This window comes from Manacus vitellinus, unplaced genomic scaffold, assembly GCF_001715985.3.
Source record: "Manacus vitellinus isolate BGI_N305 unplaced genomic scaffold, ASM171598v3 scaffold_2_pilon, whole genome shotgun sequence".
In the NCBI taxonomy this organism is placed as follows: Eukaryota; Metazoa; Chordata; class Aves; order Passeriformes; family Pipridae; genus Manacus; species Manacus vitellinus.
The window spans coordinates 52,214,475-52,358,653 of NW_021940208.1; the positions used below are offsets into that span (position 1 = coordinate 52,214,475).

A 144,179-nucleotide genomic window follows, 5' to 3' on the forward strand; every position below is an offset into this window, starting at 1 on the left:
TCATGGAGTTTGCACATTACATAGAGCTTAAGGGGGATGGGGAAAACAAACCAGATTTTGAGCTGGACTGCAGAAACTGGAGAGATCCTAACTAGGATTTAATTGCTTGTGAGGTGGGGAGAAATGTGACAGCATGAAAAAGACTGCCTAACCTCACCTAATCCCCAGGCTTGTCACAGCCAAAGACAGCAGCTTTGTGGAAAAGGGACAGGAGTTCCTGGGGGAAAGCAAGCTAAACACAAATCCACAGTGAGCCCTGTCAGAGGCAAAGGCTAACAGCATGCTGCACTGTATCAGCAGGAGTGTCACCAGTAGATTAAGGGAAGAGGTTATTCCCCTTTTGTTGGGGGTGAGGGAAATGGGTTTGTCCATGCTGGAGAAGAGGCTTGGGGGTCCTAATAAGAATCTTCTAATACCAGTTAGAAAGCTGTCAAGGAAACAGAAACATATCCTTTGAGAGGGTCACAGTGGTGTGAGAAGGCACAAATCAAACTAGGAAATTTGTACTTGGCATAAGAAAAGAAACTTGTTACCGTGGTGTCATGACCCATTTGAATCTTTCAAATTTACAGGTCTATGTACTCTATAAATTGAACTTCATCTTATGAGCTCATTAGGAAAGAAAACAAACATGACAAACAGGGATTCAATTCACTTTGTACAGACTACTCTAACGTAAATTCGCTAATTAATCACTTAAGTCATGAGGTTTCTAACTCACAGGCTTTCTAATCCATAACTCACAACTCATAAGTTGTAACTCATGCACCTATGAGCAGAACAGTTACCTAGATGATGGGGAGAGTGCTCATCCTTCCTCCTCTGCCACAGCACAGGTGTCCCCATGAGGACAGTCAATCACTGCAGCATGTTATCCAGAGGGGCTGCAAAAAATCTGTTCATACAGATTTCCAGCACTTTATTGGATCAATCCCTGAGCAGTGTAGTCTGAATTCAGTGTTGATCCAGCTTTGAGCAAAATGAAGTACAGACTTCCTAAATAATCCCTTTCCCTTGGCTGATTCTATGGTAACAAACCAGAAGATGTGCAGGGCAGAGAAAGGACTGGAAGAGGTGGGTCAGAAAGGGTCCTGCTGCAAAAGGAAGGGTGTTCATTTCCTGAGTGCAAATGAAACATGGGTTCCTCAGTGTGTGCCTCAATAGGATCAGCAAGCATTTATGTACTGCACAGGGCAGGTTCCAGTTAAGCACAGCAAGGTGCTAGTAGTCATCAGGTACTGCATGACCTCAAATCTAAGAGTGTGAATTGAATCAAACCATGTGGCCAAGTAATAATCTTGATTCACTCACTTGCAAGTTTCATTTGACTTTTTTTTTGCTGCTCCCCACCAATTCAGTCAGTGGATAGAAGATACTTCATCCTGTGGGAAATGGGATATTGATGTAAAATGTTTTAAGCTGAAGCCCAGACTAAATTTCAGAAATACTGGAAGGAAGTAGTAAATGTGGTAGAACATGAAAGAAGAGAAATTACGATGTCCTGTGTAGACAGAATTGTATTCCCTTTCTGTCTGTGAGAGCTGTCTGAAAAGTCATGTTTATTTTTGCCAGAATGTTGATTTTTTTTCTTTCTTTAAACCTGGAGTTGTTTCAGTTTTGACTTAAAACCATTTCTACCAAAACTTTGTTTGCAAATCTACAGATCCTATCTCTAATCCTGATGAGTGTTAGTTATTCCAATGGCTGCAGGAAATCCTGTCTCACAAAGTGTATGTGAGTTCTCCTTCCCAACTGAGCTCGGGGTACTTGTCTTCCAGAGCTTCTTAAGCTAGGGAAGAGTCTTGATGAGCTCCTTTGCATCTGAAAATTGCCACTTTCAGTTTTCCTGGCTTAGTAGCCAACAGCGCTTTTGGAAGTCTAAGCTGAGTTCCCCCAGACATCATTTTAAGTTTCGTAACAGTTTGTTCAGTCTGAAATATTTTAAACAGAACATGCTGGGCTATACAAACTGTGGTTTTGACAAAGCTCTGTTTTGTTTGAGAATTTCCAAACTGCCCTAGTCTTTATTATAGAGTTCCTTAAACCCAATTTTTCACAGGTGGTCACTCAGTGAATGTTCCTCATTCTCTGGCTGACTGACTGATGTCCTTTGTGGTCTCATCTGCAGAAGTGTTGAAACTCACAGCTGCAAATGAAATTAGCAGGAATGTGTTTTGAATATTTGAAGGGCTCTGTAATTCTGCTTAGAAATACTACAGCAACAAATATTCTGAAAAAGCCCTGGGGGAAATAAATTCTAATCTGGAGGCAAACATAATCATGAGCAATCAGCCAAGAGACATGCTTTGGAAAAAATTGCAAGGAAAAGTTCTCAAATCATTGCTTGGGTGCTGGACATTGTATGTATTGAGTGTGATAGGGATCTTAATTGGAAGGGCTGTGTGAGAGTATATAAAGTAACTTCTGTTACAGGTAGTAGGACAGATTACAAAGACAATTTTGGCCATCTTCACTGTAAGCATTTAGCTTTGCATTGGAAGATTCAGTGGGGTTGGAGACAGAGGACATCCAGGGGCCTGTTCCTATTTCCTATACTAAAAGGGAAGCTCCACTCCCCGCAAAGCTCATAGAAACTGCTCCATGTAGCTGTGCAAGGAGTATTAACAGTTCTACCTGTGCTTGGAAAGTGTTTCTCTTGACATTAGGGAACTAGAAAACAACCACTTTGTAGTTCCTGACACCGCTGGAGAGCAAACCTAGCACTTTCAAAGCAGGAAGAATAAGGGGGAAACTTTTGTCAGATGATGGCAGATAAGCAGTATCTGGTGGTAAACTGCTGTCTCAGGGTTTCTTACCTAGTTTTGTTTGTCCTCAGAATTGGAAGGTCACAAGAGTGACAAAGATTGGAAAATCTCTACGAGTCTGTTTTGCAATAATAATTGTGTTGATTTTTTTTTTCCTTCAAAGAGTAGATTTGATCAATATTTGATAAGCCTGGATCTATCGAAAAAGCTTTGGTAGGGCATCATTATGCTCTCCTCCTTTCATAAGGATAATAATCTTAAGGACTGTCCTTCCATATGTGGTGTTTTCTTTTGCTTTCTTTCATGAAGTGTTGCTAAGGAAACAGACTATCATCTACTATTAGGTCCAAGGGTCTAGCAAGCCCAAGAAGGGGACAGTAAGAGCAAAGTGAGTGGATGGGGTGAAGTGCACAGTGGATGTTGTGGCAGGCAGGAGAGGTAGCTTAGATGTAGCTGTGTGGGAGGGGTGTGTAAAGCCGAAGGAACAACAAGAAGACCCATGCTGCTGTTGCTGTTACCTGTCTCCATTGCTCCAGGTAACCTTTCAGTCCTGTGCTAGTCTGGCATTTCATCACAACTGGTAATTTTTTTGAGAGGAAATTCATGATGGGTCATCCTTATGTCTATATTCAGTTATCAGTTGCAAATACCAGCCAAAATTACCAGTGCTCAACCTGTAAGATAATACTGTTGAGCTGCTACACTGGAAGTGAGTCATGGCTGATGCAAACAAGCTGAGCAGGCTGATGAGAAATGAGGTTAAGTCTGACATTCTTTGTCTGTAAAATGATGATGGTACACTTTCCTACTTCTTAGACTGCCATGAACACATCTTCCACTATCAGTGGAAGCAATAAGCAGTGGAAACAGGAGAAGCACATAGTCTGCTACTTCTTCCATCACTTATTTCCTTTATTTCTTTACTTATTCTATCAAGAATCCCTTTTTCTATCTTTCTTTGTCTTTGTACTCTCTCGTGTTCATCACTACTACACTGAGAACATGCAAAAAAAAAAGGTTAATTTTATTAACTCAATCATCAATTTTTTTATATAACCTCACGCAATCATCATCATCGTAATTATCATTATCATCCTTATCAACCTCATCACCGTTTTTAGGGAGCTGGAGTCTCGTACAGACTGTCGGTACTGCCGGTCTGTCCCCACCGGAGGGCAGCAGCGCACACACTGAACCTCATCATCCTTTGCTTTCCATCTCTGCACAGAACAAGCTGCTAAAAAAAAAGTCCTCTCCCCTTTAAACTGAATATATCGCTTCGGACACTTCAAGTGGAAATGAGAAAAACGAAATGAGAAAAATAGAAAGGAAAAGAGAAAAAGAAAGAAAAAGTTTCTGGAGCACCAATGCCAATGAAGTCATCTTTTCTTCCTGATTCTGTAATTAATTATGAATTGACTGTATGATTAATTATGAATTAATTCTATGAATAATCATAGAATCATAGACTATCCTGAGTTGGAGGGGACCCAGGAGAATCATCAAAGTCCAACTTTGTAATAGCTTAATATCTTTCTTACATCGTGGTGCCCAAACTGCACACAATATTCGAGGTGAGGCCACACCAGTGCAGAGCAGAGCAGGACAATCCTCTCCTCGACCAGCTGGTGATGCTTTGCCTGATGCCCCCCAGGACATGGTTGGCCCTCCTGGCTGCCAGGGCACTGCTGACTCATATTCAACTTGCCATTGACCAGGACCCCGCAACCAGGACCCTTCTGCAACATTGCTCTCCAGCCTCTCATTCCCTAGTCTATACCCACAACCAGGGTTGCCCCATCCCAGATGCAGAATCTGGCACTTGCTCATGTTAAACTTCATATAGTTTGTGATTTGCCACCCCTCTAATTAGCAGATAGCCAAAGCTGTCTCTAATGTATTCCATTTGCTTTTGAGGGAAAAAAACCACCCAAACAACAACAACAAAACAAACAAAAAAACCCCACCCCAAAGCAACCACAACAAAACTGCTTCCTTGAACTTCCTTTGGTTTGCCAAAGGAAAGAGAAATATTTCTGGTTTATTTCTCAGTATGCAGTATTTAGTTGAGAGGAAGAATTTGAAAGTGAGCACAGTGAACACAAACCTGAACAGAACTAGTAATTTTGAATAGCACAGAACTGGGTTTTTACGTCCTAGACTCAATGTCAGAAAAACTGTGGGTTTTAACATTTCAAGAACTTTGGTCGCTACTGTAGTATGGATCAGGCCCACCTTGTTATTAACTCTCATTTCTCTCTGTTTACATACCTGAGTCTACACACTTTCAGCATATATGTAACTCACCTGGTATGAGAAATTTTGATTTATAATTTATTCATCCGTATATTCCTAGCATGAATGGATTGTTCTGCAAACTGTGAGCAGCCAATTCCTCAGTCTGTAAGAACATCTGGGGTTGCCCCATCCCAGGTGCAGAATTCAGCACTTTCCCTTGTTGAACTTCGTATGCTTGGTGATTGCCCAGTCCTGTAATTTGCCGAGGTGTCTCTGCAGGGCCTCCCTGCCTTTGAGGGAGTGAACACTCCTTCGAGTTTTGTGTCATCTGCAAACTTGCATGGTATCCTTTCCAGTCCTGCATCCAAGTCATTTATGAAGGTGTTGAAGAGCTAGGCAGAATGGCAACATTAGGCACCATTGTGGCTAAACACTGCCTTATTGTTCCATTTTCTTACCCGGCTGTTTATGAATGTTGGAGATCACACTGGCTTTCTTCAATCAGGACAAGATTCTTCTGATTTAATGAAGACATCTGCATCTGTGATGAGGATGCCTCCTTGTTTTGAGGTCTAGTACTATGGGGAGAAACAGGCATTTCTGTGTCAATTTTACTCTTAATGCAAATGATTCATGGGTGAGGTGAATCATACTGAAAAATATTTTTTTTTCTCTCTGTGGCTATAAGACCCTCACATTAGCTCATCATACAATGTAGCTATCCAAATTTAGAATATGCAGATAATGGTATATAAAAACAAATGAAAGAGAATACTCTTTTATGGCATGATTTGTAACTTGGCATTAGGGGGATGAACAGATCTAGAGCAGCCTGGCCTAAAAGGACATGAGGGTGCTGGTGGATTAGAAGCTGGATATAAGCTGGCAATGTGCATTCACAGCCCAGAAAACCAATCATGTCCTGGGCTGCATCAAAAGCGGCATCACCAGCATGTCCAGGGGGTGATTCTGCCCCTCTACTCTGCTCTGGTGAGACCCCACCTGGAGTGCTGCATCCAGGTCTGGAGTCCCCAGCAGAGGAAGGACATCGACCTGCTGTAGTGAGTCCAGAGGAGGGCTTCCAAGATGATGAGAGGGATGGAGCACCTCTCCTACAGGGACAGGCTGTACCAGCTGGTGTTACGCAGGCTGTTTTGTAAGTCATGTGAGCACTCTACTTGTACAGTAATTTACATATGAAAATTAATTTATTTGAGTCTCTCAATTATTTTTAAATGCTGGACCAGTTCCACAGGTTCAATAGCTTCTCTCTTTTTCTTTCTCCATTTTTGTTTTTATTTAATTTTATTAATTTATTTTTTCTCCTTCTGGACACAATCACAAAGCTCTGTCATGTCAGACGTGCATGAATAGTTATAGTATTGCTTTATCTTGACTTTCCAGACAGACAAGGACTTTTATTCTGCTTAGCAAGAAAGTTTAGGTTTCACGTACAGCTTGCAGGTATCCTCAGGAGTGGCACTGGTGAGTTCTGCCTCTGTGCCTGTCTACTTGCACCTGCTATAGAAGGAAGCACCTTCTCACTCAATCCTGTTACAAAATCCTTTCACCTGACAAATTAAGACTTCAGCTGCATTCCACTCAGCTGAGCTGTCATGCATTTGTTCAACCCACAGACTTGGATCTAACTTCAACTACTCACTCACCCTGCAACAAAAGCTTCCCTGGGGGCAGGCTCAGAGTAGTGCCTCTGCACAGGCAGTTAGGAGCCCTCTGGATGGGCTACCTGCTCCAATGCTGGCAAACATTTCAGAGAAGAATTTTTCATAATATCTAATCTAAACCTCCCCTGGCACAACTTGAGACCATTTCCTCTCATCATATCGCTTGATACTTGGTGGAAGAAACCAACCCCCACCTTGCTACAGCCTCCTGTAATGTAGTTGTAGAGAGTGATAAGCTCTCCCCTGAGCCTCCCCTTCTCCAGGCTAATCAACCCCAGCTCCCCCAGCAGCTCCTCATAAGACTTGTACTCCAGTCCCCTCACCAGCTTTGTTGCCTATCTCTGGAGATGCTCCACCACCTCAATGTCTTTCTTGTCATGAGGGGCCCAAAACTGAACACAGGATTCAGGGTGAGGCCTCATCAGTGCTGCAGAAAAATACAGTTTCTCAGAGAAACCCCAAGGTTTCTCAAAGCACTCACATGGGACTCTCTGGGACTCCCATGATCTCCCACAGCATGTATGTGTCACTGCCTTTCTATACCTTTCTTGAGAAACACACACCAAGAATGCAATACAGAATATACCTTCCTCCAAATGTTAACTTCCTACTCTTCTGGCATTTTAGGTTATGCTTTTTTCCATTCCATATTAAAATCTAACTAAATACTTCACTTTTAACAGCTTCAATCCCAAGAGAATAAGAAGTGTACGGGTCCTAGAAATTAAAGGCACCTGCATTCTTCTACCGGTAATATTCATATCGGACCGTTTTTCTTAAACTTAAAAAATACAAACTCACCTTTCAGAACATATTGAAAATGTTGTCATAAAAACAGCTTTCATAAATGCTTTTGTATGCTGTATTCATTTTTTTGATCTGTTAGTACAGTGACTAGCAGTATGGTTTTGTATCACTAAACAATTTCAGTCTAGCTTGAATACAGAGCCATTAAAATTCTCTCTGTACAGACACTAAATATAGACTGGAATCTTCAAAGGATGTTTCATCTCATCCTAGAATAGCAGTATAGGACAGCTGGACTGCCCTCACTGTGACTGTCTTTCACTATTGATCATAAAGAGAGTCTGGATGATGCAAATCTGTACTACTTGGTCCAGGATGACAGGTAAGGCTCTGCAAGTGCTCCTGGGCATCCGGGCCTTGAAGACCTGGTGTGAATCAGAGCTCCGGGAAATAACACAAAACCATCATTGTGTGATGACTTTTAGAAAGGTGGAGTGTGGATCAACTGTTCTCTGAAACAACAAATAAAAGGTAGTAGTCGCTAGAGGGAGCCTCTTAATCATCATATCTTACATCAAACCACACTAACTTGGGCCTTCAGCTCTTAGATATTGAAGCACTTTAATACAGTCACGGGGTGTTACTGCCTCAGTGTAAAGTACTCAATGTAAAGAAAACAAGAGTAAAAAGACAGGACTATGCAAGGCTTCTGCAAAATTCGACATTCATTCCGCATTCTGAACAAATACAAACTTTCTAAAGATTTCCCCACAGAGAATCAGCCAAGTCGGTTCAGTGGATGGGAACAGAATTAGTTTTGCCAAGACATTTTAAAGATGCCATCTTTAAGTGACTAGTGAGAAAGCATCCACCTTTCCCTCCTTCAAACACCAAAACGGGCACAACTTGTCACTTTGAGAGGAAAGTCCTTGGACCACCAGCACTACCCTCTCTTCTTTACCTTCATTACACTAGAAGTGTGCCCAGGTGATAATTCCCAGATTTCCAGCCCGACTTCAACAAGTGCTAGTTAGAGCAGCAATCTGGTCTAGCTCTCTCTGTGTTGGAAGATGGCTGTCTACAAAATAACAGTGCAGTGTAACTGCAGACATGCTTTCAATTTTCTACTGTACTCTAAATTTAGTAAATAACATAGCAGTTATAGTTTGTGGTTCTCTGTTACAAGTTCTATAGAATTTGAAAGAAGTCCTGGAAAAAACACAACAAGAATATGGAAGCTGTGGAGATAGCCTCATTTGCAAGAGGGCCTCTCTCATTTAGCAGAATCCTGATGGAATTGACTGCAGTCTGAACAGAAAAAACATAAGCACCTCAGAAGGTGTTTCTTTTTAGAAAATATACAGCAGTATAGGGCATCAGAAAACAGGAAATCCTATAGACTTTAATGAATCCCTGAAGTGCTAGAGGCACAATGAGGGGAATGGGAATTAGAGAGGTACAGACTGGGATGCTGTAACACAGGTGGGGATAAGAAATCAAGCACTGAGAGAAGAAAAATTGGACACATCACTTCTTCTGTGCATGTTGTCTGTAACCACTTCAGCATGCAAATGTTAGGGTGGGAGGGAGCAGGGAGGGGATCACCTATGGTGCTGTAATTTGCCTCAGAGGTGATCCACTAGCAAACCAACCTGAGCATTGCAACTGGTAATGAACCATCAACTCGTAATAACATCACCCTTCTCTTTTAAGATATGAAAACACAGGAAATTCTGTCAATAAAGCAAGATTGCTGCTTAGTTCTGCCTCATGTTGTCCCAAAACACTCAGTACAGCAGAACTCAAACAAGAAAAATCAAAACAGCAAGCATTAGCCAGCATGTAACCTGAATTTGTCCCTTTAAGTGACGACGAGAAAACAGGCAGCACTCAGAAGTGAAGCTGAATGACTCATTTTCTGAAAAAGCAAATTCAAGTCTCTTACTGGCATTTCCTCCCCACCCTAGAACTATTTCTTACTGCGTGTGCAGAGACAACCTTGTCACTGCTGCAAGCACTGAGGACTGCCATAAAGTGAAGAAATTAGCTCAATTTCTATTTCTACAGACAAAGAATTGCTGCTCTGTAAGTACAGCGATTTTCTCTGGTGGAAGTGAGGAAAAGTTATTTATAATGCCTTTTATGGGAGTGTCTCAGACTTGAAGCAGATCATTCCCATCCCTTGAGAAACTGGTGGTTGGGCAGAAAGCATTTTAGCTGCATTTGTGGTGTTCCCCAGCCCGACCTTCCCACACTGTATGAATGTCAGAGCTGTGCAAACAGCAGTGGGACGTGCAGCTTCAGGGACTTCAGGATAAGCTAGAACATGCAGCTCCTTGCAAGTTCTGGTATAACACACTTTTCCTGTAGTGAACTGTAGGACATGTAACTACGGCAGATTTCAGGACTGTCTCCAGAAACAGTTACTAGACGCTGTGCCATAGCAGCAGTCCTTGTGCTGAAAAAATTTTGAATGGTTTTAAGTCGACTGAAAACAAGCTCATGCACCAGTCTATCAACTGCCTGCTTTGAACATAACTTGACCAGGTACTGTATTCCTCCCTTACTATGTTGGAAAATGCACAGGAAAATTTTAATGGGTGTTTGGAAACTTTTTTTCTTGCTCCTGCCGATAAAAATATCTCAAGGAAGTTTTTAAAATATCCTTTTTCCCTTTACAACAATATTATTCTCATAGAAACATCCGTATAAAGTGAGAGCTGCAGACAACTTGTTATCATGAGTCTGACTTTTATCTATCCCAAGTCTTCAAAATACGAATTTTTCAAAGAAAGTTTCACAGACTGAACAGTACTGAATCGAGTGGTATTAACTGTATGATTTTTCGCTGAGTGTTGCCAAACTAATGCCACAAATGGGTACTGTGTGTATCTGAGTAAATCTAAAAATATGAATATTTTCTCTTATGCATACTGGCTTGATTTAGGATTTCAGTATCTTGTAAGTATTTTGATGGAAAGGTAAATACTTATTTGAATTTTATTGCTTTGAATCAATACAGGAAACAATAGTTAAATATGAAAGATATGCAAGCTAAACTCCCCCCTTCTCCCGCCCTTCCCCCTCCCCATTCTGAGATTATTAAAATGGATGAAGAAGGGCATAAAATCTAAATTATTTTGGGGGAGGGATTAATGATGGGAAAGGGAGAAAAAAGTTTTGCTTTAAGCCAAATTCAGTTCAGGTAAGAGAGAGGACTGTTTGCTTGCAGCACGGCTTCAGTGGCGCTTTGGCAAAAGTGGTTCCACAGAGGTCTCCAAATATGCATCCTCTGAACTGTTTGCTGCTGCCCCAGCTGCCAGGGGCCAAGCAGGAAGCTGCACAGCTGTGTGTGCAGGGACCTGGGCTCCCTTTGATTGTTCAGAATGGGGAAAGCTGCTTTCACCGTCTGTCTTGCTCCCACCAGAGCTGCTAAAGTTTCTCTGCCTGGACTCCCGCCACCTTTCACTAAGAAATGGCTTGACAGGGATAATACCAGCCAGTGTAGTAACTGGTTTTGGTATTACCTGCTGTTTTACAGGCAGCTTCTAAGGAAGCTCAGCCTTGTGTTCCAGGCTGTGCTTTAAATCAATGTCTCTCTAGTGTGAAGTGCAAGCAGTTAGTGACGACCAATTGCACAATTAAATCTGATTATTTCCAACTCCCTTTTTATTTCAACTGCTTTGGAGACACGTAGTATTTAAATGTAAAAGATGACTGAGGTATTCTCCAGCACTTTTCCTATATCTACTTAGGATGCAGCAAAGGCACAAACTCAAATGCAGGAAACTGAGTGTCTGTACATAGCAATGCTGTATCAGCACTGGTAAGTAAGTGTTTGGATGCCGATTTTCTAAGCATAGAAGTTTAAATTTTCCCTTCAAAGCTTGTAGTGTTGATGGATAAAATGTAAGGACTATAGATATTAACTAAGCTGCTTAATACCTCATTTCTGGAAAACAAAATATGAAACCAACATAATTTATAAAATTGAGATGCTTGGGACAGATCAGCTAGACATGGGATAAATTTGAAAGGAGTCTATTTTAAAGCTTCTGAACCAAGTTCACTTGGCCTTTATTTCAAAGCCTTTAAATAGTTTGTCTTGTCCTTGCACAGAAAGGAAAAGCCTCAGAGAAACCTGTGCATTCTTAGAGTAAAAAAAAACAAGAGGACAAAAATTCTTCTAAGAAAATATTATTGGAAAAAGATGACTAGAATTTCTATAACTACAAATACCTCTTATAAACCTGAAAGTAAACTTGGCACATTATGTAAAGGAGCAGCAGGTTGCTACTTTCTCTATGATCACAGAAAAATAAATTATATTGACGGGATTTTAAAGAGCTCTTCTTTTCCTATCTGAACACTAAGTATTTTTCATACAGCTGAGTCATGTAAGAAAAGAGAATTATTTTGCTGTTTTAAGATAAACTTCTCTACACAAAAAGAAAAATTCCTCTAAGAAGTGAAGAAGTGATAGCAAGAAAAATAACATTAATGCCTTTACTCTTCTTCATTTAGGGTCTGATCTGAGGTGCACTGCAGTTAATGAAACAGAATGTTAGCAGGCTTTGGTAAAGTTTTTAATATATTTTTATTGCAGTGACTACTAGGAAGATGTAAATATGACAAGGTACTCTTGATTTTGCAGGATCTGAACACTCCAAATGCAGAAATGATTTGGCAACTAACATCTTACTGGTAAGAAAAAAATCATGAGTTATTGTTATATCATACTTAGATCTTAGTGAAGCTTAATAATGATACTCTGTTATAAAAGAGTAGCATTGTTTATCCATCAAGTACACTAAAAATGTGGGGTTTGTTTGTTTCTCTTGTTATTAATTTTTGCAAAACCCAAAGGTCCCAGTCTGGTCAAAAATGATGTCAGAGGAAGTTGATCCCATTCTCAGTTTCCCAGACCAACTTCTAATAAACATCCCAAGCCACTGAAGCACAATCACTTGTATGTCACATGCTACATGTAAATTCCCACGTGAGACTGCTCGCAGGAAACTTGGAAACAATCAGAAAAGGAGATTTTAAAGTTATGGACCTGACATTTTCCTTTTCATTACATCTGTTTGGGTCAACAATAAACATGTAGCACACCCTCTGTGTCTGGACAGAGTGGTCTGATCTGCAGCCAAGCTTACACTGGAGGGTCTTTGGCCACATGTGGGGGGCATGATGAATGGCCAGGTCATTGGCTTCTTTCCTTCTTCTGTGTTTCAGGTCACCCCTGGTTACACCCCTGATTTTTGGTCTGCTTCTGCAGCCACCAGTCACACAGCTTTCCATTATCACACGGCCAAACATTGTTCTATTGATGGCTGATGACCTTGGCATAGGGGATGTAGGTTGCTATGGGAATGATACTATCAGGTAAGGAAACTAAATGTAAGGGTGAACAGAGCTGGTGTGATATTTAATGTAAATCTGAAATCTTCTGCCTAGGATTACCTCATAGCCTAGAGTGCATTCCTGGGGCAGCTCTGCTACGTGGAGCTGCTTTACTGTGGGAATATGCCAATTGTTCTTGTGTATCCCTTAATTGCCTGACATTGAGAAAGAGCTGTACCCAAAGATAGAAATGTTGTCCCCTCTTTCAACATATTATTACCTCATTTTAACTTTATGTTGCCATTATGTTTCCCATTCTTACATCAAAGTACAGTTAAATCACTGCAATGAGCTATGTTACTAGGAAATACTTCTATTTTCAATCTCAAGGACATAGAATTTGCCTTCTTCTTCAAAATTGTGCCACAGTATTGCCTTCTGGCTTTCTACTAGCTTGTCACTTTGAACAAAATCAAATTTGCTGTGATCACTCCCTTCACCCAGCAAATTTCTCAGAATCTTACTTTAATCAGCTTCAGTTGGCGAGTTTCAGGTAGGCAGCTGGTAAATGTAGGTAGCTGATGGGGCTCTGCAATGCTGGGCCTCCAAACCATCATCCTCATGGCATGGATTTTCTTTTCAAGAGCAGTGGGGCACATTTGGGATGTACCAGTGGAGTAACTAAGTACCTGGAGTCTATTAGCAATTGTCTCTCCACAGTGCTGAGAATCCAGGAGTTCAAAGCAGCATTTTGGTAAGTGGTCCTTTCAGAAGCCATGTTTATCTAGCTGAGATGGCAGCTGTGCTAAATGGTGGAACTGTACCAACTGCTCTCCCAAGTTACACTGCATGGTACCTCTGGTGAAAGGCTGTAGGCTGTACAGAATAAGAAACCTTGTTGCAGACGTTGTTTCCTGGCAGTGTGTCTTTAAGGGAGGAATCCTTAACAATACCAGAACAAAGCAACAAAACATCCAGGATCTTTTGAAACCCTACTGAGGATTTTGTCTACATGTGAACACCACTGAACTGCTAATTGCAAAAGCAAAATTGTAAAACTGAAGTTGAACCTAATTTAAAGCGGAAATAGGCATACCTTATATTGGAAAAGGAGATACTGTATTCTGAAATGTAAGACATTCTCTTGTCTGTAACTAGTGTGCTAGGCAAGCCTGGTTTTGCTTGCCAGTTGTCTACAAAATACCCTTCTCTAATCTACACTTAATTCATGTTGCCACAAGAGATTGCCACTACAGTGTGAAAACATGCAGGATTTCTTTCTATTTTTCTCCTTTTCCCTTCATTTAAAACATCAGGAGAAGCATTTTGTTTGCTTTCTTACCTGTACTGTAAGTCATGTAGCATCTTGTGTAGTCAAGCATTGTTACCCTGTGGCAACTAAATTACCATTACACTGTACGCTGATATGCTCCTCTTCAAAAAGCTGGTGTAGGAAATGCTGCTTTTTAAAAATTTGGTGCAGGAAATGCAGCTCTGGAGGGATGAAAGGTCTATGCATGTTTCATGCAAGTTACGGAGCTTCCTGAGGCAGAGAGAAAAAGCACGGGTCCAGCAGATAGACAGCTCTCCTTGTCCCCGTGGAATTGATTATTTGTTAATTCAACCTCAACCCTGAGTAAGAAAAATATAATTTAAAAATATTTTGGAGAATGAAAAGGCTCCAGGGAGACTTTATAGCAGCCATCCAGTACCTAAAGTGGGCCCATAAGAAGCCTTGAGAGGAACTTTTTACAAGGAAATGCAGTGATAGGACAAGGGGGAATGGCTTTAAATTGAAAGAGGGTAAATTTAGATTAGACATTAGAGAGAAATTCTTTACTATGAGAGAGGTGAGGCACTGAAACATGTTGCCCAAAGAAGCTGTTGATCCCTGGAAGTGTTCAAGACCAGGTTGGATGGGGGTCTGAGCACCATGATCTAGTGGAAGGTGTCCCTGCCCGCGGCAGAAGGCTTGGAACTAGATTATTTTTAAGGTCCCTTCCAACCCAAACCATTCTATAGTTCTATGATTTCTGCAAGACTCTTCATAGGACATGGGAAACAAGAAGGAATTGTTGGCTTGAAATTAATCCAGATACTGATGTTAATGTAAAAAGAAAAAAAGAACTATTCCCCCATCACTTGAGAAAGTTAAAATAAATTTTAAAAAATTATGTCCTGGCCATCTTCAAATAGAAGAAACTTCCCAAAATAAAGATAAGTATATAATTCTTTATTCCCTTGAAAAACCCTCTGAATGATATCTGATGGTGCTGGTTGCATTTTTAGGACCCCGAACATTGATCGCCTGGCAAAGGAAGGAGTAAAACTGACCCAACACATTGCTGCGGCTCCACTTTGCACCCCCAGCAGAGCAGCTTTCCTCACTGGCAGATATCCCCTCCGATCAGGTTTGCCTTGCAAAGCCAAGCAGCCTTTAACCATTGCTTTATTACTGTAGAGAACAATGTCATACAATGGGCACAAAAAAAAATGAGGGTGTGCAAATAGAAGGGGTGCCACAGACACATCATCCCTCACTGAGACCCACAAGACACCAGCCAGGCCTAGAACCTTGGAGGTGGCATCTATATTTATGGAGTACATCCAACTGATTGGGGGGGAAAGCAGAGAAGAGAAAAAAAAGCTCTGCAGAGCGTCTTGGTCCCCCCAACTCACAATTTTGGTTGCCTTTTGGTGCTCTATTGTATAAATTGCAGCCAGAATGAAGTTAGAGCAAATCGTTACATTCAAAGAAGTCATTACACAAAACATGAATAATAATAATGACACATTTCTAAAGCACCAGTTATATTAATTTCTGCCATGGGTGTCTCCTCATCATATGTCAGAAACAGCTCAGCCCTGCAGGGAGCAGAGTAGATCTGTGCAGATGTGTATCCATTCCCTCCAGTCGAGGTGCAGAACGAGTCATGTATGGGAAAGCTTCTTTACGAATCTGTCAGAATTAATCCATCCTATGAAATAACAGTTTGACAGGTATATTATTTTTCCCAGTTGTGTTTTTGAAGAAAAAATACTATCCTGTCAAACCACATCCCTGAGATGAAGAGGTATGAAAAACAAACAGCTCTACATGTTTCTAACAGCATCTCTCAAATGCTTGTTCTATTGCAAATTATCTTCAGAGCCTTCATTCCTGAGACATTTCGAAGCCGATATGTCATCCTACATTTATCACAACAGCTCCCACTGAGACTGGTAGCTTGAAAATGCATGTGGGCTTGTACAAACCCTCTCCCTCTATAAAAGGACCAGAGATGTTCAACACTGCCAGAAGTGACTGAGCTTCACACAACACTGTATGACGGGGTTATGCCAGTATAAAATGCTAAATAATGGGGTGTAAACCTGCAGGTGAAGAGAATACTGCAGTGCTAGGTGACTACTCTGTGGGTCTCAGAAACGGGATACCAGCCATGACACTGTGCAGGGAAATCTTGAGTTCCCAGGTAGCCTTATGTGAGCTGGAGTTTGAGGCTAATAGAGGGCTTAAGTCTCCTTATACTCTTCCCTGCCCTCACAGTCGCACTAAGTAAGTGCATTACATACAACCTGGATGCCACTGTAACATATAAAAGCTCCTATACAACTGTGTCATTCCTAATGAAAAGAAATGAAATGAAATTGAATAAGATGTCTCAGTATGACGTACAAAGAAGAATGGGTACCATAGAGAGGCTTAACTCTTGTTTAATTTTGTCCAGAGTCCTAGATTCATTTTCCCAAACAAACAGCATTAAGATGAACATTTAACACTGTGATTTCAATGAAATCAGGAAACAACGAATTATGTTGGCTAAAAGTACTCTGCCTCTTACACTTACTCAGGTTGCTTTATTTTTAGGGATGGATGCTACAAACAATTACCGTGTTATTTTTTGGAATGCTGGTTCAGGAGGCCTTCCTCCAAATGAAACCACTTTCGCCAAAATACTTCAGAAGCAAGGCTACAGCACAGGACTGATAGGTATGGAGACACTCCTAAAAATGTTCTAGAATGTGTTTCACCTGCACATCTCACTCGAACCAGTTGTTTTAGTTAGTAACTGCTAATACTTCAGTTGGAATATTTTCATTTCCCAATTTAAGAATATTACATAAGAAGAAATCCTGAACAGATAGTATCTTTCTTGAAAGAACAAGCATCTGATAAAGCAGAAAAACTTTACTGGTTGTCAAAATATATAACGAAAAATATGTTAATAATTCCTGAATATCATTATTATACCAGGTACAAGATGCTTATTTGATGCTATTTCATTTTTAAAAAGGCAAAAATATGAGTGCCATTTAAATATGTATGATAATGTTTTACCCAGTTCAGAGTAGATTCATGGCAAAAGGGAACAGCTGCTACTTAAACCAGTAGAGACAATTTATAGTATCACAGGATTTGGCCTTTTAAAACCAGAAACAAAGCAATTATGACACTAAGTTCACCACAATTTCAGTACAGCCTGTAAAACATTGCCTTCTTCAGCATTGGCATGAATTTTGTTCATATATTATAGTTCTATCTTTTTAATAGTTGTAACCTTTAGTCATGATCTAGTTTCAAATAATTATTTATCTTAGATATGTCACATAATTCCACAGGTTGATAAAGCACAAACATTCCTGAGCTGAATTTTCAGCTAATTCTCCTACTTCATCTGAGCATCTAAAATGTCAAACCCCAAAATCTACATCTGACACTTAAAAATATTGGCTGTACAAACCAACTGAATGTATTAATAAAAGTTCCTGTAAAAATAGATTTATATTCATTCAACAGAATAAATCTAAACCACACAGGACAAAACTAAAAGAAGCCTTCCATGCTATTTAAATTCTATATTACTAAAGCTCCATCTCCTGTTAGTTTTGCAGCAATATTATTTTAGTTGTTTTAATCAGCTCATAAAACAGCCCGTGCATGCTTCAGCTTGGTTTCAGCATGTAATCACTAAAAAAACAATCAGATTTCTCTCCACTCTCCCAAGGGAATTGCCCTGCAGGGAGACTCTGCTGCATACTTCCCATAAGCAAAATGAACTAGCGTTTTCCCTGTGGGCATCTCAGCTAAAATCACACTACGGACACCAAAAGCATCACTTAGTTTAACTGGATTGACAGATCCTGATTAATTGCACCGTAGGGGATGGTGGGAAGCATCAGCTGTAAGTGATGCTGAATTTTACATTCAAGTCATGAAGCAAAAAAATCTTAACATCTGTGCATGTCACCACAGCTGAATGAGCACTAAGTAGTCACACCTGAATGGTTTGTGATTGTTTTGCCCTGAGCACAACTAGTTTAATTGCAAATTAAATCCTATTAATAATCTGCAGCTTGAGGTGATAATGAGACTTTTTGTTGGGAAATGCTTTGAAGATATTTTGTAGTCAAAAAGCCAATGTTGCATAACGTATGCCCTCAGAGATTAATTTATCTTAATTATACACTTAGTTTATCTTCTGGAGATTTGAGTCTTTTCTAGCATGTCAGAAGTCTTTATCGACCTTGGCTGGAGATTTAGGTGTTGGAGTGCATTTGGATTTCAAGGATACTTTAGCTGCACCTGTATTCATGACCAATGCATCTATGTATTGATTACAAACCTGTTTCATTCTATAGCTGGCTCTAAATATGTCAAGTAAACTGAATAGAGATTTTAGCTGAAAGGAATTCATCCACTTAGAATGGAACTTCCATTCCTTCTTTATATGTATATCTAAAGAGCAGCATTGTTTTTCCTTCTGAAGCATTTTTTTCTGCTCCTATTGTGATGCACAGCAATTCTATTGAAACCTACTTAGAGTTGACTGCTAGTATAATAAAGAAAAAATTGCATTGCAAAAGGTCAAGAGATGTTCCTTCTGATTTATGAAGACTTCAACATTTAAAAGAAGGAGGCTTTAGCTTTTTAAAATTTGACTAAATACAAATAGCAAAAATATTTATAAAACTAAGTCTTTTATTCTCATTCAGTATATGGAGATACAATGATCAGCAAAGTTACTAACATATGTAGAGTTTCATAAGAAATCCTGATCTCCTGAACTCAAGTTTTTCCGGATCTGGTGGTTTATCTGGCAAACAGACAGCTGAGCTGCCAGTTATTTGACTACTCTCCATAGCCTCCCTTATCAGTCTGGCACCAACAATGAGTGTTGCCACAGTCCTGACATCAAGCTCTTCAAAACTTTTCAGAAACAAGTCTGCACAGCACCTTGAAGGTAAAGAGACAACAGAACAGTGTTATTTTGTCCTGTGCTTAAAAAAGGACAGCTTCCCCCTACTTTACCTGCTAGATCTCCAGAAAAGCCATATATTTTTGCTCAGTTCTGAATTTTTCTCGATTTCTAGTTCCCTTTATAATCCATTTTTTTTACATTTGATAAAAGCTTAAGGGCATGAATATATGTGCAGAGCACCAATAACTTTGTTGGTAGAGGTTTGGTTTCATCAAACCCATTATATCACTACATACTCAGTATATTTCCGTGTAGGATGAAGAAGTCATCACCAGCAGAGTGAAACCAACCATTTTGGAGAAATATTTTGTATGAGGAAAATGGTTTTTTATATATTTTCTCTTTACGTTTTAAAAATCTACATTTTCAGGGAAGTGGCATCAAGGTGTTAACTGCGAATCCCGCAATGACCATTGCCATCACCCTTTAAATCATGGATTTGACTATTTTTATGGGATGCCTTTTACGCTAATAAGTGACTGCCAACCAACGGAAACACCGGAGATGGACAGAGCTTTTAGAAGGAAACTCTGGCTTTCTACTCAAATGATTGGCCTCATTGTACTCACTGCTGCCCTGGGAAGACTGACTGGCTTGATTCCAGTCCACTGGAAAACACTGACCTGCCTTGCTGGGTTTAGTCTCCTGTTCTTTGTATCCTGGTTCTCAAGTTATGGGTTTGTTCGCTACTGGAACTGCATTATGATGAGAAACCATGAAGTTACTGAGCAGCCAATGGTGACAGACAGAACTACATCCCTTATCTTGAGAGAGTCCATTTCATTTATTGAAAGGTAAAGTGGTTTTTCTTTGATCACAAATTTTCTTGAACATCTTGCAACTTTTAAACAGCACTTTGCCATGTGAGTGTTTTATAATTTTTATAATATCATATAGGATTATAAGTATTATTAAGCTTATTAATTTTAAATAATATCAATATTTATGTGGTATCATTAAACCAAAAAATTAGCTGCTGCTTAAGAATGTCCCGTATTCCTTGCTTCACTAAAGCTGATAACATTTCCAAATTTCCATGTGTTGGACTGAATATTTCTGGACTATATTGGGGAAATATGTATATCTATCAATGAGACCAACATTGCAGCTTTAAGGAATAGCAGCTAATTCAGAAATGCATGTGTGGGCCAGAGAAGGAAAAGCAGAGCTGTGGTGTAGCCTTATCATACAGTCTGGTATGTGGGCAGCAGCTGGCAGGGGATAAACCTGCTGCCTTCACTTCAGTAGCACAGTTGTGGTTTGCAACAGCAGAAAGTGGAGCTTCAATCCAGAAGTTTTCTATCTATGATTCAGAAGAAAAAAGGGGGTCATTTTATACAGGCCAAACATTATTTGATCAGACAAATCCTAATCACTGGGTTATAATATCTTACAAACTATGATGTCTCTGAAGAGATTGTTGAAATATCTGTACATAAATAATACCATTTTTCATTACACCTGACCTCTGTATGCATTGAGAACCTTCCTCCCTAATAACAAAATGTTGATTTCTGTTCCTTAGAAATAAGCACAAGCCATTCCTCCTCTTTCTTTCCTTTTTACATTCCCACACCCCTCTCCTCACCACAGAGAAGTTCCTTCAGAGGAGCAGACATGGTTTATATGGAGACAATGTAGAGGAGATGGACTGGATCGTGGGTAAGTCACCATAGCAAATAAAAATGTCTCCAACTATCTAATACCTAGGTCTAAATATGTAGTAAAACACAATTGTTATGAAAAGGACAAGGAAGATAATTAAAATCAAGTAGGAAAACGTCCTAAGCTTTTTATGAACATTTGTTAATTTGTGTGAGGACTGTTGGCTTATAGCATTGGCTTTTTACTTTCTCCAGTCTTGGACAAAATGAGTCTTTCTGGTCATTCATTTTTTTTTGGTCAAGTGTTTACCAGTTTTAACCATGTCCCCTTAGCTCCTGTCAAGGAGCCCTCCTGATCTTCTTATTAAATATTGAGAATTATTTCATTTTCTTTGATTTATAGAGATCGGGTAATTTCAGCCTCTTATGGTCATTTCTAAGTAGGTGATCAGAATGTGATAAAACTGATAAGCAAATTAATTCCAGATATAAACCAGCAGGCTATTTATTTCTGACTGCAGCATTAAGCAGCATAGTAAATATTTTTCAGCCCCATTCATAAATCCAGAAGTGTTCATAAATTTTAATTGGTATGCCCCCCCCAATTAGATTCAGCCTGTTTTTTTGGAGGGAGGAGTTATTTATCATTCAGTCATGATGGAGGAAAAGGACCCATATTGGCAAAAGGGATAAGAGTTAGGTACATATACAGAAATTGGTTTCAAACCTACCTGTCAAACACTTACTTTTAAATGAAAAGGAAATTTATCATTAATGCATATTATATCCATCCAGTAATGTAATCCACATCCTAACTGCGGTCTAGACAACATAAAGTAAGGGTACATGCCATTTTTTACACGTTTCTCATGATAACCACCACTGATGCAGAATCTAACTTTTTGGGGCCTTGAATCACATTTTCTTTCCATATTTTTACAGTACGTGGCACTTTTGCCCTCTAAAATACAGCCTGTGACTGTTGTTGTTGCACTCTGTTAAAATACAAATAATAAAGGGATTACAGCACATCACAAATTTTCTATGCTTTTAATAAGCAATAATATTAATATTAGTGAAATAATAACTAAAAATCTTATTCTTAAAAAAACTCTTCTTTTAAACAATGGGCAGCCCTACATGGATAAGAAATTACATTGATGAATGTTGACAAGTCAGAGGCTAAAATTTATGTAGTGTAAGCTATATTTTTTTCTTTTTAATACATACATATTCTTGTGTTTACAGGCCAGGTTCTAGATGCTATTGATAAGGAAGGTTTGAAAGATACTACACTAGTTTACTTTGCCTCTGATCATGGTGGATGGCTGGAAAGACAAGAAGACAAAAGGCAGCTGGGTGGCTGGAATGGAATATACAAAGGTAAGAGCTGTCAGGGACAGTGACAACCCAGCATCAACTAGTAAAGTATTTTGGACACCCCTAAGGTGTAGATAAGACTGTATGCTTAAGGAGTGACAGTATTTTATCATTGAGAAGCAAATTTGTCTCATTTTAATTAGGCATTTAAAAATGAAGTAAATGCTAACATGGGCAGATGTTCTTTATAAGCATGAATTCTCAAACTGTAATTTCCTCATGAGGCAACTAACCACAAGTTAATTTTTATTAAGATTGTATAACTTCTCACTTAATACTACTTTCATCTTACATCTGAATCCTTGCTTTCACAACAACAGGTGTGTTATAGGATTGTAGAAGAAAGATGAAGAAATCATTTTATGCCTGAAAATTTTATCCACACTGAGTGCTGATGGGGCAATGTGTTTCTAAAACAATAGAAGGTAGTAAAAAAAATAAAAAAAGAAGGTCATTCAGGGGTGGGGCTGATCTAGTGAACACACTTTCATTGATGCTGTGGAGAAGGATCTTGGCAGTAAAAACAAAAGAATAAAGAAGGCTCATGAAATTAACATTAGCTTATAGTACAGTAACATTTGTCTAAAATTTCTCTTTATTTTAAATGAAATTTATTTTAAATCCTTTTTTTCTTTTTAAATGAAAGGTGGAAAAGCTATGGGAGGCTGGGAAGGAGGAATTCGTGTTCCAGGGATATTTAGATGGCCAGGAGTGTTACCTCCAGGAACAGTTATTGATGAACCTACAAGCCTTATGGATATTTATCCTACAGTAGTTCATCTGGCTGGAGGGGCAGTGCCTCAGGACAGGTACAAACACAAGTATCTTTATTACTCCTTCTTTCCCAAAATAATGGAAAATAAAGTTTGGAAACACATTCTAAGAGTCTGATGTTTTCTTTTTCAGTCCTGCTCCTTTTCTAGGCACATCTATGTTAGCACAGCTTCGTCATCTCTTCTCTACATTTGAAATTGAGCCTCTACCCAGTATCTTCTACAAGCCTCTTTCTCATTCAAAGTTGCCAGTTCCAGCAAGAGGTTTGCAGAAGGAATGCAGTCCTGTAGAGAGATCAGTCTGATGATCTCTGTTTTTTCTGTTAGGATAATTGATGGCCGGGATCTGATGCCTCTACTGCGAGGAATGGTTGCGCACTCAGAGCACGAGTTCCTGTTCCACTACTGTGGCATTCATTTACATGCTGTGAGGTGGCACCAGAAAGACAGTGAGTATACAGCCTCTCTTCAAAAAATTAGGTCTAGTCTACAGAAGGGCACACTGGCCTAACAGATTTTTTTCTGGGATTGCAGCTTTCCATGTAATTCCAGGTGTAAGGTGTTAAAGAACTTACTAGCATTGCCTGTATTGTACAGGACAAAGAGGTTTTTGTGGCTTCAAGGCACATGGCATGCCAGGCAGGCTACTGGAGCTCAGGATACGTCTCACCCACATCTCCACCTGAAAGCAATGCCTGAGGAGTCAGTACCCTCCTTGTCTCATAGAGAAGTCCTTGTCTCAGCCCTTTGTCTGTAGTCCAGCTACCTTAAAAGAGAAGTAAGCCATGGAATCCCAAAATCTTTTTTTCATGTTTTCATAAAAAACAAAGTGACTGATAGCTCGTACTTGCTGAAAACTTTGGAGAAATTTCAAAATGTCAGAAATCATTTTACATTATTGGTTTAATTCTGTGACACCTAATTTTAAATGAAATTAAAATACTATATCAACTAATAAGTGTAAAGCTGAAGTGCAAACAGAAATGAACTCTAGAAAAATATTCACTCTTCCCTGTGATAACTGCCAGTACCACTGCAAGCCTTCTGTGATTCTTTCTTTCCTGCCAGGTGGAGCCATTTGGAAGGCTCACTATGTGACCCCTATCTTCAGTCCTCCCGGAGCTGGGGCTTGTTATGATAGAGGATTTTGCCCATGTTTTGGGGAAGGTGTGACCCACCATGACCCTCCACTGCTGTTTGATCTCTCACGAGACCCTTCTGAAGCCAAACCTCTCTCGGCTGACACTGAGCCCCTCTTTGACACTGTCATAAGGAAGATTGGAAGAGCCATCGAAGAGCATCGCAGGACACTGACTCCAGTCCCAGAGCAGCTCTCTGTGTACAACGTGGTGTGGAAGCCGTGGCTGCAGCCATGCTGTGGGACATTCCCATTCTGCTGGTGTGATAAGGAAAGTGATAGTAAACTTGCTGACCTATAAAGGATAGAAACAGATACTTCCTCAGAAATGTATTTAGATTAAGAGTGTTTCCTTTGGGGGTGTTGATCAGTGGGTCATTTGTTTCTCTAAATGCAGCCTTTATATAAGAATTGTTCCAGTGAGTGGCACAGTATTTAGTAAAGGTGGCTATAGGCTGGACTCTCTCAGGGAGGGATTAAGACAGAATGATCTGAAGACTATGTTTTAACTTGCATCTGCTGACAACTGAATGAATAGTTCAAATGCACTGAAGCAGGTCAAGATTAGATCTGTACAAGTAATGATATAACATGTTTTGATGATTATGAATGTACACAGAAGCTTTGTTTTGGTTTTTTTGTGCTGAATTTCTAAGTGATTTCTGGACTGAGGTCTTCCTTAATTTTGTTATCCTTACTGGTGATGCATAAGGTGCCCCTATAATAACCTGAACGCACATTGGTCAAGTGCTCCATCTTGATTTCAGCATGTAATCACCAACTAAAATCACGCAGATTTCAGTATTTCAAGTTTAGTGTTCTTCTATGGACACTGTGATGCAACATTCTGAGAATCTGCCAGGCTTCACAGATTAACAGTTTTATCCCTAAACAAACAAGTTGGTATCTGTGATATCTATGCTTGAGCACTGTCTCAAGCAAGACTGACAGTGTCTGTTAAATAGCATCTCAGGGGCAAATCAAAATATAAATAATCAATGGCAGTACCTAGAAATGTCAAAATCAGGATTACAAATTAAAAACCCTCACAGCTCATCTATCTGTACCATGTAACTGGCATGAACACAATGTTGCCTCACAATTTCCACTAAGCATCACATCATAACACAGTATTTTACAACTAAGCATTTTTTTCCTACCTAAAAATAGCAATTAAAAATTATTATTATTATTATTATTATAAATTGCTGGTAGAATATAAAAAGCAAACACTTCCTTGTCCTGCTTTTCAGGATTTGAGTTCAGTTAGCATTATTTTCTCATTGATGTTTCAGTGTTTTTCTACTGTACACTTGAGTAGCCTCCACAGCTTTTTGGTGGTTTTCTTATAAAGGATTTTACTAGTCTCAGCAAAAGACTGGGATACTTCCAAAACTCAAACATGTGAGCCAGTTACGGAGTTGACTTTCTGTCATTGGACAGTTTATTTATTTCTCATTAATAATTGCTACAATTAAGGAACCATTTATAAACTGGTTACTTATGTTCACTTATTCCATGAAATCTCATAATCCATTCCTAGAGGATAGGGTAAGAGGAGAACAGCATTTTTTGCTATTCTTTTCTCACTGCTTATTTTCATTTCTCCTTCTTAAAGCTGGCAGAACAAAACAAACAAAAAAAAAGCAGAGATATTCTATTTTGCTTGGAAACACTGTCTCTTCAAGATTCTGGTTTATACTTCTTTCTTGTCTATGACCTATTTTGCAGAGTGATGAGGAGACCTTGCAACTTTTAGAATGTTATCAAGCAAAGGAACAGCAGTGCTGATGGCTAGCAGCTTCTAAGGAAGACAACTTGATTTTAAATATTGTTTCTTAACATTTAAAAGCATTCATATTTTGACGAAACCATCATCAAGGTGCTTGCTGTGAATCCACAGTGACCAGTGTCATCACCCTTTAAATGATGGGTTTGGTTATTTTTATGGATTGCCTTTTAGCTTAGTAAATAGTTGTCAGGTAACAGTCGACAGGACTGTGAGAGCCTTCCATGTGAAACTCTGGCTTTAAAATCAGATCACTGGCCTCATTACACTCGCTTTTGTCTTCAGATGACTTCCTGGTTTGATTTCAGCCAGCTGGAAAACTTTCATTTGCCTTGGTAGGTTGGATCTCTTATTCTTTGCCACCAACTTCTCATTGTTGATTTGTAAATTATGATGAGAGACCGTGAAATTAAACCATAACTAGTGAGAATATTCTAACATTGATACAAAGGATTAAAAAATACCATTTAACCTTCTTACTAACTGTAAGTCTTCAGTATTTAACACCAATTAACATCTTTGAATGTTAAAAAATTTTAATGAAATTTAACATTTAATGCCTAGGGGCACAGCCCATTCTCTGTCTCTGCATTGTGTGACAGAGTCTTGGTCTGGAGTTGGGTCTCTCTACATGACAGCAAAAATACCACTAACAAGGAGCTCCCTTCACAAAGTGCTCTTTCTTGGCACTTGAAGGCTTTTTCTACAATTGAAAATACAGACCCTGCAAGCACTGGGTCTGGGCAAATTGGCCCACTCATTTCGCTTGCATGTTTGGAGGGCTGAATTTAAAGCTTTGGTTATTTCTGTATGTTGGGAACCACATGTCATTTTGAGGGATTATATTGTTCAACTTGCCAAATATAGGGCTAACAATAAACAACCTTATGGTAAACCACAAGCTAAAGGTATTAAAATCACAAAAATGCCAAAATAACATATAAAGACATGAAAAATAATACTGGAGAAAAAAAATAGCAAATAGAAAATGTATCTGAGATTAAAACTCAAACTTTTCAGTTCTGTGGAGGCAAAAAAACCAATAACAGATATATGTAATGTAAGCTAAATACTGGTTAAATAAAAAAAATACAAACTAAAATATTAACACAAAATTGACAAGTTAAAATAGCATTTTTAAAAATTCCTGTTCAATCTATAAGAAAGAAATTAAGAAATCAAGAAAAATTATCTATAATTAGAAGATATTGAAGTTGATCTATTTCACCATATTTCAGTATTTCTCTGGAGGCCAAACTAAAGATGCTGGTGGACAAGGAGGGCTTTAGAAACATCACATCACTTTATTCTGCTTCTGATTATGGCAGATAGCCAGGCAGACAAGATGGAAAAGCCTTTCTGGCTGGATAGAGTGAATTTTCACAGATATGAGAGTTGGAAATAGTCTGATCAGATCTTCTCTGGAGTAAAAGGGCCAAACCCAAATCCCTACTTTCTTCACTGTGCCTTTGCAGGGTGGATTCTTTCTTTGAGTCTTGAGTTCAGGAAATTTCTTCTGCCTCCTGAATTGTACCATTTTTACCTAGTTCTTTCTAAGTCCTTCAAAACAAGAAAAAAAAATCTTCCTCTTAGTATTTCTGAATCTTTCCTTGAATATCTGCTCCTCAATGCATTCAAGCATCTTCCTCTTCTCAGGAGTGCCCTTGTCCTAATTTCAGCTGAAGGCTTCTTCCTTGCAGTCTCATTCTTTGCCCCACTTCATAGGCTTCTCTCAGCTTCAGTTACTTCTACCAATTACTTCTTTGGGCAGAAATTCTTGAGGAAAATGTTGCAGTTACTACTCCTATATGCAGATAAACATTTAAGGCCCTAATGTTCCCCTTAAGTTTCATGCACCTCACACATCAATGATGCTGTGAATACCATTGTAATTATCAGGGTCTGGTTAATAAGCTCTGTTTTCTCCTCCTTGCCATGGTATTTTGTATTAATATTTATTTTGGCCTCCAAACAAGAATATGTCTACACCAAGAACCTCTATCCTGTTTTTTACCTTTCTTTGAATAAAGCCCTTATTCTGTGGATTACAGCACAACACTTTTATACCCCCTTTTAAAATCACCATAAGCACACATGGCCAGTAAAAAGTGGAGTTCAGCGCCCCTATGGGACTGTAAAGACACATGGCAAGCCAGTCTGTGCAACCACATCTGTATTAGTACTGGCACAGGAGAGAACTTATAAACAGTGGAACTATGATAACATACCAGGGAATTACCAGGCTGCTAGAACTGGCATGCACACACCAACATGACAGCACAACTATTGATTTTTGATTTCAAGGGGGCTGGTTGGCTCACCCTCTGCATTAGCCACGGCTCTCCCACTTCCGTCCAGAGGGTGGTTTTCCACACGGCGTGATGTAGCCAAGGGTCTCACTGCCTGGGATTTATGTACTTTCAGTTGCTGCTAAAGCTCTTCTATTTGCCTTGGCTGTTGGAGCAGCGTACTTCAAGCTTCTGCTTTAGAGCTCTTCCTTATTCAGCACTTGTTACCAGGAGAAGGCAGGGAAGCCCGCCCCTGCAGCAGGCGAGATGAAATGAGTGCCTTTGCCCAGATTTTAAAGGAGACCGACACCTGCCAATTACTCCGATATGACTATACAGCTGTGTTTTTGATAACCCCTCCTTGGAAGCAAAGATCAGAAAGCCTGAGGTGAAGAGGGAAGTAAGAACAAAGCTCCTGCAGAGAGTAAGCATGGAGTAAGTAAAAGATTAGGGGTTTCTTTGGGTTTTTGGTCATTTGGGGTTTTGTTGTCGGTGTTGCACAAAACTAAAATCCCACTTCCCCAAAAAAACTCCTCGCCTTTGTTTTTCTTTCGGGGAGGACTTTTTCTTCCTTTCTTTATACAAAACTGACCCATCTTTTGGGCAGGGAGTGAACTTGCCATAGCTTGCCGCCAAGCACTTTTGCCTGGGACAGTGGGGCTCGAGGTGGGAGTGACTGCCTAGGCCAGCGCTTTCCCAGGCAGATTCCAGCCCATTTTCCAGGAGGAGGTACTGGGAAGTTGCACAGGATCAGTGAACTCTGCCCCTCAGAGCTCCACACTCCCTGGGGGGTGGTGTCCTGCCTCTGCTCTTGCTCCCTCCCATCCTCCCCTGCTGAGCTGTCGCCCTCACTTGCCAGTGGAGCTGGTCCAGCAGGTCATAAACATCAAAAACAATGTGTGAGCAGGCTTAGAGTGTGTGATGGGGGAATCAGCAGTGTACGATAATTAACAAGCCCTGCTTTCCTTCCCCTTTTAGTGTTTCAAGCCAAACTCCAGTTTTTGGAGGCGCTTTTTTTTTCTCCTGTGAATTTACAGGGATAAATACAAAGCATGATTTGCCCCGCATTTGCTTGGCTATGTTCTTCACAATTCCTCTTGCAGCCACGCCCATAGTTGCTGCTCTTTTGATCTCATTTATCTGCCCTCTTTCTGTCTCTGATTTTCCAGCCATGTGTTTTGCTCTTGTCCTGGCTGTAAGGAAAGGTGGCTGTTTCTAGATGAGTAGTTTAAAGCCAGAAGGCAAAATTAGAGCATTTAGACCAGGTAAATGCTTATCATAATGTGAAAATGCATGAGCTAATTTTCAGCCTAGAGCAAGACCATCCATCCCCTTCTGCCTTTGCTCTGAAGGCAGGATGCTGCTGTGCAGCAGCAAAGCCAGAACATAGTGACCATAATAAAATAAAAAATTTGGGTTACTTGCCATGTGAGTATTGCTTACTGACAATGCACAACACTAAGTGGTAATATAATGATGTAGTCATGGTACCAGATAACAAGTATTGATATTATTCAAGTCAGTAAGAGCTACATCCCCCCAGTAAGTGCTCTTGCAGCTGGCACCTGGAGAGTGCAGAATGGAAAGGGAAAAAAAGACAGACTACTGATCATCTCCTGATTCTGGCATCTGTCTTTCTTGCAAGGCCATCCCTTAAATTATGTGCCTTAGTGCCTTTTCTAGCTTACCAGCAGCAAGCTCTAAGCAAGTGACTGCACTCACATGAGTTTTTGTTTTCTTGTTTTATTCATTCCCTACTTGTTGTCTTTCCTCTCCTGAACATCTGTATACCTAGAAGCTATGGAAGAGAGAAAAGGTCAACAAGATGGAACAGTATGTGGCATATAGTATGTGGCATGTGCTTCCCCCAGAGCCATAATGCAAGCTGACATTAGCATTTTTAATTACATTTTAATATACTGTTTAATGAAGTGAAGCTGTTGAATAGCAAGTTTTTATAGAAGGTGAAAAGCAAGTGTTTATTTTTAGTCAACAACTAAGCAGAAAGAGACTTCAATATACCACCTGTAAATATTTATATATATATTTAATAATTATAATTCACTTTTGTTATATTTAAATAAATGCTTAAAAGTTTGGGGTTTTGTTCTGGTTTTGCATCAGGGTGTAAATAATTTCTTTCAGTATCTGAAGTTAGACGAAGAAAACAAGAAGGCAAATTATTTTGCTGTGTCCAATTACAGGCTTTTAGCACAATTGACAAGAGTTTATTCCAAATTTCTCTGTTGGAACTGGACCTCCCTTAACATTTTTAAGAATGAAAAATTCCTTTCAACTCTGGTGGATTCCCAGTGAGTGGTGGTAATGCCAGTCTTCTGCGGATAAGGGTGAAACATGGGATATGCCTGGCTTCAATAAATATTTTCGTCATGAGCAGAAATTTTTGAAGTGGGGGTATGTCTTTTTTATTCTCTGTAAGTTTTGTCTTTTTTTTCTTCACTGTCAGATATCAAGAAGGATTAACTCTAATCTGGGAATATATTCAATAAGTGAAATATTTGAAGGATGGGGGAACTACCTGAAGCCAAGCTGCAGGGGAAGAAGGAGCTTGTTGTCTAGCAGTTTCAGGTTTGCAGTTTGCTTTCTGTAAAGCAAAGCTGAAAAAAAACCAGAGTCTGCACAAGGCAGCTGGCTAAAAAAAGTTATATATCAGTATTTGGAGTTGTTACCAATCTATTTTGAGTTAGGTCCACCTACTTCAGCCACTTAATAAACCCAGCAAAAGCTTCTTTTGCTAAATCTCTTCAAGTGACTGTTGAGGCAGCTTCAGACTTTGTGGCATTCCTGGCAAGTGGAATGAATTGCACTGCAAGTTGATTAAGTCTTTATTAGTAGTTGGCAAATTTGGAGAAAGAAGTGGTAGAGCAGTCACGTGTAGTATCAGCTGCCGAAGAGACTAAGTTTTGGATAAGGTTTACAGATAATCAACATTATTTAACTAGGGGCAATGTGTCCACACAAATTTGTTCTGGCCAGTTTCTGCTGTTTGTGCAGAAAACATCACATCACCTTATTTGCTCTTATTTTACAGATTTGCTCTTATTTTACAGGAATGTTTAGGCTGAATTATTAGAGTCCTATGACCTTTTATGTAGAGGTATTAGACTGAATGATCGATGCTGTGTACTTCTGGTTGTAAAAGAAATAATGATGTTTTTAGTTAATAATAATGACATTTGAGAACACTTCAGCTGAAATTCAGTAGTAACAGCAATCAATAATTGGCTTAAGAATAATCAGGTCTATAAGACTAGGAAATCCATGGTTGCCTCTGGTGATTCTTCGTCTGGGAAGACTTCTAGTGAGAATATAACTCGGTATCATTCAGGGCCCCTTTTGTCTGTGCAAGAACTAATCAATCCACAGAATTAGTATTTTAAGATTACTTTTGGGTGATACGCAACAAAATTTATATAGTAGGGAGAATTATTAGTATTAAAACAAAAAGCAGTCTTGAAATAAAAAAGGAATGTTTTGATGAGAAGCAGCTTCTTCAAGGCAAGGGCAGTTTTCTCCAGCTTGTTTGAACTCTTAAGGTAAGAATCTTAAAATTAGCTTTAATTGAGCTCCTTTAGGTAGCTCTAAAAAAGCTGTCCCATAACTTATGTTTCTTTAGAATACTTTTCTTTTTTTCACTTAAGGTACACAGTCATGATTATATTGCACTCGGCTTGGTAACCTGACTGAATAATAAATAGCCTTGCTTGCAGAAAGAGTAGCTCCCTTTGTTTCTCTGCACAGATTTCTGCACTAATTAGTCATTTACTGTATTGTTTTTGACTGAGCTTTTGTTATCTCAGAATAAAATATATTTTTCCACTCTTGAATTATTTTTATATGGTTCTCTGCCATCTTCTCCAGTTCTTGAACTTCACTTTTAAATAGTACACTTTTGTTCAGTACACAGTTTGAACCCATATCTGCGAGGTAAAATCATAGTCATTTAGGTTAGAAAAGACCTCAAAGATTGAGTCTAACTGTTACCCTAACACTGTCCTTAAGTGTCACATCTACACATCTTTTAAATACTTCTAGGGATGGTGAGTCCACCACTTCCCTGAGCAGCCTGTTCCAATGCTTCACAACCCTCACTGTGAAGAAATTTTTCCTAATATCCAGTCCAAACCTCCCATGGTACAACTTGAGGTCCTTTCCTCTTATCCTTTCACTTGTTGATTGATCACTACAACCTCCTTTCGGGTAGCTGTAGAGAGCTATAGGGTCTCCCTTGTAAAAGGATAGAAGGATTGATTGAACTTTTTTTTTTTTACATCTGACATCACATTGCTGACTATGCTCAATTCGTTGCTTTCTATAAGCTTAATTTATTTTCAGGATTGGACTGCTACCTTACATGGCCATTGCTGCCATTCTATTCAGGTGAGAAGCTTCTGGCTTCTCCTTTAATGTATTTGCTTGTACTTGGAAGAATTAAAATTATTTTGTTTGAATTGAATAACTTTTTTTTCCCTGAAGCAACCCGGGGCTCAGAGGAAAGCAACCCCTGAAGCAACCCTTTTCCTGATACTTCATTTGCTTCAAGTTTTTGTTGTTCCTTTCTTTACCCTCATTTAGGAAATTAAACTCCATTAAAAATCACGTCATCATTGTTTCCCCCTCCCTTTTTTTTAATCTCTCCCTGACTGTGGGCTCCACAGTCCTAAAGCTGTCTCTCCCTTTGTAAAAACTCTCACAGAAGTAGTCTAAGGTGCGAGGCTCTTGCACAGATACAGCTTCCCTGTAAAATCTTGAAGGAGCAGATTTCTTGAATAGAAGGGTGCTATCATTTCATAATGCTGTCATTCTCTAAGTGTGCATTGAGTACAGCAGTATCACCTTAGAAAACAATTCCAAAGCAAACATAGGTACCATGTTTTATAGTTTAGTAGGTATTTTTCAACATCTGATTGCCTGTGCCAATAGCTTCTATTTTATCCTCTGAAGATCATTGCGGGAGCTCAGTTATGGTGTGCATATTACATCTTGTAAACAAAAGTTACATAATAGTTGCCTGTATTTTCCTAATGCTTTGCACTTAGCTGATTCATTAAGCAGATGTTGTAAAGTCCCTTAGTAATACTAGCTGACAAATGTTTGTGGGGTTTTTTTAATATCTTCATGTTTTTAAGCAAGGAGATCTATCTCAAGTGGAAACCTCTTGCTATGACTCTAATATGATTATTTCCAGAAATAGTATTCTAGGTAATTCTAAAAAGGTTTATATATGTATATGTGTATGTATCTATATGTATGTTGTGTACTCTATTCTCTTTCCCTATGGCTTTCAAGGTTTATTGGTGTTTAGCAAATAAATATACTTTCAGTCTCCCTCAGTGTATTGCTGAAAGATGATCACTTTGAGGCCTGACTATGGTTATTTTATAATGTACAATAATGCTACAGCTTAGGATATGGACTTGGAACTGTAAGCAGTATGTTAACTGAGATGGAATTTGTCCTTGACAAATTAATCCACAAACAGGATTATCACAGGGATCAGAAAGTATATCACAGGGATCAGAAAGTATCCAGCACTTAAGTATGAGAAAACCAAGTGCTAGCATTGGACTGCAGACATAAGTAAAAGCAGATTTCATAATTTGCTTTTTTCTTTTACCCCATTTTTCTTTTTTTTAACAGGACAGGCAGAGCTGGAGAGCACTACTCTTGTCCTCATCTTGGAAAGAAGAATGCCTGAGTGACTGAAATGGGCTGTCAGGGTCCTTTTTGAGACCTTCCCAATGCAGCTTTAACTGAATGTATTGGCACTCTGAAAGGATTGACTATGCCAGTGTTAGGATTCACTATGCCAGTGTTATGCCCTGAAACTCTTAAGAGATACAACACTGGCAAACAGAAAAGTCTCCTTTCCTTAAAATGAATATTCCTTGTAGAGATGGAAATAGCCCACAGCGCATCTCATGCAATCTTTCACCACAATTCTGTACATCACTGTTGTAATTTAGTAGTAGAATGCACAAAAAGACCCCAAAGAACTGGAATTGTGCTATTGGATAATAAAATTCCCATAGCCACTGGTTAATTATTTACAATTGGGTGATGACAGTCATGTTTATAGATAATCCGATGTGTTGTGTTTGCCTGTCAGAGGAGATGGTTACTAATTCATTCAAAAACATGTTTTTGCAGAGAAGATCTTTCCATCAATATGGCAAATCCTGAAAGGATTTGCAGGAGCTGTCTGTCTTTTCTAGAGGTTTGCTGCTGCCCCATGTCTTGCAAAGTTAGTACATATTGCAATGATAACTGAAAATATCAAACCAGGATTAGGTTTTAAGGCTATTGATGAGCCATATTTAATTGGAGAAACACATTCTAGGCATATTTATATGAAAATTCTGGTATGTATGTGTAAAAATGTAAATCCTAGGTTTTTTGCACCAGATATTTATTATAGTTGATGATGGTATGGGGCCTGGTTGGCATCTTACAATGGCAGAAGAGGAGATGGCTTCAAGTTCAGGTGTTCTTGATTTGTAAGGGAAGTATTGTTTACGTTTTTCCACTTCCCTTCCAAATTAAAATTAAAACTGCTTTACTCACTGGAGACAAGACATTCAAAAAAATGCCAGAGTGACTGTGGAACATAACCTGAATTTTCATAGAATTTGTGAAACTTGGAAACACTAACTGTTCTCAGCTCCTAGAAGTTTTTGATACATTTTGAAACCTATGCAACTGATTCAAAATGAAAATTCCTGAGCCAAATTAATGACAGGGTTTCTTGTCTTTCTATAGAAAGGCTGCTGTGGCCTCAGTGACTAGAGTTATTTCAGTTGTTGAGATGGAAGAAGTGAAACTGGAAGTAAAATTCTGTTCCTCTGCTTCCCTCTGAAAGTGTGACTGGTCAATAAAGTTTCCCAATACTCTCCAACACTTACAAATTATGCATATAAAAAGTAATTTTTTGTGTTTCAGGAGGTACCTCCTAATATCATTGACTTCATGTTTATTCTGGAACACATTTGGCTTCAGTGCAGCTGTGGACTCTAAACCCAACATACTTCTGTTTCTGGCTGATGATCTTGGCATTGGAGATATAGGTTGTTATGGGAACAATTCCATAAGGTAAAATATTTCATACAATATATTTAACACTATAGAATACCTATCCTGGGGAATTAAGCCTAATTATTAAAAAAAAAAAAAAAAAGAAAGAAATGTTCTTAATCTATTAATCCAAGACTGTAGTAATTGTGTATCTAAGTACTTGTATATATGTGCATAGTATTGGGGCCTAAATAAACAATGTGATGTGAAGAAAAGAAGTATAATATTTTCATTTTGTTTTTAAGTTTGTTCTGGGAATCCCTTTCCCCTTGACCTCAAAATGTGCCAACTCCTCAACCACTTGTTTTTGTACTACAGTTACTGTTTTCTCTTCTTCTCATGCATGAATTTCTTCGTTCCTTTCCATGCATAGTTAAGCCTTACACTATTCACCCAGTGCCTTTCCAGAATCCCTCATACACTTGTTTGCTGCCTTCTCCAAAACACTACAAGCCAGACTCACATGGACTGACCCACATGAGTTATTACATGATTATGTGCATTAGAAGCTAGTGATTACATTCCTTAAAAATTAAAGAGGCAAAGCAGGAGTGAACATACATCAGGGGCACATCTTACGAGCCTCGTGTTGTGTTCTCCAAGTGGAGCTCAGATGTTTTGTTGGCATGCTCTGAGTGCATCTCTCTCACATGGTGTTGGTGGGGTTATACAGAGATATGGGAATGTGCTTGTGGGACTCTGTTGTGCTTCTCTGCCAGGAGTGAGGTCTCTCACTCTTCATGGTGTTGTAGTTCACTCATCCGGAAGAGCTGAGCTCCCATACAGGTGTACCTGTGTAAAGATATCAACCTATTATGATATAAATAGCATGATTTAAAAACAAGGAACAGAAAGTCCTGGTTTAAAGAGCTCCAGACACCCTGGGGAGATGCTCTGGCTCAATGAATTGTGAAACTTAGGGTCCAAATGCTCTGGCAAAAGCGATCTGTTGAAAGTACTGAAATAGAAAAATATCAGTCTTTCTTAGATAATCTATTTTAAAACTATTTTAGTTTTATCTTCAAACTAAACAGTTCCAACAATGCCTAAATGTCTTTGCAGTGTTGCCAGGTGCATTCTAAGACTGTGTTTCAAGAATGGATTCTCCAGTGGCTACAACCCACTTCACCCACTGTATCAAACTTGTTACTATACCAGTCTTGGAGTATTAAAGACTTTTTGGAGGGGAGGGGGCAGCTGTTTAAAAACTTTGGTTCTTGACAATTTATTTTGCTTCTCTTAAACTTGTAACTGTTTTTTAGGACCCCAAACATTGACCGCTTGGCAAGAGAAGGAGTGAAGCTTACTCAACACATTGCTGCAGCTTCGCTTTGCACTCCGAGCAGAGCAGCTTTCCTCACTGGCAGATACCCCATTAGATCAGGTTTGGCCCATTTTGAATTACAAATTTCTTTGCCTGGTGCTGAGAAGCTACAATAGCCAATAAGTACTGGAATAGGAGAACTGAGGCTATTTTCTCAACCTGAGACAGAAAATGCACTGTTAGATGCCCAAAGTCTCTTTCCAGCTGACAGAGCTTTAGCCTTACTTTATAGGATGTAGAAGATTTAAATAATGAAAATAAATAGGTATGGAGAAATCCAACAGCAGTAATATCTGTCACTTCCTTACTGCAACACAGCCTGGGGTGCAATCTGCCAGAATCCCTCTTGATGGTTATGGTTATAAGTAAGGGTTTAAAACGGGGTTCTCAAGAGAAATAGGCAAGTTCATTGCCAACATGTTGCACAAAGTCAAAAAGCTCCAGTGAAAATGGAGATTGGATTCACTCCCCACCTTTCTAAGGTGCCTTATGGAGAACTTTATAGATATTAATCTCTCACTAGGTGGTATATAGGAAAATTAGATACCTACTTTTTAGAACTAAGTGCAAACTCAAGTGTGTATGTTTGGTGAACTGTCTCCTGCCTAGCATGATACAGCATCCCTCTGAGTTAGGGAAATGCAACTGTTATCTCCTAGTTTAGACTGTTATTCACAGATACTCAGAAAGTCAGAAAATAAAATTTACTATATACAATCACCATTGATTTATTATCAATTTGATGTCAAAACTGGTGTCAAGCAATATTTGTGTTGCAATACAACTCCTGAGTACCTGAAGTGCCTAAGGCACACTATTGATAATGGGATGTGACTGCCTACCAGACATGCTTTGCTTTATATCTCATGAGGAACTCTGCTGGCTTGAGGTTGAGCTCCTGATGCAAAGATTGGCAGGAGCAGCCCAGGCTCTGTCAGCAGGGATAAAAAGGCTCACAGGACTGACCACAGCAATTTCCATCAGGGATGGCATCCAGCAACAGGTACCGAGCGCTGCAGTGGAACGCTGGGTCAGGAGGGCTCCCTGCTAATGAGACAACATTTGCCAGGCTGCTGCAGCAACAAGGCTACACCACTGGACTGATAGGTAAGGGAAAATGTTTTACCATGACCTTGAAGAATGAACTAGTTATATGAAGGGAATTTAGGGATTGTTTTATCATGGAATGGTCTGTTAGTCACAGATACAAATCCTCTCCAAAAGGTTGAGGGGGTGAAAATCCCCATGTTTTGAAAGAAGACTAAAAATACTGCAGTTTTAACACGATGGTAATGCCTGTACAAGCTACCCAAAACAGGAAGAATGAAAAACTGTCTCATAATTATAATGGTGAACATTTATTTTACTTGTGAGAGTTTTATTAACATAGAGACTGCTCCAAACAAAATAATGTCTTTAAGTATTTTGTCTGCCTTTAGGAGGCAAGAGGCAGAGAAACAAAAGAGAAAGGGAGAGAAAGGAGCAAAGTTTGTACCACAGAGCAGATCACAAAGCACAAGCACCTCACAGATGAGGCTGTTGAGTCCCAGAGACATGATACGGTGGCTGTTTCCTCAGATGAAGCCAAACTGCAAAGGTGTCAGGGAAACACTGTCCCACAACACCTTCCTATCTGTGACTTTGATCAGACACAACAGTTTCAAGATTCGTTGTTCTTTTGCCAAATATCTCTAAAATCAACTGGCAAAATTTCTTTTCCCTTTCATTCACTTTTTTTCCTGTCACATTTTATTGTGACAGGCACTCCATGATGGATCCCTTCACATAAATGGGTAGATAGGGTAAGCACTGTGTCCTTTAAAATCGGGTGATTTAGGGCCAGCTGTGCCAAATGCATCATCATTTCCAAGTGCTAGAAATAGATGTGGCGGCATTGAACCACAAGCTTTTTGGCTGTCTCTGTAATCAGCTGGCAATCACATAACTCGGCAAACCAAGGGTCTTTTGATTCAGCACACTTTCAAAGCAGACAACAGCTTCTTTTTATGTTTTGGGCGGGGATAGAGTAAGACATTGGTTTACAGCTTTTTCTCTTTTCGTGTGGAGTACGGACATGCTTGAGACATTCTCTTCCTGAGTCTGGTGATCAAAATGTTTGTCAACATTGCCCAAAAGTTTACTGGATCTTTCGGTTATATCTTCTATATGTTAATCTATGAATTGAAAGTTTGGAAGGGAGCATAATAAAGCCATCACCAAGTTAGAGTACATTAATTCTTTGGTCCTCACTGAAAGATAATGAAATCCTATCCTTATGTGACCCTTGTCACCCCAGTAGTTGAGAATCTCACAAATTTATCTGTTTATTGCCTGACCACTTAGGGGTCACCCGTTACAGTATCATGTTCACCTGATCAGGCACTGGTTTCACTCAGCATCCTTGTGCATGAGGAGAATGCACGGACATTTTGTGGAAAAACTGAGTGACTCGCCTAATTCCCAAAGAGAGGCTGACACTGTTACCTTGAGCTCCTTTTGAGTTGTTCACCGCAATGTTCTAATTTCTTTCATGCTTTAAAACCTTCAGGAAAGTGGCATCAAGGTGTAAACTGTGAATCCTTCAATGATCACTGTCACCATCCTCTCAATCATGGGTTTGACTACTTTTATGGAATGCCTTTAACACTTCGAAACAACTGTCAAAAAATAGACCTCCAGACCTGGATGCAACCCTTCAAGCTAAGCTTTGGCTTTACAGTCAGATAATTACCCTTGCTGTGCTCACTCTTACTGCTGGAAAACTGACTGGTTTGATTTCCATCCGCTGGAAGACAATTGCCTGTGTTACTTTGGTGGGCAGCCTTTTCTTCATTTCTTGGTATTCCAGTTATGGCTTTGTGCAGTATTGGAACTGTATCCTGATGAGGAACCACGATGTCACTGAGCAGCCAATGAGGTTAGAGAGGACTGCTTTCCTCACGCTGAAGGAGGCAATATCATTTATCAAAAGGTCTGTACTTTTCTGTAAAGGAGCTGGGATGTGCTGGGCACTTTAGGAATAGAGTTTTTCTCACTAGTAACTATAACTGTATCATGAGAACTGCTTATTTCTACACTTCATTCTACAAGCCTCATTTGTGTTCTTTTTCATAAACCTTACAAAATACTGAGATAAAATGTGTCTGATGCATGAAATTATTACATGTTAAAATATCAAAACACTTGAAGTCTATTTTTATGGATTGAAAAGGAAGCCAAGTAAGGTTGTTCAGTTTCTAGATTCAAGTTTTTCCTGCACAGCTTTCTATATTTTTTGCACCAAATGTCTTAAAGTACAGGGAAAGTAACTACTCTTCTACTTTGCGAAAACAAACATAATGAAAATTATAGGTGGCCATCTTAAAAAAGCCACACGAGTATTAAAGTAAACATGAGACTGTATCCAGTTGTATTTAATTAAAAAGTCAACAGAGTTAAGCATCTGATTTATTTAAGCACTGTGCAAATTCTATGCCTGGGTACACACTGGAAATTGAAAATGATCAGTCTGAAAAGGATCTTTCTTGCCCACATTTCATGTAAAAAGAGAACTCATCTGTGATCAGTGAGGATGTGCTAGATGTGAGTATAGTCTATACCCAGTGTCTGTGTCTGTGCATAGATATGAAATCTTTCAAAATATTCCAAACACACACAAAAAATATTTTTTTTTTTGTTCTTAAGAAACAGGCAAGGACCATTCCTACTCTTTGTTTCCTTTTTACATGTTCACACCCCCCTCTTTACCACGGCAAAATTTCTTGGGAAGAGCTGTCATGGTTTATATGGAGACAATGTAGAAGAAATGGACTGGATGGTGGGTAAGTATTCTTCATGAAGGATATGTTTCAGACACATACAGCTGTATATTTTAAAGCAGAAAAACTTATAAGGCCAAAATACTTACAGAAATGTAAGCTATCAAAAACTTCTTATGGGGCACTGTGAAAGATTATTATTGAAACATTTTAAGTGTGTCTTGTTCTTTCCAATTTGTTGATAGAAACCTTGCTGTCTGTCTTCTTAAATTTAAGGAAAAATTCTGGATTTGCTTGATGAAGAAGGTTTGAAAAATCATACATTCACATACTTTGCCTCTGATCATGGAGGACACTTGGAGGCTCAGAATGGGTCTGCCCAGCTAGGTGGCTGGAATGGTATTTATAAAGGTAGGAAAATCACTGTAACTTTGTATGAAGGTTAAAATCGGAAACAAGGAATTTGCTTGGATGAAGCCAGCAAAGCTGGAATGAGTTGCATTTTTAGCTTGAAATATAACCGAATAGAGTAAGGGCACGTTGTGTCAGGACTGGTTGCAACAATTTATTCTTTGTATCTTTTTATATTCCACCCAAAATCAGTGATTGACATAAATTCCAAATGGTCTTTCTGGTCTAAGAGGATCTCACTCTTTACCTCTTGCTCAGCCCTTTCTTCTGTGAACTATGTGAAATACGAAGTATGTGAAGTCCAAAGAAAGCAAAGAGTTGAATCTGTTGGATAAGCAATGTATTCCTGCATCTCTTTCTGTGCACTCATATGAAACAAGCCAATGAAGAGGTTTGTGTTTGCCTCTGAGTTCCATGTGTTGATTCATTTTACTGCAGGCGGAAAAGGCATGGGAGGCTGGGAAGGAGGGATCAGTGTGCCAGGAATATTTAGGTGGCCAGGAGTACTACCTGCAGGCACAGTTATAGATGAACCTACAAGTCTTATGGATATTTATCCCACAGTAGTTCATCTGGCTGGAGGAATACTGCCACACGACAGGTATGGAGGTGTTTACCACTGGAGAGCTAATGACTAAAAATTGACTGTTTCTTATCATCCTTGGAGATCCCACAAATGCTCCTTTGCCTAAAGCCTAGCCTGAGATTTTAAACAAGTGAGTAAACTCTCACAGATATACACACATAGGCATGCATGTGGCCAGAGCAGTTGTTCCTTCCAAAGACCTGGTACCGGTTTCAAACACAGGTTCAGCCTCATTCAGGAAAGATTTGGTGGCTGAGGTTGTGTTGGCACCAATTGACTTGATTTACAGACACTTACAAGTACCTCCTAAGTTTGTTAAACCCATCTTGCTCAACAGATTTCTTTAAGTTCCCTTGAAAGTCACAAAATGTTAACAGTTATGTGATCACTATTGATTTAAGGAATAAATTACTTCTTTCTGCAAGACCGAGCTCTAAATATTGTTTATGTTCTGCTAAATGAAATCAGTTGAGCCAGACATTACAAGAAATAAAATAAATAAACTGAAAAAAAAAGCTAAAAAATCTAGGTATGTAAATATTGGTTTGGCAGTCTGCTGGCTGCTCTAAATCTATGACCAAATTATTCTGTATGCTCCCTCAAGCACTAGCACAGCCAATGCAAAAGCAGTCCTAAGTATGCAGTTCACTGTCAGGTTTGCCCCTGCCTGACTGTGCTTCTCTCCATTACATTAGGGTGATTGATGGACAAAACTTGCTGCCTTTACTGCAAGGAAGAGCTCAAAAGTCAGATCATGAGTTTCTATTTCACTATTGTGGGTCCTACTTGCATGCAGTGCGGTGGCACCAAAAGGACAGTAAGTATAAATGTTTGTTCCATGGTAACCGCAAAACATGATTTTTTTCCTCTTGCTAATTGACAAGTTTCTTGTGTGACTGTTGTTTTTCAGTACTGAGATTCTTGAAATGGTTATGCATGACATATCACTGACTAGCTAGCCAGAGATGTCTTAAAGCAATGAAGTTTTTGTAAGTAACAAAGGGAGTGCCTTAAAGTGGGATGAGAATACAGGCACTGGAACTCCCACACCGGAAATTCAATGTGGTTTTTTTCATATTTATAGAGTTTTCCACCTTCAAAGTCAGTAGCTACACAGATAATCTGATTTGTGGTATTGAGGGTGCCAGGGTGTGTGAGAAGAGGTCTCCTTAGTAAATAGCTCTATTCCTATTGCTTCAGGGAACTTTCCGGTTTTTTCTATGGTCTTGTAGTTGTGCCATAACATTTCTTTCCAGGTGGAGCTATCTGGAAGGCTCATTTTGTGACTCCAGTCTTTCATCCACCTGGAGCTAGAGCTTGTTATGGAAAAAAAAATTGCCCGTGTTTTGGGGAAGGTGTGACCCACCATGACCCTCCATTGCTGTTTGATCTCTCACGAGACCCTTCTGAAGCCAAACCTCTCTCGGCTGACACTGAGCCCCTCTTTGACACTGTCATAAGGACGATTGGAAGAGCCATCGAAGAGCATCACAGGACACTGACTCCAGTCCCAGAGCAGCTCTCTGTGTACAACGTGGTGTGGAAGCCGTGGCTGCAGCCATGCTGTGGGACATTCCCATTCTGCTGGTGTGATAAGGAAGGAGACAGCACACGAATTCTGTGAGGTGTGTGTTCTAGTGACATGTTCTGTGGCACTGAGTCCTCTGCTGACAAAGCTCTCAGATAATAATTGTGTTATTTCTTTCTCTGGGAAGCAAAGTGGATGAAAATAAAGAAAAAAAAAAAAGCAATGTCAATCAGAAGTTTTCCCTTTCATTCTTTGCCACTGTGAAAGGTTTAAGGAAGTCCTGGTTTTGCAGTCTCATGTGTAAGAGAAAACTGTAGAGGTACATGCCTAATCTCTGACTAGAGATTATGCCTGCTCAAAGAAGACAGTTGGAGAATGCTGCAGAGAGCCTAGTGTACAGTGCTGAGCAGGCAGCAGTAAGAAATGCTAGGTTCACATAAAACTCTAGATGTTTGCAGTTGTGCCTCTGTAGTACACAAATCATGGTTGCACTCTATCCAAACATAGTAGTTTGAGTTGTTACTGCTTCCTGTACTGCTCTGTTGTCTCTGTAGAAACATTGTTGGGATGCTGAACAACACTTGAGATGGAGTGAATCTGATTTAGCAAGGGAGTGTCCTCAAGTTGTGAACTTGTGATCTGAAGCTTTAGCTGGGTAAAAATTACCTACATAACAGACATTGTGAAGTACAAAATGTTGACATGCAGTATACCTCTGCAAAAGTTACAAAAAAGAGAGAAGCGTTTTTCTCTTCAGAAAGAGGTTCTGTTGCATACTAATTTGGCAAAAGCAATTTTATTGCATTTAAGATACTAATAAAAATGTTTTGGATTAATAGTTGGCACTGTTTCAATGCGAGTCCTAGAAAAACAAGGTTCATCTGAGTATTGGAGAAAAAAAATATTCAGTAGCAGTATACATATTTTTACCAACTATAACTTGTATAAAGAGATCATGCCAATACTAGTTAAAAAACCCACAAAATAAACAAAAACTAAAAAAAAAAAAAAAAAAAAAAACCAAAAAAAAAAAAAAAAAAAAAAAAAAAAAACAAAAAAAAAAAAAAACCAAAAAAAAACCCTACAGTGCTGTGACCCTAGCCTGAATTTCTAAGAAGACAACTTTGCACTGCATTTTGCAATGAAATTACACAGATTTTAGGGCTTTGAAATGTATTAATGGCTGTATTTTTGCACGAGTAGACGAAGTCAGAATTCATCATAAGCCTCCTGCTATAATTCTAGATAAACTGGTGGTTGAATTTAGTAAATGGAAAAAGGTTATTGTAGTTGGTTTGTTGTTTTGCTTCCCCATCAAATATCCCTGCAAACAGTTTACTTGTTCAGCTAGTTTAGTTGGCTAACACTTTTCTTCTTATCTCTTAGTGATTTTTTTCCGAAGTGGGGCGTAGAAATGATTTTACGAAATTTTGTATGTCATTTCAATATTTATGTTTTTCACTACTCTAAGTTCCCTTAGAAAACTTGTCAAAGAGAAAAGGGACTAAATAAATGCCAGTGATTGCTTTTAGTACTCAGAGTGCAAAAAGCCAGAAAGAAAACATCAGTATAAAGCACACGGTGACTCAAGTTTTTACTGGCAGAGAATTTGCTTGTGTGAACAGGGAGTAAACAGCAGCTTCCTGTGCTCAGGCACAGTGAAAAACTGGTTAGCTGAAGAGCAGGAAATACTGCAGGGCTCAAACTGCAGAGATAAAAGTCGTCTCCTTTCTGCTTCAGTGTTACTTCTTTACCTTTTTTTTTGTTGCTAGAAAAAATCTTTGTTTACAATTTAGTTCTGTTTCAACAACAATTAATCACAACTGTTATCTCTGTACTGGCTCACTAACACAGTGGTGAGGAATAGAATGCAAGATGTTTGCTTCCAGATAGTTTTGTTAGCAGGGAAAAATGAAAAGGTGTGGAATTTTGGGGGAGAGGAGGAGTGGTGGGATATCAGTTTGCATTTTTAAGTCATGCCAGCACCAACATGGGCACATCTTCAGTAGTGAACACATGCTGAGAATGATGCAAATGTCTAGAAAGACTGAAAAAAAAGTTTAGTCATAATTTGGACCAAAGCCAGGTGAAAATTAATGCTTATATTATTGACAGTGTTCAAAGATCCACCTTTCCCAAAGCATGATGTAATTTTTGATAAATATCATTTTTTCAAGAAAAATCTTTGCACCAGAAGCATCACAAACTGTTAAGCAGTCACAGCAAATAAGTATTATAGTCAAATAGATATGAGTAAAAGTAGCCCCATGTGACAACTTATACTACATTCAGTTATTTTTGTAAGTGCAAGGAGGTCAACAAATAAAAAATCTCCAGCCTGGGTTATCCCTGCCACAGGCTTATATGAATCTGATAGTTTAAGCTGCTTCAACTTTCCACCTCACTGGCTCCTACTGACTTCTCTAGAACACAGTCTTAAATTCAGCAGTCACTGTATTCAAGTAACTTGGAGAACAGAAATGTCAGCAAATAGAAGGAGCTCAACCATGTAGTTGCTAAAGACCTTTTAACTGTTAAATGTATTACAACAGAGTTAGGACATGAAAGAAGGGGGGTGAAGACTAGATGTTCAGTTTTGTGGTGTAGGGAAAGAAAACAAAATTTAGGTATGTCTACCTTTCTGGAAAATGCAACAAAAACAAAAAGACAACATGATAGAAGAAAAGAGGGAGGACAATCCTTTTATCCCGTCTCAAAGGCTGAAAAGGCTGTGTGGGAGAACCAAAACCCTTTATAGTATCTCTTGCTATTATTCATAGCATCTCTTTTAAAGCACTGAAATAGAGCAGTGAGAGACTTTATACAAATATGCACAAAATAAACTGGATAGGAAATCTAGAAAAGGCAGTATGCCAGTATTTCAAGAATAAGGACTTTGTACTCCGCCCGGAATTCATGTCAAATCTGCACAGCAGTTCCAGTTTGCTGACTGTTGCTGGCAGGGATCCCAGGTGGTGTTCATGCTGGAGGCGGGGGGAAGGGAGAGCAAGAGGAAAAGGAGCAAGTCCCAGCCCACTTTTGCCCACTCACTTCTTACAGGATCAGGACTGCTCGGCACACCAAGGAGCAAGAGGGATTTCGGAACAAAAAGAGTAACTGAGACAAGGGTTTGTTTGTTTTCCACATGTAAAAAGGTGTTGGCCTTTTTTATTAGTCCTGATGATCATTTATCGTGGCTTACTGGCTTACAGAGGGAATTACTATCTGACACATTCTTGGATTTCTCTAAGAAATTTCTGATTTCTAGCAGCTGCTGTTAGTTTTATGAATCTGTTGCTTTTTCATTTAACAGCTAAGGAAAACTAGAGCCCAGTACCGGCTTCATCACATGGTAGCACTGTCAGTAAGAGCTCTATTTTCAGAAGGAATCAGAACCTAACAGAGAAATGTGAATACACGTATTTAAATTGGGGGGGTTGTTTAATGTGTGGTACTTCTTCTACTCCTTCAGTAATAGCAATGCTCCTAAAATGGTTTGCAGTAAATCATTGCCACAGCCAATGGTATTAGATCAAAGTATCTTTTTAATACCACCAGTGCACCTCCCTGGTTCGAAGTTCACAGTTTTCCTGAGGGGCTGTACAAAGTCTCTGTCTAAATACTGACACGCGCGCTGTGACCAGCTGGCTATGGTGCAAGAACCTGGGGGAGAATGTGTACAGCAGCAGAGCTATTGTAGCCGCTTTGAAACCTTATCAACTCCCTGGAAACTCAAGGGATTTCTTAAATGTTCAGATCTGTCTGGTTCTTTTGCTCCACTACAACTCACAAGGGGTATGATGATCCTCCACTGCTTGCTATAGACTGAGAACATTTTCATTGCAATAGTTTTAGCTTAATCATGTACCACAAGCTCTTTAAATGCAATGCTGTCTAACAGTTGCTGGAAAGGCAGAGCTCTGCCACAATTGTTAAAGCATCTTAAAGATATCACCACTATAGATGATGACCAGAGCCATTGCTCATTCTTTATTCTCACATGTTAATGCCGTCATGCACTTGCCTGATCATCACCCCAGCTCTGTCCTGTAGGACCACAGTTCATCGGGGTTTCAGGGGAACTGCAGTCAGGCTGTGATAATGAAACACTACTACGCTGCCATCTCAAAAAGATTTGAGATCCTAGTAATTAGTCCTTTGCTTTTCAAAGCACAATATTGGGCTTCAGGCATCTGCATCCGCAGTACAGTCTTGCTTCAAACAGTCACTGCATAGGGTCAGAGAGGTCTTGCTGCTTCTCCATTAATCTCTGACTCAGCCACTGGGCAGGGAAGATGAACTGTCAGTAATGTCTTTCAAGATCTTGCCAACTGCAAAGGGAAACATCAGCGCTACAGAAAATTCTGTAACTGACAGCAATCAAGTTTGTTGGGTTTTTCTTGACTTTTTTTTCTGTTTGTTTCTGTGTTTGTTTGTTTTATTGTTGGGGGGGAGGGTTGTTGTTTACTTGGGTTTTTTTCTTTTGGTGGGTTTGTGGTTTTCTTTGTGGTTTTCTTTGGGGTTTTGGGGGGGTTTTTTTTGGGCTTTTTGTATTTTTTTGGTGGTGGTATTGGTTTTGGTTTTGGTTTTTTATTTCCCATATTGTCTCAGCCATAGCCAAACAAGCATCTAGATGTTACTTGGACAAATCATCAATGGACTCCAGGTTCTGACTCTTTTAATACTGTTCTCCTGGTCAAAATAACAATATCTGCAATTTTTTAATCTTATGGTTCATCCTTTGAAATGTACAGGGAGGATTATACTCTGGTCTGGCCAGTTTAGTATTCCTTAGACATTCAAGAACACTGTTATATACTAAAAGGGCAGAAAAAACATTCTCAGAAAATACTATATTTTCCTGCTGATTTTTGGAGGAAAAAAAACCCACAAGTCTTTCATTAGTCCAGATGAAACTTTTCAGTTCTCTGTGTTTAGAAGTGACTGTTTACAAATGGGTTTTGAGTTGTTATAGAAAGTAAATATTATAATTACTTTCAATCTGTTCCTTAATACAGCTGACGACACCTTTGTTCTTGTTCTGTTTTGAAATGGAAAGAAGGGTTGAAAAGCAGGGATTTTGCATGGATAGGATATTTCAGATTTTTCTATCCCTTTTCACAATGAGGGAATGAATAGCATATCTAATTTAGCACAATGTACACCACGAAGGAGAGCATGTACCAGTCCTCGGTGGAGCCAGTTTACCATGTACTTCTGCATGACTGTTTGCACAATTCCAGTGCAATGTTTTCTGAAGATCCCTTAGGCCATTCACATGGAAAAGGAGCGCATTTCCCAAGCCATTCTTTTTCCAAAGAGAAAAAGAGTGTGCTCTCTCTTTCAGCAAGCATAGAAAATCACTTCCACTCGTAAAGTTTGCCTTGTGAGACAAAAATAAATATTTAGAAACTGAATGATTATTTCCAGATTTTTAAAGGTTGAGTTCATAGAGTTGGCAGGTAGAAAACCCAGCAAATTAAATTTATAAATGGCATTAAGCTTTGGAGTTCTTTAAGGAAATAAAGATATTTATGTTTACAGATAGTTTTTAGTAACATTCAGAGATAAACACCTCTTTGAATGTACTAGATGGCATCTAAACATGAAAACATTACAGTCCCTTCTCTAAGAATTACACTGCAAATATTAGTTTCCAGTATGGCTTTTTATTTGATGTATTTTTTGTATTTTCTAATCTCACAGTAAAGGTTAGATTATTTTCCTTAAAGTTGATCTGAGGTTAAGTAGAAAGTGAGATACTAGTTTTACTTACCACTACCTCATTTGTAAAATGGTGAAAACCTTCCTTTTGGTGAACACCAACATTTCTGTGTGTGTATTGTGTAATAGGCACCTTTGGCACTTTTTTAAAGTCATTAATATTTAGCCTTCTTTCCAAATTCCCACAAGTCCTCCTGGAGTTATCAGCAGTTGGAAACAGGCCAGATCTTGAGGAACTGCGTGCAAGATCACTGGAACTGCTGGGCTCTGATTTTTTTTTGCTTTTTCACCAGAAGTCATATGACCAATTATGGACCTGTTTCATACAAGGGAAAACTACAAAGTTTATCAGGGAAAACAATGGTAAGAAAAACATTCACTGAGAGTCTTTCTTGGTTTTAGGTGTTGTTCTTAAGAAAATGTAAACAAATCTCTACTTTCTCCCTGCCACTCCTGCCACAACTCATTGAGGATCTAAGAGTAGCTAATACAGGTTTGGATTTATTGGTATTTCAAGACCTTTTACCCTACTTTTATAAAACACAGAGGTTTAGGAGTATGTATAATATGTAGTATAGGACTTACTGTACTTACTATGTATTAGTACTAGTACTTACTACGCATTTAACACATTGTAGTATCTATTAATGAACTCAGAAGATATGTTCTAGCATGTGGGTATCTGTAAGCTTCTGACTGCAAACACCTTGAGCAACTAAAACATGTATGGAGATATTCTTAGGGATATATCTTAGGAAGATAATCAAGTTTAAGCTTGTTGCTGCACCTAGATTTTGCAGATGGTCCCATGGCTTAAGGAGCACTTTTCAAACACTGTATGTAGGAATGGGTGCAGTAGATGCAATAGTCAAGCCATTGCCATAATGACCAGCATGACTTCACACCAGTTACCTTCATGCTCCTGTCCCACTCATTCCAGGAGCCTTAACAGGACCATCCCACACCCCTGTGCAAGGAGTGCCTCAGGACACTTGCAAGTATCTAACCACTCAATCTACTGGGAACATCCGCTGAGATCAGTGTATATGTCGATAAAGAAATGCAGACACAAAATTTCTGTGCGAATAAATAACAATAATAAATAAATCAATAATATAAAAATCATAATAATTTAAAAAATTACTGATGATAGAAAGATCAAGGACTTTTTTAAATATTCAGGAGCTCCATCTACTGGCAGTATTTAGTTGCTGTTTGACTATACCGAGTCCCCATAAAACTTTAAGAATAATAGTTTGAAGTCCGTTGTAAAGCTTAAAGCTGTTTTTTTGTAATATTACCTCTTTACTTTTACTTTCAGGAGCTATTTAAACATTTGGCTAATTTTATGCTTGTTTCCAAGAACCTGTGTATCAAGTCCTTCAAAACCTAATTTTTTGCTGATACTGGCTGATGATCTTGGTATTGGAGATGTGGGTTGCTACGGCAATGATACAATAAGGTATGAAATAACTTATCCCTTCCTGGTGAAGTTAAGCAAAAAAAGAACTGATGACAGTATTAAAAAATTCAGTATTAACTGATTAGATACACTTCTTTTCAACCTACGTACAAAATAGTTGTTCTACAGTAATTTCTACTCTAGTCAAAATTATACAGGCATGCTTGAAAAACTTTCTTGGACTTAAAACTTTGCAGTTATGCCTGTGCAGTGTACTTGTCAGGCATGTGTATAATGTACAAATTTCCACAACTCCAGGGAGATGAAGAACTGAGATTAGAATTTAATATCAGTTAACAACTTTAGTAGGCATTTTAGGACAACTTAGACTAGGCATTTTAGGCATTTAGACAGCTTAGACTATGTGATATATTTATCCCTAGTGCAGTTATCAATCTGCATGTAGATTGATTGAGAGAATGATTGTAGAGATATCCTATCTTTGCTCTAGCCTGTTATAGTCTTGGATATTGTGTTTTCCTGTATCTATTAACAGACTCTTTTTCCCTATGCTGTATGAGATTTTGATATGAGACAGACCTGAAATACCTTCTCTTCCTCCCCCTCCCCCTTTTTTTAGTTATTAATAAAACCATACGTATCCATGGAAAATTAATTTCTAAGGAGACAAGGTGTCTCAAAAATATATATAACACAGAGCTTTTCTAGTTGAGTTGTAGGTAAACAGATTTTTGTAAATTTGATGGTGATGTTCTCCACAAAACTAAGAGGAGTGGGATACCATGAACTTCTGTGTAATATGCTTTTATCAGAGATGGGATTTTTCTCTTTAGGACTCCTAACATTGATGGCTTGGCAAAGGAAGGAGTGAGACTTAATCAGCACATTGCTGCAGCTGCTGTCTGTACTCCAAGCAGAGCTGCTTTCCTGACTGGCAGATACCCCATCAGATCAGGTTGGACCACTCTCTAATGGTTTGATGTAGTTAATCTAGTCAGTATTGATATTAAAAATCCCCTTAAACAAACAATTTTTAAAGACTAGTTAATCTTGGGATTTGGAGTTTCAGTGAGATGGGAAAAAATAGAGATGAGTAATGATTGATTTCTGTGGGAAAATGCCCACATAAAGCACATTTAATGTGGCTAAATGGATGAAAATCTAAACAGCACAAAGCACCTACAGACAGAAAAATGAAGAAGAAAATTATGCAAATGCTGCCTGTTTAGTGGTATTAAGATTATATTAAATGTAATATTTTTAATATCCTGGCAATTTTTTTCACAGTGAAATGCGTCATACTGTGGAATAGTTCTCAGTTATAATGTTTTAAAACCAATTTACTTCAGCCATGTAAATTTATGACAGAAAACTTCAGCCACCACATATGGCAGTAGTAATCAGTGCAGCACCTCTGATGTGATTCTGATTTGCTTAAGAAGAAAGGTAATCATGAACTGTGCACTTCAGAAGTGTGTCCCCCTGACTCTGTAAACCTTTTGTTCTATAAAAAACTTATTTTCTTTTTTTTTAACATTATATTTTGATAGAACTTCGATTGTAAGATGTTGCCTAATGTCCAAACATAGCTGTCTTCCTGCCACTTGTAGACACCCCAGCATAGCTGAGGCATCTGCATTGGAGTAGCATATAATGACATGGGACTTGGAAGAGACATAATTCTGGAGGCTGATCAGAATATCCCACATCATACTAAGTGGCTTATAAAAAGGCACTAGGCTTAGACAACTGAGTCCCATTCATTAGAAAGCACATTCTGAGCAGACTGAAAATCTGAAATCTGGCTTGTTTTGTTTTAAAGACTGTTATTCCTCTGTAGGCATGGCCTCCAGCACTCAACAGCGGGTCCTCTTTTGGAACGGGTGTTCTGGGGGGCTTCCACCAAATGAAACTACTTTTGCCAGAATACTGCAGCAGCAAGGTTATTCTACAGCACTTGTAGGTATGAGACAGAGCAACTTGTCACCTTTTAATTGCTTATTATTCAAATTAGGCTGATTCTGTACATACATTTCTTTTTTGCAAAATGTCTAGGATCAGTTAAACTAGATTTTCTTGTATGCACAACTTTCAAAATCAGCAGGGTTTTTAGAATGCTATCCACAAGTCCCAATGTCAGTAAAGCATATCTGATAGATCCAAAATGAGAATATATGGAATATATAAATTCACACTGCAAATGGAAGTAAATTCAAAGGAAAGAATCTTGTTTGCCCAGTCCAGATTGCTTTAGGATGAAACAACAGAGATTCTTACTGATCTATTAGAGAAGAAAAATATTGTCTGCTGGTTGGTACTGAGACACCAGTAGTCTTAATTGTATCAACTTCAGCACAGTAGTCTTAATTTTATTGACTTCAGCAAGGTTTTTGACACTGTCTCTCACAACATCCTCATAGGCAAACTCAGCATGGACTGGATGAGTGGACAGTGAGATGGATTGAGAACTGGCTGAACAGTAGATCCTGGAGGGTTGTAATCAGTGTCACAGGGTGTAGTTAGAAGCCTGTCACTAGTGGTGTCCCCAAGGGTCAATACTGGGCCCAGTATTGTTTGACTTATCCATCAGTAATGAAGATAATTAGGGGACTGAAGCATTTGTCTTATGAGGAAAGGCTGAGGTAGCTGGGCCTGTTCAGCCTTGAGAAGAGACAACTGAGAGAGGACCTCATCAATATGTAGAAGTATCTGAAGGGACGGTGTCAAGAGGAAGGATCCAGGCTCTACTCAGTGCTGCCAAGCAGTAAGACAAGAGGCAATGGGCAGAAACAGGTGCACAGGAAGTTCCACTTGAAAATAAGAAGAACTTCTTTACTGTGAGGGTGACTGTGCACTGGAAGAGATTTCCCAGAGAGGCTGTGGACCTACCCTCACTGGAGATATTTAAGAACTGTCTGGACGTAATCCTGCGCGATGTGCCAGGACAACCCTCCTTGAGCAGGGAGGTCGGACCAGATGACCCACTGTGGTCCCTTTCAACCTTACCCATTCTGTGATACCTGGTGGCAAGATTTTCTGTTATTTAAGCATCCTGCTTATTATCACAGTTAGGATGCTGAAAGTCCCTTTATTTCTGCAAAAGGAAACCCTTACAAAAAAAGCCCAAAGAATCCCATTTACTTCAGTGGGCCGGGGCTCAAAATACAAGTCTGAAAAAAGAAAATCTTGTTAACTCTTTGCTAATTTTGACTGAAGAGCAATTAAAGGCTGTGTGTTTCAAGCATCTCTCCTTTTTAAACTCCTTTTGATGTAGTCAAAGGTGTGTTGTGCTTAGTTGTAATTACTGTGCTTTTCACACCTCTGCTAAGCTCTGCACACTGAGGTGTCATTTAGTTCCTAAATTGAAGCAAGTCTCGGTGATGTACTGACTTCACACCCTGCTCACTGCAGTCTGATGTAGCTTATACTGTAAACTATATTCATGTACACAAGTGCAGGAGTGGTCAGCAGTTCTCAGAAGTAATTTGTCTAGGTAATAGCTCCTAAGCCCATGGTTATAGACTGTCTGTCCTTCAATGTCAGGATAATTACACTGCTCTGTAATATGACTTAATTAAGGTTCATTATCACTGTATTACATATTCTGATATATCCAATTGTACTGGATAATTGGAATGGCCCATTTCTGCTACTCATTTTAGGATGAGTATGGCCACACAGAGCCAATACATACGTCTTCTTCCTGAAATTTGTTCCAAGATTATGAAGGTCAGATAGAAATTGTGTGTAAAATATTTCATATTTTTGCACTTAGCTGTTTCTTTTGACACAAGGATGTCTTCAGTTTCTCCCCACCATGTTACCTGTTAATGCACGGCTACTCCATCATGTGAAAAATAAGAAGCACCAACTATTGAAACCTTATTTGTTCTTATTCAAGGATGTGTCTAAGCTGGGCCATTGCCCTACATGGAATTTAAACTGATAGGCGAGGAGAAGCAGCTGTTCTAGACAGATAAAGTGCCAATGCATTGTCACTCCTTGAATCTATTCCCATTCCACACCAGCTCCTCCCTCAGCTGCACCTTAACTGAGGGTTACAGCCAACCCCTTAGAAATACAGGCTGGTACACCCAGGAGTCATGATGTTGGATTTCAGATCTTTATTTTATATTTTCAGGGAAGTGGCATATGGGTGTGAACTGCAAAACCCGCCGTGATCACTGCCACCATCCTTTAAATCATGGCTTTGACTATTTTTATGGCATGCCTTTTACCCTTTTGAATGAGTGTCAAGGCACAGACGACCCTGAACTGGCCAAGTCTTTGCAAGATACGTATTGGCTTTACACACAGACGATCACCCTTGCAGTATTTACTCTTGTGATTGGAAAACTTGCCAATTTTTTCCCAGTAAAATGGAAAATAATCATCTGTCTGGCCATCTGTGGTCTCCTTCACTTCCTCTCCTGGTTCTCCAGCTATGGTTTCACCAAGTACTGGAACTGTATCCTGATGAGAAACCATGATATCACTGAGCAACCTATGAACCTAAACAGAACTGCTTCTAATATGCTGAAAGAGGCAGTTACATTCATTAAAAGGTAATCCACAAAAATTGTATCACATTTTAAGGGGTTTTAACAATAATATCATTATTGTGTCATATAACACTAGGTTGGGTAGCTGGCATGCTGAACTCTCTGTCCTAATGCTGGCCAGTAATTTGTTAATTTCTGGCATTTTCCTACCTGTCAGCATCCAGCTGCTGTCTTTTGTCTTATACATCTGCCCTGGTTCTGGTCAGGACAGGGTTAATTTTTGCAGCACCCAGGAGGGGGCTGCAAAAGGATACAGAGTTTATTCTATACCACCTCACATCATTGCGGTATGGGGAGACGGTGTCTCTCCCGGTCAAGTAAGCATGGCAGAGGGATAACGGGTAACTCCAGTTCTGAGCATTTTGCATGTGAATCACTCGTTTGTCTCTCTTCTACACTTTTGTTACTAATATTGTTGCTGTTACTGTTCATTTTGTTATCTCATTGCTGTTTCCGGTAAACTGTTCTTGTCTCAGCCTGTGACCTTTACCTTTTGTGCCTCCAATTCTCCTCTCCAGCCTGCTGCAGGGGGGAGAGAGAAAGGGGGGAAAGCAGGCAAGCAGCAGCGTAGTTTGGAGAGTCTCAGTGGGAGCACTAAACTGGAAAGCACCATTCCTAAACCATGACAACATCGCTGGTCAGTTCCTTGGGAAAGGGAAGATGATTATTCCGGTGTTTATATTTTGTTCAGCTGATACAAAGGGGTCCTGGCCAAGGACTGTGCCTTCTGTCAGTAGGAACAGAAAAATGGTCTTAGACTGGTAAATGGACTGTTATAGAAAGTGTCATATGAAGTTAATATTTTACAAGTAGAAGAGTGATAGTGAGTTTTGTTTAGTTTCGTGTTTGGGTTTTTTTTCTGACAAGTGTCCTTCATTTCTACCAGTAACCTCAATTGGAATTGAACAAACCACTAAGTCTTTAAATTATTCATGTGTTAAGTCTGGGAACATCCTTGAAAAAGACCTCTTTCTGTCAGGGTTTTGGGGTTGTGTGTTTGTTTTCTCAAGGGAATTGGAGGTAAAATATATTCCTTCTGTAAAACTTTGAGTATAGGTAATCTTAGGTTCCTAGGATATCCTACCTGGCCTGATGTTTAAGGGATCATGGTTTCACTGTGGGTACAGTGTCATATCTGCCTCTTCCATGAGGATTCTTCAAATGTTCAGTGACATACATCCATGTTTAAGTTTAGGCAAGCAAGTCCTATTCTCTTCGCCTCTGAGATTGTGTCAGTCTTTTGGCTACAACTTTTCCTAGTTGCTTATTTAATGTTCTAGCATATCTAATTTGGAACATGAAAAAGAAAGGGCTCATTACTGTTTTGATCTGGATACAGAACAAACGTCTTTCAGAATGTGTTAAACCCCTCTGTCTCCCAAAACCCCAAAAGCGAAAAGATGTCAAAATAAAAAAAAATTTGTTTAGATCACAATAATAATATTTATTGAGATAATAAGTACAATACCACTGTTATATTTTGCTTTGAGTGACAGTTTGAAGAGAAATGACCCTTGTTTTCTTTTATTTCAGAAACAAGCATAGACCATTTCTTCTCTTCGTTTCCCTTTTACATGTTCACACCCCTCTCACTACTACAGAGAAGTTTCAAGGAAGAAGCAGGCATGGCCTATATGGAGATAATGTAGAGGAGATGGATTGGATGGTGGGTAAGTGTTGGTCTTGAAGAAAATTCTTCATTTATTTGAATGTGGAAAAGAACTTAAAGGAGTGATCGCCAGACTCCCTTTTTGCACATGTAAAAATCATGCCTCAGATACACAGTTGGTTTCAAAGATTGCCATACCATAACCACACTTCTTTTTTTTCTTTCTTAAGATGAAAGCTTAAACTTTCTTTGTAAGGATTTGTTCTTTATCTTTTTTAATTGACACACTCCTGTGCTGAAGTGTTAAATGCAGACATATAATCAAATATGTCCTTGATCATGCTGTTAATCAAAATTATGACATTTCTGCATCTCTGTCTGGTCTTAGAAGATGTAAGTGGTGCTGATGCTAAATATTACATTATGCTTTTTCCTCGTGCAGTTCACCTTTTGCTGCTGCTTCTATAGCTATGGAAGCTGTTCTTGGCAAATATACTTGATGCAGAAGGTGATGAGGACAACCAATCTAAGATAAATCACATTCTGTATAAACATTTGATGTTATCAGTACAAAACCATTCCTTATTAAATTAGGTTTGAATTACAGTCCACAAGGTTTTTATCACTGCTATCAGGAGATGATTTTGGTTGATAGTATGTAGCCTGGTCTCAGAGTCCCTGCTCAGTTCCTGGTGAGACACGGCAGTTTACTATGGCTACTAATCAAGGCAGCACTATTATTTAAGCTTTTCAAGATGTTTGAGGCTACCTACTCAGCATATTCCTCGACTCAGAGAATTTACAGAATAAAGCTGACTGAGTATTCTGAGTAGTTTGAATAAAAGGGTCAATCATTTAAATGATTTTCCAGTTGGTGGTAATTTTTATTTTCCTGGTTTTACAGACACTACAAACAAATTTTATAAACATTCATCTGCTTTTTGTTGGGATATTATTATTTCATAGAATTATAGAATATTCTGAGTTGGAAGGGACCCATCAGGATCACCAACTTCAACTCCTGGCCCTGCATAGGACACCCCAAGAATCACACTGCATGCCTGAGAGCATTGTCCAAATAGTTTTTGAACTCAGACAGGCTTGGTGCTATAACCAGGCCCTTGGGGAGTTCCAGCGCCCAACAACCCTCTGGTTGAAAAACGTTTTCCTGATGTCTAACCTAAACCTCCCCTGACTCTGCTTCATGCCGTTTCCTCGAGTTCTGTCACTGGTCACAAGAGTGAACAGGTTGGTACTTGCCCCTCCACCTTCCTCTTGTAAGAACGTTGAAGACTGCAATTAGGTCTCCCCTCAGTTTCCTCTTCTCCAGGCTGAACAGACCAAGTGACCTCAGCTGCTCTTCACACGGCTTCATTATCTTCACTGCCCTTCTTTGGACACTCTCTGATAGTTTAATATCTTTCTTATACTGTGGTGCCCAAAACTGCACACAATATTCAAGGTGAGGCCACACCAGTGCAGAGCAGAGCGGGACAATCCCCTCCCTCGACCAGCTGGTGATGCTTTGCCTGATGCCCCCTCAGACATGGTTGGCCCTCCTGGCTGCCAGGGCACTGCTGACTCTCATTCACCTTGCGACTGACCAGGACCTCCAGGTCTCTTTCTGCAGCACTTTGCTCCAGCTTCTCATTCCCTAGTCTATACACACAACCAGGGTTGCCCCATCCCAGGTGCAGAATCTGGCACTTTCCACTGTTAAACTTCATACTACTGGTGATTGCCCATCTCTCTTATTTATTGAGGTCTCTTTGCATTGAATGTGGTAGATAATAACAGAACTCATTCAGGTAAACGGAAAGACTCAGTCTTCACTGAATTTTGAGTCAAGACCTAGAAAATCTGAGTGCATCTCCTGATGTAATTATGATGCTATGCTTTGTTTATAGGAAGGCTTCTGAATGTTATTGACAAAGAAAGTTTGAAGAATACCACATTAATTTATTTTGCATCTGATCATGGAGGATCCTTAGAGGCTCACAGAAGAAATTCTCAGTTGGGTGGATGGAATGGGATCTATAAAGGTAAAATTTTGGTAGTGTGTACATGCATAAGACTTCCTCTTAAAAAGAAAATGATAGATTAAAATACATTCAGACAGATTAAATTTAATAAACTATATGCTGGTATTACAATCTTGGATTATAGATCTGAAATGAAGATCTATGATACCTCTTGCATGTGCCCCCTCCAGAATGTTAAGCCTTGAAAAGCTACTGTGACAGCTTGCACAGATTGGCACTTACTGTATAATGAAGTCTGAAAGCTGAACCCCTCACTTATTTCCCTATGGAAGAAGAGTTGTGTGCACCTTGACCTTGCTAAGCATGACAGTGCACACTGTCTAGTAGCAAGTTACTTGATGGGCCACACAAGCAATGTTTGATACAGCTGGGATCCATCTAGGAACAGTCCTAAATGCAAAATGAGCCTTTATTTCTTGATATGAAGTTTCCATACCAGTAACAGTTGCAAAAAGGCCAACAGACACATTTGAATAGTTTAGAATCTAATCTAATGAATTCACTTCTACCAGCTGAACACAAGTACATTAGTAACAGGAGAGGCCAGACAGGAAAGGTAAATGTCATTAGAGATTTCAGTATGAGAGGACAGTGATGAAATCATGCCTGCTTAGAGAGAAGGCAAAAGAAGATACAATATCAGTTTAGATATCAATAACAGAAAAGCATTCCCATTTATATCCACACATGGCAGAACAGGGGACATCCCACTGAAACTAACTAGTAAGATTAAAAAATACAGTTTAATTAATAAATATCTGTAAAACTCACTGCTGCTATTTGAAACAGCATATTGAAAACAAGAAGACAAATAAGCCATACATCCAAATAATGAGAAGAGCTTCTGCTGATTAACAAAGCATGAGATACCACTATTTTACATAGCACAAAGATTATCGCAGAAGCACTTGGACTTGCCGTGTTTGTTTTCCATCATGACACCTTGTCAGCCTTTAAATCCAAGCTCTGGGAAGCTTGCCTCTCAGTTGTAACTATTAGCACACCTCCTTTGTAGCAAGATACAGTATTACTTAGCAAAGCCTGGGGCTAATGTAAGCTACCACTCAGCTGCTGATTTATTAGCTGAGCTAATCAGCTGCCTTCAAGCTTTGTTCACCAGTTTTCCTACAACACTTTCCAGCCACAGTTTGTCATTTCTGCCTTTGATAGGAGGAATAACAGAGAAAAGGTCATATAGGTACCTGAGCTCAATCCTTTTGCAATTTTTGTTTTCTAACTGGATCCTTCACTTGGAGTTCTGACTTTGAACCACACTGTTTCATTAATATTCCCATCCTTGACATCTGTAACTTATATCTGTAATTAGTTAATGGTTCTCACTTTGAAATACTATTCAATGAATTTTTTGACTTGTAAGAGAGACTGCATGGAGAAAAGAATTTAGAAGACCAGAGGAATGCAAGAGAAACCAAGTTAAGAAAAACTCTTTGTATTACCTCAAGACAATTTCAACAGAAATGCAGGTGGAAAGTCTTTGTCACTGCACCATATTCAGAGCACTCCCCTATTTAATGCATGGGTTCTACACTCTTCCATTTGGGACCACCTCAGAGCCTCCCTGGGACTGTATTCTCCTGCAGGGCAATCAAATATTATCCTAATTCCCGTTGCTGCCCTCTAGAACTGCAATTAATTTTGTAATGTTCCTGCTGTCTTTGACAATCAAGCTTGCCCCGTCTGATTTCCCTTCCTCAGGCACCAAGTGGGGCTGCAACCCCTATTCCATCGACAAGTCAGATTTTGCTCTTAATTATTTAATTAATTCATTAATTCATTCGTTTTATTAACTGATTTTTATTAACAGATTTTTTTCTTGGGCATGTTTTTAGGGAATGTGGAGAGTATTCTCAGATACTTAAATTGAAATGACCTTCAACTTAAGCTCTGGGTCAGAATGACTTCTCAGGCATCAGAGGGTGGAATTGTTCCTCTTCTGCCAAAAATGCTGCTTAGTAGTGGGTTATTATATGTACCACCCAAGAAAGCAGTGTAAAATAAAGATGTTAATAAGACTTATTTTTGAAGAAGAGAATTTCCAATGTAGTCACTACTGTTCTAGAGGATTTAGTGTGTTTTCATTAAAGTTACGTGAATATTCTAAAAATTTTAAAACCTTTTATTATACATGCACAATGAACATCTAGTATCTCTTATTCTTTTATCTTTTTGTTAAACTTTCCTCCTCTTCTTTAACAGGTGGAAAAGGAATGGGAGGATGGGAAGGAGGAATCCGTGTTCCAGGAATATTTAAGTGGTCAGGAGTGTTGCCTGCAGGGACAGTTATTGATGAACCTACAAGCCTTATGGACATTTTTCCTACAGTAGTTCATTTAGCTGGAGGGGCAGTGCCTCAGGACAGGTACAGAGGTGGCTTCATGAACCATATTTGCTTCTCTTTCTTGATTTAGATAGAAACTGCCTAAGTCATGCATCCTGACAGCCACAGGTTAAATTCTGATTGTTTCTAAACCAGGCAATTCTCTAACTTACGTTCTGCATAGCCTTCCCTGTCTTGTCTGCTTGTATGGAAAAGGCAAAGGAAAAACCAGTATCTTTCATCAAAGGTCATTTAGCTATCTCAGTCCTCTAATCACCAAAAGGTAATTTGGTTGATTTGGGACACTAGGATGACTGTTAAAAAAAAACAAAAACAACAACAAAAAAAAACCAACAACAAAAAACCAAAACAAAACCCACATCCAAAGCCACCCTTTTTAATTTTACTTTTTTTAAATCAAAAATCCGCAGATTTTCACGAAGGTGGTTGGTCCTGTTAGAGTACAAGGACAGGAAGCCTAGGAAGCCTGATTATTCACAAGTAGGGAAGGTGGAGCAAATGGCACATGACCGGCATTTTTCTGCCGGTACCAAAGTAGCTTCCTCAATAGTAAACAGCTTCTAGCATCTGTGTTAGCCTCCTCTAAAGAACAGAAGAAAGCGTAGGTGGCTAAGTCATTTCAGCAAAAAGCAAAAAAAGTACTGGTAGCGTGTAAATTAACCAACTCTTAGTCAACTCAGTAGGTGTCTTTTTTTTTGTTTGTTTTTCTACAAAGCCTGAACCTCACAGAGCTGTCAATTATTTCAGTGACTTCCATTTCAGGTAGCAAAATTAACCTGTGCTTATCACCTACTTCCAGGAAAATTACAGCAGTGGTGACTTATCTCCGCAGGCAGGACGTGTAAACTAGCTGTATTTGCAAAAACTGCTAGTAAGTGCTAATTCCTGATCTCCACCCATTCACACAATTAAAAATCTCAGGGCTCATTAGCTAAAAAGTACCTTCGCTGAGAGATGACGCTTGAAATTCTAATGCTGCATACATAGAGCGAGTTGTGCTCGTGCTCCAGCTGCAGACTGAAATCCTTAAGCAGTCTGGTGACTCCGGTTCTCTCCCTCAGGGTAATCGATGGGCGCACTTTGCTGCCTCTGCTGCGTGGGACAGTTCGACACTCCGGGCACGAGTTCATGTTTCACTACTGCGGTGTGTTTCTGCACGCAGTGCGGTGGCACCAGAAGGACAGTGAGTATCAACATCCCCCTCCAGCAAATCACAGACCACGTAATGATCTCTAGCTCCCAAGAGAGTGTCATGTAAAAATATGCATACATATATCTGGAGTAAGTTTATTGTCTCAAATTCTCAGTTCTTCTGCAAAGTGCAGAATGGCCTCATTGTTAGCTGTCCTGCCTTGCCTGAGATGAAGGGGTTTGCTTCCTGGGAAGCATAGCTTCAAGAATCCCCATTTCGTTGCAGTGTTTGTATCACTTTGGACGCATAAGCATGCAGGATCAACTTTAGTGTAGGATTGAAGCAAAAGGAACCGTGCATTCAAGGTCTTTATCCCAAGCAGTATTTGGTTTCTTTTTATTAGTCCTATCTTATTTGTTTCATGTTTTTCAGCTGTGGCATTAGACAAGCTGACTGCAGCTGTAATGCTTTACTGAACTTTCAACAAGAACCCAACGCTGGAACCAGACGATCTTTAATGTCCCTTCCAACCCAAACGTTTCTGTGGTTCTATGATTAGCTGAGCCAAGCCCATAACCTAGCACTTTAGGCCATCAGTTTTGGTCAGGGGTTATCCCCCCGCCCGGCCCCGCGGGCTCCGGGCAGCAGCGGGGGGGGCCGGGCCGGGCGGGGCGGGCGGGCGGGGAACAAAGGCGCCGCCAGGGGGCAGCGCGGCACCGGCGGCCGCCACAGCCGGCCTGCCGGGCGGCGGAGAGGCCTGTGGCGAGGAGGGTTTGAACAGCAAAACGAAACAAAATAAATTAAAACCTAACCTCCCGGCCCTTCAGCGCAGCCAGCTGCTTCGTGTTTCGTTTTCGCATCTCGAGGTGCCCCGTATTAAAGGCCACCTACAGCTGTGGGAGAGCAGAGGGAGCGCCGTCAGCCCCCCAGTGCAGTGGCTTCGTTCCCAAAGCACTGTAGCTGCTCATGACCTGGAGCACGCACCCTGGGATCCTGGCCGGAGGTGTGAGCAGACGGGGGCATTTTTCTGCCCATGCCTGGCAGAAACCTCAGGGCTGCCGATTTGAACCTCCCTCCCCATGCACCCAGGACACAGCAGATACAGTGAGTTAAGAGACTGACTATGAGAGCACAGCTCTTAGAGCCGCCAGTGGAGATGCAAGAGATCAGTTCACCTGACAGACTGGTGGCAAGTTGGCCCCACGCCAAAACTACCAGTAGGTCCAGGCTTCATCACATCAGTCTCTTCTCCCAAGTAATGTTAGCGGACAAAGGGAAATGGCCTCAGGTTGCTCCAGGGGAGGTTTATACTGGATATTAGAAAAAATTTCTTCATGAAAAGGTTTGTTAAGCATTGGAGCAGGCCACCCAGGGAAGTGTTTTTGTCACCATCCCTGGAGGTATTTAAAAGACGTGTAGGTGTGGCACTTGTGGACATGGGTTAGTGTTGGACTTGGCAGTGCTGGACATGATCATCTTAAGGGTCTCTTCTAATCTAAACAATCCTATGATTCTACAATCTAACCCCAAGCACAGTCACCTGTTCACATTACCTAGAGCAGAACAGCAGTCAGAAACTCAAATCTCCTATGTCTCTAAATCAGTCACCATTCTTAGAGATCTCTGTTTCCTTTTAACACACATTTTTTTTCTGGAAACAAAGTTTCTGGGCAGAGAAAGCTGTGTCTGACCGCCGGACTCCTGGAGAAAACTCCTGCTAGATGAGTCATGCCCCATTTCCCTACTGAAAGGCTAAATACATATTCCACTCAAGCTATGCATTTGAAGAGCTGCTTTTCAAGTTGAAGGACTGCTATTCTCCTCACCCAGCTTTCATCACTAGTTCTTCTAAGCTATATAAGTTCTACATAAGTAGCTACGCATACTTATGCAGATGCAAGATGTATTTTGTGGCAGTTCATGTTCCTATGAAGCCACATGCACAGCTAGATTTCCTATGCATGCCTTTCTACAGTTTTTCCCATTGAACCTCAACTGCTTATGGCAAGGGTCCTAAAAACAATGCAATGTTCTGCATATGAAAGACTAGCTAATCAAATATGTGGCTCAGCTTTCAACCAAGGTATAAATTTTGATTCTTTGTTCCAACTGCCATTTCTTCTGACTGGGCTGACGGACTATTTAGAGAGTTTCAGCTCATCTGTAAGTAAATCACACTAATATTATGTATTTAGTGTCCATTTACATCTGTCTGTTGGTCAGCCTAGATATGAAGCCATTGTATTTTGATGTCACCCAGGCAGGATCCATCCTTTAAGCCCTTCACTGAAGCCAGAAGAATCCTTTGTTTATAAGTAAAAGAGTCCTTTCCTTTACCCCAGCACAATAAGTCTTATTAGTGACAGTACATTTCTTTCTGCTCATTAAACTGATTGATTGTTACCAGATGGGGTTGAGAGATGTTTGTACTGAAGCAGCAGGTTTCCTTTCCCTTGGACATATTAAATTAACATGTTGCCCTAAAATTCACATGCACCTTCTGATTCTATCAGAGCTACGTCAATAGAAAATTGCATACCCCGTTTGCCTCTTGGAGATGAGTGCAACTCCCACTGCTTTTATCAGCATTGATTTCTACCACCTTTTTTTTTTCTTTTATCCTTCTGTAACCCAATTGTCTGCTCAGCTCACCAACACAGGTTAATTACAATCGGCCTCTCTGTATCCTTCAAAGTGAACTAACAAGGACCTGGCTGTCTCTCACTCTGCATTTCCAGTAATTATTTGCAGCCATGAAAAGTGAATGTTAAAATTTAGCAGCATCAGACACTCTACACTCAGTACTCCAAATTTTCATACAGTATATAAGGAATTCAGCCCAATTATTTATGGAAAAGAATGACTAGTTAGTTTTTTTCTGAACATTGATCACATAAATTCCTATGTAGAGCTAGATAAGCCTCTCCATATCGTATTTACCTAATAAATGGTTATTTTGCCAATATCTCAACAGCACTCCAACTAAGCCAGATACTCAGAAAAAATACCTGTCCCAAAAAGTGCTTATTTAACTCCTTGTAGCAAGTATCTGTGCTACCTGACTGACAAACATAAGACCCAAATCCCATGCTCTGGGAACCCTGATATCCAAGAGGGCTCTGGGAACCCTGATATCCAAGAGGATGCTTGCATATTTGTCACGAGACAAACGTTCTTTTAGTTACAAGACAGGGATAAGCTGAAGGACATGGAGCTCATCCAGCCAGCAGCAAAGCACACACTCAAACAGACCTAAGGAGTATCTCTCTGTCCTTAGTAAGCCATCAGAAAGCGAGCCCAATCAACCTTCATCATCCTTTCTCTCACAATTTCAGAAATGGAGATATCTAACATTTAGAAATGTTACAGAATTATTATGCCAAAACATTTCAGAACCATTGAGATGTCATCCCTCCACAGAAGTGCAGAAGCATAGCTTAAACAGGATGTGGAAACCACAGGGTGAAAATAAATAGATATACAGCCAACTAGCCACTAGATCTTTTAAGCTAAAATATTACCTGACCCTTAATATCTGTTATTTGTTTCCCCTCACCTTTTCAGAAGTTTTAAAATTTTATTTATTAACAAAATAGTGTTCCAGTAGTAGTGACAAGATAGAGACCAAAGAATAAAGCTGCAGGCTTTAAAGAACATCTTTAAGAGAAGAAAGGAAGGAAATTTCAGCTAATTCCATTGAAGTAAAAAGAAAATTCCATGTAGGGACAATGCAGTTATCAGCTATTTGTGGTCACTGGATCAGAGAAGTGGCTCCAAGTGTTAAATGTTCCCTTTCTTCTTGTCTCCTTTTTTAAGACATAGTACCTAATTGCTGTCTTCTTGCCGGGCACAGAATTGCCTCTGAATTCAGTGTACTGTATTCTAAATGTGGGGTGAGGAATAGGGGAAAAAGGAGGAGGAAGTAAAGTGTGCTGATGAGCTGCATTCAGATTTAGTCCTAGCCATTTGCCATTTTTTCATTGCAAGTCACAGACCTGTGCTTATCCTGTGGCCAGTACAAGAGCCTGATGATGTGCAAACCCTAAAGCTGTGAACGACCTGCCTTCATCATGTTAACTTAAAAACTAGACTCCAGATTTTACTGTTTTCTTGGCCTGCAATTACCACCCTGTTTAAAAGTGTGCTGGAACATGAGCATGGAAATAAACTGTGATGAATTTCTGCCCAGGTGTACTTCTTCACTCAGATATACAGAGGCAGCAGAAGAACCACCTACAAGTACTTGCAGCCAGAAATTGGAGACTGCATTCTCCATTTTCCCTCCCCAAGAGGCTTGTAGATTTTTAAAGGGACACAAGAAAGTGTCAGACTCCCTCTATTTAAAATATTAGGGTAACCATTCATGTACTGTATAGGGCCCAGCATGTACCCAGAGCCAAGGTGTTCCCATAAGCCACAAAGAACATCTTAATCCTGACAGCTTCTACAAGACCCCTGCCCCATGTGTGACATAAGCTTGCCCTAGGAATGACGCAGCAGATCACTTAAACGTGAACCAAACTTTCACGACACATCCCCCACCCCTCCCAATTCCTAATGCCATTAAGATGTTCAAATGTGCTTCTTCCGTGACAGGTGGCACCGTGTGGAAAGCTCATTATGCTACTCCAGTATTCCAACCAGAAGCCTCTGGAGCCTGTTTCAGAAGAGGAATTTGCCCATGTTTTGGTGATGGTGTAACCCATCACGACCCTCCACTGCTGTTCAATCTCTCACAAGATCCGTCTGAGGCAAATCCTCTGTCAGCTGACACTGAGCCCTTGTTTGACACTGTGATGAGGAGAATAAGAAAAGCTGTGGAAGAGCATCGCAAGACACTGACTCCAGTCCCACAACAGCTATCCCCTTACAATAACATATGGAAACCATGGCTGCAGCCATGCTGTGGGACATTCCCATTCTGTTGGTGTCATGAAGAAAATAACAAAGCAGATAGCATAGTTTAATACCAAAATCAAAGTTAGCTTCTTTAAAGAAGTTGATAGTTTTCACATTTACATGACATTTACATTCATAGAGAAATTAGAGATATGAGTTAAATTATACTGGAATAACTTAAAGAGATATTATTGGTTTTTTTTCTTCAACCTTTTTCCATACCCACAGAAATTTAGTAAACCTGTAGTTTAAAAATTAGGAGTCACCTGTATAATCTACCCCTCAAGTGCATAATTCTCGATTAAATATCAAAAAACAAAAATTATTTTCTTAGTGATTTTCAATTCAAGCAAATGATGACTGATAAGAAAGTAAATTTTTCATTGCAGATGTTTGTATAGGAAATATGCTTATTAAGACAACAGTACTCAGCCCAAAAGGGTATCCCTATTCAGGGCTTATCTTTTAATGAAAAAAAACCTGTTGCACAAAAATGAAATTGTGATGACAATGAAAAAAAGAAATAAATAATGAAAAAAACCCACATTTTATTTGGAAACATGCCAAAATTTGTTTGCCTCTCCAAAATAAACACCTAATAATTTACAGCAATGTTTTGCCTCATCTGTACATTCATTTTTCTATCATGTAAGAATTCCCACGGAAAACCGAACTGACAAGTGTGTTATAAAAATTAGATAGCTGAAGTTAACATCTCAAGATCAGCAGCCAAGTACCTAGCTATGCTGAAATGTTAAACCACAATTCTTACCGAAATGCATTTTCTATGTAGTTAAGTCATCTCACTTGCAAGAACATTGAAAAGCACCACCCTTGAGAAGATAGGTCCCAAATTTCACAATCTGAGACCAATTTATAAACTGCATGTCCCACTTGAGTGACAGTGACTCTGATTTCATATGAGGGCCATGCAAAATGTGCTTTGTTTTGTGAGAAAGCACTTTGTTTTCAGTAGGAGGTGTTAAAAAAAAAAATTCACCTTACACACTAATCACTTCTGTGTGCAGGTCATCTTCTCCAATCCAAGCAAGTGTCAGCACTCTGTACAGTCATTAGGGAAATGGAGGGGATTAAAATATGTAATCCTCTCTTGCTGCCCTCAGGTTAAATAAATTCATCTCTCAATATGTAATCCTAACCATGCTCTTGCCAGGTTTTGTGTCAAATCCTATTTTTAAATGGAGGCTTCTGTATTTCTGCCTTCAGAAAAAGTAGATTGCAGGCAAGAAACTCAGATTCAAACTTTAAGCCTTTCTGAACACTGTATGTTCACTCGTACCACACAGCTAAAGGTCACCCAGATTTTAAAAGTAACAAAGGATGGTAAGAGCTGCAGAGCAGGTACTTCAGGTGACCTATTTCCTTAAAGCTAGCAGACTTGCAGAGCCACACCAGTGCAGCTCTATTCAGTACCAAGGTTGCCTGTGTGTCATTTTTTGCCTTTCAGAAACAACAAGAGATAGGAAGGCCTGCAGCAGGTCCCTCTCTCAGCTCTTGAGCTGCCACAGCAGATCCCAGCGCTTTCACCAGCCTCAGCAGGGAAGCAAATGTATGCCTGGACTGTGCACCTTTTGCAGTGTTTTCAGAGAACCTCCTGACTTACACCTCCAATGTGGCAGTGTGGTAAGTCACTGCTGTTTAGCTCTAAACATGGTTGTGTATGACCATGACATAACATCAAGTGCAAGTCTCCCAAAAGCTGACTGGGCATTTCTTCAGGTTATTTCCCATTTTGTCTTTCCTCTAAAAGGTCACCAAGAAAGTTATGTGGAAAACACTCCACATAAATCAAAGGGCACTTATGACAATGAACTGATTGGATGCATCAATGTTACACTTGACAGGGGTATCTAAAAATACATTTGTTCTCACTGCTTGATAGCATTTAAATCCACATCAACATTGCTAAGAACTCGTCAAAAGATTTGACATTTTTCTGCGGCTGACTTGAACCAAAACCAGAGCAGCTGCATTTCACTGGATTCATGCAGGGAGAAAAGAGCATAAAAGACCATGCATTTTAAAGCCAGTTTGGCTGATTCAGAGATGGAGGACAAATCTTACTGCTCAGTGGGGAACAAAACCAAATGCTGTTCTCTAGAGTCAAGCCAATCAGTTTAGTAGCATCTACACTGTCAGTTAAACACAAGGATAAGATTTTCTCAGTTCACGTCACTGCCTTCCCCACTCCATTAGGTTAGATATCAGGAAAAAGTTTTTCACCCAGAGGGTGGTTGAACACCAGAATAGGGTCCCCAGGGAAGTGGTCACAACAACAAGCCTGAGAGTTTAAAAACTGCTGGACAATGCTATCAAGCACATGGTGTGATTTCTGGGGAGTCCTGCATAGGGCCAGGAGTTGGACTTGATGATCCCGATGGGTCCCGTCAATCTCAGCATATTCTGTGATTCTATGATTCATACAGAAGAACATGCCCAGTCCCACACTAGGTTATGATGAGAGCTTTTACCAGGGGATGGGAAGGTGTTCAAGCACTCACTCAGCTTGTAAGCATAGGTCAAAACTCTAGAAAGCCAGACTAGGAAGGCCAATACATCAGCAACACCCTGAACTCCATTTCCAAGCACAGCGTGAAAAAAAAATCACCCCATATAAATGTAAACATTAAACATTTGTGTAACACCTCATTCTTCTGAAAGTTAAATTTGCTAAACTGCCATATAGAGTCAGATGCTAAGGAGTCACGTAGATATCCATGGTGCCTTCCTGACATCCAAACATAGATAATTTTATCTTGGCTGGCATCTGTGGAAAGCCAGAGGGGCTTTCAGACAGGAGGAGGAAGAATTAGGGCTGGCAGCATAGCATAACTGGCTTTTGTTAACTCACTGCTAAGAAACCTCAACCAGGCAAAGAGAAATGTGCTTTTCCCATACACAGAGGGAGAGGCAGACAGTGCACACAGAGGTGATCTGCAGGCGACAAGGAGAACAACGTAATGGAAAATTGGTGAACAGGATGCACATCACTTCAAAAAACATGAGGGACAGGAGAGAAGATTTTTCAGTCCTAAACTCCTTTTACTGTCTAAATCTAAATGTATCTTAAAAGATAACAATTTTGAGGAGTGGTAAGCAGAGAATGGAGGTTAATTATTTTACCCATTTCATGCAGATCCTAGCCAGGAGTGGTTGCAGATCTCTTTGTCTGTATATACTCTAACCAGATCACATAAGATCTGCACACGCTATTATTCTGATCTCCTGGCAAATGTACATTCCCCGTTAAAGCAGGTGAACCCAACATCACCCAAGAGTTATCCTCAAGCACACTTTTGCATAAAATGCATTAATGTGTAAAAAAGCTGTTACAAAGACTGCTTGAATAACACTGGAAGGAAGAAACTCCTGAGTCAGTTCCCTAAGTTTGCTTGAAAAGTCATCTATAACGATCTTTTGCAAAATATATTAATATAAGAATAAAAGCTAAATTATATGCTTTCTCCCTTCTTTTCTCCCTTTGTAGAAAGGAGCAAGGACTACATAAAAATGGCCTGTTGGGAAAACCTGAGACAACTAACCAATCTCCAAGCCAGTGATAACCATACCAGAATGTGCCTACACATGGTTCAATACACACACAATAGAGAGGGGAGTATTACTCTGTAACAAATTAAGTTTGTTTTACTGAAAGAGCTGTGGTTGTACTGTGTAAATGTTTGACATTCACGTTGTACGAAGCTGACTTCCACTTAAATTGTTTGATCATTATTAAATGACATTTGGAATTGTTGCATTGGACTGACTCAACAGAGTAATTGGCAAATCTCACAGGATTGAGACAATAAGCTTCTAAGAAACTTCACTTCACCATGTTTAAATATTAGACACATTGCTTTGCTCCCTGCTGGGACTCAAGGGAATGCCAGCATATGGATCACAAGATCCCATCATTTAAGGATGCAAAATAATTGTTTAACAAATAAACTCAGAAAAGTAATTTGAGCTCAAAGTTCATCCAGCTTGAAATTCTCAAGGACTCTCAGTATATTTAAGAAGCATTTACATAAAGGACCAAAAAGAAGGAGTAAATATAAAAAAACCTTTTGCTTTTTGACAGATTGTAGGTTAAAATACACACACGCAGTCATATATATAGTATTGAACTCAATAAAATACTGAAGATTTTTTTAGAATGTTGTGATTGTAATGTTACATCTAATCAACTACATTAAAAAATCAAATTTATTCAAAACCTAGCTTTTTTTTTTTTGATTACCATACTACTGCATTATTAAGATTTTTTGAAAGTAAGAAAAAAACATTTAAAAAAAATCTCAACTCCCCATGTTGAAATAAAAGGGGTTATTACAGCATCCAAACAACCGTGACTTCTACTCTGCCATTTGTCTAAAAATTGTAAGTAAAAGGTTTGGAAACAGAAAGAATTTATGGAGGTTTAAAAATTAAAAAAAAAATAGTCTCTAAACAAAAGATAAAACATGTGCCCACCCATCACATGCAGTCAGTTCTGTTCCAAGTATTTAATACTATGAGAAGGCTTTGAATATCTTATTGCTCTAAAATAAAACAAAGTGTTTCATGTATTTATCATTGTTCAGAACACTGTACAGTGCCATAAAATGGAACAAACACTTTTCCAAGGCAGCTAACATCATGCCATCCTGAAAATCCTAAAATAATCACCAGTCAGAGGCTGGCTGTCTTGAAATTTATTTTTTTTATCTATCCAGTTTGTTGAATTTGAAAGGGCTCTGACAACAGTCAAAGTAAAATTCAGGAAAAAAATCTTGCAACTATTTTTCCCTTTATTCAAAGTATGTCATTTCCAGTTTTCTAACAATTATTATTTATGATGTTGAAGTCAAATATATATCACTGTACTTTTTTAACTACCTTTGATGTAATTATGATATGATGTTATTACAAGTTGAAAGTTTATACCAGGATGCAAATAAAGCTTGAGTGTCATCCCTTTAACCATTAGCACCACAGAAATTGTTATTTATGAGCCAGCCATCTTAGGATGAACAGAATTTCAGCTGAGATATTTTGCAACCAATATACTGATGATGCAGACTACTTCAATGACCACTAACTGACATGTATTTTTGCAGGCTATTTAAGAATTTACTACTATGCATTTAATCTCATTTAAAAGGCTGATTTTAAAAAAAAGAAAATCAAACTACAGAAATAAAATCTCAATATCATGACAAGAAAATTGGTGGGGAATTGGAATGTGAGATGTGAATTAATGAGCTGTGACTTAAGAAAACAGGCCCATCTCATGTTATTTTCAAAGTCATAGGAATCAAAACAGTTTAGATTAGGAAAGCAACAGAATCACATCCATTAAGGAATAAGTAGGCATGCTGCAGACTTGCTGCTGTTGAACAACTATATGTTTACAGGAGCACACAAACATATATCGCCATCTGCTACTAATCCAGCCTCCCGTTCATGGACAGAAAAATCAAGGTGAAAAAAACCAAATTGAAACAACTAAGCATTTTTTCGAATACCAGCTTCAGAAAAACAATTGTGAGTTGAATGAACTAGAGAGACAAAGAAAACTTCTTATTTACGAAGAATAACCCAGTTGGAAGAGTCCTCACAAGACACCAGGCATTAAGAAAAGTGATATTTCATGAATATCTCCTTTACTGTAGGCTACAAAAGTGTATTAGCCCACATGTCTAACCCACACTATCTCCTGTTTATACATGAAGAGCACTCAATAAAATTGTTGTATGGCAAATAAAATTACCCTCTAAATCAGGTTATGAATAACTCCAAGCACATGACAGAAGTAGTATCAGCATGTTTTGTTTTAAACACAAGCTGTCCTCTTTAAATACAGTCTGCCACACAGCAATAGCCTACACTTCTTAACTTTCTTCATCCTAAAAATACTTGGGGCTATACCACAGTTTAATGTGGAAAAATTCCAGGCAAAGCTTGGTAAGTTTTTTCTCCCCAAGTCATGTTTCAACATAGGAAACCTCAGCCCTGTGGTTCATGGCAGCATGCAGCCCATAACACCCCTCAGACCTGCCTGTGATCCCAGGATTTCAGAATGATGTCCATAAAAGCACAGAATGGTACCTGAAGCATAGCACTTGCAAATTCTGGAGTCACATACAAGATTTTCCCTTCTCACACATTGGTGACAACAGTTGTGTGCTAGAAGCCACTACAACACTACATTATGTGTAATTAGTTCAACTTTTTTTTTATGTGAAGACAGGATGTAAAAACTTGGGCAGGGCCTTTAACAGCTATACTTTTCCATGAAATACAATAAACAAAATACTGTTGTGCTAATTCAAGAGATCCTAAACATTATAATTATGTATGTCTGTAGGAATAATTATAAGTCTAACCTTTTAATTCTGCTCAGCGGGTAATGCTAAATGTCTCAAAAGCAATTAAATAAAATTAAAAAAAAAATTAAAGTAACTAGTCAGTCACAAATAATAATCCCTGGCACAGTGCAAACAACCTGTAACTCTGCATCATCTGATAAGTACATGACTTCATATGTCTTTTCCATTTCTTTTATTTCCATTACATTAATGTACATTCTTTGCAAAACATTGTATAAGCCACACAGTACCATTTTACATACTAACCGTTTGACCTGTCCAATCACAGCTCCTTTTACTACACTCATACACCTATATAAAAAACCTTTCAGTTACTGATTTCACATCAGTAATTTTTCTCTCATAATCTAATTAATGTGCCCGGTAAGATCTAGTTGTTACTGTAAAATGTACACCTCCCCGAAGCATGAGTTCACACTGATGACCAGTTTTATAGTCTTCAAAACCTGTTTGAATTATGTCAGCAACAATGCTTTCAAAACAGAGAACTTTCTCAGAAGTGCACAAGGATCACAAAGAAACAGGGCTAACCAGCAGATCAAATGCCACGTGAGTAAGAGGACACTGCAGCTGCTGCCATCTCCACACAGCGCTGCACTGGGCCACAGCACCAAGAGGTAGAATGCACCTACCTGCACTAACATGTGAAGGTCACCTACCCAGAAAGATGCAGGCTATCAAGGGTCCCCAGGTTAGTCAAAGGGAGATGATTCTTCCCCATTTCTCTGTTGACCCTAAAACATCTAACTTAACCTAGAAGCTTATACACAGAAGACACACCAATGAGTTTCACTCTTTAAGAGTGCTTAGAATAAATGAGAACTAGATAAAAATCAGAAAAATCCTACAAAAGTAAAAGCAAGTCCACTATTGTGAATATTAGAAAGTAATTCTAAGATACTCAAAGATATGTTTTTCTTCTTTTAAAGGACTTTTAATTTCTTTCATTAATTTCCCAATTTGTGCAAGTATTCTCTGCCCCACCCTCACATCCTTTTTGATGGAGGAAAAAGAAATAAAAATTTCTTCTTCCCTCCTATCCTGCTTTTTTTTCTCCACTAACACCTATGGTGATCCCTTTTATGCATAATGTAACAGCATTTTGAAACAGAATTCCCAAGTTATTTCATTATGTATATCTCTACCAAAATTAGTGACATATTAAGACCAAAATGTTTCAAGTCCTGCATCATCACTGCAGAATTTTTATTCTAATATTGAGTGAGGTTACAGATAACTGTGTCAAACCTGTTATCATATTAGCATGACTGTCAAGATCCTTTCTTTCAAAGTTTTTTACTTTGAAAGAAAGTACTTTTTCTTGTTTGTTAAGGCAAACTCGCTAAGTCAAATTTAAATACCCAAATTCACAAAACAATCCCCCATAAGTATTCTTAATAAAATGGTGTCTCATCAGTAGATTTTTTCTGGAACAACCCTCACAGATTTATTGGTTGCCACACACAGCTATTGTTTAAAATATCTTCAAAGGGCCTGTTTACTAAAACAAGTGCCAAATGTGTTTTCAGTTGCACTCAAATTGCCTGTAATATGGGGCTATCATCCTGAGTGAGAAGGAAGCCTTTATCAGCTGCAGTTTGAAGTATTGTAAACGAATTTATATAAAGCACCGGAAGGTTTACACCATACCATCCATGTTTCTTCCTCTGACTACACAACTCAGAATATGCAAGTAAAGCTAACAACCTTTTAAAAAGCAACAGTATCCTATAGCAACAATATAAAAGGTTAACATACATTACCAGTCTGTCTTAAGAGTTTTAAACCACTCTTCCTTACACTAGTTATAAAGCTGAGCATCTTCCTACAAACAGACAAACACAGAACATCCACTAGTGATCTCAAATGAACTCTAAAGTTCCTCTAATCCTAATCATATTTAAATTAAAGTTTTGTTGCAGACTCCAATGAGGACAGGATTTCATCTCTTCACTGTTTTCTCATATTGAAGTCTACATCATGGTTGCCCTTGGAAGCATTAATTTGGTTTCTGGAACAAGTTTTTTATTTAAATAGCTTTATAGTGTCTTTTATAAGTACTTCAGGAATAATCTCAGTCTGGGAAATAAACTCAACTTCCAAAATAATCTCAATTTTCAGCATGTTTCCCACTCATGACTGTTTCTGCAGAATGCTATGGGGAGGAACAGGGAAGAGTGATAAATACATGAGAGATCATACTCAGAGCATACCATTCATAATTCTTTAGAAGGCACTGTTGGAGAACAATGAAGATGAGACATAAGTAACGATAAAGATGAGGCACACTTAAAAGTTAAAAAAAAAAAAGAGTCTGTATCTGTTAATCTCCTCCAAGAATCTATGAGGATCCATAATAACCTCTGGCATCAGGTAAACTGTTAAGATAGCCAAGTATTCAAGAATTGCATTTATAGAAGAAACATATATCATGATGGCCTTTACAGTACACTCTATCTTAATGTAAAAATGCATCCAATTTCTTTTTGATATGTTCAAAAGAATCTTTCCCCATGTAGTCCATGCGCCCTTCCTCCCATTTTCTCCGCTCATCTTCTGGAATTGGTTTTGCTGGTTTAAGGTGAATAGACAGCTCTGAAACAGAATCTGCAACCTCGTTCTGTGGAAAGAAGCAGAACAGTGGGAGAACAGTCATTTGGTTGTTCTCATTTCAGTGTTGTGATGTTAAGCCTTAATTGTCAAACTTCTGCATTGTACACTCCCAGTTCAAACAATAAAACAAACTATTCAAACATCCATTCCTCCATTCCTGTTTTGATAATGTGAGATCATTTTCCCATGCTTTTACTACTTTCCATAGCATCTTTGAACATACCAAACACTTATTTTACTGATCTTTACTCAAACCTTGGTATACTCAGCAACAACACAATAAAAATTTTACAAATATGGCCTGTTTAGAGTAGAATAACTCCTACAATAAAGTGTAACCATTTATCTGTGCAAATCTTGTTTTCAGTAGGCTTTCATGTGAACATACATTTCTAGAATTTTTGGTCATTTGTTTTATCTGAACACCAGTGAGATCAGTATTATTTAGCAGATGTGAGACACATGGCTCGCACAAATTAATTCAAAAGAATGACACTATTCTTTATGCCAATAGCTAGTTCATTTTGAATGAGAGTCCAAAACTTGACCTTGAACTGGAATTCACAATTATCATAGGTGCACAAATGCAAGACATTATTAGCAATAATTTCAACCACATAAAAGATAAATTGTGTCCATGCTTGACCAATGCCAGTAAAAAGGGAACATCCCAACAATTATAATCTGTAATAAAGGTGAAATATAACAAGGACTAATCAAGGCAGCCACTGAAAACCTGCTTTCAGTACTACTCAAAGAGGCTTAAAGGCAAACAACTCATCTCATGTTATAAACAAAATTGAAATCAATTAGAATGACCTTCTACTGAAGCCCTCACAAATTCAATATACAAGTGTTTCAGAACTTAATGGGCAGGAATCAGTGGCTTAAACTGCCTAAATGCCCTGGAATATCCATTATATCTGCCAGTTTTGGGCAGACAAGGCACAGGACTTGTGCAAGACAAGGTAAGGTATTTCAAACAGCCAACATGACACTATATGCTTAGGTACTGCATCCTTCTGTGTGTATCCCCACCTGCAACCAACATCACTCTAAACATGAGTATAGTATATATTCTGAAGAGCGTGCTTGTTCCCTATATATGCAAACGTGCAGTATGCATTTGTATTTAATTTTTGAGTAGCAGTAATGCAGGAAGATTCCTTTCTTTGTCATTAGCAAGTCTTATCAACAGCTCTGGATGCAATTAACAAGAAGACTGGAATCATCATGTTTTTAGAAATGAAGAATTTTAGCCAGGACCCAAGCACCTTTGGCTGCAGGGGAGCTACAGGTGTTTTTCTCAGTCTTAAAGTATTTCACCACAGTGCTTCACAGTCATACAAAAGGCCTCATTAGGAAAATGGCTGTGTTGTGTACCTTACAAGGCCTTGACTCCCTATCAAGGCCATCAACACCACGTCTGTTCCTATTCTCACACCACCCACATGTGCAAGTATCCATAAATGCAGTGCAAGATCACAAAGGAAAGCCTAGTCAGTTAGGCTACTGCAGATTCCCTTTCCACTTGCTTGGAAATATCACTTCAGCAGATTAAAACAAACAAACAAACAAAAACCCCCACAATCAAAGAAAACAGAACAAACAAACAAAAAACCCAAACAGTTTTACTTGTATTAGTATTGGAGAACTAAAATTAACACCATGCATTGATTACTTGGGGGTTAGCACACAAAATGCCCATTTAAAAACTCCGAGTTTTGAAAAGATCACTAGAAAGGGATCACACCCCAGTATTGGAAGCAGTTAAGAAATTACATAGCTAAAAGATTAAAGAATTTATTTGCACATTGTATCATAATTAGTTGAGATTTCCCGAAAATTATGTTGGCAGCTAAGACATGCATGCAATCACCAACAGATGTACAATGCACAAAGCTACATGTACCAGTTCTGAGGTTTCCTGAAATGCAGGATGGGACACAGGTTGTTCTGAAGGTCTGTCAGGCTCAGAGAGATGGACGCTAGAATCGCTTGGTTCAACTTCATATACAGGTTGCTAAAATACAGCCACTGAGGTTTTATTAGGAGAATATTTTTTTCATTCATACAATACAACAGCTTTCAGTCTTGGGGTAGGGGAAAGTAGTGATGGGAGGAAAAGCAAGGAAGCACATTATGACCAAGGAGAAAATTCATCTCACCTAGCTTAAGCTATCAAAATGGCATTGAATCAAAATTCTTACTGTAATTAATCTAGGACAAATACCTCCATAGGGCAGTTCATCTCATCCTATGATAGGTTCAAAGTGTCTGTCATTCTTCAGTGACTACAGATACAGTTTCAGAAGTGAGCTTAGAGTAGACACCTACCATTCTTGAGGTCAAACCTCAACAAGAAAAATCTCATTTTAGGGCAACAGCTTCCTCTATGATGCATAAGCTTTTTATATGTACGAAATAAGAACAGAACAATGTATTCCAAAACAGAGGCAAAATAGATTGCCCCAAAAATATTGTCCCAAATATTTGCCTTTGACAAATACTGAAACATAAATGAGTAGGCAGACCCCATTCTGAAGTCTTTTCCCCAAAAACAATCCCACAAGACTACTGAAGCAAAGCAACAAAAAGTGGAATGATGGTATTCCTAAGTAAGAAGAGAAACAGGCTATTTTTTTCTAATTAATATGGTCTTCTGATAAACAATCCTAGTAATTGAAATAATAATAGAAATTTAAATTTTAATGAAACTACTTTAAGCGAACATTATAATTTTTTTTACCCCAAACAAACACCTTGATAATGTGTTCCTATTTGGTTTGAGCTTTCCCAATGGAGTCAGATGCATGAGGCACACAAGAAAATACATTCTTTGCAAATAAATTATTTTAAAGTTATAGAGCTGGAAGGCTCACAATTTTCCTTAAGCCCTGGAAAGGGAAAGGGAGACTACAGTTTTACTTTATGGAGTAACTATAGTCTAAGGAGATGAAGCACTGAACATATTAAAAGTTGTCTTCATCTTACTAGAGAGCAGTCCACAAGTTACAATAGCAGATGACATTAGAACACTAATTTTATTTTCTCCCAATTGTACCTTGCATAGCACGGTTTATCAGACAAGGTGTAATGAATTATACCTGCAGAAGCATTCTGTTATTATGTCCAACTTAACTCCTGCATACAATAAGGGGACCCAGTGCAACAGAAATACACAAATACAAGAAAACTGACAAAAGAAAGGAAGACTGAAATGTTCATTAGTGGATTCTTTCAAGACTCTCCTTGTTGCCCAATTCACAGAAATTTTGGGAACAGTTTTCTGGATCAACACTTGAGGGGAAAAAAAAGTTCTACAGAGGAGTGGTAGAAAGGATTCTAGTTTTAAATATATTAATTCACAAGACTATTAATATTCAAAATATTACTTTGGTAACAGATTTTTTTATATTACATTTTATTAAGTACCTAACAACTTTGAATAAGTAACCTCTTCCTAAAATACAATGCAAACTCTTTCAACCTCCAGACACCTCAAGCATGCATGACTTAAGATTAAAAAAAATAAATACCCTTTAGACTACTTTTGATGCCAGCAAGAACATTCAAGAGCTACAGCTAAATTGAAGATAAAATCTCCCAGATCAGAAGCATAATGAAAGAATCTCCTTTTAGTATATAATTTTACTTTGTTAGTGCAAATAGTAATATACAACATACTTACAGCTTCAAAAGTGAGTTCCTCAGGTGAACACACTGTGGGATTTATTTCATTTGCCTGCTCTGGAAGCTCAGGCCTTTGCTGTGAATTGGCCACACAAGGACTGACTTTCTTCAGTGTAATTTCAACTCCATTGAAAGTGTGCTAACAAAAACAAGAACATCTCACCACTAAAATACAATTTTTCAGAAAAGTAATATCTTATTTACAACAGCTGCACTTCCTTAGAGGGATTTCAGCATGAAAGGAATAAGTTAATGCAAAAAAAAGTGGGCTGTCCTAGATTCAGAGCACGTTGCAGTTTAGATTTTTGCACTCATGAGCATGCTAGCATAATCAGGAGGTAAATCTAACAGGTATTTCCACCTTCATGTTACCATATTTAAAGTATTTCTTTAATGCACAATGTCTTAAAAATAAAGCATGTTTAAGTATAAGATCAAAAAATACCCATTCCTTGCTCTGCCTTCCAATTTGTCATGATGTTAACAAACCAAATTATTCCCTGATGGTAATTGTTCAACTGATCCTTCGGGACTATATAATTAGTTCAAGGATGGTAATAATTTAACATTACAAAAAATTAAGAAATATTTACATATGCATAAATGTGATTTAATTTGTCATGTCTGGATACAAAATTAAAAATTGTACTTCTATACATTACTTTATGCTGCTGGTCCCAAAGAAATCATCTATTTATCAACAGATTTTTTTATTCTATTCATGAAAAGCATAGATTTCTGCATTTCCTCCAAAGAAGAAAAAAAGCATAGAGATCAGTAAATGTTTAGTGACATACAAGTACTGTGTATAACATCCTAAATGTAATTAACTCTGCTTTTGCAATCCTGATTTATTTGTTATGACTATCATGAAACAACTTATAATGCAGTTCTGAAAAGGTGAAATTTTATTATAATTCAAGGATTAGTTTGATGGTCTATATCAATTTAGCTTCAAGAAAAACAAAAGTCTGTTTGTTTCAGAGCCAGATTATCACCTTCCTCAGCTAATTTGTCTTTAATTTGCAGAATCTATGCACATACATTGCCAAAAAAATGGTTTATAAATTAAGAAGAGGGCTGCAGTAAATCTTTAGGAGGGGTTTTTAGCACTATTGGCTTTCCAAACTGCTACTTTGGATGCTTCTACAAGTAATCAGTGCTACTACCAATCAACAGACCACCTGTATTGGGATTACACAGCAAGATTTTGGTACCAGGGTGTGGGGGGAAGTGGCAGGTCCATGAAGCCCCCGGGACCCCTGAAACTTGAGGAGCTTGAAATATTGCACAGTGTGAGGCCTTTCCCATGAAGAACAGTAAGGCTAATTAAACATTCCCATGGACACAGCCTTGAGTTTTAGGGAGTTATCTAGAAAAGGATAACAGTACAAGGACGAGGTCGTTGATTGTATGCAGGTGTTAAATTCCTAGGTGTTTTTGTGAAAATATATTTACATTATGTCTGTGGGAAAGTAGGGGCCAGCGAGCTCCATAAAACCTGCCTACTGCTCTGAAGCAGCAGACACCTCTTGTCTCATCACTCTGTTTGTGCGTGTGTCTTCTTTTCCTCACAGACCAAGACCTACTGACAGATACCCTACGACAGTGGGGGGCTACAGGAGTAGCTTCTGTGAGAAGCTGCTAGAAGCTTCCCCCATGTCCAACAATGGAGCCAATGCCCGCTGGCTCCAAGATGGACCTGCTACTGGCCAAGGCCAAGCCCTTTAGTGACGGTGATAGCACCTCTGGGATAACAGATTTAAGAAGGAGGAAAAGTTGCTGTGCAACTGGACAACTGCAGGTGGAGGAGTGAGAATATGTGAGAGCAGCAACCCTGCAGACACCAAGGTCAGTGCAGAAGGAGGTGGAGGAGGTGCTCCAGGTGCCTGAGCAGAGACATCCCTGCAGACCATGGAGCAGACCATGGTAAGGCAGCTGCCCCCCTGCAGCTTGTGGAGGACCCTATACTGGAGCCAGTGGATGCCTGAAGGAGGTTGCAACCTCATGGGAAGCCCATAGTGAAGCAGATTCCTGGCAGGACCTGTGGAGCCATGGAGAGAGGAGCCTGCACTCAGGTTTGCTTGCAGGATTTGTGACTCCATGGAGGACTCATGCTGGAGCAGTCTGTTCCTGAAGGACTGCACCCTATGGAAGGAAAGCCCATGCCGGAGTACTTAATGAAAAACTACAGCCCATGGGAAGGACTCATGTTGGAAAAATCCATGGAGGACTGTCTTCTGTGGGAGGGATCCCACACTGGAGCAGGGGAAGAGTGTGAGGAGTCCTCCCCACAAGGAGGAAGGAGCAGCAGAAACAACACATGATAAACTGACCACAGCCCCCATTCCCCATCCCCATGTGCTACTGCGGGGGGGAGGTAGAGAAAATAGGAAGTTAAGTTGAGTCCAGAAAGAACGGAGGGATGGGGGAAAGTTGATCTAAGTTTTGGGTTTATTTCTCATTATCCTACTCTGATTTGACTGGTAATAAATTTGATTCGTTTCCCCAAGTTGAGCCTGTTTCACCTGTGACAGTACCTGGTGAGTGATCTCTCCCTGTCCTTATCTGGACCCATGAGCCTTTCGTTATGTTTTCTCTCCCTGTCCAGCTGAGGAGAGGAGTGATAGAGTGGCTTTGGTGGGCACCTGGGGTCCAGCCAGGGTTAGCCCACCACATCATGTAATTTCTTCCTCTAAAAACATAAAATTTTCAGAATTTTTGTTTTTGATTTCGACATATTCCAACTAACTCCTTATCAGTTACCTTGCATTCCTTGGATTCTGATTCTTCCATCTTTTGAAGTTTTTCTAACAAAGGCAGTATACTGGCACTGTATATATTCCACCAGAGGCCAAGAAATGACAGTTGATGAAAAGATCCAGAGGTTGTGTCATCCTGCATAACTCTCTTTGTCTGAAGGTTGTATTTGTAGTTCCAGGGCTTTGTCGCTCCCAAGAAGTGAACAACTTTGGCATCTCTACCAAAACTGTAGAGATCAAACATACATTAAATATTTTTTTAGCATATATAAACTCCTAAAGAAACACACTCTCACAGGTGAGATAATTGGACATTTTGCAGCAGTAACACATTCAAGATGAGTATATATTTTAATTTTTTTTTTCTATCTTATTAGTTTAAGTCATCTCATTTAAAATACAAAATGTTGCATTGCCATTCGCTTCCAGCTGCTCATTCTAGTAGAAAAGCTCATGAAGAGAACGGACAGGCTCATGCAGTACCATTTCCAGTCCTCCTGCCTGCTCTGTTCACAAACAAATACCACTTCAAATATTAAATCAACATAATTGGTTATTACTGATTTCATATTAAAAATTACTACTAATTATATTGACGTAATTTCACCTCCCAGTAAGAGTGTATTGTGCAACTGGAACAGAAATTCATAACACCTTAAATCCAACTTTCTTTTTACCTGAAAATTTTTCAACTGCATCGTCTGAAGTCATATAATTAGTAGCACAAATTTTGTTTCACAGAAGAACCTAAGAAGTGGTTCAAAAAATTTAAACAACAACTCCAACTGTTTCTCATAGAAATTACTCAAAATGAAAGGAACAAGTTTAAAAGTAGAGCTGTCAGAACCTAATGCCAAAGTAATTACATCTTTTCAAACATGAAAGAAGCTTCTGTGAAAGAACATGAGACAGTGTAGAGAACTCTGGGACTCTCCCTGTGTCCAGATGCAAGACATTCATATTGCCTTTAAGCTTCTATTGCATGGCTTTTACATAAGATCATTTGTTACTACTGTAATTTCTCATTCAACAGAATATGCCACTATTACTCTCTCTTACAGAAGGATGTCTGTTAACAAATTACAGAGGTTTACAGTCAGTCAGAAGTGTTACTACTTACTGATTGAAAGCAGGAACATAGGTGTATACAGCACTGCTGCTTAAGTTATAGAGGAAAGGTAAGTGTTTGCCAATATCTGCTGTTGCCCAGTTGCTGAAGAAGCTATTCAACAATCCTTGATCACCTCCTAAAGAATACATAAAACAGTATTACCAGAATTATGTATTATGTGTACACTCAAATTTATATCAAAATTTCACATCCAAGCATGGGAATGAGACTGGTGTGTTCGTGGGACAGCAACTTGGGCTTGAAAATATGGCCATGTGAGCAGGTACAAGTGAATAATACCTGATTCACTCCGATGCAAGTTCAGTGCAAATGAAGTTCTATTGTAATATATGAAGAAAGGAGTAGGGTTTGGTCTCCCTCAGAGCAGAAGACTGAAGATCAGCTGTATTTCTCTCTCCTAAGCCAGACAGCAAAATTAAAACTTACTGAGCAAGATTCAGATCCAACGTCCCTTCATTGCCCTTTTCTGGGAAGCACAGTCCACATTAAATCCACAGGTCTTAAATACAGCATAAGAGGCAAAGTTCTGCACCTTTAATTCTTTGTGGGGCAGAATTACACAAAGCGCAGAGAACTCCTGCTTTCGTCTTTTCTGCCTGATAGCATGGAAACTATGACTTGCACTTCATTCCTTATGCCTTGCCCCTTACCATCAAAGCTGCCATGTTCAGCAGCAAACTGGAGCAGTAGGTTGTAAGTTTTCAAAGAGGGACGGAACACAAATACTCCACTATTAAAGCAGTCAGGCCAGCCAGAATCGGGAGCTGCTGAAAACTCTTCTCGATCAAACAATTCATCAACATTGCAAAGCACCTTAGAGAGAGCAGGAAAAGAAAGAAAATCTTAGAAGAAATGTTTATCTAAAACATGAATTGCTAAATTAGTACCAATGCAGTAAATTGCTAGTTTGGTCTAGTATATGGCTTGCAGGGCATAAAAGTATTGGCAATGTAAATTGTGCTAGGGGTCAGAACCCCTATTTTTAATATAATAAGGCAACATTGATTGTGGTTCTCCAAGATTTCTCTGATGAAAGCACAGAACCTGTGTTATTATTTCATGAACCTTGGAGACCATCTAGAAGGTCCTTTTAAATATTATAACATACTCTGAAAATACACAGTTTCCTTCTTTCTTAGCTCACCGTTCATAGTTCATTATTCTCAGTAACTGCAACAGACCTGAATGAAAACTGCGTATCTAAATAATTTGGGCTAGCAACAGACTGACTAAAGGGGTAGTAGAAAAACCATTTCTTGCTACCAGTTTTCTAATGTAAGTTAAGTTCTTTGTTTTTTAAGCTTCACACAGAAGTGAGAAAATCAATCAGGTTAAGGCCCAGATGACATTTAAAGTTGATGGAAAGATAGCTGTGCAGTCACTGAAAGTCAAGACCCCACCTATAACAGTGAAAACCAGAAGAAAATTTTTTTCCGGAGAAAGATTACTTAATTGAATTTAAAACAAGGACAAAAATTTGCCTTCCTCCTTTAACTTTAATGTAAATCAGGAAATCATAAGCCTCTCTCCTCAAGAAGAATAACTTAATTTGGTTTCTGATTCAAATACTATTCTACTAAATTAAAATGTATCCCAGACTTTCAAAGTGAGCCATGAAAGTGCAAGGGAAGGCTGACATGATTGTCTGTGTCAAAATTATGGCCATTTTTTATCTCTATACTTCTAAAAGCTTTAAAAAAAAAGGAATTAATGTTTCTGGAAATTTTTTTTTCCATTTTAAAACCAGCCTGCCTTCCTCACCAGAATAATTAGAAACAAAAGTATATGAGAGAGATCTGTTTTAAACATCTATCAGAAGCCTCTGTGCACAGAGTGAGTTTGTGATCTCTTTTGATGACAATCCTGAGGCTACTTTCCCTAAGAATTAATTTATTTTTATGCAGCCAGCAAAACTGTGAGCAGCAAATCTGGTCACTTCACAGGCTGCTAGGCTGCCTGACAAGGAATTATCCCACACTGAGGAGACAGACCCAAATGTTTCCACAGCTCCCACTCTACTCACCAAAGTGTCTGCATCCATGAACACACATTTGCTGAATTGAGTAAGAGTCCAACAGTGAAGCTTAGTAAAGGTTACACCCAGTTCTGGCCTCTGCATTAGAGCCAAATGGACTGAGTCAGCACTGTCAAGCACATCCACCTGGATTACTTCATCAAATACACTGCGGAGGACTGACCTACCAGAGTGAGCAGTGGAGAGAAAGAAGGGTACTTAGACCTAAGTTCATCAGAGTTCACTTCAGGCATGAAAACAGTGCATGTTAACAGCACCATGTTAATTATGCCAATAACCAAGGCTAGATTGATTGGTTAGAATAAGAAGTCAGAAGTGCAAAGTCCTTGCAAATAGTCTGCTGAAGTGACATCTATCAGTCAGACCACAAACCATTCATTGCCTCTTCCACTATGGGGGCCAGCACATCTCAAAAGCAACAGCTGCTGTATGAAGGAGAAAACAATCCTTATTTAAGTCATTTGATCTCCTGTATAAACACAAACAGAAATTAAAGCAGCTTTCATCCTGCACAATTGATTCTAAAGAACAGCATCATACTTTGTTCTCTCTACATGGAACAGGATAAGACATGCACTGCCAGCACAGTCATTTGCACCCATTATGCCTAAGTAAACACAGCTTCAAAACTACACATTTTCAAACAGACAATATATACTTGCTCATTACTACAAATCATCTCAAATGAGACTTTTAGGAAGACACTTTTTTCTGTGCATGTCTTTCATGGGAATTTTATAGGTAACACTGAAGTAGGCAATTTTCCAACAGGAAAAAAAGTCTTTTAAACAGAGGTTATTTATTTGCATTATGCTATTAACTGCAAAGTCCTGGATATCACACAAACACAGAAAGAGAAAAGCCTGTGCTGTTTGAAATCTAGATTTCAGGGACATTAGCTTTTGCCGCCCTGATCTTCAAGGGACAGGAGTCAACCAAGAAAGATCTAAGAGTGGGTACAGATTTTTAGAAGGATAGTTCAGGGATGTACTTTTTTAAAAAATGCTATCTTTGATTAAAAATATATATTATAAAGGTTTTTCTTCCCACTGAATGGGGATGAAAAAAAACCCTGGGCATTTAGTATTGACCCATGTGTCAAATGGATACAGTATTCCCTCAGGAAGGTGACAGTGTTCTGACATAACAAAATCCATACATTAAAAAGTCTGTAAAAACAGATTTTTGTGCATCCAGTCACAGAAAAATGTGAAAACATGTTCCTTAAGCCAGATGCATTGCAAATATATTCACATGGCATACAGAAATCAGGAGTTTGCACACTGCCTAAGCCATAACAGAACTAAGAGCTTAAGTAGCTATGGCACAGCATGTTCCTTTTAACAAGTGACACAGTCCTCCAAATAACAGGGCTTGAATTCAACAGACCTAATCAGATTGGTGTAAATACAATTCTGTAGTGCTGTAGAAACATAACCCAAATTGGAAAGTGATTTTGAAAAAAAGAAGCAAGAAGAAATTAATTTCTCATCATGATAGCTGTGCACCAATGTTTTAAGATTACTCATCTGAAGCCTAGCCCCTTAGGTTTTTAGAGAGTTCTGATGTTACAGGTGGTTATATATCTTGCTCTTTCTAAAAGAGAAACACTTAGGGGAAAAAAACAAACAAACAAACAGCAGCAGTGCCTTTATTTCAGCTCAAAAGCATGACACTCGAACCTTAGTTCCAAAATTTTCAGCTTAAGTTCTCAATTATGGGCTTAAGACAATTTCTAGCCACAAGCTCTACTCCTGTAAGTGAATTCTTATTATGCTTGAAATCTTATCATGGATGTCAGAAATCACTAGCCAACAGGGAAGCCTACTAAAATCTTTGATGCTGTTGTTTGTTCTTCCATATTATCAAATCTCCAAAAATACATGAATACTTACCTCATCCCACTGGAAATCTCTGGTGTAATTAGAACTGTCAATTTTCTAGATGTCTTATGGTTCCTCAATGACTGTCCGAGAACCAGAGCGCCTTGACAGTACACATCATCGGTAGCAAGGGTCACAAAGGCTTGATCTGTTACTGCAAGGAAACATTCAGAAGGTTCACTTTACAGCTCTAACATAAGCTCTTTTGGCAGATTCCCTCCTCCTCTAGCTAAACAACAGGCTGTGGCTTTATAACAACCTGCAGTTTCTGTGATAAACTCTTTTCTCTTCCAAACTCCCCCCAGAAGACACAATCAAATAGAAAATCCAGTGAATGTGACTGCACTATGTATGTTTCTCAATTGTGTTATTTTTGATTACCTGATTTACATAATGACAGGCATGAAGTTTTTGGACTAGCCTTAAACAAATAATTCTCTAAGTCTTACTGTCTAAACATAATGTCAACCAAGAAAAGCCAAAATTGTACATCTTTAGGTTTGAGCTTTATCTAACATAATATAATACAACCAAAAAGGAAAATGTTCCTGTTTATACAGTGCCAAAAGCTAAGGAAAAGAACAAGATGTTGAGTACTAGCCAGAAATATTCTTCTTTCCATAACATCACTAACAGACATTATTCTTTGCTCTATCCTCTTTGTACTGGAGTAACTGGTGCTGGCTGAGCAAGTGCAGAGGAATTGCTACCAAGATTGGTACACCTCCCAGAAGCTGAGGATCCTTACCTCAAGTAACACCAAGAAAATTAGGAGTGTTCCCCATTGTCAAGAAACACATGGGAAAAAAGTCACAATTAAAAAAAGAAGGAAAGATACACTTCTGCACAACAGGAGACATAATGTATTTTGTAGAGATACCAGGCCTGTGGCAGTATCGTTAGGGGCTGCTTCTTCAGCTCTGCCCTCTGACAGAACCACCACTATCAGAGTTCTCCTGGGATGAGCCAGAACCAATGACTCAGCAAGGTGAACAGCCTTCTTGGAGCAGAAGGATGACCTCAGCATTCTAGGCTGCAAAATTAACCAGAACAAGACAAGCAGTTCACACAGATGAGGGGAATTTCACGGAGCTCTACAGAGTTTCATAAACACTTGCACTGAAATACTTGTTTAAAACCACTGTCACCCTAAGGCACAAGCAATTACGTTAAATAAATCAAAACAACGAAACAATAGCAACATAAAACCCCTCTCATACAGTTTCCAGGGTCTGTGAGAGACACTAGGAAAGAATCTCAGAGAACTAGTTGCAGAGAACCCAAAATATGACCTCATGGCTGCCTCAGCCAGAGGCTGCCAAAATTAATGAGCTCAAACCTCTAGCCTAACATCAAGTTATGCAATAAAGTATGGTTGGTGCTTGTGAATATTAAGCTCTCAGATACTAAGTATTTTCATTTTTCATGTCCTCCAAATCTAGAGCAAAGCACAGACTCACTGGTGTGTTGTCTTTGTCCCCCCTTTTTGCCCCTACCTCTCACTCATCTCCAGCCAGATCTGAATTCAAATCCAGCATTATATACATTATGTTTGCTGACATTGCAACACACCTCTGCACCTTAGGAGAATCCTCGTAGTATCAAACTTGGCCAAAAAGCCTGAATCACCCACCCAAATTTAAAATAGTTTGCAGAACTCACAGCTAAGTAAACTCCAATAATATTTCTAATGACAATTTCCAGAAGAAGCAAATGAAAAAATGAGCTTTCAAAACTCCTGTTATTGTAACAGCTCAAACAAGTTATGGGTGTTCCAGAAAACAATGAATAAGAAGTTACTTTAAAAGGACAGTTGTGCAAGTAAACTGCTCCTACTGCAATCTTCCAAAAGGTTAAAGGAATAAATATAAGCATCCATAAAAATCAATATAAACCAAAAAGACACTGAAGGCTACTTAAACAATAAAATTACTCTGAAAAGACAAAAAGTCAACAAAGAAAAGCCCTTTTGTTGGGCAACAAGCATCTTCAGCCAAAGAAAGGTAATAAAACAACTACTGAGAGGAATGTGGGAGGTAGGTTAATACAAAAAGCAAGCTGTGAAATGAGTGGGAGTTTAAATCTTAAAATACGGTTTTAAATAACAACCACGAAGCTGAACACAATCTTTGCATTGCTTTTGCAAATACTTTTAGCTACAGAAACTGAATCTCTACTTAAGTAATACATATAAAACCACACAAGCTAATCATCAAACAGTTCATCAAGCTGGTATGGCAAACTACCACATCCTAGACATGCTTTCATGCCCTGTACCTCTGGAGCAAAAGCTGTGGTCATAACCACAAGGAAGTAAACTGCCAAACAAATACTGCTTCTAAGGAAGTCTTTCTGATACCTCACAAAGAAACCAAGTGTCTGTTTTGAGAATCAGATGTGAGATACATGTTATGGCCTTCTTAATACAGTGAATGATTAATTAAACAGATAATCAAACTATTGACTGAAACAATTCTACATCAAAATATTTCTGGTGCAAGGAGAGAAGTATGTTCTAGCTATTTTAAAATCCTACAGGGGCATCACTAATCCATTACGGAACGATAGGGGGGTTGAAATCAAAATATTTTATCATTCTTCTTTCATCTACTCCTTGCTTTCAAGGAAAAAGTGTCACTTGACTTGCCTTATTTATAAATGTCCTTGGAATATTGTCCTCTTAAGTAAACATTTTATTTTTATTACCGAAAACTAAGGATCAGGTTTTCATATAAACTTATGAAAGTAAACTGTCCCCATGTAACTGAAATCGGGACAATGCTGCATTAATTCTAATGTACACAGGGTTTCACTTGCTGACTTTAAGCTGCAAAAGAAGATTTGATCTTTTAAGTTTGAAATCCAAAGGTGTAAGTATTTAGAATTCATTGCCACTGTTTGTTTTTTTTTAAATTGTCAAGAACACCACTATGCATAACTTCCAATTCTTTGTGCTGAATGACAGTAGGGTTTTTTATGGATAACACCTAGTGTGAAGAATATTAAGTTTTCAAGCAAATTGTTTTCAAGTTGTGGATCCTTATTGCTAATACCACTATCAGAGAATTATGAGAAAAGTAAGTGCATGATTAGCATCCTATTAAAACCCTATCATATGAATTTATAAATCTGCTCATTTCTCTTATATGGATTGCTACACAGCATATGATGATGCAAATTAAGAAATCATTATCATCAGTAGTGGCTTCTCAGTTTTATTACCTAACAATAGTTTCTTAGAACGAAACAAGGCTTTTCAAGAAAGTAACTTGGTGAGTTATTTTAGAACCTGCTCTGAAGCTACAGATAGCCACACAGAAAAGAAAGCAAAAGTATATGAATCACTACAGTCAGGGTGATCTTATGTGGAACTTGTTACATCTTTTTTAGCCAAGATCGCCAACTTCTTATGCTACTTACTGATGGCAGTAGTACCTCAGACACTGCCAAAGGCAAAATTCTTTAACCGGCATGAAAACCAACTCTAGGGCATCTAAAAGCCTTACTTCGAATATGGGCAGAGCAAGCAGACAAGGTGATGCTCACTTTGATGTTCAAAGGAAATTAACAAACACCAGGTACCCATTTTGAGAATCAGAATAACAACCACTGAGTGACCCAGATGCACCTGCCAGCTTCAAGACAAGTTTAAATATGGTAGGAAGGTTTTTTCCGTAATCCACGAGACAGAACTTTTAAAATGTATTTTCATATTTCTTCTGATAGACAGAGAAAGGATAAATGTGCTTTAACTGTTGCTCCTAGAGGAACAACTCAAATTTACCAAGCTGCCCAGTCCAAAATTGCAACAGGAGATCAGACACTCCTATGTTATGATTTTTCTACAAGCATATTCTAAATAACACATTGTCATCTCATGCATAAAAATAAGAGCAGATAAGTCAATAGCCAAACACCTCCAACAGGCTAGTTAGGTGTGTGCTGCCATTCATGCTAACCAACATTGTACAATTGCTTTCTTAAATCCCTCCCCAGTACCATCTGTTGCTCTTTTGTCACCTCCCCCTACTACTTCAGAGACAACCTGCAGGATGAGCAGGCTACAGTCTGGACCTGTGCCCACTGAGCCCAAAGCACTTTTCTGAAATCCCAAGCGACAATGACATAACACAGCCCCAGCTCACAGCACGTTCCCTAACAACGATTTTGTTACTCCCCTCCCACACGTAGGTCTCTATGAATCCTCCCCCAGAAGCATGTCTCAGTGAAAATGTGTTAGACTCCCACAAAGACAAAGCAAGCAACAGGCCTTGTCACTTCTCTGACCTAGCACAACCACGTCTTGGAACAGAAAGCTCTGCTCCAGCTGACACCCACAACGTTACGAGCAGTCAAGAAGTATTTCGTTACAAGTAGGTAAATGAATAACGCCATCAGACAATAACCTGTGTCAGACTCCCATCAGAAATTATTATGCAAGTTTTCAGCAAAGAGGTAACTCTTGCCCTAGTAAAAAATTTACAGCTTCCTCAAGTTGGGTCCAGTAGTAGAAACATTTACATTAGTAATGAAGATAAATAGGCAACACTTTACACAGACCTTTTCATAACAATATAAACTGATATTCAATGGAATGCAATATTTCTCTTGGCCTAATGAAGTTCTGCCTGATCCAAAAGCAGATCTGCTTTTATCTTTTATTAAAACAATACCGAATTTTAGTAGACAGGATTATGACTGTTGTGTTGGAAGAGGGCTTGATTCCAATTCTTTGTAGCTTTTACTATGTATTTTTCAGTTAAGAAGTTACATTCTGCTTCAAGAGCCTGCAATTTTGTTATTCAAAATAGTAAACGACCCTCATAAAAACTGAAATGCAACATTACAATATGTAAATAGACATAAGGCATAGCACCCAAAGCTAATTACAAAACAGTTACATACCAGTTTGAAAAACGTTAGTAATAATTGCTTAAGCAATCCAGAGACAGAACAGAGCAATTGATATATATCAAGTTAGATGTTTCCAGTCTTTCCACACCTTCCTTTAAACAAAAATAAACCCCAAAACAACAAACCAAACAAACCCACAATTCTCTAATCCTTTAATTTGCAGACTCCCTTTTTGCATCTTCCCAGTGGTGCTGAGGTGCCACAGGGATCCATCAGGCTGAATACGTGACATCCTTCAAATTGTTCAGTAAACCCAGCTTTGGGGGAGCTGCTGCTCAACCTTTCCCTTGGTTTTCAGAGCATGTTCAAGAAACAAAACGGCACCTTTACCCACCACATCTGGTTATCCCTAAAATCAGTACCTCACGGCTTTAAGCATAATCGAATAAGACCAATACCGCTGTTTTGTAAGAAGGGGCACGAGAAAGATTTCTCTGAATCTGCCTTAGACTGAGGGAGCCAACCCCAGGCTGTCACCCTGCGGATCCACCGGGAAAGCGCACACAGACCCGAGCAGGCCAACCTGTACGTACAAGCAGAACACATAAAGGAGCTCAGCTATTTCACTCCAGCACCCAGACAGTTAAAATCCCAATCTGAAGCTGCTAATTAGAGCACATGATGATAAGCACTGCTGATAAGGAAACCGCTAAGACCCTCGCCCGCATCGGGGTGCGAGAAGGACGAAAGCCCGGGGGGCACCAGCCTGCGCTGCCGAGCGGCCCTTCCCGCCCGAGAGGCTGCTGAGCACAAGGGGGGCTGCGGAACGCCGGTCCCCGGCCGGGGGTACTCACCGGGCATCCTGGTAGGCCCCGGGCCGGCCGGGCACCCACCTCCGCCACCGCCTCACCTGCTGGCGGCGGGCCCGCTAAATCGCCAAATGGATTAGCCCTCTTCCTGCTGAAGACAGCGGCAGGTGAATTACATTCGCAAGGGCTCCTGCGCAGCGGCAGAAAAACGGCATTAGCGCAGAGACCGTCGGGGGGCGGTGTTGGCACGACACCACCCCGCCCGCTTTCCCGGCGCTGGCTGTACTGCAGGACAGCATCCTCCCTTTGCCCGCTCCTCTTCCTTGCCGTGCGCCCCCGCGCCGCCCCGCTCCCGAGCAGGGCACAGTCCGGAGCTGGACCCGCACCCCTCGACACGGCCCCGCACCTGCCCGCGGCGCCCCGGCGCCCGCCGCCGGCGACGGCACTCCAGTGGGCGCGGCGCTCCCGCTCCCGCTCCATTGGCGGCCCGCGGCAGCGCCCACCAGCGCCTGGGGGAGGCCCTTCCCTCCCATTCCCTCTGCCAGCACGGCCCGGCACGGCCTCGGCGCGGCCGGGGTTTCAGGCGCTTTGAGCGCTTTGAGCGGCCCGGGTTTCAGGCGCTGCAGCAGAGCCTCCCCAGCCACGCATATGGCTGTGGAAAAACGCAGAGGAAGGAAGACAGGCTGTGGGAGACTCTGCCGTGCAGCCCTTGGAGGGAAACAAGAAAGCCTGTGGTGGTGAAAATGGCAGAGTGTGGAACGAGGTCTTAGAGTACGATGACTCGAGCGTGGCATGCTGTCACCCAGGTACATGGGGTTTACTGTAATTTAAGGGAGTCTACCCCTAACTCTCTGGGGCCATTGTACCCCCTTACGGATACACACAGTGTGATAACTTGTCACCCAGATAAGTAGATGTTTTCAGGGAGCTTGTGCTATTCAGAGAGCTATAAATATTTTAAGAAACGCATAAATAAATGCACAGTTATTCACACAGCATGTTTTTGCCACAGACTTAGAAGTCATGTAACCATGACATGTAATTCAGCCACGCAATTTCTCTGCAAGGTAATTTTAGGCTGGCGTGGTTCAGCTGAGGTATTTTTGCATCACCATGTGCTGTGAACATCAGTAACTACTTAGCAAAGGTCAAGAACTTCAGATAGTGTGCCACTGAAGAAAATACCTAAGGGTACCACTCAACTATTTAAAAAACTTTATTTCCAACAATTTGCAAGAGATCACTGTTGCTGCTCCAAGCTGCAGCATTTGTTCTTTCACACACTGGGAGAATCCCAAAGGTCCACTAGAGAAGAGGGTATTATTGCTCTAGTAGTGGTGAGGTGTTTAACAAAGGAAGAACATAAACACATAGGAAATCAAGCTTTACTTAGCCCACAGAAACAAAATTCTTGGGGATCTCTGTTCACCATCAGCTTATATAGACAAGTCAACTAAACAACATGCTTATCAGTAGCAAGATTGCTGTTGTAGATAATTTCACTGGCAGATCTATTTCATTTTGGGGACTTTATGACCAATAAAAACTTTTTCTTGGTAATTAAAGTGATGTCTACATTTAGATGATTTTCTGTTTCACTTGTGTGTCACCAACTTTTTATGCAGGATAGAATAGATTTTAAATATCCAAGCCAGTAATACAAGCTCGAGTTCTGATGTTCCAGCAGCCAGCTTCTATTCCTTCCTTCCTTCCCTTCCAGATTTAAATACATTGGATCTTCCCTACATAATCCCTCAATTACTTCAAAAAATAAAAGTAGAAATAATTATCACAATAATTATAAAAATATTATTATCATCATCATCCTGTTTAAAAAGGTAATTAATTAACACTGAAAAGTGTGCCTGCACACTGGTATATTGGCCCCATGCTGATATAGTTAGACCAAAGAGCTTCAGAGGGTTAAACACTTGGGTAAGCAGGGTTTATCCATTCAGATTCATGGTTTTTGTTCAAATTATCTGTAATAAATTGGCTTTTGGGCTAACATTAGCATGAGTAATAAATTATTTTGAAAACACTGTGGGCAATTTTAAATGAAGTGTCATAGTATGTCAAAAGCAAAAATATTAACAGTGCACATAGATCCTTCTCTAAACAGGTACCGGGAAAAAATAGATAGTTAAGCTGGTTTGGTTGGTTTTTTTCCCTGTAATTTGTTGTTAGTTTGAAGCATTTCTTTTTCTGCCCTAGTGGGACACAGTTGAACTTGTGTATAGAAGGTACCAGTCCTCATATGTCCCGGAAAGTAGCAAACAAAATAAACAAAACTTAGATCATCTTAGATAAAACACAGTATGTGTTTATTGAAAATTTTCAGGAGAAAGAAACAAAATATATATTTTTTCCTGGTTAAACAAACAACTGAAGTGGTAATAGCAAAAGACTTAACATTTCATTACTCAAAACTTTATGTCTACCTGAAAAAATATACATCAATCTGTTCTAACTATTAACTTGGAAAATTAGTATATTAAAAGAAATATCAAGTGTCCTTGAAAACTATATTAAAAATATTTTCTCATTCATAAGTTGAAAGTGATAGCCTCAAAGGTGTTCATTTTTTTGCAGATTGTCAAGGTATTTCCATATTTAAACTGATGTACATTATAATTTCTTACTTTCAGGATCAGAATAAAGATTGTGACAATCTAAGAAACTGATATATATCCATTTTAAAAATAATTTAGATGAATAGTATTCTACTTTAAGAAAAAAGTACTTTTCCAGTTTATGTCTTCCTCTCAACAATTTAATAAATACAAAGTCATGTTTACCTTCATCTAAATGGAATTTTGGTAGCAAAACCATGCTTTGCATACAAAATTAAGATAACATAGTGATTGCCTTATGCTTTAAAAAGTTAGCTAAAATGGAAGTATTGTCAGTAAACTAATAGTTTTGTCATCTTTCATCTGTATTTCACTTATTTGCTGGTATTTTGATTCAGTTTGCTAAATGAAGTCAGTGAGACTGGAAAAGTGTTAGTTTTTGTGATAGATTTATCTACAGAAGGACGTTTGTGAGACCATCAAGGATGAGGCAAAAAGATGAAACAGTTTTGCTAGAAAAACTATGTCAACCACACCTCCACGTATGTATAAAGTTTAAAAGTTATGACTTAGATTTTAGAGAATGAAGTGTCACAAACCCATTCTCAATGAATCAGAAAGCTTTGTACCCATTGTCCCTTTTCAGAAGCTATGAATAATATGTTATTTTTAAAAAAAACAGCTTCCAGATTAGTGCATTCAAAGGTTCCTAGAGCAAGGCCTAAGTTTCCAAAAAGAGAAACTAAATTAATGTGAAATTCTAGTTCCTGAGAAGAGCCATTTCAGTAATTAAGTAATTAAATAAATAAATACAGAAATAAAATCAGCATGTGTTTCTCTTATTTTTATTTTTTTAAAGTGGTTTGTCAATATACATATTCTTTTCAATTTATTATAAAATTAGGAATGAATTTTCTACCTATACTTCCTTTCACTTTGCTAAAATTCAGACATAAATACAAAGTAAAGGCAGTAAAATTTTTAATCCTTTAGACAACTATAAGTTTTCCTTAAATAGTATAAATATTACAGAAATATACTGAAAAAATCCAACATGCATGAATGAAAATGGCAAACTCCTTTATCCTATTCTATCAGAGGGATTGTTTTTTGGGTAATTTTGAAAAGAGAAAAAGAAATTTGTTTGATGACTCAAATGCTGACAAACCCAAAACTTTCCATTTTTAGCTTATAATGTACTTGATTTCTTTATTATTTAAAATAATTTCTGAGTCAAAATCCATATCCAACATTTATAAATGCACATCAGATAGTGCAATACAATCCCTGGATGTTTTAAGCATATCTTTGATGACATGAAGCTCAAGGCACAAAAGTGACATCAAGTTAGAGAGAGCACTCTCGACAAAACATTCATTAGAAGAAGATATTTTTTTTTTGTCAGAACAGCACAGTAGAATGTCACCAACCAAAGGAGCCTGTGATCAGAGGGCAACTCTTCCTTCAGTGGTTTACACTGCAGCCCCACCTGAAAAATTAAGATTGAACATTCAGTATTTCCACTGTGGATGCTCTTTGCCAGCTTTTCAGAGTATTTTTTGCTTGAGACAACAGGTAGAACCTTCTATCCTCAGAGACACATGGACAGCCTTCCCCATTTGTCTCACTCCCCATTTCTAGAGGGCTGTGGGATCACTGACCTGATGCTTTAGTCACATTCTGGCCATACAAACGGAGGGAAAATGAGTGACTTTAGGGACCCTGAGGGCACAAACAGCCTTCACAGCCCTGACCAGCCTCTTCCAGGGCGTCCAGGGCTATATTACAGCTGGATTTCCCCTATGTAACCCTGCCCAAGCCTTCCCACAGTGCCTAAGCAGCAGCAGCTGCCCTGGAGCCTGCCATGGTACTCCTAGACTTCCTCAAGTGCCAGGGGACTACACATTCTTAGAATCGCTTAGAAAATTACAGATCTCTTAGAAATGCCTGTGAAGCTTCTCCTGCATTCCACTTATTTCTTAGCTATTAGTTTCATTAGAGAACATATAATGTGAATTAGAGGTTTAAATTGCCCTCTATGACAGCAAAGGGCCAGGCCCAGGCTGTTCCCACAGAACCACGAGCCAGGGGCAGCCAGCGCACGGCCCAGGCTGTTGCCTCCCTGTGGTGGGTGTGCACAGAGCAGTGGTGATGGCAACTGGGCCAGCCATCATCAGGTGAAGACAAGGCAGCTAGTCAGGCCACAGGCCAAGCCAGGACACCCAGCCAGCCACCTGGACTCAAGGCTGGGACAGGTGTGTGGGGATGTGGTATAGCCTGGGGCAGGAATCCTACCCAGGCCAGAGCTAAAATGCGGGTCCTGGCCAGAGGGTACATGGGGTACCCCTGGTGAGGCTGATCTGAGGCAACCAGGCTGTTTTCCACATGCAGAGCCACAACAGTCAGGCACTTCTGTGGTGGCATTGACCTCACACCCTGTAATTTGCTTCACAAAGTGATGTATATCCATCTTCTGGGCATGTTATGGCTTCCCATGCTTGTCCGTGATGAAGAATATTAATTACCAGTGTCTCTTAGAGACCAGTGAGGCTCATTAGGACAAAATTTTTAAATGCCTTTATTCCTGCCCTGTTTCTGCCCCCACTCAAATTGTTTATCAAATTCCCATCTACTTTAGAACTAAATCAGTGGGAAACTGATTTGGTCTTACCACGTGGTTTGAAACAAAGTCTCTTATTCTTGTAAGCAGAGTAGGCTGCTATCGATCCAACAACCAATATTACAAAGGCAGAAATTACAGGTGATGTAACTCCAGCTATTAATCCTGAATCTGTGGAAAAAGAAGGTTTGGCTTTTATTTCAGAGGCATTGAAATAGTTCGACTTAAGCATATTGTGTACTAAAGTATGCTTTTACCAAACTGTGAGAACTGTCTGGTGAAACAATAGAATTAAGCAGACAAACAGAAATTATATTACATTACAGCTGGTGTGAAAATGTTGTCTTAAAGCCTAATTTAGTATATATGCTACTTTTATAAGGCTAACATTGTTTTTCTATATCATGATGATCAGAAATAAATTGTAGAATAAATGATTTACTCTATACCTGTGTTTCCTCCATGATTGAAATGATGCTCCTCTTCTCCTGGAATAGAGAGTGAAGTTTCATCAAAGAAATGTTTGTCAACTTGTTTTGAGAACTCAGCCTTTTGCTCAGCAAAGTATAATTTTGTATAAGAGGGCAAAAGGTGCAGCTTGACAGGACCGCAAGAGAGGAGCTCCCCTTCTAGTCCTCACTGACAGCTGTGCTGACTGGAGGAGTAACTTCATCCTCCTGACACTTCAGTTTTGGAGAAGAATATTATCATCTAATAGAAGTGTCATACCTAGCAGTCTGCATCAAACTGATTTCACAGGGAGTGGGAGGCCAGTATGCTCTGGCTATTCTGTGCTGCCAGACAATCAGATGACTTATCTGTAATTTAAGTCAAGATCTGGTGCATCTGCTTTCAGTTCTGGGCAGAAACCCCTTGCTTTGGGACTGTCCTAGCTGAATTCAAAGGGATAAATCCGGCAGGGTTCTGGCATGTGCTAGAATGCTACAAAATGTTTAGGAATATGTTTCAAGTTTTACCTTCAGGCTCATAACCATGTTTTTTGGTGAAGAATAGCTAATCTAAATAAAAATGTCCCTCAGAGACAAACAGATTACCACTAAAGCAAAACCAAACAGCTCTGATTTACAAGTGTTAGGAAGAAGGTGCAAGGGGAATTGGGAAATGCTACCTGTTATGACCGGTGGTAAAGGCTTCCCATCAAGGAGATCTGAGTCATCAAAACCTCCTGCAAGATGAAGATTAAGATTCTGGTTGCAAAATTATCCAATCAATGTAACCCCTCCAGTTCCCTTGTCCACTCCTTTTTTAATGTTCTAGGGAAGCATGAGAGACCTCTGAAATCCCAGCTTCGACATAGTAGATGGGTCGTGTGTCTTGCACTGAATGGTCACCTACCCAAATTCACCTGAAAGCTGAAGCTCTAACACTGTTGGTGTCTACCAGTTCTCCACCTGTGGGATATGTGGACTCGGGCTCTCAGTAGCACAGATCCTTATATAATATTGACATCTCGAATTCCAGTGGTTCCTGAAGCAGAAAGTCAATGGGTCCTTTCTAGGAAAGACTCCAGAAGGACATGTCCATGGCTCACCACTACAGTCATACTAGAAGTAAATACAGGATACATGGTGGTAGCCAGGATAGCTGTGCCAATTTCATTTTATTTAAGTGGGTGTCCGGGATCGCACTCAGAACAATACAGGTTTACATCCCTCTCCTCAGTCCCACTAGCTGTATGCCCCAGAGCCATCTCAGATGCACATCTCAGTACAGATTTGAACACAGGCTTATCCATGTCCTGTGGCTAGATGTCAAATTTGAACCGTCTCATAGTGCAGTGTATACACGCCCAAAACAAAAATGTAAACAAAGTATTAGTCTCATACCACTTAGGAGACAGTATCTCACATTTTGGGCAGACAGAAAATCTTTATGGTACCAACACTAAAGCTCAGAAAATCTTTCCAAAGATTGGAACAGTGATTAAAAAGGGAGATGATGGGAAAGGATGATAAAAGCTATTAATAAAGAAATAAGAGAGTAAAGTCTTAAAAATATCTACTCTGAACAGTTCATAGGGCTAGATTTTCTTAGGAGAAAATATTCTTACCAGAATTACTATAACTTCCTGGTCGTGGTGGAAGAGGTGGGTATAAAGGTTTTCTTGAGATGTCACCTATTGATAATTAATATTGTTAGATGGTTGAATGGGCAAAACTGGGAGCTTTAAATAAAAAGTATGATAATTTGAGATTTTCTACCTATTTCTAATTTGTCCTCCAGCGAATTAAGAAAAGGGCTTTGTCACTATTTAAAACTACTTAAGTATTATATCAACAAATAGCTAGCTACTAAAACTGATTTGGGAGTGAACGGGGAATGTTTTCTAAATTAAAACATGAGAAGAATTCATGAAAATGTTGAAGGAAAATATTTAATGTATTTCTGGCAAGTGCTAATACTGTTTAATGCTGACAGGGAGATACAATGTGTTACTTGGGTGTCAGTGGTTCAGTTTTGCAGAGCTGACAGAGAAGCTGGTGTTCCAGGCTGGGCCAGAGGCAACAGGTCATGTCTGTGCCATCAGCAGGTATTAATAAAATCTGCAGATTAGTTTCATCTAACAGATGCTGAATTTATCTACTGCATGATGAAATTTCTGCTCTTGAACTGTGCAAAATGAACTCAGACTTCAGCTTCATTTTTTTTTAGGACTTTGTGCTAGCATTTGCCATAGTATTGGAAAGAGATGCATTGGCTAGAGCAGGAGATCTGACTCATAGCAGTTTCCAAACTGCACACACAGTGCTGGAGTAGCACGAGCTCACTCAGGTCAAAACCTGCAAAATTTAATGTCCAGGGCTGTTGCTCTGCATATGTAGAGTACGTCCTCTCTTGCAATTCTTTCTTCAGTCAGTTCAGTCACATATTTAACTGTTCTCATAGCCAGACAGAGAATTTAGCTCTGAATAAATCAAAATTAGGTCATAGAAATAAATAGAACTTTCTCTCCCCCTCCTTAAATCTTTCTTTCACCTTCCAAACATGCCAGATGCCCTTTCACCATGTTTTCTGTTGCCTAGCTGCTAAATAGTATGCTTCTGTTTCTAAGTAGCATTTAGGTTTGGATTCAGCAAATTATTTAGACCTGTGCTAAACGTCTTGTGAGTATAGCCTACAGCCAATGGATTTTAGGTAGAGTCTTAAAACTTTGCTGAATCAGACTTTGTCCAATGAATTATATTCAATGGAAGAAGGGACTTGCTCTGTTTCAGCTCTCTGTGTAATGAACTAAGACTCACTATGGCACAAAAGTAGAAAACTACCAACCCCATTTTTCATTTCTGTTGTGTTCCTGCACTTATTCAGCCTTCTCTAAGGATAAGAAGACATATTCTATGTCATAGCTAATGAAAAATAATGTGTTCAGAAATACTGATAATGAGATACATATCCCTAACCTCATTATACCATGTATGAATGTCAATTAAGAACCTGAACTGTAAATGGAACAAAGAAATAAAAACCAAGGGAAACATCATTTGCCATCCTCAGAGTGAAAACATTGGGTTTATTGAAGATACTTAAGGTATTAATTGATAATTTACTGAATATACTGAACCCATCCTCTCATAACAGTACTCATTAATAACTTGCAGGAATTGAACAATTAGTATGGGCAGGAATAAATTACAATATACACATGGGAATTATTAATGAAATTAGATTAATCTTTGGAATGTGTGGACTAATAAACCACAGGCATGAAGTGCCACTGGGGAACCTGGAAATGGGAAAACACAATATAAAAGGTGTCATTCTCACTTTACTGCATGTACAGGAGTTGGAATGACTCTCTATTACCATAGCTCCTCCTGCAGTATTGCAATCTCTTTTCACAAATTAGGCAGAGTTGAGAAAAAGACTAAAAAAAAATGCCAACATTATATTTAAGGAAAGAGAGTACTCACCCCCACCAAGAGCATCTCCTAAGTGTAGATCATTGTCTAAAAATGAAGAGGAGGAAGATGCAGAAAAGTGAGTTAGACACAACTCTTGTGGGAAGTGAAATGTTAGTTTTAATAGAACATGTACAACTGAATGTTTGACAAGCACCTTTTTCAGGTTAGTCTCACAAACTTACCTAAGCTATTACACTTTTCTTTAAAACTCTAATAGAATCTAGTAGTTTCCTGCACACTAATTGACAAATGATACAGTATTTTCTACTCAAAATATGAAGGGGTTTTTTCTGCTGTAAATGATGTCAAAATAAATCCTATAGTTGAATCAAGATCAATATCTCTAATATATCTGCAAGTACATAAATAAAATTTGCTATGTTAACATAATAAACCTATTTTTTAAATATGTTGTGCTGTATCTATTTTTTAAATATGCTAAATTGTCAACACCTATGTCTGTGCTCAAAACTGGTATATGTATGTTTGGCTTAAGTGTAATTTATTGAACTACAAAAACTGAATACCCATTTCAAGAACAAATACTAGGAAGCAATAAACCTACTTGGAGAGAGAGATTGAATCAACTAATCTATGTGAGGGTCACGGTGACATAAAAATTTTGCTTCAGGCAATCCAATGCACCTGTCTGAGGTTGGGTGATAGTCTAGTTTTTCTTTGCCTGAGCTAGAAAGGTTTTATAATAGACTTAGACGTCTGCATGTGCATGTTACACAGAAAATCAACAGGCTACCATTGCCACAGCACTGTACATGTGTCTTGCTGTACCTGGGATGGAATTTTCCATCCAATAAACAACTTGTCTATGAGCTGCAGATGCAAAAAGAGGAACTCTGTTTCCAACATACGGATGTGGATATGAGTGTGTGGGTGATATTTTAAGGTGTATATGGAATGATGGCGAGTTCTGGCAGAAATACATTAGATGGATGCCATAACTCCAAGAATCCCTTTCTTTACACTTATAAATGTGGAGTGCTACAAAAAATCAGAAGAAATGGGACAGCAAAACCTACCTAAATTTTGACACCAGTGCTTATTGCCACAGACAATTCGACACTCTCAATTAAATAAATATCTTTTTCATTATAATTGTGTTAGAATTCCCAAATCACCACACAGAAATCTGCCTTCTTGTGTTCTTTATATCCAGCAGGAGTGAGAAGCTGCTTTTGCACAATATCTAGTTATCTAGTCTCATTTGTGTGGCAACTCAGAAATGCTTTGGTGTCATCAGGAAATGTGGCAGGAAAGTGATCAAATTCATTCTACATAATTTGGTTTGTTCTTGTCAGGTGTTGATCCTCCCTATGTCTGGCCAGAAGAGAGTTGCATTTCAAAAATACCTTTACCTGTCAAATGGTAACACTGCGAGAAGGAATAAATTGAAAACTGGATTCAATTTATTATTGATATGAAGAATTCATGTAAAATTTAGGGTTCTGTTCTGGAGGATTCATGCAGGGATTTGTTGCATAAATGCTAAGGGTGATATGAATGAAATACGAATGGAAATGCACGTGTCTGTAGGGACCATAAAAATCAGCAAAGTGTTAAAAGAAAAGACAATAAAGGTCACTATTCTCTCCATAAAACTGAGGAATATGTTGTTTCTGTCAAAACCAGCTGGCCTATGTTCCCATAAGATGACAGCACAGATGACTTGTCAGCAGAGGAAAAGCAGAAAGAATTTCTACACCAAAGGTTGCAGCATATCACTACTTTTCCTGATCATCCACCCAGAAAATAAGTCTTGGACATAGTCCGTGTATTCCAAACAAGCAAAACCAGATAGTGGGCAGCAACCTGGCATAGGGTTCAGAGACAATGAAGTAAGAAATATTAGAGGCAAAAGAATCTCTCCCTAATACCCGATTTCTCCTAAAGGATATAAAAGATCTGTACATAAACAAGCTCGTCATTCCTGATCACGAAGAACCACAGAGACAGGATAAGAGCTCAATAGCTAGCATACCTTGTCCCATATTGCACATGATGCTCACCAGACCACCTAAGCACATACACCTCAGTGCTCATGAGCACAGGGGTTTGAGGATATGGCTTAATTAAATCAAATGCAGGACGAATGTGAGTGAGTAAAATCAAGTTATTTTGAAATTTTGTAAATAAACGTTACCTTCTGTTAAATTTTGTGATGAATTTTGTTGCACTAGGAAGGTACCTACTGGAGAGCTTCAGCTCAGGCAGAGATGTGTGGGATGCCCAGAGGATATGGCCTTTTTTAGTAATTGCCCTCAACTGATCAAAAATCTCAGCCAGCCTCACCTCTCAATGGTATTGACTGAACGAGACATAGAGGTAACCCTGACATTAAGATGAAGCATTAGGCAGATGCTGAAACATACTCTTGTTTCATCTTTCTGCACTTTCCAAATCCAATAATTGATTTTTAACACTGTGGGCTTGGGATTTTAAAACTCTCTGGAGTCCTCTTCAGTGCTGAAAGAGATTCCGAATGGTCTGTAAAATGTGGAGTTCTTAATTCTCAAGAATTAGTGCAGTGGATTCGAATCATTTGGCAGTCATATCTCAAACAGATTTCTGAGTCCCTAAAAATCAAATTCATTTCACCTGACTGAGGCAGCTTCAGTGCAGATATTGGAATCCCTAAGTTACCTTTAAACGTGACCAAGGACAGAGTATTTTAGGCACAATTCAAGTAACTTACTTGAAATGTTTACATTAGGATGAGATCAAATCCACAATTAGTGCAATATTTTAAAATAGACAGACACTTCTAATCTAGGCCAAACGCAGATTTTCTTGGACAAATGAAGTGGGAAGGAAGAATGCAACCACTAAAGGATCCAGTAGCTACCACATTCACAAAATGCTGCCCCTGTTTGTTCAAAGAGCAAGCCCTTCGTTGTGTGGAAAATATAACTGCTTTCGTGTATCGCAAGTCTTACTGCACTGTTTATCCAGAAAAAGACCTGAAGTTGTTGTGTGGGCTAATGTTATCCAGCATCTTCCAATTCAAATATTTTGTTTGATAGACAGAAATTTATTTCAGTGTTGTTTAGGTGGAAAAGCTCTATGTTATTATAACTTGTTCCATAAAAAATATGGTTTTTTTCAGCATTAACATTGGAATTTATTGTTTGGCATTCTCAGGACTACAGCTAAAACCTTTTGGTTCTCTCCACCGTCTAGAGCCCTTTTTCCTTTATGACACAGGTTTTGTAGCAACCAGTATTAGATAATATGAAGTAAATACATGGCGAGAAGAAAGAACACCTAATTTCCTTCTGATTCTTTTCCAAGTCTGTTATCAAGCATCATGAATAATTATGCAAAGAGAAAAAAGAATGGGAAAAAAGTAGAAGATCAGTTATCCATTTTTAGCAACAGTTACTCATTGTTATACTCCTCAGGGAGTTCAATACAGTCTGGAAAAGCGTGAAGAAGATTTTCAGGAAATAAAATATCACTGGCCAGTTAGGCTGTAAAGCCTTATTGGAAGTGGTCAAGACTTGTAAATGCTAACTGTCAAAAAACCACTTACTTTACATAAAGAAGACAGCTATAATTTAAATAATCTCAGCTAAAGTACAGTAGCAAAAATTATCAAGAATCTCATGAGACAGTTTCTTACATATAGAAAATCAGCTTTATAACCTATTATTACTCACTCAGCACAGGCCTTGTGGGTCTTCTGATCACTGTAGGCTTCCTTGTAATTATGTCATCTGGTGGACACAACGACACGCCAATAAACAATAAGCTTCAACTTAACAAAAGCAGATATCTGCAAATCTAGACAGCTGTTTATCACAGCAGAAGCTAAAAATGAAGGGATGTGTTTTCAAAGCCATTTTTGTTTGTTTGTTTTAAAGAAGTCTTTCATTTTATGACAGAAACATTGAAATCTAGCATTTTCCAGTTCTGTATCTCTTTAACTTAAGTGGTAGCCACTTCATATTCCATTCCTCAAGGAAAAAGACTTAAGATTTATTATGGGTGCAAATGCCATAGTAAAATAAGGATGTGAGATTTACATACCTGGGTGATCAAGGGCATCAGCTAAATCAAAATCGCCTTGACCTATAAGGAATGTGACAAAAAAAAAAGACACTAAGTCAGTGGACGGGTTTCCATGACCTCCAGACCTGAGGGCTCTGTACAGAGCCAGAACACCAGTAAGAGGCAAAAAATCTCCCCATCCAAACTGGAGCAGGCACAGAACAAGCTGTCAGCTGTCATCCCTGTGCTGTGCAGTCCTGAATGACTGTGAGAGATGGGCTCATTTAATTCAAAGAAGCTATTTGTTTGGGTAGTGCGAAGAGAAGCTGCTCTCTCATGTTATCTATATTCATCTGCTGTGCAAACATGCCTTTGAAGAACACAGGTTGCCTGTTATAGGGCACAGGACTATTGCCAGGAGACAGCTGCAAATAGCATTCAGTGTGGTACTTGCAAACCAAAATCATTAGGTGAGAATTTTTAATATCTTCATTATTATTTTACTAGTGCAGCTTCAGAGAGCAGCTTTACTGGCAAACCTGTGATCACTTGTAACACAAATCAACTTTCTTTTTTTAATTCTTCCTGTAACATGGGCCAGAAGCAAAAGATACTAAGATGTGTTTACTTAATTTAGTTTCCCTGTACGTTAAAAAGTCTGAGAAGTGAGGAAAAAAAAATCCTTCCTGTTCTGTTAGGTGACCATAATGTCTTTAAATGTCACAGCAGGGCAATTAGCACCCCAACTTTTGAAATTAGCAGGTAAATAAAACTAGGAAATATTTAAAATATATAAACTGAAGCAGACAACTTTGAACAGAACACACACAGTTATTCTTGTGAGTTTTACTTTCAACTCTACAATCTGCCACTTTCCTTTTAATACACAGCATTCATGAAACACCTCTTTGCAGAATATGTATCCATTAGTTTTCATCCAGGCTGAAACTGCATCATCCTTGTGTTTGCATTCCAAATACAAGATCAGCTGGCACAAACTGACAAAAAGTCTTGATGTGTCATGACTTCCCTAAACAGAAAAGTATTACTGTGCTCTATCGAGTAAGCCTCAAGATGCTCTTGTTCTGCATCTGTTTATTTTCCCATCTAAAAAGCTTAATACCAAACTCTTCATTGAAGTGTTTTTCTTGATAAGTCTTGAACACTTCACAGCAAGAAAGGCAATGTTGTTCAAGTGGGGAAACTGAGCAACAGAGAGAGGCTGTCAGAGGTTCTTCAGCACAACTGTGCTCTGGCTTCAGCTCAGCTCCCTGATCTTGACAGGTGCTGTACATCTTCATGGCATTCTTTTCATTAATCACTGTTCCTGAATAATAGTTCTTGCTGTATCAAAGAGCTCCCAGAAAGATTAATTATCAGTGGTGAAACACTGTGTGATCCTCAAATAAGAGTCAGCACAGGAGCATAAAGTAGAAATGTTTTGATTCCCGTGATGATTTTAATGTGAATCTGTGAACTTAATTATAGCTGGGGTCTGACAGAAGAGATAAAGCAAGGTTGGAATGCAAAGTAGCAAATGGCTTCTAAAGCAAATCTGTCCCTACAAAATATTATGAGGAACCCATGTTTGGTAAGGAAAAATAGGTAACAGCATAAGGCTTTCCCACTAACATTATTAGAGTAGCATTTTATCTCTTATAATTTGATCTGTTCTCAGTGTGTCACCTTATCCTGCCACCTCTCCTTCCGGTGCTCTGGCCACTAACCTTGCTGAGTCCAGTAACCATTGGATGGGTCTTTAGGTGAATAATATTAATGGAATTTATAGAATGATTTGGGTTGGAAAGCACCTTAAAGACCATCTAGTTCCAACTCTCCCTGCCATGGGCAGGGACAACTCCCATCAGACCACGTTGCTCAGGGACCCATCCAACCTTCCAGGGATGGGGCATCACAGCTTCTGCGGGCAACATGTTCTGGCACATCATGACCCCTACAGTAAAAAAAAAAAAAAAAAGTGTTCCTAACATCTAATTCAAACCTACTCTCTTTCAGTTTAAAGCCACTACTACAGCTATATTCTAAGACACTGACAGGTTGGTTTTTTAAGTATGAAGCAATTAAATATATAAATACATAAAATAGATAAGTTGCTTCATCAGAATATATTCCCTGCCAGAGCCCTGAGTGCACCACCAGCTTTTACTGGCCCTGAGTCCTTGTCCATGGGCTGTCACACCATGCTGCTCCCCAGCCATGGAACCATTTGATCTTGATGCAGGCCACTACCAGCAGGCTGACATCCTGGCCTTGCCTTGACTTATATGGTCAAATTATATGTTTATGAAGCATTTCTTCAGTGTCAGGAGTATAAGCAACTTAAATTTGACTGTCCTTTGATTTTGTCCTCTGGTTAAATCCTCACTTGATCGACACCCTGAGTGCTGGAAGAGGCTGTCTGACCTGAGCCCCACTGCCACAGGATGCTGTTGTCAGGGTTAAAACCATTTCATGTTGGACTGAGCCATCAGAAATAATTTTGTAACCATAATCAGAATATGAGTCATCAGAAATAATTTTGTAACACTGAATAGCTGTTGGCAAAACCAGCTTTGTTACAGGTCCTGACATGCAGGAACTAACAATATGGAAAGCAACTACCGAGGTCCTAATGTTGCAAAGAGAATGTGACAATATCATCTCATGAAGGAAGACTGGAAAACTTCAGGTACCACATTTCTTTGAAGTTAGAAAACAAATAAAAATAAGAGGTGGAATCTAATAAGAATTCAAGCAAGATGATGCAGATGCTTTCAACTGCTTGAGAACTAAAGCAAAACAACAGACTGAAAGAGTTACTAACATCTGCCCTTCTCCTGGACAACAACAACATTTCCCTCTCCTATTGTATGTCTGTTCTGTCATCAAAAACCTGGGAAAAGGCAAAAGGAGTTGTTTTGAGACTGCAAGGGAGAAATAGAAGAAAGCTACATCAATTTTAAGAAGAGAATTTTTTCAGATTGATATTTTAAAAATTATTTCTGACAGTAAATCTAGCAATAAAAAGAAACAGACTGCTTGGGAGGAAGACAGGAATCCACATTGAAATCTCTTTATCTGTGTAAATATAAGCCTTGACAGATGGGCAGTTTGTATGTGGACATCTGTGCAGTATTACAAGTGATATTGCAATAAACCAAAAGATTGCTTAGACTTCCATCCCAACTTCCTCTGATAATAGGATCAAATGACCACAAGGACTAGGACTTTGTGGAGCAGAATTTTAAATGCTCATTACTACTTCTGAGACTGTACCTAGACATTTTAAGAATCTAATTTTGGAGGATAACAGATGGTTAAATAGCTGAACAGCCCAGACTTCATTCACAAAAGGGTGCGTCTAAAAACAAAACCACATTAGAAACTCAGAATATTTAGCTCAATAAGAACTGCAGTCACTTCAGAGAACTTTGAAGATAAATGACAAGGAAAATAAATTACTGAAGCTTCTCCACAGAATAAACAGACTGAAAGAAATTCATTTTCCACATATAAAAATGACCCTTTTTTTTGGATCAGCTTCCATAATATAAACAGCTAGAAATATACTCATGAAAATGAGAATGAAAGACATTTTAGTGGGGTGAAAACAGCTTTGTGCCTTTGGGGGTTTTATTTGATCGGGGCTTTTGTATATGCTTCTTGCTGTTTGTTTTGTTGGTTGAAAAAAGTTATGAGACCTGAATAGTTATGAAGATATTTAGCTATGCAGGTGGTAACAGAGTTATTTCTGTTATTACTACTTTGGGCTAGTATGCTATTGCTTGGCATAACTTCTAACCTTTCTTCTGGGAGTATCCATGTTTTGACAAAGAAATAAAATTACTGTAATACTGGTTTTTATTGGGTGGTCCTCAATGATTCATAACAGAGAATTTGAAAAAATGCTTATAAGCATTGCCTAACACCACAAAACAGTCCTTATCTGCAAATGAGAAAATGCAAAGCTAAGAAGGCAAGCCTTCCAGATGGATATATGGATTGTATTGAGAAAGGACCTATTTTAATTATGTTTATGCTAACTGCTCAAACACAATGAACTATAATAACCGCAGGACTTTTGCTAGCACGGACAATTTTATTTGGGATGTAATTCCTTCATTCCCACCCAAGACCTGTAGCTGTGCCAGTAAAAAAATGAAGTGTAGACCCAGCCTAACCTTTGTAATATCATATGTGGAAGGCTGGTGATATGGAGACTGTTACGGTTGCTGTTTGCCACAGAGATACTAAGACAGTTTTAAGTAATTTCCCTTGAATATAAGACACATCCTGCTGAAGCACCGTGGAGCCGAGGTAATCTTACCCTGCCAAGGCAGTCAGTCCCCTGCAAAGCCCTCAGGCACATGTGCATTTAATGTTCACAAGCTTTGGCCCATATTAATTTTCTGAAAATGTCAGACAAATATCCAGTAGCTAAAATGCAGACAGGAGTGTCTTTCGTCTGTGATTTAATTTGTTACCTAAATGTTAGATGGATCCATCACCCTTTAACTATGTAGCTGTTTGATCACAAGGGTCTGAGGTCCCACAGCTTTTAAGGAGTATTTATGAGGAACAAGGCTGGATTCTGCAGGTGAGTGTTACCAGTCCATCATTGTAACTGTGGTCAGAAGTTTTCTGACAGAAAGCTACCATGACATCACTCTGCAATTTCTAATTTCCCTAAGTAGGCTCAGTCCTGCACTGAATCCATACAAGCACAGCTTGTGGCCCTTAAAATGATGCATATTTAAATAAGACAGCATGAATATTGCTAAGTGAGAATCCGGTTATGCGACAAATGAAATTAACTTCTCAGGCTTTTAATATGCACAGTGTAGTATTAAAAATGAAGCTAAGATCCATGAGAAAATGTATTTTTATGCGTTTATACATACATCTCAAATGCACAGATGCCCATGTGTGTTAGATAAATAATTTTGTTATTAATATTATTAAATTATTATGATTAAATTAATTGGTTTTGAGTTCATTACTAGCAGTCATATGATTGGTATGGTATTACCTGTGTTACAAATAAATTAGAAGCAACTAACTTCAAATTGTGAGCTAGATAGAAAGGGGAAAAAAGCTTATTTTACAGTATTTTAAGACATGAACAAGTATGATTTCTTCAGTGTAATTAAATAAGAATTGTTTTGTGAATATAATGAGCTTAAAACATTATGAAGCTGGCAGAGACTGGGGAAGAAGTGAATGACTCAAAAAATGAGAACAAAAATTTTCTAAAAGGGAACAATATGTTACCAAAATCACTCATGAGACCCATTTTATGTACTTTTTAGCTGAAATATTAAGTTATTCTTTGCACAGACCATTTCTGATTATAATAAAATCATGAGACCTATTTCCTCTGCAATGAGAAAATGGGATGGATTTTCCCATGCATATGATTCAGAACACACCCTTTCATTGATCCAACTTTATTCAGGAAGCAATTATGTTTGTTTAAAGGAAATTACTCATTTAAGAAAAGTTTTGGGAGAACACTAAAGTTTACACCCCAGAGTGGACACTGTGGACAAAATCTCAATTAGCAGGAACTATTTCTTTCATGTAATACCCTCATGATCCATATTTCCTGATGAGGTTACTGTAGCTTGTTTTTCCTTCATGACCCTTTAGTTTCATAAACAATGATTGCCATTACAACTCCTAGATGCTGGGGTGGAAAATGAGTATGCTTTAAAATCTATAATTAAGACCTAAGATCCAGTATATAGACCACAACATGTGGCCTGATTATTGGCTTCATGTTTTTAGCTAGGTCACTTCTGGTTGTAGTTTGAATTCAAGGGAAATTAAAAGGACTGTCTCACTTATTCAAACAAGAACACATTTAAATAATTACTAGCAACTTAGATGGGCTAATAAAGCAAGAGTGGCAGTATTGCTTTAGCTCTGTGCAGCATGGTCTCATCAAACATGAAAGAAAATCTTCTATGATATTCGCTTTGCTCTGGACATACCAAGTACACTGGTAAAATACATGCAAAATACCTCTAGATCTTCAGCAGGGGTAGCACAGATCTCAGTAGTGCTATCCTGTAACTTAACATCAAGTTGAATTTGTTTCAGGAATTCTGTGCCCCCTGAAGTCACAGTAGCCCATCAGCATAAATATCTATATTACTTCCAAAGGGGTTAGTAATATTGCCAAATCGAAGTGGATGATCAGGGTGTTTTATACAGATTCTTTGTTTGTGTGTTTACAATGCAAGACAGCAATAAAGCAAGGCCTGCCTCTTCTCTCTTTCATGCCATTAAGAACATGTTTTCCAGAAAAGAATGATGCTGGAAAGATTTGCTGGATATAAGCAGGCAGGTCTGTTCAGCAACAAAGTCTCTAGAGAGTAAATGACAAATACAATTAGGCTCCCTTCTCAGGGCTGAAGAAGCCTCTGCACGTGCCACCACAGTGCACAGAGAAGCCTCTCAGAATAACCCTGGACAGAGGGTGATGGAGCATCAGTTTGTATCTGAATTTCAGAAGCAAGAGACTTGGAAGAGGATCTGACAGCTTAGTCTTCCACAGAGAACTGAAATGAAGAGCCTTGTCATGGTCATGCAAAATGTTGTGAATATCTTGGTTGGATTTATGAACAAAGAGCCAGTTTCTTTCTTTTACCATTGCACTCAGGAAACAAAATGGTCTGTAAGACATTTGTGAATAGAAATATCTGGCTCATATCTCAACTTCTGCTCCTTGCAGATGGTAGTCTGCAAGATGGAGCTGCAGTTTTGATGCAATATAGACTGTGATCCTGGGGGCTTTGTTGCTGTTAACTCAGGACTGTTCCTGATGTGGAGTGTATGCTCCTGGTTCCTTCACCGCTGGTGTTGTAAGACCTGGGATGTAAGGAAGGAGACCTGGGATGTAAGGAAGGACTTTGCTTTAATTTTTCTGCTAATCTTAGTGCCTACTCTGGCCTTTGTTTTCATTTAATATGGAGCATTGCTGCCCTTTAAAAATATATTGCTGTGATTTTACTTCCTACATAAATTCCTCGGGAATTAAAAATCTATTGATGACAGACAAAGCTTATTCAATGGAAGTGGGACTGTTATATTTTCATATTTTCATCCAAGCCCTTTCTATCATCTGAGACGGTGTTTGCCTTCATGAGATACTGTGCTACAGATCAGATTTCAGACAGTATTTTCCCATAACATTCATAGATGTCAGCCTGTGGAAATGAAGGAAGACTAATCAAGACAATCTGAACCTCCCTTCTCTTAAGGGCCTATTTTTATTGATTTCTAATCTTGAAAGAATTCTGACATTTGTTTTTTTAATTACCATCATGGGATGGAAAGGGATTGACAATTGCTGATGCAAAAGAGTTAAAATACATACTGAAAACAGGCAGGTTGGGCACTGCTGCCAGGCTTGCAATGTTTGAAAAGTGAATCTGAGAAGCTGAGTAACTACCCCATTTTTTTTCTCTTCTCAAGCTCTGATGTTGCAACAACTCTGCCATTAGTGTTTCAGTTACTGTTTCAACCAGTTCAGGTATGTCAATTTATCTCGCTGCAATCACAACCTTGAACGATAGCACTGACATGCCTACAGATAATGGCCGTTCTGGTATTGGGAGTGAAACAGTTTTGGAGGTCAGCAGGAGAGAATTTGTTGTCTGATACTTCCCTGCCCTCGCTCCCATGAGTGTTTCAGCATGTGCACAGGGACCTCACACAGAACAACAGTGAGGACTGGAGTGAGATGGAGCAGTAAGAAAAACAGGACTGTGTTTTTCATCTCTTCTATTCTGCTTAACTCAAGTGAAAACTACATTATTCATAGAACTAAGTCACATAGTGTCTCAAATCCAAAGAGGTCTGTAATTTTCTCCCCATAAAGTGCCCAGCTAATTAATCAAGAATACAATTAATTTTGAGTCAAAAACTTAGTAAGCCTTAGCTGAACAGTGGTATGCGGCTTACTGGCTAGCAATAAATGCTGTTCCCTTTACCTGTGTAGCATTCCATACCTGATGGAGCAAACTTAAGGCATCTCAGACATCAATCTTTTCACCATCCTTGTTACTAAGTAAACACATGATCTATCAGCTGACCTTAAAGACCATGGACATATAGATTATGTCTATATTGGGAACCTGAGGAGCATTCTGGACAGTCAGGTCTGAGCGAGAGTCTCATCTGCTTTCCAGGTCCATAAAGGAGAGAGCCCTCAGATTGCACTGCTTCCCCACTGCAGGTGTGCACACAGGTTTATGGCCCAAATAAGACCCACACTATGTTTCCAACAAGTGCATGATCTCAGTTACTGGGGGGCTAGGAACCTAACTTTGTGTCTCAGCACAGCCTAAGTGGGCAATGTAGACACAGCCCAAGCTGGATTACCACATGTCAGTCCAGCCTCAGTAACTGACATGGGATGAACTCCAGTGGAAGGTTTAATTTGGATTGGGGCAAAAGCCATTCAATTAGTTGCTGCAGCTCAACTTACGTGGGAGCCTTCATGCAACCTACCTAGGCTTGGAAATTACAAAAGCCAAAGTAGCTTAAAATGGAAGACTGCACTGCACATGTAAGTTTCTGAACTGTATTAGGTCTCACTTTCCTTGCACAATATGGTCCTTCTTTATGCCATTCTTCTGTTGAGATGTGTCCATCAAGGCAATCTAGCCAACCAACTGAAGATAGCCAGACAAAAAGGAAGTGCTAAATGAGAAGTCTGGTCTGACTGTGGTGGCCCAGTAGTTTCTAGAAGTTATCACGGATTGTTACATCTTAGAAAAGAATTAAGCTGCAATATAAAAAGGTGAATAATGCTACAGACATTTCTATCATGAGGAGTCAGACCAGCTTTTTACCAGCATGGTCAAGCCTTTCTCATATCATGTCTTGATTGGGGACTGAGAAGTGGTTCCTGTATATGTCCCCTGAAACATGGTGAATACTTTGATGATGAAATTCAGTGTCTGTTGCTATAGATTAAAACAACTAATTTTGTTCATCAAAGTGGATTAAATAGTTTCCAGAGTCATAAGACTGTGCCCAAAGCTCACAGCAACTTTCAGCAATGACTTCTCCCCCAAAGCAGGGCCTGAACAGGCTCTAAATTAAGACATGCATAAATCAAGAATGATTAGGCTGACTACCTTTATAATTAAAATGGTAGAGTATATGGAAATTGGCTTGCTCATGCTCAGATTATTTGAACAGAAATACTCAACATAAGACAGTCCTCCAGAACAAGAAAATCTGCATGCCAGAGATGAGAGACTGCATGAATCATCACTGCTCACAACACACTACATGCAGGCCAGCACAGTCCTACTGCTCTGCTCTTTCTATGCAATGTTACTTGCTGAAGACCTCTAAATAATTTCTCATTTGTTAAAATCAAAATATTGCACTAAGTTAAGGCAAAGTGTTTTCCTTGCTCATCACTGCAAGGTCTCCTACGGACTCCATTTCAATCAGGGGTGGTGGGAGAATCAGCAGCAGCAGCAGCAGCAGCTATTTTGGAACTAGTGATCAATGATAGATTTCTTCCTGCAGCCAAACACTGCACTACAAGTTTCTGAAGTAATGCTAATACACAAAAAAGGTTACAAGTACACCATATGGCAAGTGCACACAAGGATGATCCTATTTGGTTTGACATCAAGAAAAGTTTAACAGAATGTTTTGCTAAAAGACCTTGTGTTTGAATATAGTTAAATGACTAAGGATGAAAGGGTTACATTTTCCTGACTGCTATTTGTTCATCAAAAATATGTACATAAAATGTATTCAATTCTTACCTAATCCTGCATGAAAAAATGTATGCTTGTGTGCTGAATGCATAGACTAAGGTTAATCAATCAATTATTTATAATTATTTAACCATATGCACCAATACAAAAGCATGAGAATCTTTAAACGGAATAAGAATTTGTTTTTACAAAAAAAACTATGTTTCAAGATATGAATAACCGAGAAAAGCTTTAAAACATGAAATCAGTATTCTACTAAGGATCTCTTTGGAAACTCTTAAGTTCCTCTGGAAGCTCTTATTTTACCGCTTCCATTTAAAAAGTTTATACTCAAGTCTGAGCTTGTGAATAATTTTATGGGAGCAACATAATAGAGAAAATAAGATATTATAAAAAAGAAACTCCAACTAGCATGGCTATTATGAGCAATTATCCAAGAGATATATATATCTTTAGAAACTGCAGAAGTACTTATGTAAACACTCTTGAATGCTTCTCATGAATTGGTAGAAACAAACAAACAAACAAAAGGCAGTAAGCATTTCCAAATAAACAAACATATTTGTTTTAGGGGTTGGAGTTTAAGGTTTTGATTTTTTTTTTCATTTTTAACGATCATGCTCTAGAAATAAGCCAAGGCAAAGGTCACTTACCTCTTACATGGACTAGAAGGAAGCCAAAGCACAAAAGAAAAATACTTCTGAATTTCTCCATGCTCTTCTATGCAGTGCCTTGATTGTACCGCTTGTTTTTTTCCAAGTGATGATGTTGCAATGGCAGTGCTAAGGTTTGAGGGACACACTTAGAATCAGCGCCTCTGCCCAAAGAGGTCTCTCACCATCACATCCGAGCAATGCAGAACAGAGAGAAGTCCCTGAAAACCTGTTTGCATACAAGACAAGTAACAAAAGCAAACAACCCTGCTAGGGCCAAGCTGTGAGCAGCACCTGAGGTGCGAACTGTGCTCCAAGAAATCTATTTATTACCCAGGCAGGAAGCATGGAGAGCGGGGGAAGCAACGGCAGCACCCAATGAGGAGGGAGCCAGAATGCTCTGAGTCCACCTCCTCCCCGCAAGGGAAAACCAACCTGTTTGACATCCTTGCCTTCAAAGCAGGGTGTGGTGCTGTGAGAGCTCAAGTAGTTTGTAAGAGGAGACCATCTTTCTCTGAAGTGTGCTTGAAAGAATCACTCAGACATACTCTGTCCTCAAAGCACCACTTCCCTGCTCGGTTCTTGGCTGAGCAACAACTACTGATAAAGGCAATACTGCCAGCGCCTTAATCCCTAACTCAGGCTGCCCTGTTAGGGAATTAGAGGCCAAGAATCTGCGTTGCAGAGACTTGGGAACTGGCTAAAGAGGGATGACAAAAAAATTTTATAAACTTAAATTTTATAAACTAATTTTATAAATGTAAAATGTGATGTTGGACTACACAACTGAAGCATACTCAGCTCCCCAGTGGACTCTTATCTTCACAAGGTAAAATAAACATTGCTCATCATGATTTTTTCCATTGACCTAGTTTTGTATTTAATTATACATGTCCATGCATGGAGAGAGATGTCAGACAGCACCAAGTGTGATGATACAAAGCTTTGGAAAATGAACAAAATTCATGCATCTATCTGTACATGGACATACTTTAAAATCACTGATGTGATTAAATCCAGTTCTGTTACAGCCTCTCTCTGGCAAATGCATACGCCAACGCTTCTGTCCTTTGAACTGGATTGCAGCCATCACACTGGTGTTCGGCACCAGCAAGAAGACTGGTGTGCATCCTCTCTTGGGCTGGAGGGTAAGCTGCAGGGGGTTTTGTCAGTGCTGTTTTGTCTAGGGCAGCAAATAGCTCAGGACTCTACTCCATGAATGGCCAACCTGAACACCTGTGGTGGTGCTGGGTGATTCAGTTTAACGTGGGGCACAGGCTGCCCCCAACTGCATTTCTGTTAACTAGAACATACAACTGAATTCATGCTTTTATGCTAACTACAAAAAACAGATGCAACAACATAAGTTGGACTGATAGAACCAGATGATACTGAATTTTCAAGAAGCTTGATGTTAGAGTAGGTCAACTCCTCCCACCCAAATTTGAACCAGCAGAATGTTTTATAAAAGTCTGGCTTATTGTATCACATGGCTTAACTATTTTTAAGCTACTAATAGAAGCTTTAAGGTTCAATTTGTGTATCATCATTGTCCATGTCAGGGCCAATTGCTCCATCTCCAAAGAGTTAGGGACATTTAGGTTGAAGAGGTGACTTTGTCAGCCAGTTGAAACAAGAACTATACCATGAAATGAGCAATCCCGTAAATCCAGTTTATTTTTTTTCAAGAATACCAAAAGCAGGCCTGTGTGTGGTAATCTTCATATTAGTGTTGAATTTGCCAGAAAGGAACAGGAAAGTTAGCAAGGCTATGTACTAGTCCCAAGCAAGTCCAAGCACCTCATGTTCAGTAGCTTTATTTCAAAGCAGTTGCTCTTCTAAGTGAAGTCTTCCCAAAATGCATTCTCTCACCTGAGAGTGATACAAATTTATTGTGATATTGAACATTCTCAGATGAAGTTTGAAGATGATGTACATCTTCTCTAATTCTTCTGAAGCCAGCTACTGCTCTGTATAGTTAAATAAAACAATACAAAGGCAGCACTGGAAGGAGTGGACCTAGAGTAGGAGTCAGGATGTCTTGAATATTTATCTCACTTCTGTTCTTGGAGGCGCTGCAGGAACTCATTAATCTCAGTTCTGTCAAAAACATGCAACTGCTCGCCCAAGACAGCAAATAAAAAAACATTATATATTAAAAAGAAATATATAGCCTTACACCAGACCATATATTTGTTTTAATACTTTGAGATATCATTGACCCATTGCTTTCAATTTAAAGGGAAAAAAAGAGTTCTGACTATTATTCACCTGAGAAGGTGGATGAACTCTATCTTTTTTTTAAAATTTGTTCTTTCAAGAAAAACTCCAATATTTTAGAAATGGCAAATGAGGGTAGAAAAGGAGACAGCATGTTTGCCTATTCTTTATGCCACTTACTTTTTGCCCGTCAGGCCTCTCTTAGATGACAGAAGCTAAAAAGGAAAAAGAGGACAGCCACAACTCATCACATTGGCAGCTCCATCCTTCCTGTGGGCAGAGGTTAGACACTGCTCTCTTTGGCATGGGTAACCTGCTGTATGCGTCTATAGGAGATGAAAGAACTGAATTATACAGTAGAACTACTTGGGAAAGCCACTAATATCCTACACTACTCATCTTTTGTCATAAAACCAGAAGTATTTTAATTAAAATATTGAAGCATCCAGTAATATTAGGCATTAATTTAAATGCAAGCCAAACACACAAGTGAATTGGTGATACAACTTCTTGTCAACAGATTACAATTACTATGCACTAGCTGAAACTTTAATGTTTTTTCCACAAGCAGATGGAGGAACATGTATTTTATTCTTTGGTTCTTAAAGTACTCCAAATGCAGAGATTTGAAAAAAATGTATTTTTGCTCCATTCAAGTCCTTTTTCTATTCCTAATAATCACTTCCTTTCAAACAAATCTTTTACATTTGTGTAACAGAAAAGAGCAAAAAGAAAATAATATTTTCAGTTTGTAAAAAGGTTAGGGTTTGTCTCATCATCTTGTCAAGTGAAAAACACACACAGAACAGTATGGCTTAGATGGTGGCCTAATTAGTGGAAAAAAAGGCACAGAAATGTGGCACTGAGGGCGTAATTCAGCCCAAGATACACTGAAACCAGAGTGCACTAAAATGTTTTTCTTAGCATTCAAAATTTGGACTCACGTTGAAATGAGATGAAATAAGAGCTACAGTAAAAAGCTGCCAAATTTCATGCTTAAGAATTGCCTGCTTTCATTTCCACAGCCCGATGAATTTGTCTGGATAAGTATTTGAAATGGGCATCGCACTTGAAAGCCATCAAAATATTTTTAAAGTAGTCTTTTCCACTGAGAGCATGAACTAAACTGCCACCACATCTACCCTGTAGAAGCTAAAGTGGTGTATTATTCTACAAAAACATCCTGCTTTGATTATTCTTCCTCCTATTACTGATGGTAACTCCTTGTCCTCAAAGGAGGTAGACTGAAGAAAAAACAGAACTGAAGAAGGTGTGCCACAAGGATAGGATAGAGCTCTTTTTTGCCATCCATTTTAACTCAGTTTAATAGTAAAGGTACCTCACCAGGGTGAACTTGCAGTTTGGGCCTAGAAATGACAGTATTTTTTCATTCCACTGTACATTCCACTATATCTGACTGATACTTATACAGAAACTAGAACGTTAATTCCCAAATTTGGATCTGAAAGTCATCGCAGGTCATAAGGCCATGATGGGCAGCAGCTGATCTGTGGAAGATGACCATAAAACTACTTAATTAGGGTGATGAATAATTTTTAACTGATAACGTTTACTGTGCCAAGGAATGGGACAAATAATGAATTAGGATATTTAGCTATGTAATGTAATGGCAGCTGAACAAGGAAGAAACAAATCAAAGACTCTAGGGGTAGTGAGGCAAATAGCAACATAGCAATTAATATCCCAATAGCTGCAAGGGAACTGCTACGTTTTATCCACAGATAAGTAACAGAAATCCATAAATTGGCAGCCTCTCACAACAAGAGAAAAGCCTATAATTTCAAGCTTTCTCTTTAAACTTTTCTTCCTAGGTGGCAGCAGCGAGTCTTTCTTCCTTCCTTCTTCCACAACTCTGTAAGGGGGCAAAACTAGACATGAGAGATGCTGAAATCAGCATTACAACAGCCTTTCCCTGCAAACACTGTCTTTAGGTTTGCCTGCTTTGTGGAGTATAGTTGCCCCCAAAATTCATGCAGTAGCCTATGCTTATTTAGACTGAAAACTAGAATTAGTAAATTTGTTAGTATTTAGGCACTTGGCAACCCCTGCATTATTATCTCATTCAGTTATGGTCCTCTCACCTCAGGTGAGACAACGCATGGCCCTGCAAAAGTGTCTGCTTCTAAAGGATGTGATAATATCTGGATGAGGAACACTCAACAGTGTTTAGTTTGCCCATACTAAACCTTCTATTGCTGTCCATATTTTCAGTAGAGTCTGTGTTATCAAATCTTCTTCAAAAGCCATGCCTGTCCTTCACAGAGATGTCTTCTCTGCACTTCATACTGGTAAGCACCCTGTGAAAGCAACTCAAAACTTTACTGCTATTGGACAACTTTCTTCTAAAATAATTAAAATGTCTATAAGAAATAAATCTGAACATCTGATGGAGCAGGAAGACAAACTATTTGAAGGTTCCTTCTCTAGTTGAGCACCAAAAGTTTTGTATTTTTAGAACTACTAAGGAGAAAAACACATAAACCTTTTTTTTTAAATTTATTTTTAGAAAAATCACAATGTTGATAGGAGATTTTAATAAGTAATTTTTAAGCTTGCAAAAGCTGAAAAAGGATTCAAAAATCTGGTTAGCTAAAAGTTATTTTGAGCTTCCTCTGCCATTCTATTTCTAACAAACTCTGACTTATTTCTGTTTTCTCCACACTTGGCATTGATATGAGATACCTATTTATTCATTCAGGTGAGCAGGACGTTTCTTTGTATTTACATAGAGCATATGTTTATATAATAACCACTTTTGCACTCTCAAACACACTTAAAGGTTTTAGCACTTTTGTACCAAAAGCAGAAGTGGGGCAAGAGGCTTACAAATTAATTCCATAACAAAATACTAAAATCTGTGTAAAGCTTTGTTGTAAGCTAAGAAACATGTACAAGAAATTCTTAAATGAATTATCCCTGGCATACATTCATATTTGAATGTACAGATATATTTACAGGTTTAATATCCAAATTCAGTAATGACTTCTAAGATGTTCCATGAAATGTCATCTTCCTGTAGAATTTTGTCAGGTGGCTAAAGCACATTAGTAAGACACATATTGTAAAACTGCATGAAAATTTAAAACAATTAGAATGAAAGACAACAAAACTGGTCAGACCATTCCTTCCAGACAGAACTAGTTATTATTCCAGATTTAGTCCTTTAGTTGTTATGAGTTGCAGTTTTCCATGTTTCCACAGATCCTTGAAACCTTCCTTTCACTTTCAAGAGCCACAGCACAGTTCTCAAGTGCTTTCAAATAAGGATGCAGTCATAGGTCGTCATCCCAAGGGCAATCCTTCACAAGTCCAAAAGCACTTCTCACACGTATGCTATTTATACTGTTCAGTGGATGCCTGTGGAGTGGGGTTGGGTTGTTCTGGTCAGTCTTGCTATTTTGTACTTTTGACCTGTAGTACTGCTTCTGTCCCTTCCATGTGTATGATACACCTTCTGAATTCAACATTATTTTATGTTAAGCTTTTGGTTATGGAGGTCTAAAGATGTTAATCCCCACTCCCCAGTGCTTCAGCCACAACTGTTTAGACAATGCCAAATATCAATCTTGCTGGATATACAAAATCCAGCTATGGCTCTGATGTGCAAATAAGGCTTTTCCACAACTGACCAGCTCAGTACTCGCAAAGCAGGAAGAGCCAGAAAGGATGAAGGGTCTGTATGCACTAAGTTTGGGTTTTGTCAATCTGTACCAGACAGATGCAATGAAAAAAAATGCAAAAACAAAACTGAATTTTTGTCTCTTGAATGTTCAAGAACAAGTATCTCTTCCCTGGTGGCTGACCCAGGCAGCTACATAGATTGGGTCAGCAGCACCCACACCCAGCTCCATCATTCATACACAGTGAGCCACTTGCTTTCCGGTGCCCACAATATACACCAGGCTGGTTGGCTGGCACACCCACTGCACACAGGGTATTAAAAAAAATGCTTGTACTGCCTGAAAACAATGACATAACAAAACCTTAACTGCTTATTGTTTTTGGAGAGGTAAGGAAAAGTTAAACATACTGAATGCACTTGAGACACACCCAGTTGTCAGAGGAGCAAAGGCAAGAATGTAAAGGCACAACATACTTCTACACTCCTGTCATTAAGGCCATGTACTGGTGTGCAACAATGCTTCACAGGGCTAACCATACAGAAGTACTCAGGTCTAAGTCACACTCCCAGAGATGTTTCAAACAAGAACAGTTTTCTAATGCAACTTCAGACTCTGCTGTTTACTTTATGCTTTTTTTGTGTCCTTTTTTTTTTTTTTCAGGCAGAAGGCAGGCTCTCTATCCAGTTTCAAGATCTGTTCTTCATCACGTTTTCTTTAATTTAGTTCTCCAGAAGTGTGCGCTGAACTAAGAAGTGAAAAACAATTCAAGATTAGTACACTAAGTTCATGGACATTATAAGTTATTTAATAGTTCATGCAGACAACAAAGTTTCAGTAGGCATTTGGCACTGTGTGATAAATTCAGGTAAGCAGAGCTTGATTCTGTGAAGCCAAAACACTGCACATCAAGGTATATTACATGCCAGATTTCTCACTCAAATAACCACATCCTACTACATCAGGGAATCTATCTACACTTGCAGTTTCAGGCTTGCAGTTTTTGTGGATGCCAACATGAAATGGAGTACAGACTGTGTAAATAATGGAAAAGTAGGTTACTGAAACAAGGTGTCTAGGTTAACTATATTTTCAGGAAGTCAAAGATAAGCCTACATAAAATTTTAAAAACATAAATCTATTCTGCTGTGCCATCTGACCTGGCTTCATGAAAGACCTCTTTTAAACTAGAAGCTGTGTAGGTACACCAGCACTCTATTAGCAGAAGCAGAGCTGACATCTGCTGACTCCCAGAACTTAGATCAGGAGCAGCACCATTGTGATCATGGATGCCCAATTTCTTGGCTCAAAACATGATCATGCTTGTCTGCAAAATATAGTAGAGGTATAAAATATGGGATGTAATGTGACATCAATACGTAAGCAGGAATAATCATATATGATAACATCCTGAGTTTGACTTTACTGGTTAGAATAAAATATGCATCATCTGACACATTTCACATTTGAGTTCTGATGAATCTTGGACAAAATTTTAGGATATTCCAACTACAACTCATATTTTTAACTGCCTTTGGTATAGGTCTTTGAATGATCCTACTTGCTTCACTAATGCATCGCTGAATTGAGGATACCTGCCTATCTCCAGTCCTGACAGCCAGTCACAAGAAAATGATGTGCCCTTGAGAGTTTTATACATTTAACAGCTTAAAGGAAAAGTGTTTATAAAGATGACCATAAGCCAGATGAAAGTTTTTAGCAAACAGATGAAATACCTGAGAAAAATAAGATATAACTGTTGGGGTTTTTTAATTACACAAAACCCAGAAATAATTCTGTAGATTTTGAACTCACAGAAGAATATACTGAAAATATATACTGCTTTGGTACTTTAATATTCAGTATTTCAAAAACACTCAGTAAACTTCAGCACGAGGTTATACTACTTCTTCCTTTGTTGACCAGTCACAAGGGCTAGAAGACCAAGTTTTCACCTATACCATTTCCTCCAGAACTATCTATGGCTTTCCCAGAGCTAAACACCTGTTCTATCAGCCAAGTACCCTAGACCACCATAAGTGAAGGGTGAGGCTGTAAAAGATTTTGTTGCTTTAAAAGAGACCTTTCACAGGTGTCACCTTTGTAGGAAGATCAATTACGTGATGGTTCTTTCATACAAGAATCATTCCCTGTTCACAACAGAAAATGCTTTAGTTACAACAAAGCGACTTTAGTCCTCCTTGCCTCCAGTGTAGTTACATCTCTATTCTGATGCCTCAGAGCTTTTTGGATTTTTTTAACTTTTGTAGATTTTAGCAGTAGTTGTGTAGTAAATGCAGATTTTAATGTAGCTGTATTACACTCCTTACCCTGTAGCATAATAGTTACACATACCCAACCCTGTTACCCCATTTCATATCAATCCCTCTAAATTCTGTTAGCGTGTTTAGTCTTCTTTTCAAGGTAGAATTGTAGAAAAACACTTCTGTTTAAGAATACAGTACCCTAAGCCTGGACGAGGAGGTATCACACAGACACAGTAACCTTCAAGCCCAGAACTCTGGAGCAGCTCCAAGGACTATGTGTGCTGTGAAGAAGATGAAGATGAGGAAGAAGGGGTCCCAAAGATCCCAAACTCAATTCCTAAAGGGGCATGTCGGGGGGCAGAATGGGGCAGAACCAGGGATGGATAGACCTGGGATTGGATGGACCTTATTATAAAATCATAATGTGGGTGCACACATGTGCTGTGTATTCCCCTGGCCTGAGGCTAATTAAAGGACCAACTCCTTTTATCTTATCTTATACACTAAATTGGCCTGGAGCCTTTTTCTCCACAGTCTCTTTAGGCAACAATTCAAACATAATTATTTTTAATATACATTCTTGCAGAGTTCTGTATCAGTTTGTAATCAGAAAAGGTTTCAGATTCCAATCAGAAACAACACAGACTAATAAACTGCTAATTGCAGTTATGTATTACACTAAAGGAGCAGGCTTGTGTTTTCATAACTGTCTTTAATAATACTTCTGCAGACAAAATTCAGTTCTTTACTTTTTCTAAGCTCCTGTACTTCAATGACTTCTCAAGGCAATCAACCAATCTCTTCAAAGAATAAAAAACCAGAGAAGAGTGGCCACATTTTCACAATGCAATTCCTGAGTTAGTTCCAAGTTTGTTGTCATGGTAAAATCATAGAATCACAGAATCGTTTATTTTGGAAAACACCTCTAAGATCATCGAGTTTAACCATTAACCCCGCACTCCCAAGTCCACCACGGAACCATGTCCCCAAGTGCCACATCTACACATCTTTTAAACACCTCCAGGGATGGCAACTCCTCTACTTCCCCGAGCAGTATGTTCCAATACTTGACAACCCTTTTGGAAAGAATTTTTTCCAAATATCCTATCTAAACCTCCCTGGCACAACTTGAGGCCATTTCCTCTTGTCCTATCACTTGTTACCTGGGAGAAGAGGCCTCCATACAACCTCCTTTCAGGTAGCTGTAGAAAGCAATAAGGTGCCCCCTGAACCTCCTTTTCTCCAGGCTTTTCTCCCAGCTCCTCTCTCAGTCCATTCTTCTAAGAGGCTCCAGACCCTTCACCAGCTCTGTTGCCTTTCTCTGGACACACACCAGCACCTCAATGTCTTTCTTGTAAGTGAGATGCCCAAACCTGAGCACAGGACTCAAGGTGTGGCATCATCAGTGTTGAACACAGAGGGACAATCACTTCCCTAGTCCTGTTGGACACACAATTTCTGATACAAGTCAGAAATTGTATCAGAATTTCTGATACACTGGCCTTCTTGGCCATCAGGACACACTGCCGGATCATATTCTGCCAAAATTGATAGTTATAAGTATTTTTTTTAAACAAAACAGTGCAAATAATTTTCTCCACTATGTTAGATGTCAATAAAGTGCATTTAATAGGATCCCCATCAAAAATTGATTTTCCATCTAGATTCTTGTCTTACCAGGTGGCTCAGATTGTGCTCCCCTATGGCTATCCATATTCACATTCTCTTCATCTGCTGGGAAACAAAGAGATGTTTAGCGTTCAAATTCTCTTATATTCAAAGTTATTAATAGAGATAATTTGACATAAGAAACAGCATTGAAGAAAATGGGCTACTTGCTGGTAGTTGAGTTGTCCTTGTTTTGCCTGCATGTTCACTTTAACATGCATGGTAGAGATGTTACTCGGTTTCCAAATTTCCCAAATTACAAAACAGCAGTGCCTGGCAGGATGACTGCACTACCCCACACCAAAGAGTCAGAAAGACTGAAAGAGACAAAACCAAAGCTTCTGCCCCTCCTATCACCCACAGGATTCCCAAAGTTCTCTGATCTAAGTTATATCTTATTTAGATGGAAATAAAGCAGATAGCAAGACAAAGGTAAAATTTACAAAATTAGAAATGACAAGGTATTTTTTCAGCATGAAAATAGTCTCAAATCCCCAATCAATTTTCCTTAAGAAGTATTTTCTTGCAGTCTCTCCTGCTTACGTTTTAACAAGAAGTGCTTTTATTTTAGGAATGTAAAGCCTTAAGTTCTTCTATTTCTGAAAGTCTAATTTTTAGGCAAGGCATTCTTCAGTCACCCTGTCTTAGATGATTAGGTTACTCCCTGTGACCATAAATTCACTGGGCTACTAAAACTACCTTATGCATAGGATCAGTTTCTAGTCCCCATATAAAACCAAAAACACATCTCTTTAGACAGTAGAAAATAAAATTAATTTAGAATTCTTACCGCTTTGTTTGAAACAGAGTTTCTTCTTCTGGTAAGCAATGAAACTAGATACTGCTCCAATTACAGTAGCAGCCACAGCACTCACAATTCCAGCTATTGCTCCCTGAGAACCTGAAAAAAACACAGGTTTGCATACATTTTTCAGAATTGAAAGTCATGTCAAAATTGTATTGTTTCAAAGTAAACCCTATGAACACTTCCAAAAATCATTAAACTGAAATTACATGAAACTGTAATCATCAACTCTTTCTGTCTTTATGCATAATGAAAAGTGATTTGTCTCATTTTATAACCATTGATTTCTTAGCAATGCCTGTTGTTAAGGAACTTAAGCACTCCTGTTCTAATTTCCACTAATTAAAAACGCTACCCTTTCATGGCAATATCTACTTTCCATGTGTGCGATCACTGCACCAGCATCTCTGAGACCTTAACAATTATGAATTATTTGCAACATAGAGATTTTAAAGGATTATGAAAGCAGAGCTTGAAAGTAAGAATTCCACATTCCACAAAAATTTTTAAGTTGTAACCCACTCCCAGTAGTCAACATTCTAGCAGAAGATGAGCAACACAGAAAACTCCAGAAAAAAAACTTCATATATCCAGACGCCATCGTACACACAAATCCATGCATTTACCCTCATCTTCTTGGCCATTATTTGGAGTTTGGCCCCTTCGTTCTGTAAAAACAAACAGAAAGGTTACATTTTACATGTCTAAAGAACAGTCATATCATAATTGACAACCCTTTTGTCAATTAATTATCCAAAATTACAAACCATCTATTATATCCATACTCTGGCATTCAAACTTTCTGCTTTTAAAGTACTGGCCATGGTGGTGTCAACTACAGCCTTGAGTACTCAGCACTTCTACAAAATGAGCACAGAGCACTTGTAAAATCTGGTTTAAACAACTTGTGCACCACCACAGAACACTCAGTGGAGAGGAACAGTGTATATCTTCAGAGCAACACTCAGCTGTATTTCCACGGAAACAACTATCTTCTCCTAAAATCCCAGCCTCGTTTACTAAATACTTCTGCAATTCTCTTTGCAAGCAAGACAGATGTTCTATAAACACTAACTATATTGGTCACAATGCAACTTGTACCATTGCAGCAGGAACCCGTGCAGATCAAAACACCCCACAAGTCTCCACAGATATTTCTTGCCCCTGCCAATTTTCAAGATACTGCCCCAAACATAGCTTGCTTGAAAGGTGAAAGCTACCCAAAAAAGTGGCATAGGTAATCTCTGTCTAGGATAACTCTCTGAAGAAGTCAGTAACCATTGGCACACCTCAAACCCCATCAAGACACTTCAGCTAACTCTGATCTGGAAATAATAAAGTTTCAGTAACGCACACAGGGATGACTAGACACATCCCAAGGATGACCATTACTGCAGCCTGGTTGCAGTGACCACCTCTGTACTCAGCCGAGCCACAATGATTAGAAATGTCAAATTACTGAAAGAAAGTCTGGCAAACTATGAAACGGTTTCACTCTGCTCAGAGTAGATACACCCTACAAAGAATCATATGGTTGGAAAGGATCTTAAAGATCATCTAGTTCCAACCCTCCCTGCCACGGGCAGGAACACCTTTCACTAGACTGGGTTGCTCCGAGCTCCATCCAAGTTGGCCTCAAAACACTTCCAAGGATGGGGCATCCACAACTTCTCTGGGCAATCTGTTCCAGTGCCTCACCACTCTCACAGTAAAAAGTGAAGATTAAGAATCATCTGGAAGTGTAAGGATCAGTTCATCCTTTGGGACAAAGCATATTTTTGAGAACATGGGGTGGATCTTCTTCTGGTCCACCTTCAGACCTTCTAACTACAAGAGCTAAATGAAACTGACAGTATGTCACAGAAGATCTAAAAATAGCACCTGGAGGACTTTAAGAACTACATTTATGGCAAATTATGAAGTACCACATTCATGCCTCAGTTCAAAAAGCCATCCTTCTTAGTATAACAGTAAAAATCATGGAAGTTTTACCTCTAGACAAGTTTTACCTCTTAATTATTTGGGGTGGGTTTTTTTGGTAGAGATGGAACACATTACTTTTGAATTCAAAGATATGCTCTTAAGCTTCAGATACCAGAACTAAAGGTGTTACAAATTAGAGCATGTTAACCAGCTTGGGAGCAAGATTTTATCGAAAACTCAGGTAACCACAGAAACAATATGAAGCACGACCTACTGTCTTACCATTGCTGCCACTCCCATCACCTCCTCCTTTTGGCGAATTGCCATCAAGCAGATCTGCATCATCAAATGTGCCTATAAAAAATGTAAATAGCATTACCTTACTTGTTTTAAGTTCAGTGAAAAGACACCTCAAGGCACATAATGACATGGAAATTTTCTCAAGATCGTTCAGTTGAATTCGTCGTGGTTTTAGGCTTAGCATCATAGTCACAATATGCTCACATTTTAAAAGCCCTCACAATGTCAAGTCCCTTCAGCTGAGCACTACACAGTTTGACAGCAGTACTCCTGCCTCCAGACTTTCTGAACAACTGCGAGAAGAGCAGAGTAGCACAAATCAGGCTAAGAAAGCAAGAAGCCCCATAAGCTACTTAACTGGAATAACCCAAGTCTCCCTATGCTGTGAAAGCAAAGAAAGGATGCGGATAGGAAAGGATCGTTTCTTTTCAAGGCTGCAACTGTGAATGAATCTTCAGAGTTGGGTTTCTTAGTCACAAACAGTCCAAATGTAATTTATTACAGGACATTGGTCTAGTCCCTCTCCTTTTCCACTGAACCCTACCTTACGGAGCATTCCCTTCCCCCTCTCATGGGACCTTCTCCTCCTTCCCTCTGCTGCCAAATGAATCCTTAGTTTATGCAAAGCAAATATGTTTCAAGTAGCAAAATTAAAAGTATTGCATCAGAGGATGTTTTAGTTGGGTGGCGAAAGCACTGTACTGAGGCATGCAAGACCCAAATTCAAGTATCTGCTGCAAATCAGAAAGAACAAGAACCAGGGCTTGCATTCCAGTTAAGGACTCTTTACCACAATGTTCATGGATAATGGCATTTTCACAAGTGCATCGATCTAAATCTGTTTTGTTTTGGGTTAGGTAAAGACCTCTAAATCACAACAGGCAGGGAAGGACATGTATTTAAGCCTATCTTTCAAATACAAATAATTGTATTACTTAACTGGGCCTTTAAAAAAAAACAACAACAACCCCCCCCACAAAAAGAGCTTTATCTTTATCTTTAATTTAGATCCTTTAAGAATAAAGATCATAGGCAATTCCTATTTACCTTCTGGCATGACTAGAAGGGATTCAGTTTGTAAAGACGAAAGAACTCAATCCAATACATGGGTGCTCCACCACAGGTAGCCAAGCACAGCACTGCCCCAAGCACACACAGACTCTGTCCCATCCTGCCTCCTCCCTACACCATCCTGCTTTTAAGTGAAAGTGCCTCAACAGCTTTGTTACGGAATTTCAAGACTGCTGCAAAGTTTATTTGCAAGACAACTTTTCCTCAATCCTCAGTGTTTATCCAGTGCAACATCTGACACAGAGAGCAGCCAATTAACATAGATCAATTAGTAGAAGTGTAACTGAGACAGTAAAACCCTGATTCAGGAGTTTGTGCTAGAAGCCTTACCAGTGTCTTTAGGTTGATCTCGCTTGGGGTTATCTACATGCAGAAGAGAGATTTAATGAAAAAAAAAGAAAAAAAGGTTAAGATATAAAAACTGGACTACAATACAGTAATGTTGAAAGGAACTGGGGTAGATTAACAAATACTCTTCTAATGTTCAGAAATTCCTGTTAGGTCAGTCTTACCAGTGTCTCTAGGTTTTGCAGGAGGATTTGGCTTGGGACCATCTGTAAACAAGTTAAGAGTTAGAATAAGTTACTCGTGTGAAGAGACCAAAAGCAGAGCATGCAATAACCTTGAAAGACTATTTGACCTAAAAAAATGGTATCAAAACTTCCCCATGTCATTTTTCCTTTCACTAACTAATGCTGTATTTGTTTGGCTATTTTAGCTAAACACTGTATTTTAATGCAACTAACAGTGTTTCTGCTATATTAACCTGTATGTCAGATCCTTGCTATAACAAACATATACAGAAGAACTGTTAAGTATCATTTTAATTTGCACATTGTATTTCAAAGGCTGAAATTCTTTACATTTTTCTATCAGGTACAGATTACTTGGCTGTTTTCTCTTTTAAAATTACTGGGTTTTAACCAATAATAAAAGTTGGTACCTCGCTTAAAAAGAATAGAATTAAAAATATGGTCCCCACAATGACATTTCATTTAGCTTGCTACAAAATTGGAGAATAAGAGATCCTAGTAATTTTTTCTGTATTTGGTCACAGTCTTCACATCGGAAAGAGTATTTTCCCTCAAATTATTTCTAACATATTGATGTTTACTTGTGCTACTAAAATTACTTCTATAAAGGAAGAGATTACTTCAGATTTAAAAACTACTTCCATAAGTAATAGTTTATGGAATTAGTGCCATCTAGTGAAGATACAATAATGAAACATGTAGGACTTGGCTAAGAAATTATTGAAATTCATACAGTTTTTGTGATCTAGAACCTTTAAAATGAAAGTAAATAAACATAACTAGACTGTAATTATTTTATCTGCAGTCTGCTACCTTAATCAACTCAGTGCCCTTTATTACATTTACATCATAAAGCATGGATAGACATTGCACAAATACATTTGAGCAGTATCCAGGAAAACATGATACTTACCAGGATGAAGAGCATCATCCAAGTTAAAATCATCTACAAAGAAAGAGGGGAAGTTTTAAGTGTAATGCAAAAACTGAACTAGTTTTAGACTATTTTTACACAAAATGCACCCACCTCACAATGTTTTCACCAAGAATGTAACAGCATGCTCATTCAACAGCGGCCCACAGAGGAGCCCCACAGTTACCAGGCACTATCTGCCAAACGACATGGTGCTTTTGGTGATCATGATACCTGTCAAGAGCCAGCTCAAGGTGAGCAAGCTCCAAACATGCAGACTGAAAGTCAATAAAAGGGATTTTCACAGAGTCTTTAAGTTTGTGAAATCACAAAGTACATTTGTGAAAGCACTACCAGGAGACTCCAAAATTAGGAAATCCTTTTGCTTTTAGGGAACTGCTTTCTTTTATAGAAATATCACAACCCTGTATGCCACTATGTTGAAAAGTTCATGCCTCTCAAATTATTATGTACACTACACCTGACTTTACAATAAAAGACATTACAAGCCAATTATATCCCACCAAAGTCCTGTGGTGGTGTCTTCTGAGATGGAAGAGGCTTCTTTGTCGTCTTTATCTCTCCTGTCAGAGAAGGTTAGAGGAAAAAAAGTTAAATACTATTTAATACACTGTTCAGAAGCTACACAGAAGACAAATATATGCCTATACAATGAAAAGCACAAGATCAAATCTATACAGCAAGACAACTTCCCCTTAAAAGAAATCCTTAATTGTTCCAAAGACAAATTTGAGTTCTATGTGGTCAACGTCTTGACATACCCATAGCTGAATTGTTCCACTGAGGTTTAAACCAAACATACACAGGGAAGGTTTCATGCTTGGTCATGTAGTGATACTTGGCAACAAACAATTCAGAAGAGCATCCACTATTTTCCCGCCTACCTCCCAAAATTTGTGAGTGCAATAATTACCAAGTGCATCTTCTAAGCTGAAGTCGTCAAAATTGCCTGTAGAAGATAAAAGAAACAGTAAGGACACTACTTTTTCTTATTCACACCCAACACTTATTAAAGTCATAAACATATTTCTGATCTATCTTATGTTTTCTGCTCCCTGATTCAGAATAGAATATTCTCAGTCAGGGTTGAAGACATTCTTTGCTATTTCTCCAGATCATTATCCACAGATCTCTTCAGAAAAAAAGGAACAGCTCTAAAAATTTGCTCTATAGAAAGGACCCAGAGGGCCATAAGAGTCAACATAATGAACTTAATCCTTTATTCTTGCCACTTGCTATTGCATGCTTTCTTAGTGCCATCCACAGCATATTCTTTCCCAGCCTTCTTTCCACTGAACCACAAAATGAGCAGGGGGACAGCTCCAATGCACAAGAATTTACGAGATTCAAGTGTGAAGAAGAGGCTTGGAGCACAAAGGCCATTATGGAAGTCATGTGATCAAGTATTGCTTTTAAAATCTTGGCATTAAAAATTAATTTTAATGGGTTTATAGGACTTATCTTTCCCCCTAACAAGATTAGCAGTATGAAGGTGGTTAAGATATTAGCATATATGATCTTGAGCAGTCTCTTTAACTTCCTAAAACATAGCTAAATGCAGCTGGTGCCACTAGAGGCTCTCTACTCCAGGTGGATTAAATTCTATTTTCAGTCTTTAGGACAAAAACACCCACTCTTGCTATATTAAGTCAATTGGTAGAGCTACTGCTGCTTATCCAGCCAATTGCAAGCACTAACTCAATATATACAATATAAAAACTGGCTTCACAGCATAAATACAGTAGTGTGATCTCAGCAGCAGAAGCTTGTAAAATAAGTGGACAGCTAAAACAACTCTTGGGGTATTTCTGATTGTTCATTATCCCTATTTTCACTGAAACATGGAATAAGAAAATGGCATGGAAGTAGATACTGGCTATTCAAGGAAAAGACATACAAATACACTGCTTCAGCCCAATAGAAGCTGAAAGACTTTTTCTACCTACTCACTATCAAGCCAGACAGAGCAAAAGTTATTTCCAAACAGAACTACCTGAATTCAGAGGATAACTGCACAAAGCATTGGTGTGTCTGGCTTTTCCCCTAAGAATGAGGCTACCAAAGAGGCATCAGAACTGGTTACTGTAAAGTCTGAAGAGAGGAATAAAAAACAAACATCGAAATCAAACCACAAGCAGAATGTCCCTTTCACTTGCATGACAGACCAAGCTAAGACAAGGACAAGTCATGACTTTAATATCAGGAATGATGGATGCTCCTAAACTTGGTGACATCTTTCCTCTTAAATGAGGTAAAAATTGAAATCTCTTTTACTTCTCAGATAACTGCACTAATAATGCCTTTTTTTTTCCCCTGAGAAGAAAAGAGACTAAGATACATTTCTTTTTTTTTTTTTTTTTTAATAGGGAAGCTAGGAATGACAACCAGAATGGAACAAAAAAAAAGTGTTCATCTGGTCAACTGAACTGCTACAGCAGAAACTGAAATTTGAAGTCTAAGCAGTGATTCCCATAATGTAACATTTGAACCAAGAATCACCTTGCTCACAGCCAAGTAGGGTTGCTTATCTGAAGTCAATATCATCTTGCAATACAATCTCAAAAACCTCTGTAAAATTAGAAGATGCTAAGACCCCAATGTCAGTTACTTTTGAAGTTACCCCCTTGGCTACACTACACCAAGAAACCTCCATATTAACAGGCAAAAAGAGGTCAGAACACTCAAATTTAAACAGGTATTTGCATAGTTGTTCCTCAACTCTGAATTCTAGTTTATTTGTTTTCTCGAGTACATGTATCTCTCAGGCTACAGTCCTCCTGGGAAGAAATCCTAAGACAGGACCTGATCAGATATTTCATAGTCTGACTCTAAGAAGGCAGGCAGAGGGATCTGTTGAAGATGCATACTCACTCCTCAAAACACTCTACCAGAGTAGCAACCGGAGGATGGACCATCACGAACTATTAACACTATCTGTCTCAAAGTTAAAGCTATATCACTAAGAGAATGAACATTACACTGGTGGGTATATTTCAAGAGCCCTGTTTCTTTTTAGGAGGAGTGACAGATGGAAAAACAAGCACATCCACTCAACATTATGCTTTGGTGCAGCTGAAATTTGAGGGTATTTGAAGAATTTCCCATTGCCATCATGAAACATAGTCCAGGAACTCAGAATAGTTCCAGCTGCAGTGCTTTCCCTTAAGAGGAGGAAACCATTGTAAAAAGGGGTGCTTTCAGTGACATTGCTATTTTAAGGGACTGTTTTCACATAAGATCTTCATGAAGAAATAATTTAGGATGTGACTGCTGACTGCCAGTCTCACAGAAGACATGCTGCTTTGACAGAGGAATAAACAAATTTTAGAGTTAATAAAAGAAAAAGATCATGCTTTATTGACTGGAGAGGTTCAATATTCTGCAACCACACTTCTGCTTTCTGAGCATGCAGCAAGATGCCAGAGTCCTCACATACATTACTTTTTTGAGATAAAATAGCAGAAAATGTCAAATACTAGCTTATGAAACTGGTTACAATAATCTGCACTCTAAGGTGCTGGCAGCCTGCTTTCCCAGCAAAGAAAGGTGTTTCTCCACTGTTTATGGCAAATCTTCCTTTGTCTTTAAAGCAGATGCTTTTACAACTGTATTCGCTCAGCTTTTGGTATGGGTGGGTCCAACTAAACTAGAAGTTCAGTGACTCAGCCTGAAAGAAGAAAAGCTCAGTACTAGGGATTCAGCCAGTTCCAGGAAAGAAATAATCAGAAAACAGGAGATAAAGCCACAGAACCAGACTAAAGGTATTATCAGGATCCAAGAAGAAAAAAAATCAGCAACAATACACTGCACTCCCTACAGGTCTAAGGAGCACCCAGAGCAACTAAGCTTATAAGCATTTTCTTAGTCTAAGCAAAGATATTTACAAATAAAGCAGATACTATATTGCATATAAAGCATGATACAGCAGGTATTTCTAGCTCCTAGGGGCATGAGCATATTCAAGAACATTTCAGAAGTGTCTACACTATTTTCCTTTCATGTCTGTAGCTCAAATACCAGGATCTCAAGAGACGTATCTTTAGAAGGCTGTCCCTAGTAACCAGCATAGTCTGTGTTAGCTGTGGGAAAAACAGTAGGTAAAACAAAAGAGCAAACATAGGTTTTTGAATAGTTGAAGAGCTAGAGGGTATTCAGGAGATCCAAGTAACTATGCAAATAGCAATGCTTTGCAAAGACCTATCACCGCTCTCACATACTTACTGCTACAGTATTAGTCATATTTACATTCCACTGCAGAAGCTGACAGGAGCTTTGGAAACTTCCTCCCTTAGTCATGTGAATGGCAACACACCAAGAAAGGAGACTTGTGATGAATCACTACAAACATAACTTTCTGACTTGAGCAACAGACTGCTTGAATTTTGTTTTCCTAAAAATGCAGTGTTCTCCTTCTTCCTTCCCTCCCTCTCTCCCCCGCACCTTGTGCACAACAGAGTGCCACAGAGTCTGCAAGCTGCAATTGGTCTTCCAGTTGTCGGCCTATGGACCAGGTGACAATGGTCACCTTGTCTTCATCCCACAGCTCGACATTACCTGCCACTCCATCAGTGGTTGACTTACAATCAAGAAATATCTCCAGTTGGAAGGGACCCATAAGATCATCATATCCAACTCCCTGCTCCTCACAGGACTAACTAAAAATAAACCATATGAAAAAGAACCTCATTCAGACACTCCTTAGACTCTGTCAGGCTTGGTGCCATGACCACTTCCTTCCTGCCTTTTGCAGTGCCCAATCATCCTCTCAGAGAAGAACCTGCTCTTAAGGTCCAATCTGAACTTTCCCTGATGCAGCTTCATTCCATTTCCTTGCATCCTGCTGGTGGTAACCAGAGAAAGTAGATCAGAACCTCTGCCTCTACTGCCCACTTGAACAAGCTGTAGACTGCTATGTGGCCACCCCTCAGCTTTCCCTTCTCCAAGCTGAACAAACCAAGTGACCTCAGCCATTCCTAGTAAATCTTGCCCTTGAGGCCTTTCACCATCTTGGGCACCTCCTCTAGACATATCCCAATAGTTTGGTCTTTTTATTGCACTGAGGCTCCTAAAACTGTACACAAGGACTTGAGCTGAGGCCGCACCAGCGCAGAATGGAGTGGGACAATCACCTCCCCCAACCAGGCAGCATTGCTGTTCTTGATGCACCTCAGGGCACAACTCGCCCTTCTGGTTGTCAGACTGTTGACTCATGTTCAACTCGCCATCAACTCAACCCCTCAGATCTCTTTCAGCAGGTTGCTTTCCAGCCTCTTGTCTCCAGTTTTTACATAGAACCAGGATTATCCCAACCCAGGTGCAGAATCTGGCACTTGCTCTTGTTAAATCTCATACAGTTTGTGACTGCCCAACTGGTGTCTGTCCTGCCCCCTAGCCACTTATTTTCATGAAATATGTAAAAATCTTGAGCTCAAAGAGGCCCCTCTTCCCTGTAGAGTTTGCACAAGGTTTGGTAGCAGTCTTGCAGGACAAGGATACTGGTAGCCACAAAGGCATAAACTCGGGAAACCAGGCGAAAAGCAGCTTTTCCAATTTCCAGCAGGAAAACTGGGTAACTGGATTTTATACTGTCATGCCTTGTGCTCCTTCTTCTTGGGGACTGAAAACACGAGGAGTAGAAATATTCAACACATAATCATAACAGAACCTACAGAAAATACAGAAAGGCCAACACATTGGAACTTGTTCAAAAAGCACTTTAAATATGAAAACATAGACATCCCATCCCTTACAATTTTTTTTAACCTTAACAGCACTTGATTTCAATCCAGGTTTTGCCCCACCAGCATTAGTTATCTACTAATAAAGGACTTCTATTGTTCAGCTCACATTTTGACAATTATTTTCCAGTATGTCCTAAGGCAAAACCAGAGAAGCAATTTAATTACAAAAAAACCTGGGAGACAGGTGACTTGGCTCTCCATATCTTACTCTAAGAACTGTATCTCTAATGTTTTAAATGGAGAACCTGAAACATGAAAACTACTTGCAGCTAGGTAGCTAACAGAGGAATGTACTTAAAACTATATTCTTTCTTCTCAGCCAGTGCAGAGGTTTGTAGGTGAGATCTCTGCATATGGCAATGCAGACAGGACGTTTACATTTACTGCTGCCAAGCAGCAGTTTATCCCTGCCCAGAGTCTCATCTCACACTGTTGATTTCAAATCCTGTCCCTCCTACAACTACCGACCTATCAATGCTGCTTTTCAAGTTTGCTTTCTCTGCAGAGCAACTTTGCATAAAATTTTGTTTAGCAGAATGAAGTCCCTTCCTGCTTAAAACAAATATGCCCCAAACACCAATAACAACTGTAAATCAGTCAAAAAAGCAAAGACAATTTTTTTTTTACATCTGGAGAGTGTCTGCTTTCTGCATATCTGGAGCTTTACCAATGTAACTGATGGGAATAAAGTCAGCTAAATCTCCACTGGAATGAATAAAAAAATTTATTTCCTCTTCAAAGACATGTATAAGACCACCCTAAAACCGATCATATTTCGTTTTTGTACAGTGATAGAAAAGTTTCTTCCCTGAAAAGTTACTTTATTTGCACCTATCTTGAAAACACAGTACACAAAAAGTTAGACAATTATGTGGTCTAATCTTTTTGTGATCTAGCTGCTAAAAAGAGAGTTTAAACTTATTTTTGATTTATTTTAATTTGAATTACTAACTATTCCTTCTGTTCCAAAATGGCGACTTAATATTTTTAAAAGCCTACAAGGCTACATTTTGACTCAAACTATTTACTTTAGCTGTAGTCATGGGAGGGTTTTTTAACAAAACATAGTAAAACAAGCCATTTACCAGAGATGAAAACAATCATATTTTGAAGCAGTTTGGGGAATTTTGCTTGTTTAGAATTTTACCATGCACTGGGCAACTTTTGTTGCCCCTTTGAGAAAGTAGGAAAATATAATAAGGCTCTTAGAGCTCTTATTAACGAGAAGCAGAGTTTTCTGGGGGAGGATTTGACATAGGAGTAAGAGGACAGAATGAGTAGCTCTGAATCAGCAGAAAGCATACAGAAGAACTGAGTCAGTTGCAAAGCTAGAGAATTAACACGATGGCGACAGTCCTGCCAAATGCAGAGCTGCTTATACAGAAATGAGAAGGGGTGAAAGAGAACTATACAAAAGTAAGAACTCCTGTGACTCCCTTCAGTCAAGTAGTGAGGATAAAAGCAAATATTTGGCATCTTAATCACAACCCACCCAGTGATGAGTTGCCTACTGCAGTCTGATTCTTTTCTTACAGTCTGTAATTCTTCACATTCATAACGCATGTGACCACTCCCCCTCCAATCTACAGCTGGGATGCTGAGTGATAACCCTCAGTGGCAAAACAGCACCAAACAGAAGAGCCACAAATCCCAGATCTTCTCCTTAAGCTTAAAAGCGCTTCCAAGGCACTGTCACTAACAGCAGCTTGGGAAGAGCTGAAGCATATTCTACACTCTGGGGAAAGCTGTTTTGTTGCAGAGAGTGCCGCCCCCGCACGTCCAAAATAAGCAAAACCCAGCTGACCACAGACCCGGGCAACCTTCAGTGGCTGACCCTGCTGGAGCAGGGAGTGAGACTGAAAGGTCTCCAGAGGCCTCCTCCAGCCTCAGCACCCTGAGGTTCTATGACATAGGCCCATTCTAATCACTGGACTAAACTCCTTGTGCTACAAAAGTCACAGAATTACAAATAAAATAAGTCACTCTGCCCATCTGCAATTCTTTATACATATGAGAACTGAAACACATTCCTCTGTCTCCCAAAGCTTGTAAGTAGAAACCTACACTACACTAATAAAAGCTGTTAGAAGAACATTTGGGTGACAGAAGTGTGGCACTTTCATCAAGAAATTACAAGATTAAGTTTTGGGGGCACTGAAATAGGAAGCAGAAAGAGAGGAAAGGGGTTTTGCAAAATTCAGTAAAGGTGCTGAATCCCAATGACAACACATAAAAAGCTATTGGACATATTTATTTGATTTTTGCACATTATTTCTTACCTGTAATTTCAGGAGGGCCTGACCCCAATTCAAGACTGTGTCATACACTATGCTTATTGCTATTTCACCTATGTACTTGGCCTTACCAAGCAGAAACACATTACTAAAATTAGTGAGCATTTTAATGAAGCATTTTCTAGATAGCAAATATTTAGTTTCCTTTTTTGTCAATTCAAGGTCGATGGCAAAACGCAACTGGCAGACAGAAGCATCATCTTGTCTGTATCCATGCGTAGCATACCCTTGAAAAAGATCACAGGTGTCTGGTTAAACATTGCCTCACCTTAAGTTATTTAAAGCCTGCATGTTTGGTCCTTGCACTTGCATGCTGAAATTTTCACCCTTCTAGGTAACTGGTCTTGAGTTCCTGGCATCCTTTCTCATAGCAGCCCTAAACTACACTGATGTCACTGTATGCATTAAGCATGAAGTTACTTGATATCAGCAAGGCCAGCCCTGGGGCCACTACTGCCACTGCCTTCTCTTGCATCAACAAAGCACCTGCAGAAGCCAGCCCTGTCCTTTGGCCCCTGGAGCAGGCAAGGATTACCCCTGTCCCTCTTCCCAGGTCTCAACATAATCACTATTCCCCTAGGGAGGCTAACAGTGGTCCAACACACCCCTGATTTCCACCACTGTCTCTTGAGAAACCTGTGCCAGGATTGGATAAGGAGCTCTGAAGCAGTCAGGAAAACTTGTTCTCAAATCTCACCAAGATCAAGCAGGCACTGGGTACCTACTTTGCATTCAGCCTTTTGAAATTCTGTCCTAGCATAAGAAATGTCAGTATCTCATTTTTATAAACCTAAGAAACCAAAAGTCTTTAAGTACATGTTGCTCACAGTCTACAGCTTCAAAGTTTAAGCTGCTCGAGAGACAGGATTTTAAGCTTTCAGAAAGCTAACAAGCTTTCTGACAGCTACTACTCACATAGCCTAAATTTTCATAACCAGGTGCATTCTTACCACAAGGCTCACATTTACTTGTTATGTAAGTTCTCTTCCTTAACTATTACATCAATCAGTCTTTGTAGTATTGAAGTATATTAACTTTGTTAATGTATATTTCACATTATACACTGCAATGCAGCAAGGTAGTGGAATTTTACGGAAGACTTTGGTATTGTTCATGCTTATGTAAAAGAAAGTAAAGGACAGCTCAGCTCTGTAAATAATAATTTTATACCTTGGAAGCTCAGAGTTGTCCACAAAGGATAAAATATATGCCTGATAACAGCATCCTAGCCCCTCTAACACCTCTCTGAAATCCTCCCATCATTTGCTGGCATCATAGATAAATAACTAAAGTGAGTCCGACTTCAAGAATGTCTGGATCAGTTGAAAATCAGCAAGAAATATAGGTGCTTTGCAAAGTATTACTATAATTAGTATTCAGTACTGTGGATGTCAGCGACTAGTCAAATTTTCTTATACTTGAACATTTAAAACCCACAAGAATCCTGTGTAAAACCACATTGGGGTGCCCCAATTTGGCTAGGATACCTCGTATGCATAAGTATTTACCCTTGTAATTCTGTATTTTGCACCCTAGCCTCTCTCTTCAGTAGGCAAGGACCTGCTGCAAATTTTGGTAACATTCTCCAGAGGTCAAAGTCAGTATTCTCAGCACCTCTCCTTCTTCCAGTGCCAAAGAATCCAGTTACTTCTCCAGGATTTCTGCACTTACATCAAGAAATACCTTCCGCAGTTCCTGACAGGAACCCTTCTGCAGTTGACTGACATCCATGAAGCCTTTTGCTCTGAAGTGTGTACTTCAAAACAGCAGCCACATCACAAGCAGTCAAAACTAGTCAGCGCACAGCAACATACACACACTGATGGCACTAACATGGGCACCAGTGGAGATGACAGGGCTGGAAAGGGGCATGCATTCAAGGTCCTTCAAACACTCAAGTGTTCTGGCCTTCATGAACAGATTCATGAACATTAAGCCTCACTGGGATAACAACCCAAATTGCAGCCAGCACCAAAAATTAACAGTCATATACACTGGAAAGACCATAACAGTGTTTAATCAAAGGATTAATTTCCAATTTAAGAAAATTGTTTCATTCAAGCAGGTTGCACTCTCTTCTCTATTGTGCAATTTAATAAAATCATTGGTTCTCCTGAAAGTAACTACAACTGACATCAAACAACTTAATGCTATTTTATCAGCAGAAGTTTATCCAGACAGCTTCTACTCAGGTAACAACAGCTTCTCCTCCTTGCACTGAAGACCTCTATATGCATTTCTACAGCTCAGTACCCTGTCCAGCCTTTTGCAGAGAAAGACAGAAGTGTTTTCAGGGAAATTGTGTGATGTCTTTAGCCACGACTTCAAGAGTTGTCTGCTTTTTCTGCTTATCCCGATTCAATAAAACACTTTACACAGCAATAAAGGATGTAAGATTGAAAGCTTTCCTCCCCAACAAATGGTCAGGAAACAACAGTATTTTCCTTTGTCTGCATCCTTATTTGCTCACACTACATCTCCGGTAGCCTCTTAAGATTTTGAGGCAGGGAGGGATAGAAGAAAGAGCATTCCCGGGGGGCTCAGAGGAAAATGGAAGTGTAGCAGCAGGGCTCAGGGGCTGAAAGGTTAGGGGGGTCTGCACTAGATGAAAGATGACAAAATTTTAGCACATGGAAGGAGGAAGTACTAAGAAACCAAAATCTGTGATCTGGCAGGCACTGGGTAAAAATATGCATTGGCTCCAAAACCTCAATTGTTTTACTGGTAAATAATCCTCACTACGATTAAGGAAAAAAAAGTTAAATTATAATTTATGTTGAACAAGTACATAGAACTTGGATTTGCATTTGTAAATTCCTTCTTTAAAATAAAATTTATTTGAAATATACACTTGCAATGCACACAGAAGCAGATCAATACTATTATTTTTACAGCAGTGCACCGACATGAGGACTCCTAGTAAGCAGGGCTGTTTTATGTCTGCTGATACTTGTAAGTGGACATTTAATTTCACAGCTTGTTTCTTCCACCTTCCTCACCAGAAGCCTTACCGATTCAATATAATTTGTATACTAGTAGTAAAATCCAAACAAATTCTGTAATCTAGCCAAAAGCATTACCTGAACAGTAAAATTGACTTTGCTTTTCTGGATTTTTTTCATTATGGCTTGTTCAGCTATGGCTAAAAAGATTTTTCAGGCTTTTCAATCTGTGTACTTGAAAAGAGCTACTGCATCTTTTGCAAAAAGTAAGAAGAAGAAGACTTTGGGTCTTGTTTGCGGTTTCCTGTGGGGAAGGCAGGGAGTAGAGGAAACCAGACTCAGTACAGTGTTTGCAATGATTCAAACCATATATTAATCTGTTGCTTTAAGACTAAACCACTTTTTGTACTAGTCAGTTCATTTTATAACAAAACCTATTGTTCTACTCAAAATAAGCATTGACATGTTTCAGTAGCACCAGTGACACCTTTCTTCCTACAGGTATTTACTATTAAGGTACTAACTGAGACAGCTGCATTATGTGACAATCTAGTGAGCCAGGATTTCACAGCTTGTGCTCCATCGCACCACAACAGCACTGGTTTGGAAATGGGCAGAACAGCTTCAGCCACAGGACGTGTGATGTGACAGCAGCTTCTGCTCTGGGCAATGTGGAACACTGCAGCAGATGGCTCACCTTTTCTACTTCTAATACCCTTTCTATTGTGTATGCAAAATTACTGCCAAAAAAATATTTCTGAAAGACATCCATGCACCCAGGTCAATGTGACTAGCTTCAGTTGCTGAAACAAGATAGATAAAATAAACAGATTAGTTAGTATTCCACTAAGTGGCAGCCACAGAGAGATGGCAAGCCAGAAATGTGGCAGAGGTTTTGTCAGATTTCTTTCTCATTTAAAAGGCGGTTGCAAGTTTTTTTTTAACTTCCCATCCTACATTACTTAAGGAAAATGGCAAATCCTCCCTTTTGTACCAAGGCTATATTCTAAGCAATTTCAATGTGTTCATGTGCTCAGCAAAACATCTGGAATGCATTCACACTGAAACCGTAAGCATTTCTGGTTCATCTTGTGAAAGTACTTCTGTTATATTTAGACAAAATCTTCAACAAGAATTCTTCATGTCCACTCTAAGAAATAATTTCATCATCTCCACTTGAATTCTGTATCACCTTCTAAATGCCAGACTCCAGTCTGCACTAGAAATTTTACTCATTTATTAGAAATTTACTCATTTCATGGAGGACCACAGGAAAGCAACACAAATGGATGGAAAACCTGTCTGCAGGACAGGTAAGAATTGCAAGCTGAAGGGAGCTGTGCCTGGGTATAGGACTGGCACTGGAGCCAGTGACAATAATGCACTGACAACACCCAAGGGAAAGCAGCAATGGGCAGGGAAGAGAAAAGAAGGAGAGAGAGAGATTAAGTGTAGATGCAGAGGATTTGTCAGCTCAGTACAGCCATGAGCTTCAGAATGACAGCTCTTGCCTAAAGTTTTTGTGAACAAAAAATCCACATCTCTGGTAAGAATGCCCAGAAAAGAGCTGACCTTTACAGAAGGCCAAAACAGCATAAAGGAAAGCTGGAAGTTCTTGAGAATGGGGGAAGAAAATGATATTGTAAATTGGATTGAAAACTTGCTGGCTAAGACAAGCAGTA

The 144,179-nt window shown here is 39.0% G+C and overlaps 6 protein-coding genes across 13 annotated transcripts; 3 read left to right on the top strand and 3 right to left on the bottom strand.

Annotated features, from left to right (window-relative positions):
* The first annotated feature begins 9,447 nt into the window (after positions 1 to 9,447).
* On the top strand, positions 9,448 to 24,550 carry LOC103767279 (arylsulfatase D). Its single transcript, XM_018070982.3, has 11 exons — positions 9,448 to 9,520; positions 12,090 to 12,139; positions 12,674 to 12,823; positions 15,071 to 15,192; positions 16,650 to 16,772; positions 19,412 to 19,835; positions 20,567 to 20,703; positions 21,894 to 22,028; positions 22,672 to 22,834; positions 23,126 to 23,247; positions 23,867 to 24,550. Exons 2-11 carry the CDS (start codon positions 12,114 to 12,116, stop codon positions 24,235 to 24,237), a joined length of 1,773 nt encoding a protein of 590 aa, XP_017926471.3. The 5' UTR covers positions 9,448 to 9,520; positions 12,090 to 12,113; the 3' UTR covers positions 24,238 to 24,550.
* A 3,373-nt stretch (positions 24,551 to 27,923) lies between these two features.
* LOC103767267 (arylsulfatase D) lies at positions 27,924 to 42,904 on the top strand. Its single transcript, XM_018070996.2, is given in 11 exon segments — positions 27,924 to 28,448; positions 34,974 to 35,123; positions 36,368 to 36,489; positions 37,414 to 37,536; positions 38,978 to 39,091; positions 39,094 to 39,400; positions 40,114 to 40,250; positions 40,464 to 40,598; positions 41,037 to 41,199; positions 41,880 to 42,001; positions 42,441 to 42,904. Coding segments are annotated over 11 exon segments (1,746 nt in total). The 5' UTR covers positions 27,924 to 28,443; the 3' UTR covers positions 42,809 to 42,904.
* Positions 42,905 to 45,739: 2,835 nt separating this feature from the next.
* On the top strand, positions 45,740 to 68,002 carry LOC103767278 (arylsulfatase D). 7 transcript variants are annotated; one of them, XM_018071468.2, is made up of 12 exons: positions 45,740 to 45,840; positions 48,730 to 48,799; positions 49,237 to 49,430; positions 49,758 to 49,898; positions 50,693 to 50,814; positions 51,700 to 51,822; positions 54,001 to 54,424; positions 55,955 to 56,091; positions 57,938 to 58,072; positions 60,290 to 60,452; positions 61,493 to 61,614; positions 66,160 to 68,002. In XM_018071468.2, the coding sequence occupies exons 2-12, from the start codon at positions 48,737 to 48,739 to the stop codon at positions 66,528 to 66,530; spliced, it is 1,995 nt and encodes a 664-aa protein (XP_017926957.2). In that variant the 5' UTR covers positions 45,740 to 45,840; positions 48,730 to 48,736; the 3' UTR covers positions 66,531 to 68,002. The 7 variants fall into 7 exon arrangements, with proteins under 7 accessions (XP_017926957.2, XP_017926962.2, XP_017926960.2 ...); XM_018071471.2 differs by having other exon boundaries at positions 45,802 to 45,867; positions 48,733 to 48,799; XM_018071469.2 differs by lacking the exon at positions 45,740 to 45,840 and adding an exon at positions 46,987 to 47,078.
* Positions 68,003 to 73,024: 5,022 nt separating this feature from the next.
* GYG2 (glycogenin 2) lies at positions 73,025 to 87,894 on the bottom strand. 2 transcript variants are annotated; one of them, XM_018071492.2, is made up of 9 exons: positions 87,853 to 87,887; positions 86,985 to 87,126; positions 85,078 to 85,252; positions 83,705 to 83,867; positions 83,043 to 83,169; positions 81,927 to 82,149; positions 79,159 to 79,299; positions 77,380 to 77,490; positions 73,025 to 75,474 (listed from the first exon to the last, which is right to left on the bottom strand). In XM_018071492.2, exons 2-9 carry the CDS (start codon positions 86,987 to 86,989, stop codon positions 75,313 to 75,315), a joined length of 1,107 nt encoding a protein of 368 aa, XP_017926981.2. In that variant the 5' UTR covers positions 86,990 to 87,126; positions 87,853 to 87,887; the 3' UTR covers positions 73,025 to 75,312. The 2 variants fall into 2 exon arrangements, with proteins under 2 accessions (XP_017926981.2, XP_017926982.2); XM_018071493.2 differs by having other exon boundaries at positions 75,364 to 75,474; positions 77,380 to 77,504; positions 87,853 to 87,894.
* An 8,434-nt stretch (positions 87,895 to 96,328) lies between these two features.
* On the bottom strand, positions 96,329 to 116,219 carry XG (Xg glycoprotein (Xg blood group)). The gene is made up of 9 exons (XM_018070983.2): positions 116,159 to 116,219; positions 105,796 to 105,837; positions 105,426 to 105,482; positions 101,761 to 101,796; positions 99,900 to 99,965; positions 98,958 to 99,014; positions 98,278 to 98,316; positions 97,880 to 97,999; positions 96,329 to 96,697 (listed from the first exon to the last, which is right to left on the bottom strand). Exons 1-9 carry the CDS (start codon positions 116,217 to 116,219, stop codon positions 96,681 to 96,683), a joined length of 495 nt encoding a protein of 164 aa, XP_017926472.1. The 3' UTR covers positions 96,329 to 96,680.
* A 6,326-nt stretch (positions 116,220 to 122,545) lies between these two features.
* CD99 (CD99 molecule (Xg blood group)) lies at positions 122,546 to 136,135 on the bottom strand. The gene is made up of 11 exons (XM_018070984.1): positions 135,961 to 136,135; positions 132,434 to 132,508; positions 132,024 to 132,083; positions 131,500 to 131,532; positions 130,566 to 130,607; positions 130,384 to 130,416; positions 128,965 to 129,036; positions 127,386 to 127,427; positions 126,745 to 126,855; positions 125,964 to 126,017; positions 122,546 to 122,767 (listed from the first exon to the last, which is right to left on the bottom strand). The coding sequence occupies exons 1-11, from the start codon at positions 136,133 to 136,135 to the stop codon at positions 122,742 to 122,744; spliced, it is 723 nt and encodes a 240-aa protein (XP_017926473.1). The 3' UTR covers positions 122,546 to 122,741.
* Between the last annotated feature and the right edge of the window lie 8,044 nt (positions 136,136 to 144,179).

What these genes read in the sequence shown, in the direction of transcription:
- GYG2 (XM_018071492.2), bottom strand. An exon ending in TATGTTCCTGCTTTCAATCA is followed by an intron (nt 82,150 to 83,042) that starts GTAAGTAGTAAC and finishes TGATCTCTACAG; the next exon opens with TTTTGGTAGAGATGCCAAAG. An exon ending in AGGAACTCACTTTTGAAGCT is followed by an intron (nt 77,491 to 79,158) that starts GTAAGTATGTTG and finishes GCTGTATTTTAG; the next exon opens with CAACCTGTATATGAAGTTGA.
- XG (XM_018070983.2), bottom strand. Translation starts at nt 116,219, where the DNA reads ATGGAGAAATTCAGAAGTATTTTTCTTTTGTGCTTTGGCTTCCTTCTA. An exon ending in ACCCACAAGGCCTGTGCTGA is followed by an intron (nt 101,797 to 105,425) that starts GTGAGTAATAAT and finishes CTTCATTTTTAG; the next exon opens with ACAATGATCTACACTTAGGA. An exon ending in AGGAAGTTATAGTAATTCTG is followed by an intron (nt 99,015 to 99,899) that starts GTAAGAATATTT and finishes TTCATCTTGCAG; the next exon opens with GAGGTTTTGATGACTCAGAT.
- LOC103767278 (XM_018071468.2), top strand. Translation starts at nt 48,737, where the DNA reads ATGACCAATTATGGACCTGTTTCATACAAGGGAAAACTACAAAGTTTA. An exon ending in CAGATACCCCATCAGATCAG is followed by an intron (nt 50,815 to 51,699) that starts GTTGGACCACTC and finishes ATTCCTCTGTAG; the next exon opens with GCATGGCCTCCAGCACTCAA. An exon ending in GGGGCAGTGCCTCAGGACAG is followed by an intron (nt 60,453 to 61,492) that starts GTACAGAGGTGG and finishes TCTCTCCCTCAG; the next exon opens with GGTAATCGATGGGCGCACTT.
- LOC103767279 (XM_018070982.3), top strand. Translation starts at nt 12,114, where the DNA reads ATGATTTGGCAACTAACATCTTACTG. An exon ending in TATGGGAATGATACTATCAG is followed by an intron (nt 12,824 to 15,070) that starts GTAAGGAAACTA and finishes TTGCATTTTTAG; the next exon opens with GACCCCGAACATTGATCGCC. An exon ending in GGAGATGGACTGGATCGTGG is followed by an intron (nt 20,704 to 21,893) that starts GTAAGTCACCAT and finishes TTGTGTTTACAG; the next exon opens with GCCAGGTTCTAGATGCTATT.
- CD99 (XM_018070984.1), bottom strand. Translation starts at nt 136,135, where the DNA reads ATGGGTCCCTTCCAACTGGAGATATTTCTTGATTGTAAGTCAACCACT. An exon ending in GGCACTCTGTTGTGCACAAG is followed by an intron (nt 132,509 to 135,960) that starts GTGCGGGGGAGA and finishes GGTGTGAATAAG; the next exon opens with AAAAAGTAGTGTCCTTACTG. An exon ending in AGCACAATCTGAGCCACCTG is followed by an intron (nt 122,768 to 125,963) that starts GTAAGACAAGAA and finishes TTCACTTCTTAG; the next exon opens with TTCAGCGCACACTTCTGGAG.